This window comes from Calypte anna, chromosome 2, assembly GCF_003957555.1.
Source record: "Calypte anna isolate BGI_N300 chromosome 2, bCalAnn1_v1.p, whole genome shotgun sequence".
NCBI lineage: Eukaryota > Metazoa > Chordata > Aves > Apodiformes > Trochilidae > Calypte > Calypte anna.
Genome location: NC_044245.1, coordinates 18,438,204 through 18,556,296, shown reverse-complemented (window position 1 = coordinate 18,556,296; position 118,093 = coordinate 18,438,204). Strand labels below are relative to the sequence as shown.

Below are 118,093 nucleotides of genomic sequence, written 5' to 3'. Positions count from 1 at the left end.
AAACGGGCCCTGAGAAGGCAGCAGTTCTACACAGGGAATTGGTGTTTCTTGCAGGCTTGGGTAATGTGATGCAGCTTAAGTGTAGTGGTGCACCTAAGGAAAATGTCAGCAATGTGCTGGAGCATTGCAGCAAGCAGCACTACCAAGTGAGTTTATTGTGGAAAACTGAGAAAAAGTCCTGTGCAGAAGCTACGCCAATGCAGACAACATTGTGCAAAACTGAATTTCAGAAGAACACCACCAACAAGACATTTACTTTCTGCTCATCAAAAATGTGATAAAGTAATTTGGGGTCTGTGCTCTTTTAGGTTTTTAATGTTTGGATAGCACAGTCACTTGCATGGGCTGCTTTGGTTTGAGGAGGGAGGCAGCACAGCCAGCATCTGTGCCAAATGAAAGCCAAGTGAGATGTGCTCAGCTTCTTGAAAGAGAGAGTATATAGAGGATTGTTCCAGAAGAGTGATGCAGTCTGTAGATCCAGATTTGATAGAGCCACCTCTAAGTCATCTGCACTGTGATGCCTGGTCTTCTGAGAGAACATGGTGTGCAGACAGCATAGCCTTGGTTCCTCTGGTTTGCTGGAACTCCCAACTTTATACTGACTGTGCTGAAATTACAAAGTGCCCTGCTCAGCTTGCTGCTAGTCACATGGCACCTGGAGCTGGCACACCACACATGTACACACCTGCCATTTGTTTTAATTTTTTTAAAAATTGGGGCTTATTTGCATTGAAAAACACAAAGTTTAATATATTGCACATCTGCATATCAAGAAATGCAGAACTATAATGCATTGATGAAAGGTCAAATGTTATTCTTAACTTTCTAATTAACATGAATCAGCAAAAGCAGCAGACCAAAACTGGTGGCACTGTCAATGTCATTTCAAGAGCTTTTTGGTATGAGAGATTCTAAAGCTTTGACCCTGTACACTCCTTTGCCTTTGATTTTTCTCTGTGTGCCTGGACCATTGTGGCTAAGGGGATTCTAAGTGGGGAGATGTTTCAGATGCAGTATTTGTCTGAGAACTGTTGCGAGGGGGGGGGGGAGGGCTTCTGGTAGACACCTCACTGCAGAAATGGATGAAATGGATTCTTATGTTGTTCCCCAAGCAGGTGCAGAGGCAGCACAGATTGCTGGCAGCCATGGTACCACCTCCTTCCATGCTTCCTTTTTGTTGCCCTTGTTCCCTGAGCAGTAGGAGCTTGTTTTATCTTTATCCTAGCAGGTAACAACTGCTGTGTAACTTATACTATTAAAATATTTCAAGTAGTTTCTGATTACCCACTGCTAAACTATAGCAATGGCAGAACATCACTGTGTATTCCTTGCATACGAGAAATTGAAATGAACTCTTTCTCCACTAAACTGCTGTTGCTGATTAACTCTGGATACTGAGAAGAATGCAAGGCACTTAGAGCAAACCAGGTGGTCTTTTCAGATCCAAGATGAACTTTTTTCTGTTATTTTTTACATCAGATTTGGTTTTCAGGAAAAGCAAGTAAATAAAAAAGTATTTTGTTAGCAAATACAGGTTTTGAATCCTGGCATTATTTCATCCATAGCTGCTTTGAATAACTCTGCTTCTCTTCTACTACATGATTCTTTTCTCCATAAATCCAGTTCATTATCAACAGTGTCAAAATGGAGACTGGGCAGAAGCAGTAGACATTTACTGGCTAATGTACCAACTTAGGACAGAAAAGTTAATTAATGCATTTATTATATTGGTAGCTCTCTTGTTGGTTTGTACTAGAGTGTTCTGCCCAACAACTCATTGACAGGATCTGTTTTCCTTCAGAAGATTGAGAATAAACAAAAACATAATTCAAAGCCTTCAGGACAGTATTTGCCATTGCAGCAAAGCAGAAGAAAGCATAAGAACAGATGTCCAGGCTCAAACAAAGGGTCTGTCCAGCCAAGTAGCCCATCTCCAGCAATGGTCAATATAGAAAAGGTATTTGTTTCAATACAGAACATGGAACAAAATACACATTTCCAGAGTACCTTGGTAGTGTTCAGCACTTTGCAGCTCAGGGACTTCCCATGTGCTTATGTATTTAGCAGCTCTTAGAGCTGTCCAAAGCAGCATCTCCATTTATTCTGAACTCCTCATTTTCAAGTTTTTGTAGCAGAAGAACTTACATTAAGTAACCATCACGGCCTGTTTGGTAACAACTGTCACCAAGGAACAAGGCACAAATCAAAACGACAGCTTCTGCAAGCAGTGAAACATTGTTTGTGCTAAGCCACAGGTAACAGGAAGAACCATTCCAGCCTGTATGCCCATTATTATTTATTCTCATCCCTTTAACTGTGACCCCTCTTGTCATGGTGTGGGGTTTTTTGGCAGTTGAGTTGAACTAGTAAAGAGATTTAGTGTCTTTAGGAAAAAAAACCCCAAAACATTGCTCTGTAGTAAGAGCTGGGGTGTCCTGACCCAAAACACTGGGCAGGCAGGGTGCCCCTCCGGCCCCACACACACGTGCCTGGTCCAGCATGGTTCAGCCACAGCAACCAGACCAGCAGGGAACCAGGAAAGCCCAACACTTGCTGAAAACCATAGTTCTGAGACAATCAAGAGGTGTTCAAAAAGTTAGTATTTATGGAATAAAAGCACTGTAAGCTATGTGTGATACCAGGATGTGTAACAACATCATCTTACTTTAACTGGCTCTGTCTGTCCCTTCCTTCACATTCCCTCATTTTTGGTTTTACTTTCTCTTTCCATCTTTTCTCAAGGACTTTTCCACCCGGAAGAGCACAAATATGGTAGCACACATCAGCACACATCCTGGTTTGAGCCAGAATGTAACCAGTTTTCTTTTAGTAATTTTACTTTTCAGTTAAGTCTCTCCTAAGAAGCTGCACTTGCTGAAATTAAGAGCATTCTTGTCAGTCAGTGTCTGCTCCTAGGACTGGTGTTACCAGTTTACAGATATGCATGTATGTTTACAGTTGCTGCTGATGAATGGTATTCAGAACCAAGGCCACTGCTTGGTTCTGCTAAACATTCTATGCTCTGGAAACAAAAGGGAGGAAGGGGTCACACCTGTGGGCCTCCCTTGAGGAGGAGTAGACCAGGCAGGTGACCAAGATTGACCAAATGAAACATTGCATCTCACACATGGCATCTCGGTGTAAATCTGATGGCTCACGAGTACATGGCCAGCATCCTGGGAGGATTCCATCCATCCATATGCTTTTGATCCCTGTGCATTCCTGAGTCTGTGTTCCTGCATCCAGCTGCCTTCTGCCCCTGACTCCAGGATCCCAATCTGTGACTTTCTAGGGCCTGACCTGCATTCAGTGGTGATGTGGGTGTTACTGGGAGGGAGCATGATAGTGGCTTTGTTTGTATTTGTACATGTCTAATAATTTTCCTTTTCATCACTACTGTTTCATTAAAGCTGTGTAGTTTAGTTTCCAACCTTTAAGTCTCTCTCCCCATAGGAAAAGGGAGAGGGGTTAACAGAGAGCATCTGTCAGTCATTTAATTGCCAGCCCAGCATTAAACCTTCACAGTGTGTGACCTGAAGGAGTGCTGGCTGGGTGTGTCTTCACCTCATGTTCCTACAGGTCTGTGGTCTGCATGTTAAGGCATATCTATCCAATAAACCATACTGGGAAAGTGGTGTCCAGGGATAGAATCATGGAATTGTTTTTGTTGCAAAAGTCCTTTAAGATCATGAAGTTCAGTTGTTAACCTAACACTGCCAATTCCACCACTAAACCACATCTCTAAATGCCACATCTACGTGTCTTTTAAGTACCTCCAGGGATGGTGATTCAACCACTACCCTAAGCAGCCTGTTCCAGGGCCTGACTACCCTTTTGGTGAAGAAATTTTTCCTGATATCCAATTTATACCTCCCCTGGCACTACTTGAGGTATATCCTCTTATTCTATCGACTATTACTTAGAAGACCACCACCCAGCTTGCTATAACCTCCTTCCAGGTAGCTGTTGGGAGCGATAAAAGGTCTCCCCTCAGCTCCCTTTTCTCCAAACAGCTCCAGTTCCCTCAGACACTCCTCACAAGGCTTGTGCTCTAGACCCTTAACCAGCTTTGTTTCCCTCTTTGGACAAGGCCATCATGTTACCAGTTTCCACAGCTGATGGTGGGATCCCAGGGAGCTAAAGAATGCCCAGGCAGGTGGGATTCAAGCTCCCTGGATCCTTCCAAGACCCCTGAATTCACCTGCATGCCACTTTGCCTACTTACTTTTGAAACTACCTCAGGCCAGCACTACTGGAGAAATGAGAAGTGGGGCTGTCCATAACAGTGAGCTCTGGGAGGCAGGACTGTGCCTGTGGACACCAGGGTGGGAGTCAGTGCCCATCTAAAACTGCCAAGCACCTATCCAGAACATCGAGCACTGTGCAGAGCTGAAAACACAGAATACAGCACAGTTACATATGGACAAACAGCTGGCACAGAAAGCAAACCCTGCACTGCCACAGCTGGGCCAAGGGGACTCCTCCCAGGCAGCTGCACTCCCCCCAGATGCCACAGAGGGAAATGACCAAAGCACTCAGCTCCAGCATTTTGCCACAGGCTTTGCAGTACAGCTGTGTGGGCTCAAGGCACAATGTTTTTACTCTTTGCAGCTATTACAGCAGAACTTTGCAGATAATTTAATATATGTTTAGCCTTCTTAATGAGCTAATTATTTTTTTATTATACAAACACTAGCTCTGACACTGAAAGATATCAGAAGTACTGGAATTACTTCATCTGGCCCTTCTTGTCCGCTGTCACCCAGACAGAATTTACAGGCATAGGTGAACTACCTGCAGGAATCACAGAAACACAGGGAGAGAGAGACACACACATATGTATCTTCAACCCATAAAAATGTTATTTGTAGGACATGGAAGAGATCAGTGTATTGGAGACACAATTGCCTAGTAAAAGCTTTTTCTCTCATTAAGGAGTGAGCTTATTTGCATGCTAATGTACCGACTTCTTCTTCCAGCTCACTGATGTTTCACTGACGTGCAAAGCATAATTGAAACTAACTCTTGCCAGAAGTTGAACAAATGTTGGGGGAAATATAGTGAAATGAGAAAACCAATCTTATCAAAGGAGGCAGCAGATCCTGTTGTGCATGCAGCCCTTTGCCCAGGCTACATCCACCTACTTAACCACTGCTTGCAATCATCTCTCCTCATCCTACCACTACCCTGCAAATGAGCACAGCAGTTTCTTTGAACCTGTGTTCCAGCAGTCCTAATGCTTGTTCTGTGGAAAATAACCTTGCCTCTTTTAGACTGAGACAAAAAAGGCTCCTCAACAAAAGGCTCTTCTAGAAAGTGCAGCCCAGTTAGCTTGCTGTGAGCAAACCTTTTCCAGTCTACATAAAGCTTTACAGCTGACCACTACTGTTTTTCACTCCCCCATCCATACTGCATAAAACTACCAAAAGTTACAAACTCCTCTGTGAACTCCATAGCATATAACATCTTTTTTTTGTGGTATCAGAATTGTGCAAGTTTGCTTTAAAATGTGGTCCTGACTTGTGCTGAGTTTCTTGCTGTTGCAAGAAATGTTGGGCAAATTACCTGACCAGACACCTCAGCACACACTGGTCCCCCACCTAAATTACAGCTCACAGACTCAGCATTCCCTGTTTCTTGGTTACGACTCTCTAGCTTTTTCCAGGGGATGTCCCTAAGTTGTCACTGATTCTGATATTAAACCTCTTGTTTTTTCTGGCCTGTAATCTTCTACATATAAGCAGTGCTTCCTAGCTATAAGAAGGATTTTGCAAAAAAATACTAAAAAATGTAATTCTTTTTAACTATAAACTTCTCCCGACAAGATGATTTTAGTGACAGAGTTTGAAAGAAGATTCCTTAAGGGCCAGGTGTCAAAAAGATATTCAAGAGTCAGAAGGGCTTTCAAAACGTAGTTAGTTTTAATGGGCATCAGGGCACACATTATGAAAGGATGGAGGTCTGCTCAGTGTCCCAAGATCTAAGATTTTTGTAATGGTGTCTAATTTCCAAGTTGGAAAATTAGAGTATTCTCTGACAAACAAGCATTCTTAACGGAGTTCACGTATAATAGATCATACAGAAGAACAATGTGTGTCAATTTCTTTTCATTCCACTATTTTTGCTGTAGACTTCTAATATGAATTTAGACATAGATCCACTTGCTATTAACAGGAGCTGCAGTCTTACACTTCTACCCTACTACATGTTTCTTATTTTTCAAGTATCATATGTACTTGAGAAACCACAATCTGGTTTTAGATAACCGAGGGGAAAAAAACAAACAAACAAACAAGCAAACCCTAAAAAGCCTCCAAAACCCAGATGCTGAATACATTTTGAGATATTCTCCACTATCCATCTAATTTACCAACATTCCTGTTCATTACTCCAGTTCTCACCTGAGTGAAATCAAGAGGTGAGCCCAGCCCCCTGTCCAGCCACATAGCAGGGATCTCCTGTGGGGAGCCAGCAGTGGGTTCAAGAGCCCCATCAAAGTCCCCAGGAGCTGTTTCTAAAAGTTCTGCTGGAGCTGATGCAGACCCAGGGAAGAAGTGCGAGTGGCAGGGGGAGGTACCCCATAAAAAATACAGAGAACCAAGAGATTACTTCTTGGCTCTTAACTTGTTCAGTAACATCCATTTTTTAGTGTAAGACTTCCAGAGGACAGATGCTGCCAGAGTCCTTACACAACACAAGTGAAGCAAAAGTTGAACTCCCAGCTAAACCATGGCCCCCCCATGGCTGTGGTGGCTCAGACAGTGGCAATACAAAAGAATTTAAGGTAATTCATGAGAATTAGGGCATGCACTCAGCACTCTGCTTTCTGCTTGCCTTCCAAACTAAGCCCACCACAGTGAGAATGAGCCACCAGCACAAAATGAGTGGGCAGCTCTGCCAGGCAGCTCTGCCTCACAACAAAAGTGAGATGGAGGAAATGCCATTTTAGGGTTAAGGAGCATGTGTTTGTCCTTTTCTGACTAGAAAAGCTGTTACAAATACATATTTTGGGGCTCACCTAAGACACTGTATTTATGTGAATCCCAGAATTTAAAACACATCTCAGATGATTGAGCAGGAATAAAACCTTTTCTGGTGAGCCCAATTCCTCAGAAATTCCCATTCGCTGGAAAAGAGGCAAACTCTGTTATCAGGGAAGTCAGTCTATTGAAGGGAGAGCAACTTCCCCCAATCAGAGGATGAAGCATGAAATACCCCACTCTTAAATCACTTAAATTTCACTTTTTTATGATGCTTTCGTGAATTAGCTTTATCTGCATCTGTAATTAGAAGATAGAACAGATGGCCAGGACTTAGTTCAGGGTGATAAATCCACTAAGATACCCTACAGAAACCTGCTGCCACAGGGGTTTCTGCCAGGTAACTGTTCATTCAATACTTTGTGCAGGCTTTTGTTGGAAGAAGAAACATCCCAGTTCCTCACTATCTTGAGGTACAAGAGACAAGAAATCTCACAGGAGTTTGTGGAATGTATTATTACTGTCCATGTGGCTCAAGAAACTTGGATGGTATGATATAGGGGATGTAATGGGGCAATCCAGGGAAAGAGCCTGGAGTTGTTGCTTCCCAGTTTATAATTAGCAAAAAGAGATATTAATGCATAAAGGAAACAAGGCAAGAAGCTGTGTAGTCATTATTTTTTGATGGTGTCTTTGACCTGAATCATATCAGGCTACTCCACAGATGAATCCCACCTGAATCTGTGGGTCAGCTGCAGGGAGGTTAAGATCTGTGTTCAGTCTCTCTGTTTCTCTGGAAACCAGCAATAGCCTTTTCTAAGGTACTTTGACACTCCTGCTTCTAATAATTCATGCTGAAATCCCTCTTCATCATTAGAATTCAACACTGAAGCATTACTACATATCTTTGGATAGCATTTCCCTGTGGAAACATTTCTCCATATAAGAGGAGTCAGACTTTCATCACATCTGAACAGCTTGAAAATAGCTATGGACTTGTATCAGGTTTCTCAGAAGAGAGGGAAGACTCAGAAAGGTGCTGAGACTCAGAAAAGTGCTGAGAAAGGATGTGGAGTTGCTGTGATCATCTCCTACAAAAGCAGTGATGATTCCTGTGAGGAAAACGGAGCTCACCACAGATTCAATCTACCCACAAAAATGCTCATGTCAGTCCCCTTCTCTTCATTCACTATGGACCTGGACACACAGTGCCACTACATATGGCAGGTCCAAGCCAAATTCATGTATGCTGAGCACCCAGATGTTTCAGTGGGAACATTCCCTAGGAGGGGACACACATCAGGTATAACAGAATAAGTAAGAGGAAAAGCAATTGCATGCAAATGCCTATAAAATAAAAATACCACTATTCCAGGTTTTCCTTTATGTAGTAATGTCAAGGGGCTTTATTAACAAAAGCTGCTTAAACAGAGGTTTGAATCTGAACAGGGTTCATTTGATTTCTGCACCTCACTCCTTCCTGGCTGACTGCTCAGTATCTGCCAGCGTAGGCATTATGTGATGCTCTGCTTGTCCCCAAAGCTGTCAGTCAAGACAGAGCCCGGGCTGGGAAATGGTTAGAGCCCGAATAAACATTAGCAGGATAGTCTGGACCGTGACTGCTTCCCTCCTACTCTCGCCTTCACCCGCCTACACACATGCTGCTGCTTCTGCCTCCCTGCAAAGGAACACTACAGGAGGAGCCAAGAAGCTTCTCTTCCAGCTTCACACATCTAATAAAACACTGTGCTTCTAATGAGTGACCCTTCCCTGGATGCAGGGAATGTGTATGTGCTGGAGTCAGGTGACATTTTTAACAAGAAACCCACTGAATTAGAATTCAGGGAGAATTTACTTGAAAATTTACATAATGTAGCTAGGGGAGACTTTAACTGCTTACCCTTGTGCATAAGGGAGAAGGGGAAAAAAAAAAAAAAAAGAGGAAAATTAAGTAAGAGCCTAATTGGTTTTTATAAGAGTCTATAGGGAGAAATGCAGGCCGATTCTCTGCCTAGCTACAAAGCTTGGTATGTGCTGTAACCATGGGAGGCAATATTACAGGCATGACAAGACAATGATTTGCTTTTTCAGCTCTGAAGATCTGAAAAATTAAATACCTCCAGCTGGGGGGGGTTGTTTTCTGCTTGAGGAAGACCTGTCACCCTGGCTGGGGGGCTGCAGGTCAGGCTTCTGTTGAAGGGGAAAACGGAGGCTCTGATCTGCCACTGCACCACCTCAAATGTGGGTCCCGTCTGGCTGAACAGGATCTGCCTCTTCCACCACTGTGCTCATTTTAACCAGGGAGTGGCTTGGAATACACTGAATAACAGAGAGGATGACAAGGTTAGGCAGAGAGCCGAATGCTTTCTGCTCCCCCTGCTCCCTGGGGTGCATTGTCCAGGTACCTGCTGCTCTCCTCCAGAGTCAGAGCAAGCTGGCACAGCAACAGACCTGTGTTGGTTCAGTTCCTGCTGCCTCAAAATTGCTGCATTTTGGGGTAGTACCAATAACAGAGAGCTGCAAGGAATGTATTGATGGTTCATTTTTTATTGAATTTTGCCTTCAAAAGAAGCACCAGTTAAATCAATGTCAATTACATTTAAACATGTGAGTTTCAGGGACTAATCACTTTCTCTCACTCTCCTTCATTTCCCAGATACTTCAGGGAGAACTCCATTGATTACCTTTCCTCTTCAGCAGCAAACGCTGCCTGAGACCAAGGCCAGAAATGGGAGGTAAATGCTTCTCTTGTGGTTTAGCTGCAGAGAGTGGCAGTGAGCCCCAGGAGTTATACCATTGCTTGCCACTGCTTTTCCAGTCATCTGCCAGAACTGGGAGATTATCAAATTGGGTCTCTCTTCCTCAAAGGGTCCCTAACACATTTCAGTTCTCTCCTAAACCATGGCTAAATGACTAGTATATGATGCCACAGGGATAATCTCAAAGGCGCTTGGGAAGATTGTTCTCTGATCTTCATGGAAACATCTCTCTCTGATCTTCACTACCCCAAATGTCTGAACATGGAGAAACATTGTCCCTATCCCTACAGTGTAGGCACTGCCTTCCACTCTGTTCCTGGCAGCCCGCTCCCCTACCACCTGGAATCATGGTTCTGAGGACTCAACTCCAGGATTTTTACCAGGGTGTTCTGGCCCCATTCCACCATCTCTTATTATGTAGGACAATGCCATTAATCAACTGTGTGCCCCCCTCTCCCCTGCTGCCCAAATGTGATCATCTACAAGTCTTGCCTCTATCCATTTCTCCATGTGTGGCTTAGTGGATCTGAGCAGAAGATTTGATTACAGCCATGGTACCAATCATGTGCTTTGCTGGATGTCCCCAGATGCCATCAAATTCACCAGCTTAGAGGCTGGTTCAATAAAAAGGGTGTGTATGCATGAGACTGAGCACACAACACTATTTTTTAGTGTTGATTTAGGAGTCAGGCTAGAATAATTAAACTGAAAAGCAAGTGACTTTGTATTGAACACCATTCTTTGCTTTGTTATTGATGCAATCAAGTGTTCCTTCCACATCTTTCAGTAATGGTGAACTTCCAAATCTGATGTGCTGCTATTGGAAAAAAAGCAAAGAGCAGGAAGGCTTAACCTAGCAATGCCTGGCAATGTGTCTTGTGTTTAGGTCTCCCTTTTAAGGACAGGAGGCCAAACTAACACGCAGGTCCTGTTACAGGGATATTTATAGGCCAAGTCAAAGCAGCTCTGACTGCAAACCACACTGTGTAAACATGCAGCCACTTAGCCCATCCCCTTAACAATTACTTCATCAATACACCTAAGAGCTTACAGCATGCACTTAAGAGAGCAAAAGCACTTTTGCATGCAAAGACCGAACCTGCTTTCCTTAAAAACAACCCGTAATAGCCGCAAGCAAACGCCCCGGCAGGGTTCCGCCGTATCCATGGCTGCAGCGACAGTTCCAATTTTTAAGCCTCTTGGTAAGAAGCGATTGAAACCTTTCCCTGCAGATGCTGCACTGGTGTTTAAGCGGGTTCTTTACTCGTTGCTTTTTTTAAAGTGCAGATATTTCGGGTGAACGTACGGCTTAGACACGCAACTCACTGGGGCGGGACCGGGAGCGACGTCGTTGCTACCGTCCGGTCCCGCCCCGCGGATATGGCGACTTTTTTGCTGCGGAGGATGTTCGGAAGCCGCTGCCTCCTCTGTTCCCCGCTGCGGAGCTCCGGCAGCGGCTGCAGCCGCACTGCCCGGTACCGTGGTGGCTCAGGTACCTTCTGCCCAGAGCGTGGGGAGGGGGGAAAAGGGCATCCCCGTCCTCGGTGTCCTCTGGCTGGCTAGAAAGGGCTCTGTCATCCTGCTGGGGGTATTTCTCTTGAGCTGGAAGGCTAAACTTTAGTTTTTATAGTTAACTGTAACTCAGTGTCGTTCCCCCCCACACACACACAATGTCACCTCTGTCCTGTACGAGACAAGTCCCAGCAAAGGTTCTTCATTTACGGGGCGGATTTTTTTCATGTGTGCTGTGCTGGTGGGAGATGAGTGTGGACTTGGCTTCCCACCTCAGGCTTTTTGATTAGGATAGAATTAAGCTATTCTACTCCTTTTTTTTTTTTTTTTTTTTTTTTTTTTTCCCAGCGAAACTGTTAATAATTTTCCATTCTTATACCACCATAAATGTTTTTCCCAGGGTGTACAGACTCACAGCAGCCATTGCACTGCAGTGAGTGACTGCTGCTCTCCTGTTGTGTGTCCCCCACTTGACTGTAGCCCTGTTTCTCTTGGGTTGTAGGTGCTGCTTTTTCCTGTACTCTTTCCAAGCACCACGTTTTGCTGGGGCTTGTGGAAGCTGCTGGTCTTTGATAGCTCATAAATGAGCACCACTATAAAAATACTGGCCCCATCTTCCTGACACCCACCTTTTAAGTATTTATAAGTGTTGACAAGATACCCCCTCAGTCTTCTCCAGACAAAAAAGACCCAAATTCCTCAACCTTTCTGCACAGAAAAGATGTCCTAGTCCCCTCATGATCTCATAGCCCTTTGCTGTACTGTTTCTAGCAGTTCCGTGTCCTAGAACCAGGGAGCCCAAAACTGGACACAGTAATCCAGATGCAGCCTCACCAAGGCAGAGTAAAAGGGAAGGATAATCTCCCTTGACCTGCTTGCCACATTCTTCTTGATGCACCCCAGGATGCCATTGGCCTTCTTGCCCACAAGGGCACATTGTTGGCTTATGGAAATCCTGTTGTCCACCAGTATTCCCAGGTCTTTTTCCACAGAGCTGTGCTTAGCACAGAAACTTTGGGATAATTGAGGTGATGATGGAAAGCTTCACCTTAACAGTGCTTTAAAGTGCTAAAATAATCTTTTTAGATCGAATTGAAGACACAGGTTCTCTGTCTAAACAAGCGAAAGCAACTGTTGCTACAGACTGGAAAAAAAAATTGACTCCAGAGCAATTCTATGTTACAAGAGAAAAAGGAACTGAACCGGTAAGCACAAGCACAAATGCTGTCAAGGTTATGCCAACTTCACTGCCTGCTGGGCAGAGCAAAAGCTGCTTTCTGGAGCTCTCATTCCTTAGTTGCTTCACAGGCTTTCCCCTGCCTTCACGTGGATGAAAGTTAGACTCACACTGAGCCAGGTGGATTTTGTTCTGACCCAGGCTGGTTTGCAGATGCAAACCCATTCTGCATTCTTGTCATATTTTATTTTTCTCTGGGATACTTTACTGCCAGCTCAGCTGTCTGTGTGGTAGTAGCAGAGACCTCCCCAAAGGGACAAAGATCAAATTTTTGTCCTGTGGTCCCCTTTTTTTGACCATATGCAGGTTAGCCATGGAAATTTTATACATAGCACTCCATCAGGAACTGGATTATCCCTCATGTGCCAGATCACCCACCCACCTGGTCCTTCTCCTCTGCTCCCTTCTCTGATGGAGGCCATGTAGTGCTGTGCATGGAGCACCAGTGTCCCTCGCGCAGAGCCAGGGCTTCTGCCTGTAGAACATGCACCATGCAGATAAATTGTGTGAGCTGTGCCCAAATCCTTATCTGTAAAATGAGGACCCCAATTCCAGACCATTCAGGGAGGAGGAGTCCCTGTGCAGAGCCACTTTGAAGGTGTGGCACTCCATAGCAGAGCCCCTGGTCTTTGAGATTCTGTGCTCTTCACGTGTTCCCTGGAGGTCACGACTCCACCCTTGGTACTGGGATGATTTATGCATCTGACTGGTTGCAAAGTTTCTGGGGCAGGGGGTGGTGTTCACTATTAATCCAAAGGCATCCTCCCCTTCTTTCTTTAGGCTGCTAATGTTTTTCTTAGCCTTCTAAAGCTTCTGTGAAGCCTGCCTTTTATGGTTTTTCTCCTGTTTTGCATCTGATTCCTACGTGCTTGTTCCAGGTGGTGAGCTTGTAAAGACCTGCATTATTAACTTCTCTCTTTTTTTTTTCTCCCTTTTCCAAAAGCCATTTAGTGGGATCTATCTGAATAACACAGAATCAGGAATATACTACTGCGTGTGCTGCAATGCCCCACTGTTCAGGCAGGTAACAGCCTTCAGGTTTCAAAGCATCCTTAAAATGCCGTAACTGGGAAGGGAGGGGCAGAAATCATGGGAGGAATGGGAAGTGTAGGTCAGAAGAGCAATCCTATGGTGCCCGAGTGCTATATATATAAGACTACTAGGATACTCGTGGTGATACAGGTATGTAGTGTGCCCTTTTTTCACATTGGATCTGACCCCTTTCCTCCCCCCCTTAATTAAATTCCACTATTTTTGCCTTTTTTGTTATATCTACGTTTAAAAAACTGTGAATGACTGCACTATTAACCTCTGTGCTCTTTACAATACTTTATATTTTGCAACTTCATTAAAATCTAAGTAAAAGGAATTAGAGTGCCTCAGAGTAGGATGTGCAGAGGGTGTTGTTCTGTAGCTGAACCAGAAAAGACTGTTCCTCATATTTTTGATCTATAAAATAGCTCCCAACTGCACGTTCAATGAATATGGCTTATATGCCCATTTTTATGAATACTTTAAAGGATGCTTCAAATGAACTTCAAATGGGAAGCTGGGGAACAATAGGTCTGGATAAAGGGGGTTGAAATGTACTGGCTATACTAAAAGTGAACCTAAACTAAACAATTAATTGATTAAACATGTTTTCCTGTAAAGGTTTGCTAATAAATGCTTTTAAATAAGATTATTTCATAAGCCAGTGCTGCTTTACAGAATATTCTGAAGACAAATAAAAATACCTCTGGAAAACTCAGGTAAAATAGAGAAAGTCTAAATTACTGAGCTGTGGAAGAGTTCCTTCAGTTTTTTCAGACATTCCCTCAATTTAGACATCCTTCATATTATACAATATATATTGACAAGCCAACATGAAGAGAGATGAGCACTAGAGGGAATTATTTCTGCTGCTAAACTAATAACTAAACAACAATATAACCAAGCAGTCATGCAGCTTTTTGCAGTATCTAGTTCCCAGACAATACAGGTTCTTTTGTTTAAAGCACAGAATAATGCTGAATCTTAGAGACTCATATAGGAAAATAAAAATCCCCCAAACTTACAAAATAAAAAACATTTAAGCAAACTGAAAATTATCGAATGTGCAGAATGGTCTGAAAATATTTTTTTTCCATGAATGTGTTGTGTTGTGGAGGACAGTAACAAAAATGGTATTTGATGAGAGGGACAATTCTGTGTCTCTGTGATTCATTCATGTGTTTATTTCATAGTACATTAAAATTGTCCCATCTTTTTGAAATGTAATAGATCATTAGCTACAGGTAAACACGAAGCACTTCCTCCTTTCTTTCAAACTACACATATGTGTATACATTTATACCAGAATTTATTACCTTTTGCTACCAAATATTCCTTTGAAAGAGTTGGAAATACATGGAACCAACCCCTAACCTTTACAGACAGCAAATTGTGGTGCTTTAATGAAATCCCAGACCTTCAGCCAACTATAAACCTACATCTGAGATTCATACAGCAAAAAGCACTTTTTAGAATTATCTGGATTCCATCCAGGACAAGTGAAATAGGGATCAAAGTAAATGACATGTGCAGGAGGAATGGAGTGTCGAAGGCTAATCTAATGCATATGTTTAGAGAAAGTCCATTTATCCATAAATTAAGTGGTGAAATACTTCAAAGGACAAATGTGATCTTGAAAAGCAATATTTTTGGGTACTAAAATGTTTCTATTAGGGAATCTAAGTGATATTACTGTTAATAAAACCACACAGATCATTTCTCTGGAGAGCTGGTTTAGCAGCTCAAAAGATTGATCCTCTAGCAGTGGAAAACATCTACAACAAACTTAAGTATTGTAAATGTCACACAGGGGACAGAGGCAGGGTCAGACGCAAAACCCACATAGTGTTAAAGACCTTCCTTGATTCTGTGGTGTACAGAGAGAATCCTCTTATTTATTTATGAATAAGCAGAAAGATCCTTGAGACAAAATTTTAAGAGTTCTGATTGAAATATTTTGATAATAAAGGAACAGCACAGGTTCAGGAAAACTCAGAAGTCATATACAGGTTATTCTGTGTGGCTGGGAGGCACAGTGTTCACATGGCAGGGAAGCCCCTCTTTGGCTGGAATAAAATAGGCCTGGAGCCTTAAATACCTTCTTGTGTAAATGCAGTCTGCAAACTGCATTTGCTTCAGTGCAGCCTGCTTCTGTGCTGTGTCCTGTTTCTCTCTGGGTTTATGGAGAAAGGGAGGTAGGAGAGCATTTCTCATGGGTCTTTTTGGACTGATGTACAAGGCTGAGCAACAGCCCACACAAAACCTAGCTTCTTCTGGTCATTCTGTGTTTGCAAATCCTCTTTGTTTTCACTCTTCTGATTCTCAAAGACAGCCTTGTACAGTTAATTGCAAAATGCTGAAGCATGAGCTGTTGTTTGGGTCGAATTTTTTTAAGCTTTTTTCCCTTCTTGTTTGTCTTGCCTTCATAAAAAGTCTTGCATGTAAGGTTTTCTGATTTTTCTTCATTGTATTAATATTTCACCAAAACATGCAGATACATAGTAGAGATTTTGCTTTAATTCTAAAATGGACAAATCCCAGTGATCCCAGAATAGCCGCTGCTGGTGTTCCTGCCTCCTTCCACCACTAGGTGCCAGTAAGAGTATTGGGTTTGGGAAATTGGGAGCACACACGGGAAATGGGGAGGAAACGGTTGTGGTTGGTCTCCAGGCCACTTGTCCCAGTAGTGTGTGAGTCTGCCTTCATTTTTTGCTCTAACTCACACCAGGTCAGTCTTCGCTAAAGGAGGGTACTTAGTGTGAACAAACTCGCACAACTTTAAATAGGAGGGATTATCTCAGATCTGCATGCTAAATACCAAAAATATTTTCTGATCATATTGTCTAATATGCTCTAGGTGTTAGTATGCAACTAAACAGGGCTGATAACCCTGGCTGTTACCAGGAGGCCGTTTTGATGGGTCACTGCAAGCTGAAGCTATCATCAGATGTGGGCCTCGTCTGGTGGGCCAGCCCAGCCATTTTCTGTACTCATTTTCCATACTTCATTTCTTCTTGTAAACTCTCTTCTCTGAGGTTGTGCTGTATTGAGCCAGGCTTCAAACTGCATCTTTGTGGGTGTAATTCAGCTAATCAGTGTTCTCTGGGGAAAAACCCTTTGAAAATTCCCAGCTGTCAGTGTGCCAGGAATGGTGAGGCTCTTGTTGTGAATTCCCTTTGGAGAAGAGGTGAGAAAACTCTTACTGTGTCAAATATTATTAATAGTAGTACAAGACAAGGGTGAGGGGAAAAAGCCTATGGTCTTATTAAAATCAGACATTTTTGTAACATCTCTGTTATAAATTAACAAGAAAATCTGTTTTCCACTATAGCTCAGAAAAGAAGTACAACTCTGGGACTGGATGGCCATCATTTTCTGAGGCTTACGGCACTTGTGGCAGAGATGAAAGTAACACCAATATCGTGAGACGACCAGATAACTCCTTGGGATTAACTAGAACAGAAGTTGTCTGCAAACAGGTATGTTTATTTTGGAGGAGATTCCCAGAGCAAAATCTTAACAAATAAGGGTGTTTTGTGCCCATGAATGAATCTAGCTAAGTACAGCAATGAGAATTACAGTATCACTGGAACCATTCTGCCTTATTTCTTAGTAAGAAACATGCGAAGTTCAGAGTATCAAATATACGCAGTCAGGCTCTGGTTAAAAAAACAGTATGTGACTGGGGAGAGTAGTTGTGTAAACATAGACAAGGACTGGAGTTTAGACATCAAATTTATTCAGAAGACCCAGGTGAACTGCAGTATGTGACAACAGACAGTAGAAGGGACTCTGAGATTTAGTCCCCATTACAGGGGCAGACACTTGTGTTGTGCTTGCAGCCCCTGCTAGCAGGATTAGGTATTATCTGCAAACATAAGAAGCACTCTCTGCAGTCCATTATCATGGTGGAGTTCACCATTGCAGTAATATCCAGCAACTTTCTTTGAAGAAGCCCATCTGAAAACCACCTTTCAATTTTATAATAAACCACTGATAGCTATTCTGAGTGTAACATTTTGCGGTCAGTATTTCAGATGCTGGGGATGGAATCCTCATTTGACCTGTAAAAAGGGCCTACAGTGACTGTCTCAACTAACTTGAAATTTTCCTTATATATTGAGAATTTGGGATCTTCCCATTTTTTTCCTAGACTTTCTGGCATTATCACATTTTGACTTACTCTTTTGGGAACTGTTTTTCTAGGGGTGCATATTCACCCCCTGGCCAGAGGTGATAATTTCCAGGATGTATTTCTGGTATCCCCCGAGACTCCCTCGCACACAAAGCAACAGTGAATTCATCACACAAGTTTCTTCATTCAGGATAGCACCTTAGATACCAGCATAATCTTGGTCCATAATTGTAATGGTAACAATGCTACATGATTTCTATTTCAGTGTGATGCCCACCTAGGCCATGTGTTTGATGATGGTCCCACACCTTCTGGGCAGAGGTTCTGTATCAACAGTATTTCATTAAACTTCAAACCTGGTTCTGGTCAGTGAGACATGCATCTCTGTGGTCTACAGAACATCATTTCATTGCTTGTACAACAGACTTGTGAAAAACTGTCAGGCTTTTAATATAGAGCTCAAATTTTAGTATTTGTGCTATTGCAGCTTTGTTTTCCAGCTACTACCAGTGTTAATAAAACACATATTTTTGTGGTGACTCTTTAGCAGTCTGCCTTTTCCTGGTTAGTGTGATGTAAGTGTTGTTCTGTTTATTGCATTTTTAGAATTAAAAAAAAAAATACAATTCTATGCAATAGATTCTCATCATTAACTAGATTGAGACTGCTGCAATTAAGTGCCCTCCTGAACATGACTTTACCAATGCTGAACAGTAGTTGTGGCACCTGGTAATACAGATGTGGATGGTTGATCTTGCCAGAGCTTTTACTCCTATGGAATCATTTGCAAAAATAACATGAATCTTCATATAAGGTTGGAGGACTTTTTCCCCCTGATGAGAGAGTCTTTGGACAAGCCAAGATACTTTTCCATGAACCCATATGAGTGAAGTTCTGAAGAAGGGCCTAATTAAAACTATTCCAGGGAATGGAACCAGTGGATACAGAGAGTCTTTCTTCTTTTGAATCAGTGTCCCTGCTTCTGTGTCAAATTGCAGAGCTGACGTAGGGTTTGCTCTGTGAACTTCTTTTTACAGAAATAATGCCAAAATAATGGGACTACCCGTGTAATATACGCGGACTTCTGCTATCACTTATTTCAGAATCTGAAAACAAAAAATGAATGTGAAGTTTGATGTATTTTGGAGGAAAACCAGCATGAAAAAAACATCTTCAGTAAAGTGCTGCTTTTCTTGAAAACATGCTTTGTCTGGTTTTCCTTTTACAAGTTTGTAAATATTTCTGTATTCTCCCAAGCATTGTTACCATGGTTTGCTGTAACAGGAAAACTAATTTCATGTTTGTCAAAGTGAGCTTCCTAGTTTCAATTTTTTTTCCAGAGAAAAATATCTCTTGAGTCAGAACATCATCTTCCCTAAACTGGCTGTGTTTAAATTCATCCCTGCTGAGAGTTACTTGGCAATATCTCATTTGGCTTTACCTGTAACAGGCTGTTTCCATTCTTCCCACCTTGGTTGCTCACTAATACAAAAGGTGTCATCATTTACTTAGGCTAGTGTCATCTTAAAACTGTTTAATGTCTTCAGAAAATGGACCTCTATTGTACTGCATTTACTTATGCTCCTTCTGTCTTGGAGCTCTGCAGTTTTTCATTCTCCTGTATTTTCTATGATTTCATAAAACTTATTAAAACATTATACAAAGACAGTGATAGGTACAGCCAGCCTAAACCAGAATGGCACAGAGGCAACCAGGGGTGTGAAGCAGCATGAATGAAGCAGACACTTGTTGCTGCTGGTTTTATGTAGCATCATGGATGGTGACAGTCACATTGTCATCAGAAGCATCTGTTCCTGGCAGTAGCATGCTGACTGCTGTGTCTGTGCTGCACTGTGCTCTGCCATGCAGAGGTGCCCCTGCACTGTGCTAAGCAGCAGCTGATTCTTCCTCATTCATTCAGCGGGATGACTGGAGAGAAGTGTCCTGTAAGGCTCCAGTTTAACTTGTGCAGTGTTAATTGCAGATATGTAAATATGTGAACAGCCCCATATCTTTAGGGACAGCACCTGACCTGCACTGTACTGATAGGTCAACAAAAAACCCAGCATAAAATATAGCTTTGCTGCCCCAGAGAAACCAGGCACTGAACTGAGCAACCTTGTTCTGCGTATTCATTTGAAAATGGGGAAAAGAGGAAGGTTTGGCTTTCAGCATGTGTGTAAAGTCAGCACCATGGCTTGTGTGCCCCTGACAAACAGTGCAGCCGTGTGTCCTGCACTCTGGACTGGTTGTACTGGGACATATTTGAATATCCTGCCCCTTATGTTTCACTGTAAATCTGAAAGTGTTTTGATGTCTGTATGCACCCATGTGTATCCAGAAGGGGAAGAGGGGAAATAATTTTGCTTTGTAAATGTGGCCAGTAGCCAAATTGGTATAAAACCCAAAATCAACAGAAGCCCTCTTATCACTGCCAGTGCTCCCCACTGCAGGCAGTTTGCACCTCTTCTGGTGCATCTCTGTGACTTCAGATTAATGGCATATTTGTATTAATTAATGAGTGAACAGAGAAAAAGGGGGGCTGGACAGTAGATAAGGGAGGAGTGAATGGCAGAAATAGGTACGAACTTCTTGAATTAGCTCTTCTGAGGCTTTTTTTTTTTTCAATGTCTGACTCTTACTTTCTCTGCTGGATCAGATAATGGCTGGAACTGGTTAAAATGGGTATTGTATTTATCTCTTGAGCACAGCATTAGGCTAGCAATTAATTTTGAGGATATGTCAAGACCTGCAATTATAAAACTGCAAGCTGTCTGTGTGTTTGGTTTTACTCTTCTCTCTTTTGGTTTCTTATTCTCTATATATCATCTCAAACTTCTATTTTTCACTTTCAAGCTCTATGACAGCATGGTCCTACCTTGTGTTTTGTCTTAGGCATGCTGATGGTGCCTGTGCTCTGCCAGCAACAGCTGCCTTTGTAAATTTGAGGTCGTTTTCTTCAAATACGTCTGTGCTTATTTTGGGCTGTCAAAAGAAGAGGAGATCCAGTGAAGAGTCTGCAAGGCCACTTAATTACCTTGCCTCTTCCTGGCCTCCTCCCTGAAATTCTCCTCTCTCAGTATGCACACAGAGCATATCTATGCAACTGATGTAGTCTCACAGTTGGGATTACACCAGCTGTAATGATTTCACTGTTACCTTGTGCTTCATGCATCTGGCAGGGGAATCCCTGTGACATTTCTCATCATGTATTTGAGCTTATCTCACATGATGATGCATTTACACAAACTAATTTTATGCCTATTAACAGCGGTTGAGATTTATGGTCTCATCCCCATCTGGTGTAAACTGCTGGACATTCAGAACCTCTGACCTTAAGTTCTCTGGGGCAGGGGATTTCATTATCTTCTGTGGCTGTGATACCAACCAACCACACCCGGGCAGATACCAGCTAAAGACATGAAATGTTCTAAGATCATGAGTAAGGATTACAAAAATGGAAGACATTATTAAAGAGTATAATTTTAAAAACTATCATATTTTCTCATGTATCTGCACTGACTTTGTTCCACAAGAGTGAATAAAAAGCAGTTTCCTTTTCTGAACTGACTGTACTTTGCCAGGCAATGGCAGATTTATGTTCCATCCTTCACATCTGAGAAGTTTTTCAACATTATTATTTCAATAATTAGTTTCAATGATGATACTTTTTATCCCACTGTGTTTTTAAATAGCCTTTTTATAAATTCTAATTGAGGTTTCTACATAATTCTTAATATATTTTAATATATTAAATAAACTATCCAAAGACTTTCTTAGTCTTTGCAGCATCTCTACAAAGCAAGTAATTATTCTTAATTTTACTGGAGGAAGACTTAATGAGAATTTAATTGACTTGCTCAGGACTATAAAATAAATTTGTAAAGCCAGAATTATATGCTACATCACTTCTAACAGCAACCAGCTTTTTCTAAAACTTCTTTTAGTGCTTTACTGAAGGATGAATGAATAAATGAAAGAGAGGAGGTAAAGCTAACGTGTTTTTCTAGCTGTGATATTAAAACTAAAGCTAAGGCAACTAGGACAACTTAACGAACCACAGAACTATAGAATGGTTTACATTGGAAGATACTTTAAAGATCACCTAAATCCATCTCCCCAGCATGGGCAGGAACACCTCCCACTACCCTGCATTGCACAAAGCCTCATCCAACCTGGCCTTGAACAATTCCAGGGATGGGGCAGCCACAGCTCCTCTGGGCAACCTGTGCCAGTGTCTCAACACCCACGCAGTAAAAAAATTCTTCCTAATATCTAATCTAAGTCTACCCTCTTTCAGCTTAACACTGTTTCCCCTCATTCTGTACCAACATGCCCTTGTAAAAAGTCCCTCTCTAGCTCTCCTGGATGTGTGGTGTGGGTTTGGTTAGGAGCTAGGCAGCTGTACAGACTGGCTGTGCTGGGTACTGCCACACAGTCTAAAATGAATGGATGCTTTCTGTTCCATGACAGCTTTAGGTAGAAATGAGGCAAGGCAGATTGCTAACAGCAATGTCATTGCCTGGGAGGCAGCATGGCTTTTCTGTAAGCACAAAGAGAAGAAAGGAATGAAAGAGCAGGTTACTCTTGTGTTACTAGCAGCTTCACCCTCCTTTCACCAGAGATCGTAATGCCCATTATTTAGCCATGCATCCACAGACCTGTGGGGGTGCTCTTTTCTGTTGTACCGCACTGCAGATCATGTGGGTTTTCTTTTAAGCCTGTTGACCATCTACTCTGATTCTGTTCAGAACAAGAGAAGCAGAGACATTTCTCAGACCAAAACTAAGATTTTGCTGCCCCAGAACACCTCCAGTATGAGGTGGTTCAGGTGCACGAGAAAGAACTGACAAAGTCTCTTTGGGTTTTGCTGTTTTTCCGGTTTTGAAGAAGATGGTGAGGGAGGGCTCCTAGCATGGTTAGTACTCCTAAGCACGTTTGTACTCTCTGGTCTTCAGCTTTGGCCCTACTATGTAGAAGAAAAGAATCCTGCCACCACACAGCTGAACTGTCTCCTCTTTCTTTCACTTACTGATTTTTGACAATGACACTTCATGACTGCAAAAGCACTGGGCAGTGCTTTAACCCATACTCCGTGCCTGTCCCACCTCCTGGTATACCCAAGTGATGAGCTGTGGTAACATCACAGCATGTCATGTAATGCTCAGCACCTCATCAACCTCATGGATTTCACAGCTCTTTACACATAAATGATGCTTGGCCTCATCCCTTTGAGGCAGTGGTGAGCCACATGTCACAGAATAGGAAGCTGAGGGACAGCTGTGGGAAGTGACTCGCCCACAGTCCCTGGGGGCAGGGCAGGGGAATCTGATTACAGAAAGGGTTCTCAAAAGCTCTCCAAGTGAGAGCTGCTGACAAAATTCACAAAGGCAAAGTAGTTAAAAAGCAAAGCTCTTTATTGAAGAAGTGCCTAGATTTTTTTCAAGACTAAAAGAATTTGTCTCAAGGCAGGTGTGTCCATGGGGACTGGTTTTAGTAGCATTGAGGAATGTGTGTGGAAGGCATTGGCAGCTTGCCATGGGGCAGAAGAAAGAGAAATTCATGCCCATTATTGCACTCCGCTTTTACTGTCTTCTCTTTTGTTGGGATGTTTTTTGGCTGTTTGGGTTGGGTTTTTTTCTTTGCTCTGTGGTATCCTTGCTCTCTCCTCTTCATAAATCCCTTTGTAATGTGCCTCTGGCTTTCTTAAACTGCACTCAACCTCACCTTGTGCCTGAACCCTCCTCACTCTGTACACTCCATATACTCCATCCGCTTCCCTTAGTGCCAGAGAGGTGATCAAATGTGCAGTTGTGTGCCCACAGCTGAGTCAGCAGCTCCCTGTGTGTGCTGGAGGTGACTGTGGAGATCTGGCCTGCAGGCTCTGGGGAGGCTGGCAGAGCAGGCATCAGCTGAGCTCATCCAGCTCGACTCCTCAGTGCACACAGTTTGACGGTGTTCACAAAGTGACTTCCAGAAAAACCTGTCAGAGAGAGAGGGGCTGCCACAGAAATCGGGAAAAAGTAAAGTCATCAGGGATGCTCAAGTGGCCTGCTTAGTTCTGAAAACAAAGACGGTGCTGCCCTGTCACATTAGTGAGGTATGGGATGTAGAAATATGGTACACAGCCAAGTCATCTTTCCTCAGGTGCCATTTTTGGAAGATTGGATTATAGATCCAGACATTTTATGTTAGGAGGAAGAAACAGGAAAGGGTAGCAAGTACTTTGCTCACCTGTTAGGAAAGAGACAAAGGCGACACAGAAAAAGGTATTGGAGTCAAAGACAGACAATGAAAAATTGTGTTTTCCTTTCCAGAAAGAGTTAGCACTAAAGGATGAGGACACAGCTAGAGGGCTTAAAGCATGTAGAGGATGTCAGCTACAGAGCTGAGTGTGAGCTCAGGGATGGGGGAACTGAGATCCATCCTCCCTGGTGGGGACAGTTCTAACAGAGCCATGGGATGCCCACTCATTTTCTTGGATTTACTGAAGGAACAAGCCTTGTGAAGGGCTAGGATCCAAGCAGAGCTAGAAGCAGGTGTTCATGCTTGGGAAGTTCAGGAGATTGACCGCACTGCTAATCAGAATACCAGGTGCAAAATGAACCCTCACACATTCACTGCCCCAGGAATGACCCTATTCCCAATCCAGAAAATGTTCCCTCCCTATTTCAGGCTTTACATTACCTCTTAGTCCTGGGCCTCTCCTGAATGCACTTGGGTATTCATGCTTGGGTCCATTAAAAACAAAGGTCACTAAACCTTGTAATGTACAATATGTCTAACTGGATTTTCCTTAGACCCTCAGAGAAGGAAAAAAAGGGCCTCCATGGCACTTCTCCTTGGCAATAGCCCAAATAGCCTCCGCCTCTGAGCTTGGTCTATAAGAGGGGCATTTTCCAAAACCAGATCACATGTAACTTTCTATGACCTTGTAGCCTTTACTTTACTTTTATGAATGAATCTCTATTAAAAGCAGGGGGTAAATGTTTTTTCTTTGTCCCTCTTTCAGTTTACAAATTTGTCTTCTCCTATAGCCAGCTGTTAAAAGATTGGTTCTGCCCCTGCTTTCACCTTTCCTGTTTTATCAGCTGAGACGTCAAACTGAGGGCCTGACCACGGTGTTAAAGATCCATGGCTCTTTTTGTAAGGCAGTGGCCTGGCCAACTCTAGACTCTAAATACTGCCTTGTCTTACAGTTTGGATTAGCCTCTCACACCCTCAATTGCAAAGTGTCATTGCCTTGTGCAATGAACAGCTTTTCTGTCCTAATTCAGAGGTGACAGCAGCTAAGCAATAGGTAAAACACCCTGCATATTCTGGATATACGACCACTGCTGAGAGGCTTAATTCTTTTAGCTCTTGCATATTGCTTGATATTACAGATTAAAAGGGCTGTAGAGATGCTTACGATGGCTTACTATTTTGACCCTGTTGCTATATTCACTATATACACCCCTGTGCCAATTTATCTTTTTTTGCTGGAACATTTCACCCTCTCTCTACACCTGCCTCAAGATTGTGCAGAAGTAGCCAATAAAAAAGCCCTGAAACAGAGATAGCAGATGAACTGCTCTAAGAAGACACAGTAAAACTCCTGCACTCTGCCCAGGCCATAGTATTTAACTAAGTCCATTAAGCAGCTCTCCACAGATAACTTCAGCTGATCAGAGGTTTTCATCTGTGCTTGTGATGACCTCCCAGCCTGCAGCAACCACAGCAGTAGCTGCAGGGACCTCTCTGATATCAGAACCATTCTTCTGGCTGGACAAGAACAAATTTGTTGGGACCATGGTGGGACAACAGCTTGTGGGTGCTGGAGAGATGTGATGCAGACAGGATGACGAGGCTGGGCTACTCAGCCAGCAGGAACACCTCACAGGGTGAGGTGTGGTATAGGGAGCAGGTGGGAATAGGAGGTGAACAGTGTAGCATAGATGTGACATTCCACCTGAGAAAGGTAACTGGGTACAGTTTTGGGATCCTGCGCTCTGTGAAGGTATCACAAATGGCTGGTGGTTTTATAGAAGGATGAACAGCGACTACTCAGAGTCATCTCAAAATACATTTTAAAAACCAAAAATATACACTGTAATATTCCAGAATGTCTTGACCATTTTCCCTCAAAACACACAGCTGCTAAAATAGCTGCTCTGCTGTGACCTCTAGGGTACGTGCACTTTCAAACCTGCTGCAGCCTTAGATCACCTAGAAAAGTGTCTCCTAAATAGATTATATGGACCTACTTTCTAAGACTGGCTTGTGCCCTTGCCACTCTCAAAGTCTTTCTCCACATAATGCCATAGTAAAGCACATACAGAGAGGATTGCTATCTGCAGTTTGCTGGTGCATCAAAGGACACAGATGCTCCATGTGGATCTGATCCAATACTCTTTGAAGTCAATGCAAACCTTTCCCTTGACCTCTCATTCAGCTCCCCTCTCTCAGTGGCTCCTTATGCAAATCATAGTCTATTTTTTGTGTCTTGCCAACAACATCACCATGTTTCTCCCTTTTCAGCAAACCTTTCAAAATTCTTGCCATTTTTTTTTTTTTTTCTGATGAAGCTTGATTTAAAAGCAGATTAGTGCTATCCAAAGGAGGGAAAGAAGCAAGCTCTGACCCTGCAAACCTGTGGAAGTACCAATTACTGAGAGCTATTATCACTCTGACTGCAGCAGCACTGCTCACCTGGGTAACAGCCAGGAAGAGTAGGCCTCAGATAGGGACCTGCTGAAAATCAGGCACAATGCAAATGAATGCTGGCCACTTGGCAGCAGAAGGCTGTCAGGAAGCCAAACTGGAAAGAGCTGGCCAGGCCGAAAATTAAATAATCTGCATTTGCTAAAATAAGAATAAATAAATTAATGGATGGACATATAGAGTCCAGAAGCCCCCGAAAGCCTAGGATTAAACTGTTAAAAAACTAGACCAAGATTCACAGTAAAGCCTAAAACTAAAAAATGGGGCAGCCCTACTTGTCATGATTATGATGCAATCCTAATTCTTTGTGCCTTTTAAGATAGTACTTATGTATTCATGTGCCAATACCTCCCGCCCAATTAAAAATCCAGGATGTGGATTAAAGTGATAGCAGGTGGCAATCTAATTGCTATCAGTCTTACATCTGAACCTCTCATTTGTCATATAAACTCAACAACAGCTGGCTCTCAACCCTGCTTCTCCTGGTGGCTCTTACAGCAGCTTCACAGGAGGCATGGATGTCAGGTTCTCCCCTGCCACTGCCAAGGAGCCGGGTGGGACTGCTGTGCCTTTCAGCAACAAGAGGAAGGGGCACCAGGTGAGTGCCCTTTTCTTTCCCTTCAGAGGAGCCTCACAGACCACACTCAGCACTCATTACCTGGTACCAGCTTCAGTCTTCATCCGGAACCGAGGTGGGCTGAAGAACATCAGCAGCCTGGTCTACAGCCAGAAACCCACAGGCCACTGAGGCAGCACCACAGCAAACAGGAAGCGCTATTAGCAAGAAAACAAATTTCAGCTATTTCAGGGCTGCTTTAGTCATATTGCATTGTTTCAGGGATTGTTTTGCCTTGGCAAGCCTATTTGTTTCTGGTGGGTTTTTTTTCTTGGAGGGGATTTAACCCGTTTTGGCATGCAGGGCTGCGGAAAGGCTGGGGGTGGCTGTGGCAGGTCGCACCACCTGTGGGGGCTCACCCAGAGCCCTGGCGACCTCTCGGGGCTCGGAGCCTTCGCACCTGCCACGCCGGCAATGACCCCGGATCCGTCGGGGAGGCGGGATCGCCATCATAGGGTCCTCTCCCCGCCGTTCCGCCCGGCGTCACAAGATGGCGGCAGAGCCCCTGGGCCAGGCCCTCGGGCCGCCCGCTGGCTGCTTGGTGAGGAGTCCCCAGACCTGAAAAGAACTGGGGAGCTGCCGTGGAAAAAGGTGGGATAAATTGCTGTGTTGTGAGTTTTGAGGATGTCTGTGCTCACGCTCAACAGAAGCTTGGACAATTATAGCAGGCATGTACGCCATAGTTTCCTTACAAGCAAGGTCACGCTTCATCCCCAGAATGCAAGGTCTAGGTACAGATTTATTTGTAGTCGTGAGAGGACTTTGTGGCATTGGCCTCTGGAGTTGAGAAGTGGAGGCTGGCCATGGTATCTGTGCCTCTGCGGGCATTTTGGTGGGAGACCAAGATTGGGTCGGAAGTGAAAAGGCTTGGGTAGGGAAGGAGAAGAGGGAGCAAAAGATGGTGACTCCAGGCACCAGAGGATGAGGTGTTGAGGGTGGAGGGGAGTGTAGGGCAGGGAAAGAGAGGGAGGGAGGAAATAAGGCTAAAGTGAGGTGGCATCAACGAGGCTTCAGCAGGTAACTGGGATGAGTAAGAGAAGAGATTGGGGTCATATTCCTGAGAATTCAGTGGAGACACAGAATTCTCTGTGTCTCTGAGGCTCAGGTTGTCCTTACAAACATGGCACTTCAAAGCACTGGGGATATGTTCAGCAAGTAAATTCAGTTTGCATTTGATAAAAGGAAAGAATTGGTGATGCTGTAGTTAAAAGTACACTTTGAAATATATTATTACCCTTAGCTGCTATTCCTAAACAATTGCAGATCTCAAGAACACAAAATACAGGAAGACAGCATCCCTGCTATCTAAAGAAAGGAGAATCCAGTGTGTGAAATGCAAGGCAGAAGCCCCTGGGAATGCGGGAGCTGAGCCGTGAAGACCTGAGGAGGATTTGCATTGAATGTTGGCATGGCATAAAGAGGGCACTAAATTCACACGCATTTGCCTAAGCCTTTGTGTGCCAGTGCACAGGGACAGCTCTCACTGCCCAGCCCCACAGCCATAATTAAGGGATTCCCACTCCTCACGAACAGGTGCAGCCCCACCCAAACAACAAAGCTGCAGACAAAAGATGACAAATAAGGGCTAAATCCCTCTACTGTACATTGCAGTGGTGAGCAGGGACAGTTGGCCTGGGGTAATTCTGCTTCAGTCTCCATACTGGGGTGGGAAACTGCAGCAGCTCATTTGGATCTGAGCTATTATGCAGTCTCTTGTCGTCCCTGTTGATGGGAAAGACATTGGAGGCGTTGGATTAAATCAAACAGCCTGTAAGATACTGGTAGTGGAATTATTAATACAGATTCCTGACAGCTTGCAAACAAAGGCACAGATGAAGGAAATGTACCAGTATTATATGCCATTCATTCATTTAGCTGTAATTGATCATAAAGATCTTGTACATCAGATGAACATGAGTGTATGCATGCAGCTCAACCTGTGGATTTATAGTGTCTGTGAGACTCCCTATGTCCAGAAGAGGTCTTGAGCGTTTTTTGGTAACAAAAAAGAAGTAATTGTATCCGATGGGATCTTTGTTTTCTTAATTAACTACATTTGTTGTTGTGTTAGCTATGCCCTGACATCAGTGTCCTGCCTGTAGATTTGGTGGAAGATCACCAGTTCAGGTGAATTTCCAGTACTGCCGTATGTACTATATGTGGTTATCCTCACAACATCTTAAGCGTGAGTGAAAAGCTGGTTTTGACACTTGATAGATAGGTCTGAATTATAAAACCCTGAATTCCTTTCAGTCAACAACACACAAATGAAGGTTTAAATAGTGTAGGGTCTCTTGATAATTAGAGAGCTATAAGCATATAAAGAGGGCACTCCAGATTTCAGGAGGCTTTGGAGTTAATTAGCTTCCTACATTGGGTGTCTTCAGTAGTGCTGAAAATGAGCCAGAATAAGCAGAGGCCAGTCTGTGAGTAAGGCACTTAAGTATTTCAAAACTCTTACTAGGCATTTGAACCATTTAAATGGCAGAATGCCTTGAAAAACAGGTAGCTGCCTAAATATTAGTCCTGTAACCTGAAGCTAAAATGTTTTGCTTCCCTCTGAAACCAGTGGAATGGGAGTGGCATTTTCAAAGGCCAGCGGACTCTATCTTAAGAAAGTTACCTCCTGAGGACAGTTTGTTACATCCATCTTTTTCCCTTGACTATTAGTGATCACCTTATACTTAGGGATGCAGTTACTCTAACACAGATAGAGATGTCCTATCCCAATTCTAGGTGCTCTCAGGTATCCTGCATTGATAGTCTGCATGGAAGCTCCATCTGAGCTTCCAGAAAGGTGCAGGTCTCCTGTGAGTCCTGTGTTATATATGTGACCCTCAAGAAATGTCTTTGCTATATAATACGTAACATGATACTAGACTGTGCATCTCATGCTCCTATATTCAGGGAAGTGAATCCCTCCTAATTAGTCTCCAGCTTTTGACTGTCTGATGATGACTCCCACCCTCAGTGACTTGCTTAAGGACATTGATGCCAGAGACATGTGTTTACAAGCCCAAAAAGGAGCAAAGAAGAGGGTCCTGAGAAGTATTAATCCATCAGCATAACCATGATAATGAGATTCAATTATTAATCAATTTGTAAGCACATAAGTAATAAGATGGCAGTAAAACATAACAACATGGATTAATAAAGAACACATCACTTCAAATTAACTCAGTGTCCTTATTTGAAGGACTAACTAGCTGAGTGTATAAAGGGATAGATGTGATATACGTGGACTTTGTTAGTGTCAAAAGACTTACTCATTTTATAAATAAAACCATGTAATGAGGTCTAAATGAAATGGGGATTATAATGAGCACATAATGTTTGAATCATACCAGAGCACACATCTGCAGTTCACTGTTAAATCTGGACGTGCCAAGTGAGGACTTGCAGGTATCTGTTGTGACTCCAGTGTTTTCAGTAATAAATTGGCTACTGGAAAAGAAAGTACTTAATTCAACTCCTGAGAGCACTGCCTGTGAGAGGTTGATTTGGAGAACAGGATCAGGACTCGCATTGATCTTTACAGATTGGAGAGCTTGCCTGAAATCAATAAACTGCACTGTAATAAAAGCAAGTACAAAATGCAGTCTTGGGACAAAAAAACGATCAAATGCACAGTTTGTGAAATGAGGAATAACTGATAAAGCAGCAGTAGTGCAGGAATGGATCAACTGGCAATTGTGAACCATGTAAATGAGGAATTACATGCATGATAAAATGCATGGATTATAAGCAGGATAAAACCTATGCAGAAACCTAAATGTCATTTCGGGACATATTAGCAGCAGTGTTTTGGTTAATAACATTGAGGTAATTATTCTGCTCTACTTGGCACTGGTGAGGCTTAGCCCAAGTACAGTGTCTGGTTTTGGACATTATGCTTGAAGAAAAGCTACAGGGAAATTAGCAGAGAACAGGAAAAAAAAAAACATTAAGATGTTTAAAAAGCATACACCGAAAGCAAATGGATTTTGCTGCTCAGGAAGAGGTCGTTGAGAGGAGACATAATAACAGTCCTCATTATGAGAAATATTCTCATGGAGTGGACAATGTTCTCCCATGCCCACTGGAAGAAGGTAAGCACAGGAGAAGAGGCACCAGGCTATATTTAGCAGTACTGTTCATGTGTGGACAGCTTCCAAAAAAAATGCAGCATCTCCTTGTGTAGATGTTTTTCATGTCCCCGACTTGGTTAATAATTCTCCACAAAGATAAAAGCCTCAGGGCTAAATGGATGCAGAGATGTGGTTTTGCAATGCCTAAATTATAGGTGCTGGGCACCCAGCCCCAAGGCTTCTGGTATAGTGAGAGGCGGGTGATCAACAAAGAATGCAAACTCTGGGCTAGAGAAAAGCCTACCTGCACATAGAAGGGAGGGTTTAGGATCTCCATTGGAAATTCTTTTCTGGAACTAGACAGCCATGGTAGGTCAGCTTTTCCTAGCTAAAAATAATCAGGATAGCTTTCATATCATGTTACAGCCAAGAGTATTCAACAGTACACCAAGAGGATGTAAGATGTCTCCTCTGGAGAGAAACTTGTAGAGTTTGACAGTAGCTGAAGAGAGATATGGTAGGAATGTGAACCCTTAAGATGCTTTTAGGCCTGTCATACTGTTATACCTGAATCTTACTTGTGTTTCCAAGACAGGAATCATTCATTTAAAACTCAAATCTACTAAATAGTATTTAATAATTTTAATAAAACTGCTTGAGTCCTAAAAGCCATTAGGCAAATTCACAGAGGAGAGAAATATGTCAAGAGGTCTTAGAAACAGAAACAATCTCTACCTTCAGAGATTTTTTTTCTCAACAACAAAAAAAACGTCTCAAAGTCCCCTAGCTTTTACCACTGGCACAGGTGGGGAGCTGGATGGACCTAGGCTGTAGCCTAGGACAATAATCTCTTTGCTTTTATGGACTCAAAGGAAAATTTTCAGAAAGTTTTAGAACAAAACAAGAACTCTGCTAACAACATCTGATAAAGCTGCATAGTGGGAAGATTAGCACAGCAGGGAGAAAGCTTGAAAGGTCACCAGGAGGAAGCCTAGGATTGTGAATACCTGAGTGGTAAAGAAGGAATGAAATCCAGTATGAAGAGGCAATTTATTTGGGTCGTATTGTAAGAACATGTGCTATGACCGTGTTCTTGGTGGCCTTGCCAGATAGAGGAGGAAAAAGACCTTGGGGCACTAATTAATGGCAAAGTGCTCATGAGCTGCTGGAGGAACATGGCCATGAAAAGGGTAAATATAACTCTTGAGTATGAAGTAAGGGATTTTGGCAGAAAGGCAAATGCTGATGGCAATCTCCAAGGAGCTGTAAGGACTCTCCAGGATGGCTGTGTACAGTTACAGTTCTGGTTGTCCAGCAAAATAACTTACATGGAGAAAAGGGCAGGGAAAGGTGGTTTGATAAGGAAACAGGGAGTCTAATCCTGAGCTTGCCTTGCTTGCCTTGGCAAAATGAGAGCTGGGGAGGAATGTAGCAGCAGTATATAAACCTGAGGGAAAATCCCATGGGGATTGAGATCTTTCCTGAGAGCCCACAGTCACAAAAGAGCAAGTGTTTGTGAACCAAGGAGGAGTTTAGAAAAGTGAGTCTCTGACCCACAAAAAGAAGCAATGACTGAAAAAACTTTTTTTTTTCTTTTTTTACTTTAGAGCTGGACATATTTATGGAAGAGATGGTGTAACATGGCTGTTTACCAAAATGGAAGACTGCTCTGTTATCCATTGGGTCAGGATTCTTAGTCATCAGAAGTTACCAGGAGTAAAAAGATTAAGAGCAAATCACAGTGCCTCCTGCCAGCCAGTGCCTCCTGGTGCTAGGGAGCCTTATTACCCTTCTAAAAGTTGTAAAGAGTGCAACTAACATTTTCATCAGCATTCATTTGCTTTGTTGTCTACTAACCCTTCTTCAGTTAGGATGGCAGGTTGGTATAGGTTTTCAAATGAGCCATCCTCTGGATCAGAGCAGTGTCATCAGGACCAGGTCTCAGGGAGCCATTTCCCCTTCCATGGATGGTTTTCTGTATTGGAAAATAAGGGGCTCCTTATCAAGCACGTTTTCTTCATACTGCTTTTTTCTAGTGGCCTTGCTGACAAACCCCCGGCGGGAACAGGGAGAGGCACTCCGAGGAGGCACAATCTGCCGCCGGTGTGGAAGCAGGCGGATGGCCCTGGGCAGAGTTCGCTCGCCACCGCCGCGCCCTCGGGATGCCGTCGAGGGCTGCGAGCAGCTCGGGGGAGCCAGCGGGCAGCCGTGGGGAGCCAGATCCTGCTCCAGATTGCCCGCGCCGTCTGGGCCTGTTTAGAAGCCTGTTAGAAGCGAGGGCCGGTTGGCTTTGTCGCCGTTTCATTCCGCTGTGGTGTCCTGCGTCCCCCCCGTCCAGCAAACCCGGCACCCACCCGGCATCCCTCACCCCACACCCTGGCTGCCTTTTCCTCCGATCTCCCCGCGCCCCGGGCCTGGCGGGGAAGCCTGGTTCCGCAGGCAGGGCACGGCACGGCCCGCCCCGCTCCCACCTGAGTGGCTCCCGCAGGAGGAGCCGGGCGGCAGCCGCGGCCCCGCCGCCTCCGCAGCCGGCGGAGCCTTGAACTCGGTCATCTCCGTTGATTTAAATGATATTAGCTTTGAGCCTTTCTCTTGTGGGGCCAATTTAGAAGCTGATGAAACAGTAAATTGTTGGTGGAAACGTAGGCAGCTTTGTGCTCTGCCAAGCAGGTGCCTGGCGGTTTTAGTCAAGGATTGGTAAATTTACAAGAGTGGGGTGGACGTGCCCTCCCCAGGCTATTGTGAAATCCGAGGCGAACAAAGGAGAACGTGAATATTCACACAGCCGCCTTTCAGCGTGTGGCATTGCTCCGCAATGTTTAAAGCGCTGTCCTTTTTTTCCCTTTTTTTCCTTTTTTTTTTTTTTTTTTTTTTTTTTAAGAAAAAAACACCAACAAAAAACCCACCCAAATCAGAAAGTACCTGTTTGCTTTTTAAAGCACACAGAAATCATCCATGAGCAACCATATAATTTGATTTGCTAGGCAATCTGCGAGGCGATTGCACATCATTTATAATGTTCATTGAGCATTTTGCTTAATTGTGTCTCTTTTTGTAAAGGAAGCACAGCCCCCTCCCGGCTGCGGCCGGCACAAGTGGCCAGATTCCCATGGACCCCCAGACAACCACCGGCCTTGCGAGGGGTTTTTCCCAAGCGGAGCCGTCCCCACACGCACGTCTGGAGGGCGAGAACAGGGCTCAGGTACGAGCTGGCTGTCTGCACCCCCCTGTTCACAGCCCGCGGCTCCGGCAGGTGCTGCCCGTCTCGGCCGGCGGGTGCCCAGCGCTCCTCCCGCCGGGGCGGTGCGAGCCCCGGGCTCCGCAGGTGCGGGTCAGGCCCGGCGGCAGCGATGCCGGGAACAAGGCTGCTTCCTTTTGCCAGCCCCGGGCCCGAGAGACGAGCTCGGGAGGGAGGAGACTTGGAAGTGGCACCAGAAGGGGAGGACAGGCCTTTGCTGGCACGACCTTGCTGTAGTTCCCACCCGTCCCGTCCATCCTTCTCCAGGTGCTTTGCAGTTGCTGGCCGCGCCTCCGCACGCCGCGCAACCTGCTCGCAGTCCGGCAGCGAGACCGGGGGGCGCAGGCTGCATCCGTGCAGGGAGCGGCCTAAGACCCTGACAGCCGGCGACCTCCCGCTTCGGCCCTGCTGGCGCAGTTCAGGCTCCTCCAAGGAGCGAGAGGCGAAGCACGGTGGGGATGGGAGCGGGGCCGGGGCCGACAGCCCCCGCGCTCCAAGAGCGCTCAGGCGAAGCGAAGCCGGCAGCCCGCCCGCCGCTCGCCCGCACCTTTTGCTGGCCACGGCCGCCCAGCCGCACCATATAATTTGATTTTCCCCCCTGCCCGCAGATCGATTGCAGCTCATTTGTTACATTCAGCGGCTTCTCGGGGCGGGGGAGCGGGGGAGAAGGGCGGGCCGGGGGAGTCGGCGGCACAAGTGTTGGGATTCCCATGGGCTGTGCCTGCTCTCCAGCTTGCCGCCCTGGCACCCCGGCCCGAGCGGCCGACAGAGTGGGGTTTGTAGACACGGTGACCTCCGCGATCTCGGCTTGAAAGAGCCTGAAAGGAGGCTCTTTATGGTGCATTACGAGCGCAGCGCCCAGGTACCTGCTCGAAGGGGAGGGCGCACAGCCGGGCCGACCCCGGCTGCAGGTGCCGCCTCCTCCTCCTCCACCGGGCGTGCAAGAGCCCGGGGCCGCCCCGCCGCCTTTGTGGGGCCGCCGCCCTGCCGTGCCGCGCTCGCCCTGAGAGCGGTGCTGTATTTATGGGCACCACGTGGCGGCGGGGAAGGGGTGGGCTCACTGCTGCCCGGCGTCTGACAGCACGGGTCCTGGGCAACTGCCCCTGGGGTGCTCGGGATTCATGGCCGTGGGTTGCTGTGGGGCACAGCTCGGGGAAGGTGACGACTGGTGGGACTTTGCAAAAGAACTTCCGCAGACGTCTCTGCAAAGCGATTTTCGTCCTTCAGTATCTGGCAGCGCATCTCTGCCCCGTGTCAGGCATGCGGCAGGACATCCTAACGCCTGTAGGTAGGCGTGTGGGTCTCCTCTCGCCTTCAAAGAAGAAAAGTTGTATGAAAATTTATTACCAGGACACACTCAATCCTACAAAGCTGCACAGAGCAGAGTTTAGTATAAATTATGCTTTAAACTGTAAAAAGTCCTGACAAGATGCAGTATGTTTCATTTTAATGAAGTGTAATTTGAAATCAGCAATTGCAGTAATGGTTGTTCGTTGTTTTTTTTAAATATCCTGGTAAAATATCGTTTGCATAGATTTCGGGCCAACTCTAGTCCAGTCTTTCAGAACCCTCCTGCTTCCTCTCTTCATCAAAATCCTGAAAGAGTGCAGTACAACAAGGAATCGCAATACATGAACTGTCGAGTTTTATAATCTTGCGGCAAGAAAAAAGGCCATAGTTTTTAATTGTTCCACTGTAGCGTTATGGACTCCTGTTTTACCAAACACGGACAGGGTGGAGAAGATGTGAGAAGAATATTGGGCAGTGCCTGCATGGAGGAAAGGGGACCTCTCCTGGCTTGTCTTTCCAGGTGGTTTCAAGTCGTTGGATCAGCAATAAGAGAGAAAAAGGTCTGGGTAGCCAAAGAGTAAGAGCTGGATTTTAGGCCTGAAAAACTGACAGATCTGGGGACTTCAGGAAACTTCGGGTTTTACTTAAGCTATAGCTAACAGGCCTCGTTATTCTAAGCTATTGCAGGAGTTTGGAGCCACTTCAGAAGACTGGTGTGGACCTCGCTTCTGTCACCGGTGTCTCCTGTCCACCTCGGACCCCTCTGCTACTCATTCTGCTCTTTTACCCATTTTTCATCTCCTAACTGTTCGGGGCAAAAGGAAGCAGAAAATAGAAGCCAGGGCACTTTCGGATGGAGGCCTTTGGAGGCGGCGGGGTGGGGGTGGGGCTCGAGGATAGGGGGGGAGGTCCCGGCTGCCTCTTCCTGCTGGAAGCCAGTGCAGGGCCGCGCTCCGCATGCATAATCCCCAGGGGCTCCGCTGGCTCGGAGAGGCAACGAGGACGAGGGCTGCTGCTTCTCACCGCAGGGCTCTTATCCCCGCAGAGGGGTGGGGAGCAGCGCCTGCTCCCTTGCTCCTAAATGGGTGTCCGGAGGGAGCCGCTTGCCGCCCCGCCCGCCTCTGACAGCCAAGAGTATGTGTGCGAGGATAGAAGTTCTTAGAAGTCGGGGCAGACAGCTGGGAGTTGCGAGGTCCGCCGGGAGGGATCCCTCGGGCACAGCCTCCGGTGCTCAGCGCCGCGGACGTTGAGGCAGTCAGCGACTGGTGCCGATAAGCTTTAGCGCTCCGTGTCCTGGCCACTCTGGGTGCTCCGGGTCCCTTCTGTGCAGGGTGCATGTCCTCTCCTGTATTCCCTGGGAGGTGAGGGTGGGAGGGAGAGGCATTGCGTGGGCCAACGGAGGTTCGGGAGTTTCATTCACAGAATTGTGTGGGCTAGACTTCCAATGTAGCCCTGCCCCGGCCGGATGTTCCGCTATATCTCTGGTCTTGTAGTGACTCCTGGTCCCCTTTTAAGGTGGCTGCCAGCTGGACTTGACGTATGGTTATGGGCTCTAAAGTGAAGGCAGTGTGCCCCTTGGGGTCCACCTCATTGGCTTCTACTCTCGGGGAATTGAAATCACGAAGTGTCAGGTGTCGGACTTTTTTTTTTTTTTTTTTTTTCTGGAGAGTGGTGCAGGGAAGTGTCGTTCCCGTGAGCACGTCTCTAGCCCTCCTGGGGGGCAAGAGGGGACCGTGTGAGACACGAAACAGGGCAAATATTGAAAGAAGGGCGTTTGCGACACAGGCAGTGCTGGACCAGGTGCGTTGCTGTGTGCCGGGCTGCACTGTCACCGGTTCCTGGTTTTCGCAAGTTTCCATTTCGTAGCGTCTTAGGCAACCCGAGAGAAGCCTTCCCGCGCCTCAGGCGGGTCCTTTGGGGACGGTCCGTACTCATTTCTTGATGCACAAAACGAGAATCGTTCGTCTTTAAAGGTACTATTGCCACAGGGGATAGGGCTGAGCTCTGCGCAGTGGCGCCGGGCACCGAGCGGCAAGGAGCCGGGTTCAGGGACGTTTCGTTGCCTTCGCACCCCAGCGCACACGCTGAGCGCCAGCCATGCCCGGCGAGGGGAAGAAGGGCTGTACGAATCAAGTCTCTTACCTCCCCTGGGTCACTGCTCTCAAAGATTCCAAAGATCTTCTAGGTCTGAATGCCCTCAAGACAGACTCTGACTCCGCAAAAGTTTTGAAACAATTGGTTCCCAAAATATCCCTCTGCTTCCCTCCCATCAGAGAGAACTGCCCGGCAGCCGCGGGAGACCTGCTGCCTCAACGGTGCCGCGACATGACCATGGCTCCTGGTGGAGCTGCCTCGGAGGGACAGACAAACCGCACTGACGTACTTCCCAGACCAGCTGCCCGAGTTTTGTGGCTCGCTGGTGTCGAGCCACCTCCAGAGTGTGAAATATACTATCCAGCGCGTTACGGTTCGCCCCCGGCTGTGCGGAACCATCACGCGCCAGATCAAAGGGGGCACCGGCGTCCCTGGGGAGGGGTGAGAGACTCCGGACATGGTAAATGGGCTGAGCTCTCCCAGCATCTCTGGGCACATGTCCTTAAAATCAACATCAGAGATCCGGCTTCTCTTTCCTCGTCACCCCCTAAAGACTTCAGACGCGGCCATTGGGAAGATGCTTCATCAAGATGTTAACCATAGATGCCCTATCGCCTATCTTGCTGCCTCTGTGGGACAAACGGTGGTCAAAAAGTTGTGCCGGTAAAAGGCAGGTAGCAGAAGCTTTGCAGAGCGCGTTTCAGGGGTTTGCTTCCCTTCTGGATCTGGCTGTGCTTGGTCTGCCTGACCTAGGGGAAATGCTCTGCGAGGCAGGTTGTAGGTCAGTGTAGGAGAGTGTGTGTGACTGGCTCGAGCAGGTGCGGTGGTGACGGGCCACTCGACGTGGCTTGCTCATCGGCTTTGAACTCCTCGGTTCTAGTCGGAGTGTGGCAGTAGCAAGAAACTCACCATGTGTGATGACTCCTTGGGCATGCAGAAGAGGGTATATAGCCAGCTCTGTGGCCAGGAAATCCCCTTGAAATAACTTCAGCATATTTAGGATTTAGTATTTTGTTTTCTTCTTTTCTGAGCGTTTCAGGTAGGAGTGACATGAATCCGAGAAGATTTTGTGTACGATGTGTGCTCGATCTATACTTGTGCCTCTAGATACGATGCTTTCACCCGCAGCGTTCATCCCCTAGATGCCACCATCCCGGATAAGGCCATCCCAGGCAGAGAGGGAAGGAGCTGGCATAGCTGATGTCGGAAAAGGAGATTCTCTCACCTCAGGCGTGGCCCAGCGAATGCACTACTCCGGCACGCGGGGCAGCAGGGGCGAAGGGCAGGGCACGCCTTTAGATATCCCCCATCTGAGCCAAAGGGGACAAGTGGGACCGCGGGTAGGTTTCCTGTCCCCTGAGGTCTGCACAGGACTGGGAGCCGGGGTGCTGGCAGGTGACAAAGGTAGAGGGGATTGCTCTGCGGCTGCACAGCACGACTGTGGAACCGGATGTGGCTGAGCTGGCGGCTCCATAGGACTGTGGGGGTGGGAGGCGGCGGTGGGCTCCCTCGGGCTATCCGCACCTTCCCACTCCCCGCAGTAGCCTCAGGATTCGGAGACAGCAGCTGCCTTCCCACCAGCACCTCACGCCCGGCCCCTGTAGGGCCGCCACGCATGTACCCTCCCAGCTCTGGGGGACGCAAAGGAGGCGGGGTGGAAGGGATGGTCGACTGGGGATGCAGCGCAGATACAGGGCAGCCCCGGAGCAGAGTAGGGGGAAGTACGGTGCCGAGGCTGTTTGCTCTGCCAGGTGGGTCTCTCGGCTAGGCGGGACGGGGCTGCTTGGGAAAAACGGTCCAAGGGCTAGAGGGAACCAGCCGGGTGCCCTGGCCACACAGGGTGCCAGCAGCACATCTGTGCTGCACGAATACCACCACAGCCCAAATGACCAAGGGAAGGGATTTTTCCCCACACTCAGTACTGGTGAGGTCGTTCTGGGGACAGCCTGTACAGGACACGTACCCATGAGGGGCGAAGAGCCGACAAGAAGCGGAGTGTGGAGCAGCTCACCGGGGTTGAAAGTCTGCCGGAGCGGGACTGGCTCCGCCGGGGACAGGGGCAGTGTCGGGGGAACCCGCTGTACCTGGCCAGAGCCTGTACCTGGCCAGAGCCTGTATGAGTGGGCGCCCCGAAACCTGGCTCTTGAGAGCATGGCGCGGGGTTGAAGAACAGTGGGCATGAATGGAAACAGGAATCTGAGCACAAGGGAAACCTTTTCCACCATGAAAAACAGGTGTTCAAATTTCATATCCATAAGGGATCAAAACTTCCTTTAATCCCGAGAGGCACCACTGTTTGTCCTGAGACCTTGTGCAGACTCCATCCGTGGAGATTTTCAGGATCACAACGGATAAAGAACGGAGCAAGGTGGTTCGGCCTCGCAGCTACCCAGGCTGTGGGTGGGAACCCTCTCCGGGTCTTTCCCAGCCGGGGCTCCCACTCTCGCTCAGAGACGAGCGGGAGCTGGGCTCCAGGGTTCCGGCCGAGCACGATGCAGAGCCATGGGCGGAGAGAGGCGCGGACAGCTGGGCCGGGCTCCCGCGTCGCAGTGGAAGTTACCGAGCGGTGATGGAGCCGCGGCTGGAGACGTCGGTCCACCACGGCCGGCGACCGGTGCTCGGACCCGCAGCGCCCGCCTCGCCCCCTCATACCAGCCCCACCCTAAGCTACCCGGCTGGGCATGACCGGGGAGCCCCTTCGACTTGTCATCGCCCCTCGACGGGGAGACTCAGTTTCCCCATCCCGGGACTGTGACTGCAGTCTTCCGACCGCGCGCGGGTGCGTTCCTGGCTTCGCGTGGTCTCCTCCTCCTGCCCTTCTCGCTTTTTTGCGTAGCCCACTTGCAGGCAGGACTTCCCAAGAAGTTGCACTTGCAAAGCTCTTTGTTCCCTCCGTGACTCAGGCGTTTCTCTGCCGTTATCACGGCGTTGTCAGAGGCTTTGAAGTCGACTCATTTATTACTTTCCCGGTGCTGGCCCTGTCTTGCTCTGCTGATAGAGCGGGGTACGTTTCCACTCGGGGTTTGATCTCTGCCCGTGCTGGTGGCCCACTGGAAAGTCACTTTCGATAAACTTCGACAGGCTCTGCCGGACAAACTATTGCAGCGCTAATGACAGAGATAATCCTCCTAATCTGTCGGGTAATCCATTTCACCCCAGTGAGAATTTTTAAGGCTTTAATCAGTGAGAGTCTGTTAGGGAATTATTAACAGAGCCTCCGCCAAACGAGCTCGTCCTGAAACGGCAATGGGAGTGGGAAAAAGAAAATCTCAATAGGGACCGATGCGACGGGGCGCAAGAACCTGGCGTGTTTTATTTTGATGTTAGATAGAATTGCCATAATGTCAAACGCCGCGAGGAGCCTCTCGTCTTTGACCCACCCTGCGCCCCATCCTCGGCCTGGGGGACCGAGGAGGCTTCGGGAGGGAAGATGCGCGGAGGTGTCCCTTCTCGCTGCCCGGTCGCCGCTACTGCGTGCTTTTCGCTCAGCCGCCCGTGGAAGGAGGCGCTGGTGCGGGCCCGGGCTGCTCGCCCGACGTGTGGAGAGGGCCGGTGCGAGCCGCTCCGCGGGCTGCGGTCCCATCCCTGGGCGGGGCAGGGCCGCGCAGGAGATACCGTCGGAGCCCACCTCCCACGAGGGGGGGCTCGGTCCCCGCCACGGCACCGCCCCTTGCCAGCGGGATCTCCGCCGTGTCCCCCCGACGGGGAGGGGGGGTCTCGCCTGCCCCCCGCTCTCCCCTCCGCCCCCCCCGGCTCGCGCTGATTGGCTGGCGGCAGCGGTCAGCGGCACGCGCCCGGGGATGTCGTTATAAGACCCCTCGCGTGCCGGCCCGCCGTGCCAGCCGGCTCCGGCCTCCTCCCGGAGAGCGGCGGCAGCGGCCCGGCCGCCCGGCCACCCAGGGGCGGGCAGGGGCAGGGACAGGGCAGGGAAGGGAAGGGGCGGGGGCCCCGCTGCCACCGGGGAGGCTCTACGAACAGGCCGGCGGGAGCGGCTGCAGGCTCGTCCCGGCGGAGCTGCCCCCCCCCCCCCCCGTCCCGCCCCGTCCCGGCCCCACCGGGACCGGCAGCAGCATGGAGACCGTGCTGCTAGAGCACTTTCCCGGAGGGCTGGACTCCTTCTCCTCGCCCCCCTACTTCGACGAGGAGGACTTCTTCCCCGAACCGCCCTCGCGGGACGCGCTGGGCGCTGACGGGCTGCTGGAGCCCGACGTGGACTTCCTCAGCCGTCAGCTGCAGGAATACTACCGCGACGGCGGCGACCTCGAGGGCGGCTACCGCTGCCCGGCGCCTGCCTCCGCTTTCCCGCCGTCGCCCGCCTCACCCGGCTTCACCTACGAGTGTTGCGGAGCGGCGGGAGCGGCGCTGCTGTCCCCCGGGGGGCGGCTTCAGGCGCTGGGCTCAGCCAAGCGGCGACGACGGGTGCGCTCCGAGGCGGAGCTGCAGCAGCTCCGGCAAGCCGCCAACGTGCGGGAGCGGCGGCGGATGCAGTCCATCAACGACGCCTTCGAGGGGCTGCGCTCGCACATCCCCACCCTGCCCTACGAGAAGCGGCTCTCCAAGGTGGACACCCTCCGCCTGGCCATCGGCTACATAAACTTCCTTAGCGAGCTGGTGCAGTCCGACCTGCCGCTGCGCAGCGCCAGCAGCGAGAGCCCCAGCCAGCCCAAGAAAATCATAATCTGCCACCGCGGCACAAGTAAGTGGCAGTCTGCTCCCGGTACGGCCCGCCCCGGCTCCGCAGGAAAGCCGGCCCCTGCAATAACTCTGCCTCTCTCCCTCTGTTCCTCAGGATCTCCCTCCCCGAGCGACCCCGATTACGGACTCCCTCCTCTGGCCGGTCACTCTCTGTCGTGGACTGATGAAAAGCAACTCAAGGAACAAAACATCATCCGGACAGCCAAAGTGTGGACCCCTGAGGACCCGCGGAAGGTGAACAACAAACCCTGTCTCAACGACATTGAGAACGAGCCCCCCTTCGAATTCGTGGCGTGAGGCACTGCGCAGGTGGCCCCTGCCCCTCCCTGTACATGCTGTATGTAGAGACTTATATTGTAAATGTAATTTAAGATTCAGACTCTAAGGGCAATCAACTTTATTTATCTATTTATTACGGAGTAGTGATAATGAGCTAGAATCGTCTGTTTGAATATATAATTTATATAATTTATCCTGATTTTTAAAAGATATGCAATAGGTTTGTCCCACCAGCACCTTTGTTTTGGGGAAAAAATAATGCCAGAACCTGTGAAAATAATTTATTGCCGCACGTGGACTCTTCCTGTGTTTGTTAATAATAAACTTGGGTTGTACCTTGTGGAGCAGTGTACTTGTGGGAAGCGGCTGCTAAGAGCCCTGGCACATCCCGCGGAAGCCCTGGAGTGAACTCCCGGCACGGTACCCGGGCAGACGGAGTGAGCCCTGGGGCCCTGAGGGGCTGCAGCACCCCCAAGCCGGCACCTTCCGCCCAGGGCAGGCTCTGCTCTGCCCCATCACCGGCTCAGGCTGCTCTTATACAGACGGAAGGGACGAAGGCGGGCAGAGTGACACTTTCCCCTTCTCTCCACCCCTTTTGACGTCCTCTCCTGAAGTGCCTCCAACTGATGTCTTTGTCTATCTCCAGGAGGTCCCGTCCTTTCAGTGCCTCTGCTCTGGTAGCGATTTCCAGCTGAAAGACCCTAGTCCCGAAACACCAAAGTTGCGAGGTTGTTCGCCCCGTTCCGCTGCCTTATCTTCCCGTCCCCGCCGCCATGGGGATGGGCGCGCTACTCAGAGCTGGACAAAGCGCTTCCCAAAAGTGCTGGGGAATGGGGTCCAGGGTGGGGGCCGGGAGAGGTTAAGTCCCTGCGGGTGCGTGGCCCTGCTCTGGGGTTCTGCTGGCTGCCCCCAGCCTTCCTTGGGCCTCGCTTCTGCCACGCCTGGGAAACTGCCCTTGCATCCCTCACCCTCGGGAGGTGGGAAGTAGCAAAGGCATCGTGCAACTGGTGGTAAAGTCGCTCTGGTAGCCGCAGCTCAGCGTGCCCGGCTGCTGGGGAGGGCTGGGCGGGGGGAGGGAGTCTGTGCTGCACCTGCCCGGGGGCGAGGAGAGGGGGGGGCGGGAGGGGCAGGCCGGGCCGGGGGGCTGCAAGTGCTACCGGCGGAGTGGAGGGGGCGGGGGGGGGGACGGCCCGGGGCTGGGGCGGGGGTCTCGGCCCGGCGCTGCAGGTGCTGATTTTCCCGTGGCACCCACGGCTCAGTCCCGACATCTCGGCCCCCGGGAGAGCCCCAGATGCCCGGGCCGGCCGGTGGCTGGAGGGGAGCTGTCCCCGTCCGGTGCCGGGCGGATGGGAAAGGCCCGGGTGAGCCAAGGTACAATTATTACTCATCATATACTGTACATCTCTCCCTCATTCTCTCTTTTTTTTTTTTTTTTTTTTTTTTTTCCTTAAAGCTGCCGCAAAGGGAGAGCAATATGTTGCATGAATGCTAATTGCATTAACCTAGTTAGACACATTTAGTTCCCTAGTGCGGATGGCATGGATCTATTCCAATAGCAATTAGAGGAGCTACTTACCCATATAAACACGCAGAAGATGGGGTGGGGATCGAGGGGCTTTACTTATTTATTTGTCCATTTTTCGGGCCAGCCCCGGGCTGCCCGGCTGCGAGCCTCGCCCCGTCCGGCGGCGGGCGGGAGGCGGGCGGCACCGGTGTCATTGAACTTAAACGGGGCTTTGAGCGAGAAAAAGCCGACCTATAATTCGATCTTGTCCGGTATTAGGACCTCATTAAACACAGAAAGTCGCTTTTGCACAAATGCTTCCATCAGGCATGTAATCTCATTACACTCATTAGAAAGTCAAATGTTAGTCGGACTTCAACTTAATTATAAGTTATGGAAGTGTTGTACCGTTTCCTTCTGTGTATAGCCCCGTCCGTCTCAATTGGCTTTGGTGATGCGGTCCCCCACAATTAAAACACTACAATCATTGTTATGTGGCACCTTTTCTTCGGCGTGCCACTTTTTTTGTGATTCAATGCTTCAACACATCCTTTAGTATGGTGCAGATGAAGCGGAAGAGCCGGCCTTCGCATGTAAAACACCAGGGTCTCTATCTTGTCACTCTCCCGTCTTGACTTGGCAAGTCCCTTTAAACGCAATCTTCAAAGAGACTGACAGCTCCTTTTGACCGACTCATCATCCATTCACCCCAGCGCCGCGCTCCTGCGACAAAATCCCGCCGCACAGGGCAGGAGGAAAGTGTCTGTGCAGGTCCCCTGGGCTGGAAAGACCCGGCGTCTCCCTCAAGCCCGTCTGGCAGCTTTTGCGGCAGTTTTGGGGGGTTCGCTGGTGGGGCATACGGTAAGGAGTAGCATGGGGCAGGCGTGACCTGCGGGCAGCCACTCAGCCCCGGTTCCCACCGCCTGCCCCCAAATACTCGCCGCGGCAGCCAGCGGCGGGATGGCCGTGATCGCTACACCTTCCAGCGCTGCCCCCGGCCCGACCCGTGAAGTGGGTCCCTGCCTTCCCCCCGCCCCGCTCTCTGAGCCCCGGCCGCCTGCCTGAAACCCCTCACCGGTCCTTGCGGAGGCCGCCCCTCCGCGGCCGCACTACCACGACGGCGCCCCAAGGGGACGGGGGAAGCCTGCCGGGGCCGGGACACCCCTCCTCCTTCCCCCCCCCCACCCTCCCCGGCCGCACTTCATCACAGTGGGGGCTTCAAAGTGGAACAGGAAAGAGTAAAAGGGGGTAAAAGCCTCAGCCCCGCTTGGGGTGCAGAATATGGGGGCTTGAGGCACTTCCCTCAAGTACCAGGCACTTGAGGTGGGGCGCTTCTCGGTGGGTCCCAGCAGGGAAGTGCGGGCTCTGGGTGTGCGGGCTGATGCTGTCATTTTGGGACCACTGTCGTTCGTGATTCTCCAGGTGAAATGACAATTTAACTGTCCGAAACGGACAATCCCTCAGTAAAAACAAACAAACAAACAAACAAACAAAACCCACTACAACAGCAAAACCCCCACCCAAGCCCCAAAGACAAGAGACATCAGCCCGCTCGTCCGCACTCCCAGCAATGGGATGAGAAGGCGTGCGTGCCTCCCGAGTAGCGCTGTGCGCAGACAGGGGTTGCGGCGGGCACTGTGAACCGGTTCCGCCGCGGTTCCCAGGGCCGCTCATCTGCCGGCAGTCGGGCCAGCGCCCTGCGAGGCGCGGGGCGTGAAGTCTCCCCAGCCCGGGATCTCATCCCTCTTTAATTCACGCATCTCTCACTGGCACCGAGTACCAGCTGCGAGGTCGAACAAACACCAGTTGAGTGTCCCCTGGTAAACCTCCCGCTTTCCAAAGCATCCCGCAGCCGGTGGGAATGGTCCTAAATAACTCCACAACAAACCGCGCTGCAGAGACCTGGAAGCGTGGGCGGGAGGCGATTCCCACGACGGGGCCGGGGTCTGGCCAACAGGTGCTCGGGTTTGGCGGAGGGCGCCGGGGGAGCCCGGGGAGGCAAAGCCTCCGCTGCCAGAAAGCAGCCTGCTCCGGCGCCTCCGGCTTTACATGGCGTGGAAGCCGCAAACAATCGCAATGATATCTTTATTGCTAGGTTCATGTCCTGGGCTATAACATATCAATCCCTGTCGTGGTTCTCTCGGATGCACCTGGTATTTCAAACTTGTTCTTTTTGTGCTTCTGGGTCCTGGACTGCAGCTGCCTAAAGCGAGCAAAGAGAGAGGCCCTTACAATGTGTCCAAGACGTGTTGGCATGGTTTGCTTGTCTTTAATGTACCATTAACTATTGTCTTTACACAATATGGGAACTGTAAAGCATGACATGTGTTATAATAAAACACATTTTCAACGATACACTTGGACTCGGCACTGGGATGCAAGCAAACAAACAGGCCCAAATCTTGTTTTGTCTCCCTCGCTAAGCCTACTGGCAATTAAACTTAAGACCATTGCTTTCCCCTGATCAGCCAATTAAATTTTATGTCTCCTAATTTTTCACATAGAAAAAAAGTCTCGGTGCCGGCCCCTAAAGACATTGATTTTCTTGCTATCACCTGGCGCTCAGACCTTAGTTCCATTTATCAAGAAGGGAAACGTCAGGCGTTACATAAAGTGACTCTGTTACCATAAGGCTCTCACCATCCTGCCCTATTGTTTTCCCTTGTTAATAACTCATTACCAGGATTTAACAAATCAACCATTACATATGTTTTGTGTCTCCATATTTTGATCCGTACGATTAAGCAGATGTTACGATTGAAAATTGAAAAGTCCAAGGCTACTCTCGTCTGAAAGAAAGAGGGCAGCCTCAAACAACGAGCTAACAATGAGATTCAGAAGATCTTCAGAAAAACATTTACGACCAATAAACAGACTCCAACCTGCTCCATTTCAACCATTGTGCGCCTTCGGGGAATAATTAAGTTTAATAGGAAGAGGTCCGCGGGGTTTTCAATGCCAAGCCCACAGGTGCGGGGTGGCACGATGAATGATCCGCCTGATTTTTGCCAGGCTCAAGGGCCCTTCTCCGGGCCGGGCGAGCAGATACGAAATATTGTCATTTCTTTTATTTCACAGCGTAACTCTCAGGGCGAACAAAGGGGCGGGGGATGAATGGCTCCGGCTGCAGGCGAGGCGCGCCCGGACGCCGCTGGCCTCTCCGGAGACCGCCCGGAGGGGACGAGCGCGCCAAAACCGCGCCCGGGGGCGGCCCCGCCGGACTCGGGGGGTGTCCGACCCCCCCCCGCGACTGCCGCGCCTCCCTGCGCCCGAACGCGCCCCGGCACCGCGCCGCCGCCGGCACCGCGCCGCTGCCGCGCGCCCCGCCGCGGAGACGGACCCCGCGCGGGCGCGCGGGAGCGCGTGCGCCCCGCCGCTCCTCGCCGCCCCCGGCCCCGCCGCCGCGGCCCCGAGGGGGCTGGAGGGGCGGCCTCGCGCCGGGGGCGGCTCCCGGCCGCAGCCCCCCAGCCCACTCCGCCGCCGTCGGGGCCCTGGAGGGCGGCAGCGGGCTAAGGCTGCGGGGCTCTCCCGCCCGCCGGCCCGCGTTGCGCATGGAGGTCTCCAAGAGGGGACCCGGCTGCCCGGCGCCCTCGGGCGCTTCGGCAGGTCCTCCCCGGGACAGCGGCGGCGCAGATGGTGGCCCCGAGGGGAGCCCCGTGAGGGGCCACCGAACCGCACCGCTGGGCCCTGTCTGGTGGCGGCCCCGGCGAGAAGAGCGGGGCTCCCCCCGGGCGGCTCCTGGGGCGGAGGCGCTGGCTTCGGAGGCAGAGCTCGTCTCTCCGTCCGCGGGCGCGGCGCTTGCCCGGGCGGCGCAAACCCGGCCCTTGGGGGACCCCGCGGGAACGCCAGACCCCCTGTTTGCCCCGGATCCCGCTCCCCCAGCGTCCGCCTGCCTCCCGGCCTGCCTCTGCCCCCCGCTTCCCCCGTGCACCTGCTCCGCGCAACCTGTTACGCCGAGCGGCTTGGAGAGGGCAGGAGAAGCCCGGCCCCGCCGCTCCCGCCCCTCTCGGGGCCCCCCGCGGGCCACTCCCAGGGAGGCGAGAGGCTCCGGCCTCTCTGCTCGACCCTGCCCTGCTTGGCTCGGCCGCCCCGGTCCCCCCGACGCTCGCCACCTCGGCAACCCCGGGTGGAGGGAAGCAGTCCGGGCTCTCGGCCACGCCGGGCAAAGGCTGCCGCTCTCCGAGGGGAGGCAGCAAGGACGCGTCTCACGGGAGGGCGCAAGTCGCCGCCACCTCCCTGTGCCCCGACAAGGGCCCAGAGTCCCCTGCCGCCGCGGGGCGCGGTGAGAGGGCGGGAGGGGGGGGAGACCTCAGCGGAGGAGCTCGGCATCCGCTGGGTGGGTGGAGGCGGGTTCCCATCTTGGAAAACATTTCTGCTGGCCGCCCCGACGGCTTCCCTGTCCCCGAGATGCACAGGGCTCGGGTCAGTCACTGCCCCATCCTTCAGTGCTCTGACCCCAAAGAGAGCGATGTCCCGGGCGAGAGGTGACGTCCAGCCGGGAGGGAAAGTGTCCTTCGCTGATGGCTGGTGGGGACGCAGCCCTTGGCGGAACGGGCATCCCCAGTGGCCCTGACCCCTTCCCCAGGATGAGGCCATGAGGAGCTGACCCATTCCTCAGACAAGTGGCTCGGGTAGAGACGGGATGGGAGGGGAACTCCTCTCAGGGTCTCGGCGTGGCTCGAACAGCCCCGCTGCTGCGTGCCTGCCGCTGGTGGCCTAGGGTCGGCAGAGTTTTGGAAGAGGGGGAAAAAACATTGCTCCCGGAACGTGTCAGGACCGGATGTACCAGCCGGCGTGGGGAGCGGAGACAGACGCATCCCTACCGCGCGGTCGGCGAGGCCGGGGGTACTTGGAGCCCTGTAGCTCCCCCTTGGCGGAGCGCAGCCCGCGACACTGACCTTCCCGCGGGAGGGACGGGGACACGTCTTTCACGGAATTAGCCGCACAGGCATCTCACTATGACTTTTGTTCCCAGCCACCGCCCGGAGACACGGCGGCCGCTCAGCAGCCAGCGCGTCCCGTCCCTTCCCTGACGGGTTTCCCCGTGCTCTGCCCCGACGGCTTTCCCCGTGCCCTGCCCCGACAATGCCGCGAAATGCATCACTGTCACCGGGCGCGGGTGACAGATGAGGCGAAGGCGCGGAGCCCTCGCCAAGGTCAAGTTGAAGATGTCGATGGTGATGCGGTTGCAGCCGAGCAAGGCCCGGAGAGGGCCCCTCGGGGTTGTCCTCCTCAACGTTATATTTTTACTTCCCCCCATTCCCCTTCTCCCTGTGGGCTTTATCAGGCTTTTCTACGGGGGGCTGCGGGTACCGGGACGCTGCCCGAGTAGACGGGGCGCTGCGCTGTGCTTCGCCGGGGGGCGCGGATTGCCGTAGCGCCGGGCCCTGCGGAGCCGGGGCGGGCCGGGGCGTGGAGCTGTGGCCCCCGAGACACGCGTTGTAGCCGGTTTGAAATAAACTCTGCAAAGTGCTCCGGGGTTGGTTTTACCTCGCGTTCAGCAAAAGTTTTCCAAACTGAGTCTGGCTGAACAAACACTTCGCGCTTCTCCCGCTCTCGCTCTCCCTCGCTCTGTGATGATTGATATTTTTTATTCAGCTAACTTTTATTTACCTTGCAAAATGTTGAGGACAAATGTGATAAATTACAGATATGCAAATTTCTTTGAATGGCGTTGTAAGTGTGTCTCGCTGGAGCTGAATAAGTCCTTGCAAGTCGGTCTGCGCGCACTCAGGACCCCAGGGAGCTGATCAAAGCACCCTTTCTCTTTCATCCCCAGTATTCTCCTCCAAACTATTTCGATACAATATGTTTCCATGATGCACTTAATGTGCTAGGGACACAGAACTCATTACAACCTAGCTAGTTCTGCCGACCCCTTTGTTCAGAGGCATAAAGTTTAAAAAAAAAGGAGGGGCGGACGGGGGGGAGCGCTGCTAGTTGCCAGCTTTCTGAAATGTTAAAGCATGCGTCATTTTTCACCAGGTCTCGTCTTGATATCCTCAAAAGACAAACTATGAAACCGGCCTCAGCCCTTTCTGGCATTAATTACGCTGCTGTCCAGCCGATCTGTTTTTCCTATTATATGCATTTCTCAGCAGGGATATTTTTTTTTTCTAGACTAATGCAGCTGCAAGTCGAAGTATGAATACGTTTTATCGGTATAGAAAAAAAATAAGCGGAAAAGCTGAAAAAGCTGTCAAAATCTATGCTGTTGTTTGTTGGTGGTTTTTTTTTTTCTTTTTTTCTTTTTTTTTTTTTTTTTCCTTGCCCCGCGTTTCAGGCAGAGGCTTTGGAAAAGTATATTGGATGGTTATGTTAATTGTTTTTGTCTAAAATTATCAGCAGTTTAGAAGAGAAAAAACTCAGCCGGAGATTCTCAGCACATTAGGTGTTTATTGAATGCCGATGCGCCAGATAAATCTTTTCTTGCCGGGGAAACACTTTCAAGTGTTTGGGGAAATAGCTGGAAATTAGCTGCCCCAAGTTCAGGGCGATCCATTTCAAACGCACTGCGAGGTGGCGGCTGTTTGGGGAAATGACTCCGGCGGGAGGACAGTAAGAAATAAACTCTATTTCAGCGGATGGCGCGTTTGTTTACGGGGTTGATTGGTTGACGGAAATGGCTGGCAGCCAGTTCTGGGAAAGATTCCAGACCTGACTCCGATTAACCCTCTCTGGTGAAACTCTGCTGGAAACCAACTCACCAGCAATTGCCATTAATCTACTTACTAATTAAGCCAATTCATTTCTAAAGGAGAAAAATTCCTTTCTTTGGCCAAACTGATGGGAGGAAATTTGAAAGAAGCGCCAAACTGTGTAACTGTAATTCAGCCAAGGACTGCTAAAACAAGGTGTTGATATATAGCTGGAGATTTAAAACAAGTTTCTAGGGCAACAATCCTTTGGAGACGGTGGTATATAGTGCATAGTAGATGAAGCTCGAATAATGGTGGACTGCAGTGTGCAATTGTACGGACATTGGTTGGAACCAGGACTGCTTTCCCAATTAAGCTGCTCAAGTCTTTTACTCCTAATAATTTATCTGCCCCACTTTAAACGTTCCAGCCTTCGGAGACAGCTACAAAGGGCATCCAGTGAACGTAGTTGTGGAAATAACATCAAACTGCCTGGCGACACACCTCAATTTTTGGCTCCCGAGATCTGGAGTAGCCCAAGCAGGGACACAGGGACACATCCTGCCCTTGCATCTATATCCCTGTGCCTGCGAGGACCTGCCCCGGGTACCCGCTGCGAAGGTGCACCTCAGCCGTGCCCCTCAGAGGCTCTCTGTGACCCGTGGGGGTGTATTTTGTTGAGGTTTCATCTTTGGGCAGGCGACACTGGGCGCCCAAAGACACAGCCTAGGCCCGGGAGGCGAGTCCCAGGAAGACCCGAGCCGAGACCTCGGTGAGCCTGCCCGAGGGCAGGGTGCTGTTTTCAGAGAAAGCCGACACCTCTTGCAGTGCTGGCAGTGGGGCACCTGCTAGGCGAGAGGGAGCGGTATTGAGTGGGGCGGCTTCACCTCCCGTTCCGGCACCTGAAAGAGGAAGAGCAGCACCCGCCTCGTCTGACGGTCCCGCTGCCATTTGTCCCTCGTGGCCTGGCCCAAGCCCACTAAGGGCGCCCCCGTCCCGGGCCGACTCGGGGCACCTTCACCCCTGGATTTTGCCTCTCACACGACCCCCGGCCCGTGTCCCCCCTCTCTTCCTCTCCCCAGGATGTTTCACCCTCCCACGCTGAGCCCAGAGGAGCCCGTGGGTGTTCCGCTGTCCCGCTCCCCGTCCCACCCGTGTCACCCGGTGACCGGCAGCGCATGGAGGAGGAGGGCGAGCAGGGAGGGACCTCCCGGAGCCGCGCACTCCCTGTACCCCGCTCGCCGCTCGGCATAGAAAGGGTACAGCCCCCCCGGGAAAGTGAACTGGTGTGCCAGAGGTGGCAAATTCAAGGGCGGATAATGTAACCGTTCCTTCGTGTTCGGTTTGTTTTGAGTTTTTTGGGGTTTTTTTTTGTTTTGTTTTATTTTGGTTTGTTTGTTTTTTTGAGAGGGGCTGGGGGAAGGGTAGATTTTTTTCGTGCTCGGCTGCGAAGAGAGTTGCAAGAGAAACAAATTAAGCGCTCAGTGAATCCGTCCCGGACAAGGCGGCAGTGGTCAAAGCTTGGCGGGAGGTAGGAGGATGCTGAGCCGTGGACGTGGACAAACCACCCTCCCGGAAAGCAGCAGCCTTGTGCCATTTCACTAAAATGACAAGACCTGGTAAAATACTCGGTAACACCACGTGATGACAGCAGAACTATAAGCACAACCTGGAGAGGAATCGGGAAACATTTCCTCCAGCGCTGATGCCAAAACTTACCACGCGGCTATAGGTATATATTGAGATTCATATCTCAAGCAAATACCCAACTTCTTCATTTAAGTGTCTCTCTGAGATCATACAAAAATAGGTTGTGATATCCTAAAAAAGACTAATGACATTTCACAGGTAATGCAATTTAGAAAGAAACACTTCCATGTTTTCTTTTCCAACAATGTGCATTTTTGTAAACTGCTATAAATTGCAATTCAAAAGCCCTGATCTCGCCATCCCCAATCATTTTTTATACTGATCAAATGAATGCAGATACTCCCATTTGGGAGGGGCGACATGACATTTCACTTGGCAGTTCTAAACAGGTCACGGACCTTTCACAGACCCTAAGGCAGTGGGAGGGAGCTCTTTACGAAACCGTGTAACCAAATCAAACCAATGGTTACCCCTTTTCAATACCATTGGAATGGTTTGCACAATGCTATTCACATAGCAGCAGAGAAACTGAAAGGATGGTCATCCAATGGAAATTTCTTTTCTTTTGTTTAAACTTGCAGAGCTTAAAAAAATACTAGAAAACAATTACTTTTTGTATGACAAAAAGATAAACACTTCTAGGTACAGCCCATATATGTATACCACAGCCCTTGGCGTGCCTAGATATTTATACACATATAGGCACACATCTGTGTGTGGGGATGTACATTTATTGGAGATGTTGCTTTGTTTGAAACCATAGGCACAAAGACACAACATGGCTGCCCTGGAGATGACCTATTGCTTTCAAGTTGCTTGAACACATCAGAATTTCTATTGTTGGGCTTGATTAATTGAAACTGATAAGTTACCATGAATAAAGATTGTTTTTCTGTTTAATGTGGTGGGCCTGATTTGGTAAATGCTTCATTCATGTAGCCTTGCAGTGCAGCATATGGGCAAGATTCATTCAGTATCGCAAACATATACAATTTATTATGCTTGTATGGTCACGACCAAAAGGCCTTTCTATTTTAATGACAAAGTTTGAATGAAAAATTCCATTTAAAGAGTCACTAACATTAAATGCAGGTTTGTAATTTATTCGTGTCGCCGGCAGCCGGGGATTTGAGGTCCTTGGAAAAGCAGAGACACGAGGGGCAGGAGCAGCAGCACTCTGGCCACAGGGATGAGCAGCCGCTTCTCGCTGGCCTTGGCCACCCCACATGTGTCACACACTGCTGATAAAGTTATCACTGCCACGGCCTGGCATTGTGCCTGCCCTGCTCTGCACTGGTTGGGGTGGACAAGGCAATGGTGAAACCCTCTCAGGTCTCCAGCACCACCTCTTGGGGCAAAACTGCCCCATGGGGCCACAACCGCCTCTGCCTGAGTCATGACTTGTCAAAACCCCTGTGTCCTGCCTGTGCCACAGTGGAGTGGAACCCAAGGGACATGGATACCCCCTGGTGACCCAAAGTCCTGCACTGGCTGAGCCCTGCCTGGGCTGGAGCTGCCTGAGCCAGGGCACAGCAGGCCTAGGTGGCCAGAGGTGCCCCCACATCCCTTCCACAGCGCCACAGGGTGCACCTGGCCCCTGGAGAGTGTCAAGGGACCCCAGGGGTGCCTGTGGGCACTCAATACTTCCTGCTGGCAGCATGGAGGGAGAGTGTAGGGTCTTCTCCAATGCCCTGGGTGCCACCATGGCAGTAGTAGCATGTAAATTATGTGGTAGAAGCAAAGGGGTTCCATCTTCTGTATATAGGCTCACACATGATTTTGTAGATATTCAGGAGTGATGTAAAGCAACACTGTGGCCAAAGAGATTTTTGCCTCAGTATTTTAAACCCTAATCATTCGCCTTTTGTTGTTTAATCACTATTTTAAAAGTTGCCAGTATAGACAAATCTCAAAATAGACCTCATTTCTGCTTAAAAAGTCCATGTAATTTTCTGTGTCCTCCACAGTTCAGTAAAGCATCTCAAAAAAACAGCAAAGCCTTGCCCAACAGGGAAAAAAATCATCAAACTTGAAATGGAGATGGGATGAAGATGTGTCAGGAGCTGATTGCTGTGAGGCAGATCACTACACTTCAGTCCGTGCGTGGGGGGGTGGTGAAACAGTTCCTGTTTGTTTGAAGGGATTTAAAAAAAAAACAATTTAACAAAATCATCATCTTTGACAGGCGAAGTAGAGCTTATGCTCCACCACAAATAAGTAATTAAGAGTAGGGTTGAAATTTATGAAAAATCCCTTGAAAGAGTCCTTTCAAGCATTTTTTTAAAAATATGACCTCTTAACCTCTTCTTCCTGGATGGACAGAGTAATTTGAAACAGAAACAATGTAATCTATCAAAATAAGTTGTGTTACTTCTGTAAATCAGATATTTATGTTTGAGCTTTCTCCTACTGACAAGCTGTAAAGGATCACTGTTATTCCAAGGTTTTATCTCTGAGATTCTTGTCTTTTCTGCTCATTAAGAGTCTGTCTACAGATTACAAAGTCAATAGATGCAAACACTGGACTGTGAGAAAACTCTCCCTGAGTACATAAAAATCAACAGCAGTGGATGCTATACAATGGAAAGCATAGATGTTTTTAGGTGTTCAGTTTTATCATCTTTAAACAAGGAAGAGAGTAAATATCATGGCAAAACCTCACGACCCAGTGCTGCACACTTCCTTTTGCCGTTCCTAAAGGTGGATTGCTATGCATCACCATTCCTGAATGCCAGATTTAAGGGAAACACAGTTTAATATTTTTTCTGCATTTTCTACACATCATTGCAGTGCTAAAGTAAGGATGGCAGCATCATCAAACAGGCGGCTGACCTGGACACAGAATGACTATACAGCTACTTTTATGGATTATCCTCTAAAGGGATGACTGAACCCAGTGTGGCTCTTTCATTTCATTCAAAGACTGTGAAGAATCCTGCGCCCTGGACAGGTTGCTTCAGTTGTTGAGATGTGCCTCCAGGTGCAAATCTTCTGTATTTTTCTGCTCTGATGCATCCAAGTTATTATATGCATATTTTTTAATGCCATTATTTGTACATTCACAATATGCCCCTATATTCGCATATGAAAGGGGGATTTGAAACAACTTAAACCCCAGACAACACATCTTAGCTCCAACCCAGTCTCCAGGACCAGGACAGTTAGGTGTGAGCAGGCTGGACTGCTTGCCTGGCTGGAGGTTGCAAAGCTTTTAAAAATCGAGTGCTAATTTGAAGAATGCTCTTTTAAATATTTGCAAGCAATATTTTGAACCACTTTTAAAAGCTGTTAAAAAGCGGAAGTATTTCCAAAACGTTCCAGTGGACACCAGTATGTCTATGGTGGGGAACTGCTCAGGAGGAATCCTGTCTGCACCAGCACCAGTGCCAGCACTGCCACTGGTTGTTAATGGTTGTGGGGACTGGACACTCATTCAAATAAATGCCTTTAAGTCATGCACAGCCAAGAAGCAGCAAGTAAGGTAGAGGCTTGGAAAGAGCATTCAGGCAATCCTGTCACATACTTACAGAGGAAAATCATGGAATCACGGTGTGGTTTGGAAGGGACCTTAAAGATCATCCAGTGTCAACCCTCTTGTCATGGGCAGGGACGCCTCCCAATAGACCGGGTTGCTCAAAGCCCTGTCAGACCTGGCCTTGAGTATTTCCAGGGATGAGCTATACACAGCTTCTCTGGGCAACCTGTTCCAGTGGTGAGACACTGGAAAGAATCACAGTAAAGTATCCCTTCCTAATGTCTAACCTAAATTTACCCTCTTTCATCTTGAAATTGCTCCCCCCTCCCCACTTCCCCATCCTGTCCCCATATGCCCTTGTAAAAGGTCTAGGATGGGTAAAAGAAAAGATAGATAAAATCATGACATCACCTCCCACTGTCAAGATCTCAGGCAACCTTTTCAGGATGTCCTTCTGCCCTCAGGCACACAGATACCCATGCAGGGCACAGCCCTCTCTCTTGCCCTGTGTTTGCAGGGCTGAAATGGTGTCTCCCAGTTCAGCTGCCAAGCCCAGGTGGGCAGTGGCCTCCTGGAGGTAAGGGACAGGAACAACAGGCCATGACTTTCCAAGCCAAACCCAGAGCCACCCCAGGCAGACAGCAGGTCCCCTGATGCAGGGCATGTCTGTGGTGCTGGAGGGCAGCAGGGTTGGCGTCAGGGGCAGGGGATGGGGGGAAGACAGCGGCAGGGGACTGAAGGGGGGGATTGGAAATGGGTGAAGTTCACAGGTGTCTCCATATCCCTGTCAACATAAGTTGACAGCTTGAAATAAAATCAATCAAGGATGCTTTAAGTAAAAGTCAAATACTTGAAGCATTACTGTATGTTTTCACAGTTTATGAGGGCTGTAGTATCTTGAAAAGATATTCTAGCTTTTTCTTCTTGATATTTAAAGAATCAGTTAAAGTTGTGTCATATGGGCATTTCTTTCTTGAACGGGTGTAGCAGTGTTCCAAGTATATTTCCTTGGAAAGCTTGAACATGCTACTTCTAGTTTGAAACTTACCAAGTTCAGATTTTCTCCCTGAATATCTGATCAAATGATCTTAAGAAAATCAAGCAAATTAATTTTATTATTGAAAGAGTAAATCCTTGCCCTGTTCTGGACAGAAGAAACCTCATTTCAGTAACCTTTCTTTTATGATTGGTACTTACTTATTGCTGTTGTTAATTAAGATGGGCTGTTTCTCCATTACTGTAGATATACAAACCCAAGAACTCAGGACTGGGAAAGTAGGAAAACCTTTTAACTCATCCTTGGCTCACAGTTATAATTCTGCTGGTGTGTTTGCATTTTTTTGGGGGGAAAATTCTTCAGTGGACTGGAAAAGTGAAGTAGGAGGGCAGGCTGCACCATAGGGACCTGCATATGCCCATGGAAGAAATTAATACAAATACAGTTACTGATAACTTTAGTCTTCTGGTGTGTGCACGTATTTATATTCCTCTTGTTTGAGACCTCAAGCAGTGCGATTCATAAAATTCCATATACACAGAGAAATCTCATTAAATCAATATTGCATAAGGACTCTGGGACTGTCTTTCCATATATATAGCATCATGTACCAATACTTAGCTATAACACAGGTGGAAATGAGACATCCTGCAAAGTAGCTGCTTAGAATACTTGAATTCTATGCATTCATATCGTGACAGATGAATATCCAAAAAATCTTCACAGAAAGCCCGTGACAGTAATCCCATGTGAGAGGAAAAGTAAAGCATTTTTCCAGTGTGTCTTGCAATTAAAGCTAAGTATGTCAATACACAAAACTGGGAAGGGGTGGGAGACAGCATATTTTATTCTTCAAGAACCATCCATTTTGGTGGTACTTCTTGTGTCTTGTTCATCCCACTGGCAGCAGTATCCATGACAAGAGAGGGTCTATGGGTACAAAACAGAAAATCCATATGGCCAAATCGACTGGTAACCATTTAGTAATTTGCTTGGATACTGAAGCATGGGAAAGGCTGGTTATTGGATTCAACACAGAGTTCATAACTTGTCAACAATAGAGTTTGGGACAGAACAGTCATTGAAAATATCAATTATCCCTTCAGAATATCCCAGATCCTCTTTGAGGGGAATCTGTAGGGCAAATATCAACCAGTGGTCTGGATCTATAACTGGAATGACATTATGTAGCACTCACTGGTAATCAGAGCAATTATTTCTGTATAGGATCAATTATGCATGCAGACGTTACACTCTGCAACCTAATGAAGTATTAATGAGAAAGATATTAAGCTCTTTATAGTAGAGCACATCACACTATGTGATGGAGAAGTCTTCTGTTGAGTCAGTTTTCAATATACGTTGCATAACTACTGAAACATAGAATAAATTCTTCAGTTCAATCTTTTACTATCAGTGTTAGGATTGATTTAAATGAAAGTAATCAAGAACTCTGTTTAAAATAATTTTGTCTACTTCAGGGAATCTTTTTCTTCAAGTAAAATTGATGCTGCAATGAATATTCTTGTTTGGCTAACTAACAGTAGTTTTTTCTCTTTTAAGAGTCCTGAAAAAAAAACCAAACCACATGGAACTCAAAGTTTCTCAGACATTAGAAGCATTTTCTGGTGACAGAACTGAGTTTACAGGAATATTTCCCACTACTACTTTGTGAAAAATAGTTTGCTTCTTAAACTAAGAAGTCAAAGGCACACTAAACATCTTATGCTCTAGACTGCTGTGATGCCAGAGGTGGGTCCCACAAACAGTGGGATCAGTTCATCCTCTAGTTGATCACCTTGTGTACTCCAAGAAGTTCAAAAAGTAACCTGAACTCTTAACTTTGACCCTTGGTATGTATGAGGTCTAAACCAGCTTAGAACAGGCATTTCCAAAGCATTTAGGTATCCTATAAACAGCTTCATAAACACTGAGCATCATCAGAAGATATTGAGCAGAGAGCTGATCTTGTTCAAGAAACAATTGCTGAAGTATTTCAGAGAGGAATAGCCTCAATCACAATTTTATTCTTTGTGCTGTCCTGCTGAAGCTAGCAAGAATTCTTTCAAATCACCTGCAAAAGCTGATAAAGCTGTAGCTGAAAACATGACTCCTTGCTGCTTCAACAGTCATAATTCAGCTGACCATCTTTTAGCAATAATAATAATAAAAAATCCATATTTTTTTCTATATGTCCAGCTACTATTTGGTAAAAGTGACAGGTCTGAAGAATCCAAGTCCGTATTACTGTTCTGAAAACTGAAACAGGCATCTGGTTTGCTAAAAGGGAATGGAGAAGATCCTCAGTGAGTTCTTGATCACACTGAAATGCAATGTGTTTTGCTATGCTGTGTTTGTAGCCCCATTTTGTAGCCCCTCTTCCCCTGAGACTCTGGTAAGCAAGAGTGTGAAAACTGCTAAATAATGCTTGGCACTTAGATATGGGATGGAGTCACAGATTGCACTTGGAAAACTGAAGAATCACAGGCTCTGTTATGCCTGGTTTCCTCTATTCATCACCTGTGAAAAACTCAGGAGGAAATTACTGTAGTAATGGTAGTAGAATGAAGGTAATGACCAGGCAAGGATCTCTCCAGGTGTCTCAATAGACTCTGGCAGTTTGCTGAGCATATTAGAGGTTGAAGAAATGAGAAAAGGAAGGAAGTGAGTTCAGAAGTCCTTTCACAAAAATTAACTTGTTTGCTGGGTGGTTTTGTTTTTTTTTTCTTTTTGTCCAGACACTGGACCTAAAGACTGCTATCTACATGGCTGCAATTAAGCAGATGTTTTTAAATATCTTGCTGGAGAACCTTTACTTAGGTAAAGGAACTGTGATGGTGTATCAAAATAAACCCCCTGCTAACTACCATTCTAAGAGAGCTAGTGAACAGCATTGTGCTTCGTGGTTATTACTGTTTTTATTTTTTAATAGCAGAGACATTGAAAAGAAGAGAGATGAATATTACAGCTTTGTTGAAGTGCAGTGTTGTTACCTACCCCATAGCAAACAAAAGAAGAGATTAAAAAAGTTATAATGTTCTTCAAATACACAGTTTCGTGGTGGTATTACTAGAACTCAATATTGAGATAAAATTAAATTCATCTGTGGTCTCTCATGGACAGAGATGACAACACATCAAACCCTTATAAAGTCTTAAAAGAACACAGATATGGAGAAATACAATCATGTTCAACTAAATGCTAAGCAGAAGGAAATACTTCAATTGCAAATTAGGTTACTATGGATCACAAATTTCAGCTGCATTATCTTCAAACACTGTCCATTTTTGTTGCATTTGGAGGCCTCAGAAATTAATCTTTGTCTTTCTGCTTTTCTGTATACTGGGAATATATTGAGGGCTAGAGGAAAAATATTTTCTTATCAAGCTCGATTAGAAGCTACTGGTTGATTAAATAACTAGAAAGCCAAGTTACAGCTACATTCATCTGAAATCCAGGAAAAAGAAATGAAATTATGTTCTTAAAACGAAGAAACAACACTATGAACACTATTTCTATATGAAATATAGAAATGAGACATATAAACAACTCCCTGGCTTAGCTCAGTAAAGAGTGCTTGAAGAAACTGAAAGATACTTCAGCTACCAATATTTAAGACAAACCTAAGTCTTGAGACACTATTTTAGAGTCCGACACAATTTTCATTAAAATAAGCATAAATATTTCCACTGAGTTTTGAGAACCAGAATTGTTTCATACGTTCCCTCTCTGCAGGATAAAACATGAGGAATTTAATATTTGCACGTATAGTAACAGAAATGTATATTTATATGTATTTCAGACAAATATATATAGACAAGTATATATTAAAGTATAATCTATCTCTTTTTCTATCTCTTTAATATTTCTCTGAACTAGGCTGACCAGGAATTTGTTATTACATGAATAAGGCACATTCTTATCACCTGACTTAAGAAACAATCTTAATTCAGTTCAGTAATTTAATGAAGGTCATGTAATCATAGACACAAGGAATTTGACTGTTGCTAGATACAGTAGTGTATGATGCAGTCTTAATAACCATAATTTTAAGCAATGAGGAATCTAATAATAATTTTAACTAATTTCACTTAAAAAAAAACAAACTGCAAAGATATTTTCATGTTTCCTTCTGAGAGAAGCATTTGAAAGTCAGTTCATCCTTTGCCAGTTGCAGAGACTTGTTTAATGACATTAGAAGATGCTTCAGGATGCTTTTCACTGCAAGTTGTTCTTTATAACTTTATGTGAATTGATGTAAAATGAAAAGCTTGGTATTTTTGTAATCTTGGTATCTCTTCTGTAGTCACTTACAGCATTCTGAACAACATCTTATTCATCACTAGACTTTACTTCAGTGTAATTTTTTTCTGCCTGGGTATCTTCTGTTGCTATCTTGGCCTTTTGATCACTGTAATTTTCTGTCATAAATAACTGTATTGTATTGGCCTTTATGTTCACAGTACCCTAGAGATCAGAATTTCAAACAGTAATCCCAGTTGAGTGAAATGTATTTCTCATAAAGATTCTACATGTGCTCACAAATTGGGCACGGAAATCTCCATCCGCTGAAGTAGTCTGATAATCTGTCCACTGAGGTAAAAAAGTACTAAAAGAAATTAAATTCTTACCATTCAGGCAGCTGGTGGTGTTCACAACTTCAGAATCCCACCCATTTCTCATTGAAGTAATTTTGGTCTTCCCATTTATTTTAGTACTTGATGCATCAGGTTCACACGGGACTTGCTGACAACTGAGAAAATATTACTCCAGTTCATATGCAGATGGTTGCAATTGCAGCCACATTGTTGTTTTATTATATATACATTTGTTTTATATACATATTGCATGTAGCTTTAAAACTGAAGCTACATGCTTTTCACAAGTACTTGTTATTGCATGCACTTGAAAACAAAAAATCTGAAAATTTGGTTATGTTAAATATCTCTTTAAATATCAACAAATATCTCTTTAAATATCTCTTTAAAGCTAAATATCTCTTTAAAAAACCAACAATAATAAAAAATGCATGTAAATATCATAATTCATATTGTAGAGAAATGGGCAATTCCATATATGTCTACAGCAAGTCATGGCTGACATTAAGAAACAAACTTTAACTATGCAGATTCTAAATGCTGACTTTTGGATACATAGAAGTCTTATCTTATGCTTCACAAAACTGTAAGAAAAGTTGTAATTATTAACTACAGACCATATTGAAACACCTAGATTTAGGAAAAAAAAGACCTCCTTAAAGAAGAAAGCTAAAGACAAATCTAACCCAGCTCTGAATTCTTTCCTAACTCCTGTACCACTTTCAACACAAACAGGACAAGCCACCTGTAAGGAACAAACTTATCACAAACTAAACACATTGCAAGAAAGTGTAGTTTAAATCTGCTAAGTGAGAAATCAACACTAACAAAAGATTTCAAGTAGGATGCTACATTTTGTTATATTTAATTGACTATGGCTTGATGTCAACATGGAGACCAGTGGTGAGGGGTGTTCCTCAGGGGTGGGGACTGGGACAGTGACCTGGATTGAGTGCATCCCCAGGAGGTTTCCCAGTGCCACCCAAGTGTGGTGGGGATGACATGCTGGAGGGAAGGGCAGCCATCCAGAGGGACCTTGACAGGCTGTAAAAAACAGTAACAAAAATGATACTGTGGTACTTTTTTGTATGTTTTTCAGGCCTCAGGGGAAATAATTACTCAAATGAACCAGCAAAATTAGAATAAATAACCAGTCGGTGCTCAGCCATCCATGGAGCATACAGACACTAAAATGTGATTTCCATTAAAAGTATGAATCAAAGACCAGACCTTATACAGTAGAAAAATCTGTGAGCAGTAGAATATACACTTTAAATTTTAAGCACCGTCCTTTTCCTGTCAATAAATTTACTATAACTTTAACCACAGAGTGCTGACATTTTATCTAATCAATGAAAATTGCTACCCAATTTCTCAAGGTCCAGTTCCTGAGGTAATTTGAACAGCTGTAATTTTTTTCCAATTTCTTTACAAATAGAAGTATTACACTGCAGAATCAGATCCTTCTAATAAAGGCAAGCAAAACAAAACAAAATAAAACAAAAGAAAAATTCCCAACCAAACAAACTTGAAACAGGTGAAAAGTATTATATTGTGTGATAAGAATTTACCTTAAAAAAGAACATGTAATTTGGATTGTTTGAACTATTTTCTGTTGAATTTGTGAGAAAAGAGTGATACGTGGCAACAAAATACAGGCTCTTCTGCCACAAAATCACCACTGAGTGTAGCTCCAGGTCAGTAACAACTACAAGACAGCTCTGACTGATAGTCATATTTGGTCCTATATTACTCAAATCATTGATATATATCAAGACTTTAAAGTAAAAACCCTGCATCATAAAAAAGATCTTCACAAAAAACATTTAGCATGTTTCATGGCAATGATACAAGAATGGACAGAGTTATTAGAAATCTGAAGAGTTCTGTGCCCTGTTTGTGTCTGGTTACAAATCCACAACCTCATAGGCATTTTAGCTACAAAGAGTAAATAAAAAAAAAATTAAATGGATTTAATTGTTATGAAAAATTAAGGAGAACTGACATTAGAAGGCATTACCTAAACAAATTTACATTCAATGTTGTCTAAGTATTTTTCAGGTAATTTGTTCTCTGGGCCACAAAGTCTTTGATGATTTCTTAAGACAGCTCAAAGATATTTTGACCACAAGAGGGCTCACATATTTTATAGTTATTAAAAAAAAATATGGTTATAATAAGATTATAACAATATACAGGCTAAATTAAAGACAAATATCTGCTGCCCAGATTATTGCATTGTCATGAAAAAATAATTTGCATGATTCTTTAATAAGCTACCAGAAAAAAAATAAGAAAAAGTAAAGATGTTGCCATAGTCTGTTTAGATCTCACCATTAATTGGCTTTTCATCAAGATGAATCTGTTTCTGTGATGTTACAATGATTATCTATGTATAAAATGAAATATTAATCTCTTGTTCAAACAAGCAATGTTAATGGTCTCTGTTAAAAACATCTTCCATTATCTACCTCTTTAAGTAACCTAGTACATACTCATTAAGTGAGACCTGCTAAGAATACTAGAACATTTTTTTTGTCTACAGAGACTTGCATTATTACTAAAACCACTGATAACACTGTCATTATGTTATCAATGTAACCTGTTCTCAGCATGATGAGAAGATAACACAGGGCCTGTTTCAATGAATAGTGAACTTAATGAGAAACCATTCACTGATCTTACAGATACTGTATCAAACAAAACAAGCATGAAGTTTAGGGAGAGTTTGGTGTGCAATGGGTGCACTTCATTACAGTTCCCCATTTGTAGGGCAGGAATCCCTGCCTTTCTATACCTTTGGTTGGTGCTGTGGAAACGAAAAAATACAGGAAAAGAACTCACATGCACTACATCCAACAGAATGGTGCAGTTGGAGGGAAATATTTTTCTTTAAAACTTGTGATCAGGCCAGATGGATTTGAAATAAACTTGAAATTCTGAAAAATAAAATAAAAATTGAAAGAATGAATTATGATGCTTACAAGACTAAAAAGCTTCCATCAGGACTCCATAAACTCCATAAATTTAAAGTTTGATTCACCCTTACAACAGTAGCAAAGAACACATTACAAGACACTTGGCTTGTTTCCTGTTCTACCACTCCAGGAAACACATAAAAATTTTCTTTGGCTGGAAACCCTGCAATTTCCACATCTTGTCTTAGAGCTTCCAGACTTCCCTTCCTAGGTTGCCAGCAGGAATTCTGGAGGGTTCTGACAACCCTTATCATAATGGAGGCTCCCAAGGTTTCCCACCCTATGTGCATGCTGTGGAGCTCAGTCTTAGTAAGTACTGTGTGTTAATTCAGGTATTGATGAAGCTGAGTGCACTACATAAGATGTGCACTACTAAAATATTTTGCTGGAAGGAGAAAGTAATTGACCTAAGATATGTTTTGCAACTTGTTGTCCACACTGATCAGTACTGGTGACTCCAGAGTAGACTGGTTGCATTCATGCTGTGTCAGGTTTGGTCCCAAGGGACATGTGTGGACTTCAGATATTCTTAGCCTGTAGTTTTCCACCTACAGCACTGGGCTATGTCATGGCCTACAAGAGAGAGATGTTTTTGTAGCATGGTGCCAAAAACATGTATTGTGTTTTCTGAGATGGGGCCTCATGTTATGTAGCTGTGCCTGTCTAAGTACTATCTATCTGTGTATTATATCATCAGTGCTACACAGGGAGCAAAGCAGCAGCAGACCTCCTATAGTGTTTTATCTTGGGGAATGTTGCTCTGTTCCAAAACATGAGTGAAGCAATAAAGACACACTGAGGCTGACAAAGAACCAAACCCCAAGCACAAATACGAGGATTTATTTATACCATTAAAAATTCTTCAGCAGTATAGATGTAGTCCTAGTACATCTGGCTGCCCAGGTTCTGATCTGCTTATGGCAGATCAGAAAGCTGTGTCCTGAGGAGCTGGGCTTGAACTGTGTCACCCAGAAGCACTACAAGTGTCATCTGCTCTCAGTAACTCTGAGAAGAGCTCCACCACAGCTTCTGTGTTCTTTTGGTAGAAATTTATGACACTGTATGATTACAGTTTTCACTCTCCTTTCTGGGATGCTGATTCCTATTTTTCTCAGAGAAATGTTGTGAGAAATTCTGTAAGGTCCTGGGATAAAGCTGCTACATAAATATGTCTACTAGAATCATAGAATTGTTTAGTTGGAAAAGACTTTTAAGATAATTCTAACAGCATCATTACCTCAGCAACCAGAGTTAAAGACACAGTCGTTTTGTGAGATCCATAGACTTAAAAAAGGTCTGTGCATAAATACATATGTATAAAATCTATACCTAAATGCCTTAATTTGTTATAATTAAAAAGACCACCACATCAGTAAGTTCTTTCTTATGTTTTGTAAGATATTTCTGTTCCACAAGTTGTGAAATCTCAAATTGTCTCTTCTCCTCAAGCATTCTTTCCAGTTTCAGTTTGCATAGGTAGATTGGTCATTAAAACTGTAGTTTCCTCTAATACTTTTACAACTCATGGAAAGAGAGCACCATTGACCAGCCATTCATACCAGAAATCTGAAACAAAACAAGTGACCTCAAATCTTCCATTCTCTCAGCAGGGGACTGTATATATTACTTATCCAACTGCAAATTGTATTCTACATAACCGAGAGCAAATCTGGAAGAAAAAGCAAAGATGAAATGCTTGCTCAGTTCTCTTCCCAGACATCTCCTGCTCTTGCTTCACATTTCACACAAATACATATTCCCTCCTCCAAGAAACACTTAATCCCTGCTACATTTCCACAGCTCTCCACACACACTGAACAGAAACCTGGTAAATCAAATACGTAACCCACCTATCTGTTTGAACAGAATTTCCAAACTTTCAGTATTGGTTTGTATTAAATCCTTGCCCTAGCCAGGTCATCATTTTGTTTTTTCAGCTGCAAATACATTCTGCTTTCTCTCACACACAGATGGATGGTAGCTATGTGGGTAGTTCAGAGGTGTAAACACAAGAGTTAAATAACAGATAGTAGTGCAGATACATTGTGCTATCAGACCTTTTCAAAAATAGTCATTTTGTCTACATACCACGAAAGCTGCAAATTATAGTAACTGTAAATATTAATTATTACAAAATGACTGCAAACCCTATCACATGGCCAAAATCTCCTTTCACACATGGGTTACATAGTGCCATAAAAGCCTAGACTTGCTCTACTGGGCATGGTGATTCTTTCTGTGTTGATGGCTGGATTCTGTGATCTTAGAGGTCTTTTCCAAGCAGGACAGCTCTGTGATTTCAGTGGCAATATAGCTGGATAAGTGGAGAGTTCATAAAAGCAGGTTCAGTTGCAGCTATATACAAAATGGGGTGGATCTCAAGCGATGCAGTAATGGTGCAAAGCAAGCCTGTAAGATTTTATTCCCAGCTGATTCTTCTTATGCATTGCAGCTGCTTTAAATATAAGCATAACAGGACTTCCCTCACTGACTGCTGGGACACAGCAGGGTTGAGAGGCTCTGAAGACTTTCCATGATCTGGGATAGTGGCGCTTGCAAATAGCATGACAGTAAAAAATAAATGGATGACAATTACATCTGTGGTTACTTTACCATTTTCTGTGAAAAGATGGTAAAAGAGCTCCAATTTAAGGCTAGCTGCAACTATTTTCTAGGTTTCAACCAGTTCAGTTTTAAACATCTAAATTCCCTCTATTTTATATTTCCATCTGTCTCATTTTCGTCATTGCAAACCACTACCATGGTTGTCATTAATCCCTGTTGTGCTTTGACATTATTTATACCTTGATTTTATTTACACCTCTGAAGGCTCCGTCATCACATGTCTGTCTCGCAATTACACACTTTCTGGCTGAAAAGGAGAACAAGCCTCTTTCCAAATGTGGAAAACAACCACAAACTGGATTAAAATTCAACTTCTGAAGATTGAGTGAAACTTCTGCTCCTTTTCAAGAGCATCTCTAGCTGATTGAAAAATATTCTTAATATAGAAGGGATCTTGATTAATCTCATTATCAGAAAAGTCCTCACTATTTAAAACTGCACTTCATATCCTTCAGCTTTAAAATCTTGGGAATGCCTAATTAAGATTTTATTCAGATTCATATGTAAAAGTGTTTTAAAACACTAATGTAACTAATGCAACATCATCACATTGGTCACTTACATTTTTTGCTTTTCAAAAGTTGGAAACGTATAATTCTAAATATTTATTACTGTTACTCACTCAACTCACTGCAGAATGATGGGACTGAATTTTACACCTTCTGTAAAAGCTGACTGAAGCTAAAGAAGCAACTTTCTGTCCCCTAGTGATCTATCAGTTGAAACGTGGTTAAAGGGCTCAGAAACTGTTGCTTTCTCCCTTCTGCCCAATTTAAGTTCTCATGCACCTTCATTTATTTTACGCTCATGTTCAGAGGGGGACACAAGAACACCCCATAACCAAAAGCCTGCTGAATATTTCAGTCTCAGCTCTCAGTAACCACCCTTGGTACATCTGCATGGTCTTTGGACTGTCTCCACACATGACCATCTGTCATGATTGCATGGTGCCTCTCCACAACTGGGTCGGATCCTTGCCTGAGGGCATTAGATTCCAGACAATGCTGGTTTAGATGAACAGTTTGGTTAACACTACAAGGGCCATCTGTTCTAGAGGAAATCCTTTCTCTGTGTCATTAATGAGGTGTTCCCAGCACATAACTATATATTGTCTACTTATATAAGCTTTTATGTGATAGGAATTCTAGGAGCATCTTATTTGCAAACGAGTAATTTGAAAACCCACCAAATTTCATTACATAAATTTTCTTGATACACCTCTTAGTACAGATGAAAACTACGTACTTGGCAGAGGAAGCAATGGCTTAGCTAGTGCTTCAGCATGGTTACACCACCTCAGATCCTCAGGCAATGTGAAAGAACTGAATCTTGGTTTAAACCTAGCAAATAAAGTCTATTGGCTCCTGAACACCAAAGCATGAATCCCATTGAGTGGGACTCCAAAACTTAACTTTGGAAAGGAAGCTGAGCTTGTCTGTAATGTAAGTTAGGATGTTACATATTAGCATGGTGAATATTTTTAACATATTTCAGGTATGTAATCAAACACATAATTAATCTTCAGCAAAATAAGCATAGCCAGAATCTAATACCTATAGGTTTTCCTGCTCACTAAGCTTTTCAAACACACAGATTTCAGACACTGGAACTAGAACTTAGCGAGTAGGAAAGAGGTTTCTGCAGCTTGTCTTTTGGCAGCATCTACCCCTCCTCCCAATCTCATTTTCATCTTAAAAGGAGAAAGTTTTAAATCAAGCATATCCTACTTCTCTCAGTATAAAAAAAAATACTTATAGTAATATTGCTAAAAAATATTATCTACTGCATTTCAAAATATGACTAGATTTCACCCTGGACAAGACTCCTAATTGCCTAAAAGGTTCTAGAATTAAACACTATTGGCTGAACAGCCATTGAGGCCTGGAGATGGATGAAGATATCATAGGTTTGTAGTCTTGTTCAGAGGGCTTGATGCATTTTCACTTTATGCCTGATGTAGAAGTATCATAAATATCAGACACAGTGACCTGGCTGAGAATCTTCCACTTAAGGGAATTTCAGGAGTCCTATGTCCTCTTTCAGATGAGCCATTAAAAAAATTATCTAGAATCTTAAAACTTATGTGCAAACTAATGCTTACCATCCTGTTTTTTTGATACATTTATAGCTTCCACTACTTGCAATATAAATAGGATTGAAATGGTTTTATGGTCTGTAAAGATCATATAGAAAATTCACTCCTTTTAGTTTACTTAAACTCAGAAAGATTTGGCAAACTTAAATGAGCCTCAGTGGTTACAATAAGACAGATTTAAACCCCAATATGAATTTTTCCCGCTAATTATGCTATTATTACAAGGTTTTACAATAACAAGGCATAAATTTTGAAGAGTATAATTAGTAAGGGGAAAATCTATTCAGTCTGTAGCAAATATGAGGAATTAAGGGATGGATTTAGTAATGTTAGAAAACAGAATGAAACTGAGAAATAGAATTACAAAAAGAGACACAAGGCTATGAAACAGATTTCAGGAGAACTGTGGCAATTCTATTATCTATGACACTCATTCTGCTCTACTATTATATCCTTCCCCTCACTATATTAATTGAATACAAATTATTTTCTCTAAACTAAGAAAATAATTAAAATATTCAGTAAGAAAAACCTGCCCATTGACAGGGCTAGCTAGAATGATCTGTGGTTGGGCTTGATGATCTTAAAGGTCTTTTCCAACCTAAATGATTCTGTGATTCTAAGGTATTTTACCATCTTTGGAATAAGTATTTATCTGTCATAACCACTAATTCCTCTTGCCTGTATCTATCTTGGTTTATCAATAGTGCAATATGCAGCCATCAGCTGAAACAGTGTAAACAGATATCCTGTTATCTTCAAAATCCTCAAAATGGATTTTCCAGTATAAACATAATCCCTATCTAGATACCTAAAAATTTCTAGAGGTGAATGCAGATGTCCCCTGCTCTTTCTACAATACAAAATTACACATATCTGCTACACTACAAACACTGAGTAAAATACCAGCTAACACCGTATGTGTACTTAGTAATAATTGAATACTAATTGAACTTCATTGACTGTGCTATTGTGTTCCTTCAAACCCACAATCAAATATTAAAAAAACTCTACAGAACCTTAGCAATATCATTTAGTGTTTTACTCATTAACAGCAGATTGCAGATTGAAAGCACCTGAGGCCATGCCAAAGTCTACACGGTTTCTAAGAGGCACCATCCCTGCAGGGCTGTAGAGCTATGGGCAGGAGATCAGGGTTGGGATGTCTGGGGATCCCTGATGATGGGGATGGCCCCACATCCCCCTTGTGATGGTCAGCAAGGAGTGTCAGGTCTGGGCATTTCTCTGCTTGTTTAAGAGACTGAAGTGAATAAATGTGCTTTGCTCTTTTTCAAAGGTCAGATGGAGGAGGAAGATAGATGTTCTCTTGCAGTATTAGTACTGTTGATCAATATCAATACAAAACCATACATCTCTGATAAATTAATTTTTAATTCACCAGGTTAAAATCCCTTTATGTTTGATGTATTTTAAAGCACTATAGCAATTAGGAAAGTTGTGGGCACTAGGAAGAACAGCACTATGATTGCTAGTAAAAATGTAATAGAGACATGGTTATTCTGGATGGGATATTATTACAAATTCATCTAACAGGAAAAAAGGGTGTGAAATAGCAGCAGTAAATTGGTCAAAAATATTATACAGCCAAGGATGATGCCTGATAGAACAGGAGAATCAGGTATTAAAGGAACACAGTAAAATGTAGCAATATTTCAAACTCCTCAAAACATTTCTAACAGAGAAGAACCAGGCTCAGTCATTTTAAAGGTGAAACTGTAATCAAGTACTATTTCTGTTCCTCAGGTATATTTAGACAGGTACAGACTTGGTCAATAGATAGTGGGATTTTGACACATATATAGCAGGATGACTCACAAAATACTAAAAGATACAAGATGTAGAAGCATTTGCAACCACAAAAATTATAAAATAATTTATAAATACTGATAAAATACTGGATAAACCAAAGTAGTTATTTATCACATTGTACTAGAATAAAAGATAAGATCTAAGGAATGATTCATCTAAGTGCTATTTTTTTATATTAGTTATAATTTTCTTTTAACTTTGCAGTTTCACATTTTTCCTTCCTTGCAACTGGCCACAATACTTTAGGCTAAAAGCTCTACTCTTTTCAAACAAACCAGCTCAACACTGGCAAAGGTTTGCAGGAAAAGCTAATAACCCTTCAGTAAGAGCCTAGACATGCAAAAGCACTTGAAGGTAGGCTTTTGAGTAAAAAAATGACTTAACTATTGCCTACAGCTCTTTATTTCCTGTACCACATAATATCCCAGCTTTATGAGCCAAGTTTCTGGTGAAGACCTAGTTTTCAGTGCCTATATAATCCTTAGGGGATCAGATGCTCATCTGTGCAAGACCAGGGAAAATTCTATAGCAAGACAGTTCTTATAGTATCTAAGCAGGTTTGTGGGGGTTTTTTTGTTGGTTTCTAGGCTGATTTTTTGTCAAAACTTTACATTGTTGCTACTGAGATTGAAATGTTATGGTATTTCTGCTGTGACTTTACTGTGTCATTAAAGCATTAGGGCAAGAAGGCATCTGGTAAGTGTCCAAGTAGCACTTAAATGTTACTGAATCCATTAAACATTAAGTTAAATGAAATTATTCAATAAAGGATATTCCTCTATGCCTGTAACACTTTCAGCCATAAGTCTATGTAACAAATAGATAATTACCAATGATATTCCAATTTTTTTGTTTTAATATCATGAAATACCACTTTCAGACATCATGCATACTTCAACCCCATGCATACTTCAACTAACCTAGAGGTGCTCCAGTTCAGTTTATCTCAGCATATGGCTTGTTCTCACCACATGCCAGAGCTTTCTAAATCTAACCATGATTAATAGGATATGTTAAATAACTATTGAAGGAAATCCAGCTTCAAAAAGTGAAGCTGATTAATACATTGATTTAGATAATAACTTCTAAATATTGATTTTTAAAATATATTATTTGAAGTTCTAGGTAGATCAGAAATACCAACACTCTTTACTCAAATAAAGGCATTGTGAAACCTAAATTAAATCTAACTTTTTATTATTAATAAGACAATAATAAATCCTTTGTTCTTATAATTGTTCACTACATCTATTCTGTCATATAAAAATACTCTGTGAAAGCTGAAGAGTGTCCAGAAGTATAGATATAATTTTTCCAGAATGTTTAAAATATAACTCATAGCAATAGAGAAATACAAACAGTTTAACTTTCCTCACACCTTCGGTAAGTGACAGGATGTAATCAGAGGTACAGATGACAACTTACATTTTTATTTGATTATGGTCACATTCAGAAACCTCATAGTAGAATGAGTTTTTAACTAGTTCAAATAACTAATAGAAAATTAGTATAGATTTGAAACTGCTAATCATTCTTACAAATAAGGAAAAAGCATTTTTAAAAGGAAAACCTTCAAAATGTTTTAAAATATTAAAGACTTCAACATGTTTTTTCTACCTAAAGGATTCAAAAGCTGGCAAGTGAGCAGGAGAACTTACAAGAGTAATTCTTTGGAAAGATGGGATGACTTAGGTAAATTTTTTTTCTGTGTCACACCCAGGACACTTTGCACTTTTTCCTCAGTGTCTTCTTTCTTCTTCTGTTACTAAAAGGAACCACCAAGAAAAGGAACAGAGTTATAGGAATAAACTTTTGGAAAAGTTTAGTATTGACTCAGAATTACAGTTAATTTAAAAAATTCTACTAAAATGAAAAAAAAAACTCATCTGTAAATAGTATAGTCAAAATACATACATTGTTTTGCAGATTTAAAGCTAAATGCATTTGTATTTTGATTTATGACAGTGAGAAACAGTCTTTCAGTTCACCACCTGGGTACATAGTAACTAAATAGAAAAATACTTACAGTGTTTCTTCAAAAACTTTGTTGGATGTAAGCTGGGACTATCAACGACGTGAGCAAGTGACAGCAGCTCCTTGGCTTGCCCTGAGTTGTAAGAAAGGCAGTTGTGTTAACTGCTCAGCATTGCTCCTAAATTTGTACTACTCAACAAATAGGAAAACAAAAATGTTGTTTATGAAATGGAATATTGATAGAATCATTAAAAATGATAAAAGGGGAACATTAAATCAAGTGACATTTCCCCCCCTACTATTTATTTCAGGATTTTAATATTGATTCACTTTTGAGTATTTTGCTAGTGATTATTTTTTGTAATTTTCATCTAACATTGTTACATTTTTCAGGTTTTAAACTCCTAGGTAATCTGATTTTATACCACTATCATTTTTATTTATTGTAATGCAGTAAAATATGCAGAGTTGTATGATGATACAGAATATAATATATTTGTGTAAAACTTTTCATGAAAATGCTTTAAAAACCTTAAAAATTTATATAAGATTTTTTGATAGTAGAAATGCTTTATTCCAATTGTATGTCTTAGGAATTATATTTTCATATTCAGCCTTACTTATGAATAATTTTTTTCACTCAATGAATATTCTTTCTCGTGAGCACCACAGACTCTGTGAGTGGTTTTACTCTCTTTCTTGTCCACCTCTCATTTCCACATGTGTATGCATTCAGACTATCAATAAGAAGCCCTCAATGAGCAAAGAATTTAAGTTCTCACCTAGACTACTCCTTCCTTGTTGTTTCCCAGTAAAGAAGAATTCCACTTGCAATATTTTTTCCACATTACTGTTCTGAGTTGCCTAATACTGATTTGTTTGATAATACACAAAGATAAGGCCAGAAAAGGTTGCATGCTAAATAATATTAGGTATTGCAGGTTAGTTAAAGTATCTTCACATTTCATGGTTGTTTTGGGGAACTTAAGGACCTTAGAACCCACTTCACAGATATGCTCTAGAGGTTTGGCAACAGTGTGCTTGGTTTTAGAAGCAGGAGGAGAGGGAGGAGTGATGCCAAATCTCACTCAACAGCCTTTGCAAATGTTTGACTTCAAGGCACTAATTTGTTTTGAACTCAGAAAATCCCCTCAGTTGAATAATTTCTAGATAAATATTGGAACTAATATTGGAATAATAGTAAAAAAAACAAAAACATGCCTGAAAATCAATACTTATTTTAAAGACACATATAGTCTTTCCAGAATCAGTAAAATCTTTCAAATTTCTAGATTAAGGATACGTCAAAACTGACTACTTAACCTTTGCTAAGGTCCCACTGAGATTTCTAGAGCTACCACAACTCAGTTTGTGACTTAAAATGTTCTATGTGCCTCAGCTACCACTTGAGATCCAGAAGTCTGAACTGTTTTCATGTTATAGATCACTTCAGAAACAGACTATGAAGCCAAACAAATCCTCATTATACCACCACAATGCCTTCAAGTACTTTTGGTAAATATATAAATCAGACTGTGATTTTTAGCAGTAGCTAGGATTCTCTGCTGGCACACTCTTATGCCAAAATATTTTCCTTGAAAGAGCAGAGTCTATGCCCTAACAGGGCAATAAATAAATAATAAAATGCAACAATACAATTTTAAAATATTTTACTTATAATTTCCCCCAGAGCTTTGGTTCCATCTTCAGGTTAAAGAAATTTTCTTAAAATATGATAAGAATTATAAACTATTTTCTTATGAAGTTGCTTATTAAAATTTATTTAATAAGCAATTTACTTTTTAGGCTTGTTTTGCTTAACCTTCACAAACTGACTTGAAAGACTTACCTCCAAACATTATAGGCTTGTTTTGTTTTGTTTTGTAAATTTAAAAAAAAGCAGTGCTACAGTACTTACTCAGACTCACTGAAACTGAAAACCAAGTCAGTACTGCAGGACTGGCCCCCTACTAAAAAAGCCCAAGACACATGGTGCTGAGATTAACAAAACAAAGTAAAGCAGCTATGACTTGGCACAAAGTTTGACAAGCTGCAGAAAAGCAAATGTTTAAATAACTGAAGTGGTACTGATTTTCTATTCACAACCTTTTCTCTTCTAAACAGTATCATATTCTTTTCCAGCACATTTAGATTGCAAGTCAAGCTGTGTTTTATTTTTTATTATAATAAACCCAGTCAGTTTACTGTAACAAAGACATACTAGTGGTGATCAGTGTGAAAGCCAGTACGAAATCAGGCTAGGAGAAAAAAAAAAAAAGTCAAATGGTAAAATAAAGGACCAGCCGTCTGGAAAGTTCCTGGATCATGTAAAAAGAAAATAAAAGGCAGTGTTCTTATGAGACTAATGCAGAATACAAAAATATTTTAAGACAAAACTCTGTATCGTTGCCTATGACATTTGCAAACAGCAGCAGCAAATCTTTTCAAATAATGTTGCATTTATTATATATTTTCCAAGTCTTCCTAAAAAAAAAGATTAGTGCTTTAAAAAAAATATTTCTCGTACCATTGTTTATATCTGTTCCTCTCAAAATACAGTAAGAACTAAATAAAACTGTAAAGTAATTTTGCTATAGTTTCTCATATGCAAAACAACTTCCCTAATTATGAAGGTTTTTTTCAACCTCTAGTATATTAAAATGGTTTTGAATATTTTATTACATTTGCAATAAATGATGGTTTAAAAAAAAAACAAACAAAACATAAGTATCTTACCAGGTCTTTAATTTTCAAGTTCTGCCTTCATTTGTTCTTGAATTTCAATCAACTGCAATATAAACATGTGAGAATCAGTGTTGGATTTCAAAACACGAGTAGGCATAATTCTCTAACAACCCTTTCTAAGTCTTCCTGATCAGCCTCCCTGATCAAGAGGCTACATAAAGACATATACATATTTTTGTATAACTGGTTACACAGCAACATTTTCACTTACAGTTAGGTACTTTTATGTAGGGTTTAAGAGTGTCACAAGAGTCACACACATTTAAGTTCTTTTGGCATAAGCAAAGGAGAGTGTGATGTCACAGGAGGTAGGAAGAAATTGAAAACCTTAGAAAAAGAGATTTCAGTGATTTAAAGTCTCAGAACAATGGGTATTTGTGGAAACCTGTCCCAAACAGCAGTGGCAGGCTGGAATCATGGGAGCAAGCCCAATGCACTGCTGTATCTTTGTACCAAGATCAGCAGATGTCTGTGTCATCTGCAGGGAGTTCTAACATACCCAAATTAAGCCTCTAATTTCACTGAGGATAAAGGATTGTGCCTAAAGAGCAGTTTAAGCAGAAATCCTCAAGAATTCCTCGGAAGCTGCAGAGTCAACATCGCTTAAACAGTTACATTTCATGGCAAACCTTCCCAGCCCTCCTGGGTTTGAGCTGTGTGGGACTTCTGTCAGAGCCAGTCACTTGAGTCTTGCAAGTTAAACATCTACATTTCTCAGTGTCACCAGGAGAAGAGTTTTTTACTTACCCTATTTGCATTTCGGACATATTTAAAACCAGACAACGCTGTGTACAAGACTGACATTCATTTTGTTTCATAAAAATGGAGAAATGCTCCCCTTCAGCATAATAATCTAGAAGCCCGACTGCTCAGCCACAAATCAGGGCAGCCGACATTGTATGCCGCTGGGAGTTTTATGGGGCTTGATTACAATATCCCAAGTCATAGAAAAGTAGCTTAACTACCCCTCTATGATGAGAATAAGCCACCAGCTCTGTTCAAGCTGTGCCATTGGACACAAAGAATATGAAATTCATGAGACTAGATACAGAATACTCATGCACGAGCTTGACAACATACCAAAGCTGTGACTGCATGAGAAACGGTCAACTTTGTGTTTTGATTCACTAGGTTATTTATGCATTTACATTAGACTATGAATTACAAGAAAAATATAAAGAGAACTCCCTCCCACCTCTAAAACCCAAGCAAAAATGCTCAGCAAAAATCAGAAGGAAGAAGAAACCTATAGAAAAGTCCCTTTCTCTCTGTAAAGTATCTTAATGTGTAGCCTATACACTACAGCTCCTCTGTGCTTGCTCTCCCTGTATCTAGCTTTAGAGAGAACATTTTCCTACCAGAACACAGCATAAACCTGCAGTTAAGTAATTGATAGATGGAGCAATGGGTTCATCAGTGATCAGAACCCTGGGTAAATACTACAGCTCATTAGAAAAACTCAGTCCTTGCCATCTCTTATGCTGCTTTGAGAGAAATTAGGGAGGTGATTGCCTACAGCTAGGGCACAGCTTGGCTGCCCATGCACAGGAGGGAGCTCCAGACTCCAAGTACCACCTACAAGAAATCAATCAATTGCAAGTCAGTCAAAGTAAGAGACAGTGTTTTCAGCCTGTTTCATTGCTACTTATCACTGACTGTTGGCTGCCTTCAGTTTAATTTGTGTTAACTTTTCCTTAAACAGTATATATTTGATACTAGTGCCTGTATCAACTTTGTGCACTCTATTTCTGGAGTACAATGTCTGACTGCTGGGCACTCCAGCAGCGTGTGCCTTCATGCCTAGCTCCTCCTTTTTGAAGATCAAAGCTTTTTAAGCAAAGAAGAGTTTATTCACATTCTGGCTATTGAGAGAACATCTTTTAATGGGATATGCAAAGGAGGGCCCAGGGGGCTGTGTGGAAATCAGAAACTTCAAGCAGTGTAGTTAATATTTTAGAATTGTAGGTGTTTTTTGGATATGGAAGTGTAATTAATTAACAGAATTATAAGAGGAAGAGTAGAACTGCCACAAAAGCTTCTCACAGCACTTCAGTTTCACAGTTCAGCTCACTAGACAGACTGGGCAGCAACTGGGATGGGCCGCCTGTATGGTAGCTGTACTGGGGCCAGTTTGGGAGGAAGGGGTGATGCTCCTCCCAAACTGCATGTAGTGCATCCAGTTCATGTAAAAGGCACACAGAAGAGTTCTGATGCTGCTGCTTAGATCCATAGACTGAGGTATGACCAATGGGAAGACGTAAGACAACATCATCCATTGTATGAAGATGATGTGAAGGAAAGGAAAACACATACTAAGCATAAGGAAAAATTTCCTGTGAGTGAAAGGATGGAAAAAAATCTACTATTAAAAATATTCTTTGGACTGTGCAACTGCATTAGAGCATTCTTCTTAGAATGTTCTAAGAAGAAACATTCAGTATAGGAACCGATGACTGGCGTTTCTTTCCAGCATAATGAGACTTCAAATCTAAGCATAATTCCTGAATACTGTCACACCTGAAAAAAAGAGGAAAAGCTAACAGAAGAAGCAATCCTTCTTTGACAGACCAGTGCATTAGGCAGACCAATTAATTTTCTGCTTCTGATTTTGGACTTTGTGTGCAGAATCCTAATGGACTTTTAAATTGTGTGACATTTTAGTAATCATGGAATAAGCACATAAAAATATCACTATTTCCTGGTTATCTACAAAGCATTTTGAAGATATTTTGTAGAAGAAATACTTGTTAAGAAGAAGTTCTGTGTCTATTTCCTACTTTTCATAATGGGAATGATACACTGCAGAAAAAAGTCATTGGAGAACTGCCATGAGACAGGGAGCCCACTGGAAAGGTATCTAGATGATACATTGGGAAAACACAGAGCTGTCAGTCTCTAAGATCCCTTAGTAGTCAATAAACAATGATGGTGGAAAGTTGTTTTTTTTTTTAATTTGGTTTTATGATTTTTCAGCTACTGTTTTGCTCAGATAGCACAGAACAAGTAATTCACATATCCTAACAGCTCTGTCCAGTCATAGTGGAATATTTAGTCATAGGTTAACAAGTCATAGGTTACAAAAATAGGCATTTTCTTACTTGAAGTTACTAGCTAGTTGCATACAGAAATCTTTCCTTGCCTTCAAAAGCTCACTGAGTGTGGCTTTTCATTAAAGTATTCAATCATTATCCTGTAGCTTCTTGAGGTTCAGTATTTTCATTGTGCTTTATGAACATTACAAAATACACAGGGTGAGAAAATAAAAATTACAACATTCATGAAAGGAATACCAATTTACTACTTCTCTACCAGGAGTTATACTACCATAAACCACAAAGTAACATAATTCATTCATAATTCAGCTTTCTATTATTATTTGGACTGCCAACAGTCCAAGCTTATTACTGTTTTGCCAAGAATGCAGCTCACAAAACCAGAAATTACATACCTTGTGAACAGTTTGCTCATCTCTTTCCGGTTTTGACCACATTCTTTGAACTTGCTTATCTGAAAACAAGGGGAGAAAGAGAAAGCCCATGAAATTACATGCTTACATGAATGTATTCAGAATGTTTGCTTCAGGTCAGTCTCTAAACCCAGAGGAATGCACTGGGGATGCGAGTCCTCGCAGAGCTGTGACCTTCACCACCGCCCTTGACATTCACAGCCTTCTCCCTGCTGTTCAGCCGGCTGGTCAGAGGGAGATGAAGAAGTAAGTTCAAGAGCCAAGTGTGACTGAGTGCCCACAGCTTTTCATTAATTCTGATTCTGGACATCCTTGCTGTTAGTCACAGCCAATACAAAGTGTTTTAGCAGGTGTTTCTTTATTGCTCATACAAAACTACCAAAAGATAAGAAGCACTATTGAATCAGAGGATAAACTAGAATGAGGAATATTTAAAAAAAAAAATAATTATCTTGCCGCTACTAAATGTGATACTGGCTCTAAACTACACAGACATAAGAAAGCTGAATAGCCAAATTCTACTCTGTTGCTGTAGTTTCTACTTCTGCATGAAATATTTCACTCTGGCAATCTACAAGAAGTAACCTGCAGATAAAGACTGTACATTGCATTTATCAGGAAACAAAACCCACCTCCTTTTAAGAACTGTAACAAAGCACAGGTTCCAAAAGCACTGATGGCTTATTTGAGAGAATCTGATTATGTCAGAAATTTCCACAGAAACACAGAACTAATTATTTGAAGAACTGCACATTCAAATATTTCACAGAAGTTTAAGAACTAAGAAAGAGTAAGTTTTAATGAAGTTGCCATAAGATAAAATATTGTAGACCACATTTTAAAAATACAAATATTGATACTACTCTATTTCAGTAAATTTACAGCATGTATCTGTTTCTAAATATGAACTCGAGCCACACTGCTAGGCAATATTAGAAGTCTCAAAAGCCATAGCAAAGATTCCTTTGTCATAAATTAAAAATATGTAAATATATGCATTAAAATTAGAATAAATATGTATGAATGTCTCTACAAATACATACAAAATTAGCATTCAATTCCAGAATAAGACAACAGTTCAGAAATAAGTCACCATCCTTCTGAAGCATGTGAACAATCAACTCTATCTTTAGTAACATCTCTTACATGCTGCCTTTAAAGTAATCATCTTGCTCTAACATCAGTTTAAAGTTTTACCAAACAAACATTTTTCTGCTTCAGAGCATTTCAGGGCATTTTCATGACGAGAAACCTCATTGTGCAGTTTAAAAATCTCTTCTTTAAAATTCTCATTCTCTTTTTCATGCGTTTTTTTGTTTCATGGTCATCATCCTCAAAGACAACCTGAAACACTGCGATGCCTTGAATTTATAAGCAAGGAATCAGAGATTTAAATATGCTGCACTGGTGCAATATTATACAACACAGTATCATATAATTTCTGAATTCTATTACAGAGTCATAACATGAATAGAAAAAAGTGGAGCCTCTAAATAGGTCCCCGCTGGAAGAAAGGCTGCAGTACATTATATACAAAGCCCATAACACATGGGGACATTTTATTGACAGGAATAATGCATATCATACTGTTTGTGTGCCCTCATCATTCAGGTCAATTTATTATGGAGGCTGTGTCCAGGAAGGCAGCTGGGGCCTATCCACCCACACTTCCCCCCGTGTTTCTGTCCGTAACTAGGCAGGCAGGAGAGACTGCGGACAGGCAGCACCAGGGGGTTGCAAAGTGCATGGCTAAGGAGGGGGGCTTGTTGCCTTTGTGCCATTTCTCAGTGACAGTGCTGCCAGTGTCATGAGGAGCACATCACATGTCAAAGCGGTGAAGTTTTCAGGCTGGGAGCCGCATGGAGTCCATCAGGCCTTCTGATATCAACACAGTTGGTTTTCTACTTGGTGTCGGAGCCACCCAGAGGCAATTCATATTCTGAACATTAACATGGCTTTGCATGCCTGTCACACATAGACCGTGCAGGGGTTTAATGCTATTGAAGACTTCGGTTTAAATCTCTATGCAAACAGTGATTACCTTGTAAGAAGGTTCCAGGATAACATGCAACAAAAGACTTTAAAGTTATAGTTTTAGTAAAGCAAACTCATTTACATTTTTATTATGCATGCCCTTTGTTTAAATCTTGCCACGTCCATTATGGAAAAGACTTCTTATGCAACTGAAGCTTATTGGGACAGCTACTCTTTTTTTCTTGTTGGTTTCAAAGCTATTGAAAACATTTGAATATATTGTCTTATGGCTGTCTAGATTTTACTGCCACATATTTCTTTTAAAATTATAGAAAACCTTTCAGAGCTGGCACAGATCTTCATAGTAATACCAGAATATTAACTAACTCCTGAAACTGTTTAAAATATTAACACAAAAGAGAAGACTCAGATAGCAGTTGCTTTGCTTACTGAGGAAAATTTAAGATATTATTTGCTTTGCTTGGTAAAAGTATGAACTCTTTTTTTAAGAACTGCTTAAAATTAAAAATGTTAAAGACATTAGAAAAATAAAACTTCAAGTTTCACAAATGGTGTATAAACTTAATCAATAATCTAACGATGGGTAAAATTTAGTCCATAACTATTTGTTTTTCCTCAAAAAAGACATTCTTGATCTCCGGACTACTAGAACAAGGCATACATAATGTACATAAAGTTTTGGCCACAAAGTTTTCACTAATTTTATCAGAATTCATGTAAATAAAATGCCAAGTGCTTTGGAAAGTAATTAGTTTGTGGTTCCCCTTCTTTTACTAAAGAAACAGTGGCAGTTTACATAAAGACTAAGTAGGATTACCAAAAATGTAACTTCTAGAAACGTATATTTTAAAATTAAATTCTAATTAAATGCTTCAGTATTTTCAGTATTTCATTTTAAACATTCTTTACGCAGCAACAGATTTAAAACTGATTCTCTGTGGTATAATTATTAGAGCGAATATTTTTATTGAAAACATTTACCAAATCCTGTGGACAGAAGCACACACTGCAGGGAAAGCAGCAGCCTTAAGGAAACAGCACATGCAATATTTAAGCAATTAGCTAACACTCGGCTCTGGCTGTGGTCAGCTCTAAACTGCTGCAAAACAAACCGATTTTCAAAAGACCTTTTAAGTAACTGTTACAGCTCTTAATAGGCTTAAGTATTTGTTCCCTTCCGCTGGCTGTATATGAGCATCAACAGCTGATGCTCAAAAAGGAACTTTTAAATAAAATAGACATAAATATTTTAATTAATCCTTTGACTAAGTTTTACAGGGTTAAATATGTGTGACCATCGCTTTTTACTATTTTAAGGAAAGGACACGAAAACCACCCAAGACTTTCTTCAGAACCGTGTACTCCTGCAGATTGCTCAGACATCCCTTAGCTCTAGCCCCACCACCTTGCTAAACCCAAGAAGTGCAAGTAATTAACTATTCGGTCTCCTGCTGCAATGAGGACACTCATTAGCAAAATGAACAAAGGGACAATTTTCTGTAGCTACAGTCATCTGTTATACTTTGAGTGGCAGGTTTTGTAGCAATGTTCTCTCTACCATCTGCCCACAGCGGTAGCGTTTGGCTTGCTTAAACTAGGGAACTTTTAAGTTGTAAGAAAGAGGGGCTAGAGGTTGGAAGGCAATTATAACACACCCTGTATACAGGAAGCTCCAATATTCCTCATCTTTTCCGTTCTATTGCTTTCACTCTAGCTATTAAGTAAAAAAAAAGCATGTTTTAGTCACAACAAATTTTATTATATATTTACTATAAATATGTTATGTACTATAAATAAAGTTATGTGTTGTAGACTCTTAGGATTTCTTTTCCAATAATACCAGGCAGATGTGCTGCATAATTTTGTAATATAACAAATTTAAACTCAATCCATCCACCTATCCTCATGGTATTCTAGTAAAACAGGTAAAGGTGAGAGAATAAAGCTAGTTATGATGCACTTGAGAAACACACATTTCTCTCTGGGATTTAACATAACCTCAAAATAATCAATTGTCCTTTTGAATAACAGTTGTGATTTTTGTATGTATTGCAAAGAAATAAGGTGCAAAATACTGATGCTCTCCTATGGCACCAAAGAAGAAAACATTTGAGCATTTCTGGTTAAAATTATAAACTGAAGCTGTTATTGTTGATGATTTATTGGGAATTTGCCTTGAAAACAAATGCATTCTCAAAGAAATCCATCCTCCAAAGTATGATGTACCTTTCCATGCCTAAACTCTACTTTAGGTATTCAAAGTCTGCATTATGTAAACCACAAGAGGGTGCAATTGTACCACCTGTCATGAAAAACACTCATTTACAAATATACCAGTTCTGAAATGAAATTAAAACGATAATTCAAAAAATTTATTTATATTTATTGTTATTATCTTTAATATCCATTATTGGTTACATTTGAATGTTTATAATTTTAACTCTGTCACAGCTTGTATCTATAAATTCCAAAGAAATATCTTACACTTATCTAGTCACTGAATAATTATTTCAGCCCCTTAAAAAGCAATTGTAAACTATGAGTCTGTGTTCAGTTGCCAGGTACTGGTGACATATACAGTTCTATCCTTGATACAGTGTCTTATTTTATGCTACTTATACTAATTACTACGTTTTTCCCTTTTCCCATATTTGTTACATGTTGCTCACATTTCTTCAGTTTGCTAATGTCACCTTGCCATGGAACTAAACTAGGACTTCAGTAAAAGCTGTCCTCTTCCTTGATTATGAGACTATGGGATTTTGGTAACACAGTACCCTACACACTTTTGTCACTGTGTTCAGATTTTAAGCACCAGTCAGTTTTCCTCACCAATGTAAATCAAGCTTTTGAAATACTGCATGTATGTGCACACAAACCCACTTGCATACAAAAATATGTCCATATACTTACAGCATAAGTTCTTGGCCTTCACCTTGGCCTCACCCTGAGTACTGTGTGATGTTCTGGGCCCTCAATTTAAGAAGGATGTGAAGATACACAAGTGCATCCAGAGAAGGACAATAAAGCTGGTGAAGGAAGGACTGTCCTGTGAGAAGTGGCTGAGGACTCTGGGCTATCCAGTTTGGACAGAAGGATGCTGGGGGGTGACCACATTGATCCCTGCAGCTTCCTGAGGAGGAAAAGTGGAGAAGGATGTGCTGAGCCCACCTTCCTGGGATCCAGTAATAAGACTCTTGGGAATGGTTCAAGGATGCATTAGGGGAGGTTTAGACTGGACAATAGAAAGCATTTCTTTACCAAGAAGGGGTTTTGAACTCTAGAATAGGGATCATAAAGAGGAGGTCGATGCCCCAAGCCTGTCAGTGTGTAAGAGGCACTTGAACAATGTCATTAACAGTGTGTTCTAACTTTCAGTCAGCCTTGAATTGGCCAGATGATCATTGTGAGTCCCTTCCAACTGAAAATTATTCTAGTCTTATGTCCTGGTTTGGGCCAGGATAAAGGTGGTTTTCTGTTTCTGTACTTTTGCTTTTAGCTAAGTCCCTTGTAAGTAGTTGCATTTGCTGAAATTAACAGCAAGTTTCTCATGCAGTGTGTGTGCTTCTAGGACTGATAACACTTGATGTTTATAGTTACTGCCAGAGACTGGTATGCAGAGCCAAGGACACAGAGGCCCCACCTGAACCCTCCTTTAGGGAGGAACAGACAAGATAGATGCCAGAATTGACCAAACAGATTATTCCATCCCATATACGTCACACTCAGTATAAATTTGAGGCATCACGAGGGCCGAGCCAGATCTTTTCCTGATTTCCTGCTTCCCTTCCTTCACCCGGCATCCTGGAAGGATCCTGTCTGTTCATCTGCCTGTGGTCCTGATCCGTGCCAGCCCATATCTGTGTGTTCCTGCCTCCAGTTCCCGACTGCTGCCGACTCCAGGAGTCCAGCCTGGACTTTCCCAGGGCTGCCCTACAGCCTCGGTGGTGACGTGAGAGTTATTGGGGGAGAGGGGGGAGGAATGTGGTTTCCATTTTCCTGTATATTTGTATATATTTAGTAATTTTACCTATTTATCATTACTGTTCATTAAAGTTGTGTAGTTTAGTTTCCAACCCATAAGTCTCTCTCCCTTATTCTCTCTCCTTTCTTTATCAAGGAGAGAGAGATTAATAGAGAGCGTCTGTTATTCGGTTTAATTGCCGGGCCAGTGTTAAACCGTGACATCTTATTCTTATCATATCCTATCCATTCATTGGAAAATTAATACCAGAAATAAATCAGGAAGTTGGAAACAGCATTTGTTTACAGAATCAGAGAATTATCAGGGTTGGAAGGGACCTCATCTAGTCCAACTCTTGCACTAAAGCAGGATCACCTAGGTCACATTATACAGGACTGTATCCAGGTGAGTTTTGAATATTTCCAGAGAACAGGACTCCACAACCTCCCTGGGCAGCCTGTGCCAGTGCCTTGTCACCCTCAGAGTAGAAAAGTTTTTTCTTATGTTTAATGGAACTTCCCTATGTTTCAGCTTGTGCCCATTGCCCTCATCCTAGCCCTGGGAACTACTGAGAAAAATCTGGCTCCATTTTCATTGCACCCACTCTTTAGATACTTGTAGTCACTAACAAGATCTTCCCTCAGCCTTCTCTTCTCCAGGATAAAGAGCTCCATATGAGAAATGCTCAAACACCAATCAATTTTGTTGCCCTCCTCTGGACTCTCTCCAGTAGTTCCCTGTCTCTCTTTAATTGGGAGGCCCAGAACTGGATGTAATATTCAGATATGGTTCTACCAGATTTTAGTAACAGTCATTGCAACTTATTTCTTGATGTAAAGATGACTCTGACCATTTCCCCTCCACCTTGCCTAAATGCTATGATTAGTATATAGTCAGCTACTGTTTTGCTTCTCACTACATCCTCTGCCATTTCAAAATAACATCATTAGTTTGTAAAATAAAAATTTGGAATACTCTTTACCTTCTTAGTTTATATTGTGACAATCTGCGAATATGAATTTTTTTTTAAAGGCAGAACTCAATGTTTTAGCTAAAATGTATTCATAAGTATCAGTGTACTCTATCTGGCTCCAGAATGATGGCTTACTGACAGCCTGGGTGTATTTACAGTGAATTTCATAGCCCTTACTGTGGGCACACACATACCATTTGATTAAGAGGCAGAGTCCTAATCTGCACCAAAGTCCTTGATGATGCACTGAAGAATTCTGTATGACAGCACTAAAACTACTGCTATTTGAACTTGTATCACTAAAAGCTTCAAGATGGTTTTAGTACTGCTGCCAAACTATTTTGAAACCTATTAGCAATGAAAGGTTTAACATCTAATTTCCAGTGGAAATTACCAACTTTTCTTTATAAGCTGCTTCTGCTCCAGCTAGGTTTTCTGAAAGTACTTCTGCCAAATCCAAAAGTGGGAAGGTGATTTGGTAACCCTAGAATTCCACAGCACACTGTGATAATGACAACCCTTGGTCACATCCAGCAGAAACCTGAGCCATAAAGTGTGCAATGACAGCTTCTGAGTATATTCACAGGGGAGCCTGGATTGCAGCACCCACTACAGAGAATATTTAAATATATCTCTTTTAATGAAGTAAAACAGCCTGACTGGGGCTTACTCAAATGAAGCAAAAGAGAAGCAAGCCCTATCACTGCTGACTGCTGCAGCTAACAGTCTGTTGCAAGAAGGAATTAAATGCATTGCTTCCATACAGAGGAATGATGGCTCTGGCCTAATGATCCATCTCTAGAACAGGTTGCATAGCTATGAGTTCCAGCTGGGCAGAGATGCTGAGTTGCCTCAGGGGGTACATCCCAGACCCCATATCCTCCTTTACAGGACATACTGTTGACCTTAGGCTGCCAGCACAGTCAGATGGCATTTTCAGATCTCATTAGTACTATACACCTCAATGATGCATAGAGAACAGAGATGCAACATCAATCCTGTGCAAGCCTTAGTTAGAATCTCTTGAGAGCCTGACACTGCTTTTTATGAGCCTAAAGCATATGAGAAGTTTTGAAAAAGGCTATAGATTTCTCACATTTCAGTGAACTAAAGATGAGGATAGTAATTTGGATAGAATGACATATTTATGTTACAGAAGGGATACAAACATGATGTATGGACATATGAGGCTGAATTATGTTTCCCATTTGAGTGCTAGAGACTGAGTACGTAGGACAGTGCTCAGGCATCAGGGCCAGCTACTTACACCTGCATCTGGGGGGGAGGAAAAGGCTGAGATCCAAAAGGGGCTTCTCATAGTGAATGGACGGTTCTATCCAAGTGGCTGTCATATTGTGTGAACTTCTGTTGAACACTCAAAATGCTGATTTAAATGATTAACAACACAGCCCTGAAGAAAATGAAGACATTATTTTAGAAGTTATTTAGAAACTGTAGGAACAGGGAGAAATGTGAAGCTGTAATGTAGGGACTTCTGTAAATAGCAGTAGAAGAGAGCTGGACTTTTCTGTAACTGAGCTGTTCATGCATGGGTTAAGAATATAATGAAGAGCAATATTTTATACAACTTTGATAAAGCTTTTTGATACTTCTTGTTAGTTTCAACAAAACTATTATATAGACTATTTTTCCTTTTATTTATTTATTTTTAAAAATAGATTTAAAAAGTAAGTACAACTACCAACTCTTGGTCAGCCTATCAGCGATAAACATTTGTGTGACATTAATAGAGTACTATAAATTATTTTACTCAAAATACTTAAAATAGCACAGGGTAGTCCCAAATAGCACTCTAGTACCTTCCCAGCCTAATGTCTCCTGTAAAAATAATGGTACTAGAAATACACTTTAAAAAATATACTTAAAGATTTCCACATTTGGATAATAAGTTCATGACCTTTTACAAAAATGTACCATTTTCACCCTTGATTTTTCTTGCTATATCTGCAGTTTTCTCTCCAGATCTCCAATTACACGTTTTCTTGCATAGCTTGTTCCAAAAAAGCTTCAAAAGTTTTTCTGGTGAACATTCTGTGTCTTCTCTTACATATCACACAACTCTTTGAAAGTTACAGAATACTTTTTGTAATTTGAACACATCATAATGCATATTTTACATACAAGAGTTCTGTTCTAGTATCAAGAATAAGATGTTACTCTATCTGGCATTTAAAATACTTAAACAAAAAGTATGTTATATATAATACATAATCTATAGTACTAGAGATTTCAATCGTACCACAAAGAAAAAGGAAATTTGGGAAAAAATGCCTCTCCTGTGAATTTTAAAACTTAAAAAAATGCATTTCAAGCATTTAAGATATAAAATAAGGAGAAAATACAGCATAAGTATAGAATAACAAGGTAAACTATTAAAACGTTAACTTTGTACTACTGGTATTTACATTTGCATCTTCTTGATTGGACAAAGTATTTACATTGCATTAAGGGATAAAAAGAGCACTTATAATGGATTATTTGTTTGTTATTTATGCAGTAAAAAAATTAAAAATAATTTAAAGAGAAACAACATGTGCAGCCTCTCTACAAGGTGGTTTCCTTCACTGCTAACGCCTAATATCTCACATTTGAACACCCACTTTAAGCTATGCAACACTTTTGAAACGTAATACCACTTTCTGTCACTTGCTCAGTGTTTTCAGCATTCTGACTTCCTCTCACATCTTTTTAAAATTCCTTAGTCTAAAAGTTCCTCGTATCTTTTCTGTGAACTTTTCTTCTTTGCTTCACAATTTCACTGTCCTATTCTCTGAAACATCCATATGATTAATGCTGGTTTGAACTCATTCACAAGTGCACCTGTTCTCCTTTCTCTTCACATGTCTAGGAGGTCATTCATTCTGTAAAAACACATTCTTTTCTCTTTCCAGGAATCTCTATGATTTTCTATACACTGTGTTATACAGTAGATGCTGCTAATATTCTTTACCTACTTTACATAATGTAACTCCACTTGCTTGTGTTATGTATAAACAACAGTAGAATAACTACAGCTAAAAATTTTTACCCACTACCTTTACAAATTATCCACACAAGTGGATCTTTCTTTCTCCTTCTTTCTCTCGTTCTTTCTCTTTCTTTCTTTCTTTCTCTCGTTCTTTCTCTTTCTTTCTTTCTTTCTTTTTCTTTCTTTCTTTCTTTCTTTCTTTCTTTCTTTCTTTCTTTCTTTCTTTCTTTCTTTCTTTCTTTCTTTCTTTCTTTTCTTTCTTTCTTTCTTTCTTTCTTTCTTTCTTTCTTTCTTTCTTTCTTTCTTTCTTTTTCTTTCTTCTTTCTTTCTTTCTTTCTTTCTTTCTTTCTTTCTTTCTTTTCTTTCTTTCTTTCTTTCTTTCTTTCTTTCTTTCTTTCTTTCTTTCTTTCTTTCTTTCTTTCTTCTTTCTTTTCCTTCCTTCCTTTCCTTCCTTCCTTCCTTCCTTCCTTCCTTCCTTCCTTCCTTCCTTCCTTCCTTCCTTCCTTCCTTCCTTCCTTCCTTCCTTCCTTCCTTCCTTCCTTCCTTCCTTCCTTCCTTCCTTCCTTCCTTCCTTCCTTCCTTCCTTTCTTTCTTCTTTCTTTCTTTCTTTCTTTCTTCTTCTTTCTTTCTTTCTTTCTTTCTTTCTTTCTTTCTTTCTTTCTTTTTTTCTTTCTTTTCTTTCTTTCTTTCTTTCTTTCTTTCTTTCTTTCTTCTTTCTTCTTTCTTTCTTTCTTTCTTTCTTTCTTTCTTTCTTTCTTTCTTTCTTTCTTTCTTTCTTTTCTTTCTTTCTTTCTTTCTTTCTTTCTTTCTTTCTTTCTTTCTTTCTTTCTTTCTTTCTTTCTTTCTTTCTTTCTTTCTTTCTTTCTTTCTTTCTTTCTTTTTTTTTTTCTTTCTTTCTTTCTTTCTTTCTTTCTTTCTTTCTCTTTTTCTTTCTTTCTTCTCTTCTCTCCCCTCCTCTTCCTTTCCCTATACTGATTTTGTTTTCTCAAGAATTACAAACTTGTATGCTCCATTGAAACGTGGGGAAAGGAAGATGACGTTTCAGTGCCATACTTCCTAATTCGGATTATTTTTACCGTTTCAATTACATCCCTAAATCTTCTAACAGGGAAGTTTGTGGCACAGTCCCTAGAGGGCAGCAGAAAGCCACCTGGAGTGCCTGCAGTTGGTCAACATACTCTGTTCAGAAGCCTTCGAGTTCCATCACCAAATTATCAAGACATTTTAATATTTTACTGAACTAAACAGCATTTCATGTGATTACTGTGTTTCTGCCTCCTAACAGATCTAATCACAGACTGTCAATTAAAGCAAGCTCCCTTCATTTGCTGTGATTTAAAGCATGCTCATTCCTTAGTTTGATTTCACTGCCCTCAATAATATGGACAAGCAGGCAATGACCACATATTTGGATTTAATCCTGCAGTGCTTAAGTATTTTGTGTTCAATTGTTTTTCACTAGTCAAGAAATTAAAGCTTCGGAATTTTCACTTTATTCCACTCATGTCTTCCAACACACCTTACTCATGTTGCAGTAACTATGAAGTTACTCACCTAACGCTACATTTGAACACGCTAAATTGTATCAGGGGAGAAAAAACACAATGCTTGTGAAAAAGATTGTATTTTTGTGTTAATTATTTTTTTTCTATTCAATACAGTTTGAATGCTTAATCTTCATGAAAAATTGTAGCACATCCAGCTTTTGAAATGCAAAGCTATTCTCTGCAGTTTATGACATTAATACTCAGACCATCAGTCTACTGCCACATTCATGATCAAAACCCACCTCAGTATTTGCTCTGTGAAGAGCCAATGAATCACATAACTGATGTTGGCAGCTTTGTTGAATTTGGACCTCTTTCTGCAATTCAATTTCTAGCAAATTACTGAGAACTTTGATGTGCAATAAATGGTCAAAAGCAATTACAAAACCAAACCAATCACCTTTTATATATTTTTCTTTTTCACGTAAGGAAATGAAATGTTAACCAAGCACTTGAACTTATAAAAAATGGTAAGCTCATGGGGATTTTTTATTACTTTTTGCTGCATGAATTTAAAAAATATTTAGGTTTTACTGCTCATATTAAGAGCTTGAAACTGAGGCTTCATGCACATTTCTGCTTGTAGTGAGTGCTCACCAGCTGCAACATGATTGCCTAGGAGTGTTATTGCTGGCATGGGCAGTGATTTACTAGCCAAAGACCATTGACCATGTATTTTCAAAGAAATACATCAGAAAAGAACTGTAAATAATTTATACACACAGGAAGTGTTCTATATTTCTTGCCTATTAAATTATTACTATGAAACATTTTAATAGGAATAACCACACTACAAGTTAAGGGGTTTTTTTAGCTATGGTTAATATGCTGTGTACAATGTAATCTATGTTCTGTTAATTGCAAATTTGCCAACAACATCTTAGAAAGTAACTTTTAAATATATATCAGTACTTTACTTCCTTATTTTAAATAATTCTGTGGATTACTTTTTGGCTGAGTAAAATACTGTACCAATCTGCACAAAGGGTGAGTGAATGAGAACTGGCCATCTAGTGAAGATTATCATGTAAGTGAGCAACAAATTTTCTTTGTCTATTTATGTAAAAATTCAATGTCAGCCAATCATTTATGTATTAACAAAGATCTGAAGCTTGCAGTTCAAACTTTTTCCCCATATTGTGCTTGAATTATGCTTTTGCAGATGAGTAAATCTTGCTGGAGGGAGTGAACAAGCTAAAAAATAAAATATTAGTATTATTTTGTTTAATATACAGAGTAAGGTAATCAAAAGGGAAGTGGAACCATTCCATTACTCTGTTCAAGATGCTGACATCTAATTCACTCACCAAAACACAAGCATCTAACTCATTTCTATGCCCCATGGGCCTCTTTGGTCTATGACAGTCACTTGGGCATGGGTCTCTATACCTGTCAAGAGCTCACAGCTTCACATCCATGTTTGGGACATCTCAAGCTACCAGCAGGAGTTTCCATCTGTAGAGTAAAACACTTAAATTTAGGTATCTATATAAGAACTCCGTAAATTTCTGTTACAGGCAGTGAAGCCAATGAACTTAGTTGCTCATGCACATGTGGTTCAGTGTCAGAAGAAATGAGGTAAAAAAGACATCTTCTGCAGGGTGGCAGACATGACAGCAGACTGAAGGAAATCTGTCCCTTTCTGAAACCAGAAACAGAGGCCACAAACCATATCTTAAACAGATCTGCAGTGACTGTGTGGGGAGTCCAGATGCCCTGGTCAGACACAGATATGCCCATGAGACACTCAAATGTAAGCTTCTTCATATGTGAACTTTTATATATGAACTGATTCTCACTTTAAATAACAAATTTGACTCTTAAAAAAAAGTATTAGAGAATCTTCTATAATGAAAATAAGAAAGAATGTACCATAATTTTCTAATGAAATTTAGAATTCCATGAAGAAAACCATAACTACTTCAGTGGAACAAAAGAAAAAAAATTGCCAAAATGAACATATTGTCGTGACAGAAGGATTAGTAACATATTTTTAATGTTTCTTGTAAGCACCATTCCATTGTATCTCTCCTGATAATGGCAAAAATTTAGAACTGACATTAAGAAAACTGACTCATGAAATGGAAAATCTGAATATACAATATTAAGCATGTATTTCAATAGCATTTCAGGCAATGAAAGCATAATGATAACTGACCCTCAATAGAAATATACTTTGAATTCAGATGTACACAGTGTTCCCTGTGAAAATTAAAAACTAACCCTCCAAACCTTCAATACTGTATATTTAAAAGATAATTGTATTCAATGTTCAATATAGGCAGAGAATATTTATGCAGAAAAGATACTTAGCTTTCTCAAAAAATAACTAAATTAGAAACACTCAAGTATCTGTCAGATGGTAACTATCCAGATTTTGCAAAGGAGACCCACACACATGTATCAACACAGATATCAAAATGTAAGCCCACAAAGTGGTCAAAACTTGTCTCTAAATCCTAGTTCAACAGTCTGCAAAATATTTTATGATAAAAAGAATTAAAATTTCTGCAGTTTAACAAGAAGTGACAGAGTAAGTGCTTGAGGAAATGCATTGTACTTGCCACTGGCTCAGAGAGCAAAATACTTCGAAATCTTTCAGGGATGTGAGGTAGAATGAGATACTGTTTCTAAAAATAATACCAAACCCACCTAATTGTAGCTCCATCTAAATTGTACACCATCTAAAGATACACCATCGAAGAACTAAAAAAAGAAAAAATATATTTTTATTTTGTATACTGAAGCACCTGCCTTTGCCTTTGCAATTTCTTACACAGTAAAAGGGCAGATAAACACACTGCATTTTGATGGAACAAATCTCCCTCTGCAGGTCTCTAAAGGCACCTGTTTTCCATCACAAATTCCTAAGGCATTACTCCACCCTCCCTCCCAAGTCTAAGCATTAAATACCAGTGAGACATGGCTTAAGATGCACATATAATTGTGCAAGGTAGATAATACGATCTGGATCTTTTATTTATGATTTGCTTTTGTACATGTGTCCTGGTTTGGGCCAGGATAAAGTTGTTTTTCTATCTTGTAAGTTTGCTTTCAGCAAAGTCTCTTGTAAGTAGCTGCACTTGCTGAAATCAACAGCAAGTTTCTCAGTCAGTGTCTGCTTCTAGGACTGATAATGCTCAGTGTTTATAGTTACTGGTGGAGAATGTTATGCAGAACCAAGGACACTGCTCAGTTTTGAGGAACATCTTGCCCTCTGGAAGGAGAAAAGGAGGAGTAAAGAGGTCACACCTGCAACCCTCCTTTAGGGAGGAGCAGACAAGATAAATGACAAAAATTGGCCAGAGTATTCAATCCCATATATGTCATACTCAGTATAAATTTGAGGGATCATGAGGGGTAAACCCCTTTCCTTCTTCCCCTTCTTTGACTGTCCCTGTTTGCTTTGGCATCCTGGATGGATTCCATCCATTCATCTCCTGTGATCCTGATCCATGCCAGCCTGAATCCTTGTGTTCCTGCCTCCAGCTCCCAACTGCTGCTGACTCCAGGACTCCAGCCTGGACTTTCCCAGGGCTGCCCTGCAGCCTCGGTGGTGATGTGGGAGTTTCTTGGAGAAAGGGGGGAAGGAACATGGTATGATTTTCCTGTATATTTGTATATATTTAGTAATGATTTCATTTTTATCATTAAAGCTATGGAGTTTAGTTTCCCACCCGTAAGTCTCTCTCCCTGATTCTCTCTCCTTTCTTTATCAGGGAGGAGAGGGGCATTAATAGAGAGCATCTGATATTCAGTTTAATTGCCGGGCCAAACAACGGGATTTGCAGAATTCCTTTACTTCAGAAATTGATGGTGTCAGAAAATTCTTGCCCAGCTCTACCTAATTAACAGGACATCTCAACTGGGCAAATAGGTTTAAAATGTTAATAGCAATCAAATGGAGGTGTTCTGAAGAACTCTTTATTTTGTGAACGTTCATATAATTTCCAAGTACTCCCATCCCAGAAAGCCAACTGTGTCCTGGGCTCCATCAAAAGAAGTGTGGTTTGGTGATTCTCCCCCTCTACTCCACTCTGGTGAGGCCCCCATGGGAGTACTGTGTCCAGTTCTGGGGTTCCCAGCACAGGAAAGACATGGACCTGTTGGACCGGGTCCAGAGGAGGGCCACAAAAAGCATACTAACAATGGAACACCTTTCCTATAAGAAAAGGCTGAGAGAGTTAAGGTTGTTCAGCCTGGAAATGAGAAGGCTCTGTTGACACCTTACTGCAGCCTTTCAGTACTTAAAGGGGCCTGTAAGAACAGGCCAAACTTTTTAGTAGGTCCTGCAGTGGTAAGACTTGGGGTAGAGGTTTTGAATTGACAGAGGGTAGATTCAGATTAGATATAAGGAAGATATTTTTCCACTGAAGCTGGTGAAATACTGCAACACATTGCCCAGAGAGGTGGAAACATTCAAGGTCAGGCTGGATGGGACTCTGAGCAACCTGATCTGGTTGAAGATGACCCTGCCTATTGCAGGGGGGTTGGATTAGGTGACCTTGAAGCTCGCTTTCAAACCAGACTACCCCATGATTCCAGGTCAAACTCCTCGCTGGAGCAGTTACAGCCCCAGCTGCCAGGATGCCCTGCACAATGCACAGTGCCGCCAAAACGCTTTAATTACCTTTATTGCTTTATTTTGTTATATAAATGGAATACTTTCAATCAAAAGTACAAGCACATTGTTCCAAAGCAGAGGAGTGTATACAAGACAGTCTTAACCTTCTCAGTCCCTGGAACAGCAGCAAAACAGGAGGAATGTTGTTAAATAGGTAAGACAGGTACGTGGGTGACAGACAGTTCAGTACATAAACGCTTTAGCAGCGTTACCAAGGGCAAAATTTATCCATGTGAGGCCTCATGATGGAAGGCACCGTGAAACGCGGTCCCGCTAGCAGGGGCGGGTGCCACTCCAGAATGATCCGGAACCGCCCTCGGCCCCCGCCGTTGCAAAACCAGGCGGGATCTCCACAAAAAGCTATCGCGCCCGTCCAAACCGAGACTCAGACAACAACCCACCGCCGGCAAGGGCTCCGTGCGGCGCGGCGGAACTCCCGGTCAGGCCCCACCGCCCACCGCGTCTCAGCGACCCGACACCGCCCCTCACCGGCGCTCGGCCTCGGCTCCTCCAAGCAGCACGACAGCTCCGGCGTCTGCGGGACAGGGCGGAGACCGCCAGGCCGCGGACCGGCAGCCCCCACCGGCGGGAAGCCCACAGCCGGCCGGGCCCGCTCTCCGCCGCGGCCGCCGGCGGAACCATGGCAACCGGGCCCCGCCTGCCGCGCCTGCCGGAGCGGCGAGACCCAGAACGCTGCCGCCGGCGGGGGCAGCAGCCACCGCGTGCTGCCGGGCTGGGTGGTGCAGTTGGGTCCGGGCCCGGCGCCCCGCCGATGCAGCGCCGCCTCCCCCGGCCTGGCGCGGCCCGGCCCGGCCCCAGCCCCGCCCCAGCCTCGCCTTCCACAGCCCCTGGAGGAGCCGGGCCGGGCGGGGTGACCCGGGGGAACCTCCCCGGGGGAACCTCCCCGGGGGAACCTCCCCGGGAGAACCTCCCCGCGGGAACCTCCCCGCGGGAGCCGGTGGGTCCAACTCGCGCGTCCCGTGTCCCGAGGGGCAGAACGCTTTGATTTCTGTTGTTTACCAGCAGTCAACTGTTAGGTTGAAAGTGTCAATGGTTTGATCCTCCCTGGAGACTTCATTCATTCCTGTAAATTATTGTCAGGTCAGGAAACATTTTCCCCTACATAATGGCGTTTGTTACAGAACCACAGACTTTTTTTTTTTTTTTTTTTTTTGAGAACTGAATTTTTCATTGAATGTTGCGTTTACTACGGAACGCACACGGTGATTCCCACCCCACATTGACCATCATGAGCTTCATCTACCTCTCCCACCTCCAGTCTGAAAATGGGTGAGAAATTTGGATGTTTTTTTTAAGATACAGAGGAATGAGAAGAAAACATGGAGAAAACGTGGAATAGTGGGCTAAGTGCTGGAGGTGGAAGAAGAAATCTCAGGCAGTTTAGGACTGCAGACCAGGAGAAGGTGATGCTGTAAGCCATTACGTGTGACATGTTTGGTTTAACTGTAAAACTTTGGCGTTCTAGTTTTGACATCGTTGGGAGACAATAGTGTGATGACCAAAAGCTGCATGATTTCCTCATAATTCTCCCTTGGTAGCAGTCCATTAGAGAGTATAGAATCATAGAATGTTATAGTATGAGCTAGGTGGAAAAACTATAAAGTTATTAATCTATGTTTGAATACACTATCTGATCCTCAGTACTCTTGGTCTGCACAAGTTTTTAGTATTTACACTAAAAATCACTTTAACTTCATTTGAATTCAAGTTACACCTAGAGAGATGGCAAGCAATATCAAACATCACACTGACATAGCACAACTTTATAAATATGGAAGCAAAGTGATGACTTATCTAATAGAAACTGTAAGGATTTTTAAACAGGAGGATTGCTTCAACAGAATTTAATTTTGCTAGGATTAACACCTATGTCTGTTCAACGTGATACATAATTGTTATGGATGAGGTTACAGATTCTGTTTCCTTTATGCGATGGAACAAATCTCCATTTGCAATATTTGGAATGATTAGCATGGATAAAATGTCAATTTCTGTGAATCCACAGAAGTGTCATAGAATCGTACAATATTAGGGGTTGGAAAAAACATCTAGAGATATCTAGTCCAACCCCCCTGCCAAAGCAGGATCACCTAGGGTGGGCCACACAGGAACAGATCCAGATGGGTTTTGGCCCACAGGAGTCTCCACAGGAGACTCCACAACTTCTCTGGGCAGCCTGTTCTAGTGCTCTGTCACCCTCACAGTAATGAAGTTTCTCCTCATGTTGAGGTGGACATTCCTAGGTTCTAGCTTAAATCCATTATTCCTTGTGCTACTACTGGGTACCACTGAAAAGAGAGTGTCTTAATCCTCCTGACACCCACCCCTCAGATATTGATAGACATTAATAAGATCCCCTCTCAGCCTTCTTTTCTCAAAGCTAAACAGCCCCAGTTTGCTCAGTCTTTCTTCATAGCAGAGATGCTCAAGTCCCTTAATCATCTTTGTAGCTCTCTGTTGGACTCTTTCCAGTAGATTCCTGTCTCTCTTGAACTGGGGAATCCAAAACTGGATACGGTATTCCAAGTGTGGTCTCACCAGCGCAGACCAGAGGGGGAGGAGAGCCTCCCTAGATCTGCTGGACACTTCCTGATGCATCCCAGGATACTATTTGCCCTCTTGGCCACAAGGGCACACTGCTGACCTGTGGAGAATTTACAGTCCACTAGGACTTCAAGTTCTTTCTCTATGGAGCTGCTTTCTAGTAGGACGTCCCCTAATCTGCACTGGTGGGTTGTGTTATTCCTATCCAGATGCAGATCTCTACACTTGTCCTTGTTGAACTTTGTGAGGTTCACTTTGCCCAGCTCTCCAGCCTGTCCAGCTGGATGGCAGCACAGCTTTCTGGTGTGTCAGCCACTCCTCCGAGTGTCCCATCATCGCTCAACTTGCTGAGGGTATACTCCATTTCCTCATCCAGGTCATTGATGAAGATACTGAACAAGGGACTGTCAAGGATCCATATGGCTTAGAGAAAACATGTGCTTTTATTTTCAAGAATGAAAATAATTCTATTAATTTAACCTTTTCTGCAACCTCTGGGTGCTATCTCATTTCATCCACAGACAAAATATGGAAAGTGATACAAACTGCCCAGAGAAAATTAAATGCTGGATTTGTTCACTTCCTTGAGCTCATGGTGAAAAAGGGATAAAACAGTGATCTCTTTCTATAAGTGAAACTTAATTGGAGAGAAATTTAAGAAGACAGATATAGTACAGGAGATAAGTCATTATTATGTCAATATAAAAATCACAAATATTACTTAATATTAAAAAAAGATATTTCATTAAGTCATATGAGCTGGGTAGTAGTTTAAGCTGATACTTGTAACTCAAGTACTCTCAGATATATTATTTCTGTTAAAAAATTATAAGGGTAATAGAGTAAAAGGCAGAAATTTTTACTTGTCTTAAAAAGACTGCTTGCAAAACCTTTCTTATTTTTAGGTCACCTTCCAACAATAATAATCACAGAATCACAGAATGTTAGGGGTTGGAAGGGACCTTGAAAGATCATCGAGTCCAACCCCTCTGCCAGAGCAGGATCACCTACTATAGGTAATGCGTATGTAGAGAATGGTGCATTTTGCATCAGGAAAAAGTTTAATTTGCCACTAGAAAAAGAGAATAAAAGTTTACTAACATGGACTGTAGTGGGATGTGGCAAAAAATGCCAAAAAATTACATCGAAGTTTTAATGATATGTAGGCATCAGATTGCAGGTTAAAAACCCTCATATTCTTAATCCTATATATTGCTTTGATGTATATGAAAGGAACAATTTATATCTGCTGGAGGATCTGATCAGAAGATTCACATTTATTTATGAACCCTGAAAAACACTAAAAAAATAAACACTTTGTTTATGATATATTTGATCCTATGTTGGTGGTTTTCTATCTTTGATTACAGTCTGGTCTAACTATTCTAACTACTATCTTCATGTGAAGTTGCTGGATGCTTCACACCCTAATTACCTACTGCAATCATAATAATTTTGTTTATTTAGAAATGTCTTTGCTGGCTAGCCCAGGCAAGCCCAGCTATTGATTCTGAGATAATAACCGAAAGTTATTTGTTTACAGCCTTTATTCACCAAATTCCTGAAATGGATTTTATGATATTTTAGCTCAGTGAGGAGCTGCTGAAAATGAATTCGTAATGGTATTGGTGCCAAATCACATAGAAAGGTATTTATGGCATAAGAAAATGGTGGGTTTAACTTTGCAAAATGAACTTAGTTGTAATATTTGAAAACAAGATCCTACTTGCCTCTGGTGTGTGTCCCATCCCTCCAGGAGCTCTGCTGCTATGCTGGCTGGGGCTTCTTTTTGTTCAGGGAACCTTGTGAGACCACAAGTGAGTGATTCTGCATCAGCACCACTCCATCTCTCCATGGCTTCCCACTCAGTTTAGATGAACTTGACCTTAAGGACCTGATGTTTACACTTGCACATAAACGTCTTTTTAAAACAGTTTATGCTTTTATTGCTTTACTAAACCACACTACTCAGGGTCCACTATGGTAGAACAGAACAACAAAGCTTCTGTGGCTGTTTGTGATGTGGCTGTTTGTCTCTTTGGCCTGGAAATGTTCAGTTTCAGTGACAGGATGGAACTGCAATTATAAGGCTTCTCTCTGCTTTCAGCTACCTCAGTTTTTTGCTCCAGTTTCTAATTCTGATCATTTTACATATTCAGTCTCCTTTGACTGAAGTCATCAGCAGTTAATGTCAGCTCATTAAAAGAACTTCTGACTCATCTCCAAGGTAAGGAGGTTTATGTGCTAACAGTTCTTGATATGTTTGCTTGCAACCCCAAACGTCTTTGCCCTGTATGTCAAAGACACAAAAAGCTTTTTAAGTTAGGGTCACAATAAAAGTATGATAATTAAACCTACGCTTTTCCTGCTGTCCTCATTATCTGAGCCAATTTTCTTAATCTAAGAGAAATACAATATAACTATTTTATTTTTACTGTCTCTTTTTGGAATAGGAGAACAGATCTTCAGGCATATAGATCCTCCTGCAAGTCTGATAAAGCAGCAGCAAAGTTCATAAGAGAGTCGCTTTTTATTTACATTAAATGCACCACTTCCTTGGACACTTCTGAAGAAAAAAAGTGTAGCAGTATTTTCAGAAGAGCTGTATTTTCAGGGGTAGAAAATAACAGATCATAAACCCCCAGGAGACATAAATATAACAAAGAAGCGGGACAAGATTTGATTGCACATTAAGATCAAAGTCCTTAGTAAGCTATTGCCTTACTGTTACCATTAAACCCCTATGGCACTCACATTCACAGGCCATCCTGATGTGACCATGCTGCTGCTAGGGTTTCGTCAACAGGATCCTTTCAGAAAATCCAGTGCAATTACGTCATATCTGAAAGCCAAGGTTGTGAGTCAAGACTAAATTTATTCATTGCAAGTTTGTATCCATGTCTTTTTGGCCAACACTCTCCTTTAACTTAATGAGCTCTTCTCACTTCCTAGTATTTAATCTGTGATTTATTTATAGAGATCCCTTCTCAACCTTCACTAGATAAAGCAAGCCAAGAACATTTAATCTCCTCTTCTTAGACAGTCACCAATGCCCTGAGTGTTTTAATTCCTCTGTGCTCACAGTCTAGTTAAAATTCAACATCCTTAAGCAATGTTGACCAGAAAGACATATGGTATTCCAGATGAAGTTTCACAAGTCCTTTCTACAATAATCAGTTATTTATTTTAGATACATTCTCATCCGCTGTGTTCCAGGATCCTATTTGTACTTTTGAAAGCTACATAACAGCAGCAGCTACAACGGGTCTGCAGCTGAATAGCATGTGTGGGTCTTTCTCCTGTCCTGATGGTTCCCCACAGGTGACCTGCCACCAGGCAGATGATCTTTCATTTTGCACTGTTGAATTTCATCTAGTAAAATCAGCAATTCTGTCTCCAGTTTTCAAAAGTTTTGAAGTTTTTTAGTACATCAGTTCCATATCACAGAATTCTGTCAGGGGTTGGAAGGGACCTCTGAATATCATTGAGTCCTAAATGATCTCTAAGATCCTTTCCAACCTGAACCATTGAATCTGTTTCAAAAATCTTTATAATAAAAATCCTGAGACACTAGTGAAAGTCAATAGCACGTGTCAGTGTAATTAATGAAAATGTTAAAGTCAGTCCCATGATCAATCTCTGAAGAATTCCACTTGCAAGCTTCTTTCCACGTAAGATTTTCTTTAAATTATCTTCCGTTTTTTTCTCCCCTAGCCAAGCCCATCACCACCTTTGATTTCTTGTTCTAATACAAATTTTCACAGGTTTTGTGCTGCCTTGTACTGTGCAGCATTAGAAACTTTATTCAGATAGAGCAAGATTAGATACACTAAATCTCCCATAATAACTTTATCTCCAGGTCAGATAGACATACACAAAAACCTCTGTTCTGTTGAAGGGCCCAGATCTAATATAGTAACCTGATTATATTTGGGATTCTTATTCTGAATTACTAATGAAATAACACTTAATTTTCATAAGATTGTGCTTGCATATAAATCACAACTAGACGAATGTTTATATTTTCATATTTGGATAATGTAACTCTTACAACTAGTGCTTCTTTACAACAATTTTATTGTTTCCATTACACACAAGTAAGTACTGAAATGTAAATTGCTAAAACATTTTTAAAATTTTCTATAGATATTTAAAGCATCAGGGACACTAATTTGTATATCAGGCTAATTAAATTGGTTTAAAATTCCACTCTTACTGGATCTACCAGGAAATCAACTAACTGGACTGTAGCTGTTCCTGACTTCTTCCCAAGAAAATGCCTTCAGATTTAGACTTATTGTAATAAATGCTCTTTTAAATTGTCTCTAGCTATATTAGAACTTTGAACACGTGAAACCAGAAAAGTAATTCCATTTTGTACATTTAGATAGGAAAACTAGGTTAGAAAATATTTAATTATTTACACATATGAGTAGGACATCAGTCAGGGTGAACTGATTTCATCCCTCCTACCTAATGGCTCTACCTGCATTATTTTTCCTCACTAGACAGTGGAGTTAGATAGCTGTGTTCTGACTTGGCCAAAACAGTTAGCTCTGTGCAATCACATGGAAACAGAACAACTTTTTATTTGTGATGAGGTAAGTTCTCTCCCTAAGCTTCACCATGGCTAGGACACGACTTGCTGAGCTGGTTGGGCAGCATGTAACCACAGCCCTTTCCCACAGGAAGGACTTGGCAGTAGAACAACAAAGCTGGTTAATGTAATTATGTCCTATTCCATGACTCTCAAAAACATGAACAATGAAATGTGGTTTTCTGTAACACTCATCTCTCTGTGATGATTCCTCCTTTTGCTGCTTGCTGATGGCAGAAAGGTGGGGACAGGTGTGTGTTGCAAGGTTATGGAGGACAGAGAGGGTGACACTTCCCATTGAATCAGTCTGTTTCCAAAGCCTTTCCATTGCCAACCACATGAGGAAGTGCTTGGCTACTTGCTGCCTCACTGGAGTGCTTTTTCACTTCAGGACTAAGCAGTAGTGCACCCTCTTTCTACCACAGTTATTTTATGCTTATACTTTTTATCAATATTAACTTACTAATAATATTTCCTGTTATTGTGAGTGGTGATTTCCTGCTTCTGGTATTTCTGTATTGCCCACTTCCTCTATCTCCTTCACAGTCTGTCCTTGACAGAATACTGTTCTGCTCAAAAAACCCTACATTTCACTTTTAAATCTTGTAGGTTTTATTGAAATTAAGAAGATAGCCCTTTCTTAATGTCATACATGCTATAAAGCTCATTTACATCAGATAATTACCACTAGTTTTTTTTTTTTTTCAAAGGAAAGAGCATTGTAAATCCAATTTTTTAAATGGGAGAATTTTAGAGCTCCATGCACAACGACCACCACAAATGCCACCCACACTTCTGAGTAGAAATGAAGAGACCTGACCTGCGTCATCACTCACATTTAGGGACTCACTTATCAAGTGAGATATGACCTGACTCCTTGAGATATGAGCACAGGTCTATATTTGTCACCAACAGCCCTTTCCCCACATACTCTTGCCACATGATGTCATAGCGTGGGTTATATCTCTAATGATGAGTGCACAGCAAATAAGATTTTAATAAGATTTTAACATGACAGTATAGCAGAAGCTGAACAACAAACTGTGAAGCAAAGCTCTCTAAGGCACAACCCTTGTTTTATACAGCATATTCACACTTCAGAGGTAACTGTGGATACACTTTCCTTTTTGATAGTGGTACATGTAGGGCTGGATGAAGCAGGCAGTCTAGTTAATACCAACACTGAAGCCATCATAAAAAAGCTGGCCTTCAGAAGAGACTGGGAGTAGGAAAAAGCTGAAAAAAAGAATTCCTGAAAAGCTGAATTCCTTCTTTTGGCAGTACTGCTGGCTCGTGACATCTTTACAGGTTCATTAACTATACCCTGAATAAGTTGCCCGTAACTTGATAATTTTATGAAATGAATGATATGACATATGATAGGATCACTTGCAGGCAGCACAGGATAAAACTCATGATTCAGGAAGTTCCTTCTAGTTCCAGTTTACCTGCATTTCTTGCCTATATTGGAAGATCCTTATTTCCATTTTCTGTTAATCTTTAAACTTTGTCCTTGATATACCACTTCAAATTATTAATAAGAAACAAATATTTCATTTTCCGATTATGTACAAAGAGCTATTAGTTCATTAAATACTTTAGAGAGAAATATCTTTGGCTGAAGAGCTCTTATGGTGGATTAAAAAAAAAAAAAAGCAGTGGAAACGCTTATTCAGTGTCATTCAATACGTTATTTAAACTAACTACTCCTCCTATCTTCACTAACAACTGTTCCTGGTGATGTAATTTATTTGTTCCTTCCATGTCAATGATGTATCTACTACACATTAAAGTTAAAAGTAGTTCCACTCTCAGGCATCTAGTTTTACGTCAGTGAATACCACTGTTATTCCACAGCTGTTTTTGTGATCATGGTTTGCCTTCTAAACAATCTAAACAATTCCTGGAATGTGCAGCATAGCCAGTGATAACAGTCATGTCAGTAGAAACTTTAACTACAGTAGCTGCTTATGCTTTATTACTACAGAAACTGTTTTCAGATCTATTCTGTATTACCAAAGGACTGTGCATTACTCTGTAATGAATGAAACAGAAGCCCAGGAACATTAAAACATGAAAGACAGTGAAAGGCATCTCAATTTTGTGTTCTTTTTGCTTCCAAACCCTCTAGTATCTGTGAGGCCTCTACATGCAGGCAAAAGTGACAAATCCAGGAATATTCTGAAAGCAATCAATCTGTGTGTTGTGTTTTATCCAGGCCACACTAAAGCAAAGTTTGATTTTTTTTTTTTTTTTCCCCTGGAGTCAACAGCAGCTCTATGTGCAGCTCAGAGAAGCAGCAAAGCCCCATTTTCTGGGCACTGGAGGCCCCATAATGTGGCCCTGGCTTTCACAGACACCTTGGCATTGAAGACACTCAAATTCATCCCTGAAATTTCTTTCTCACAAGAATTGTATTAATCGCACTTGAATGTTCCTGTCTGGAGCAGACCATGGTTTAGGACATCCTTCCTAAACACAGATGTCAGACACCTGAAAAAATTGCCCTTTAGGTAAGTATTGACTTCTGGAAACTGCTAGTATGAAAACTGAAAACTACAGCCGTGAAACCCTTGTGCTGCAGAGGTTCAATGGGAATTTTTTCAACCATCATCCAGAAAGACTGGATTCCACCCAGTCCAAGTACGTGTGACTAACTCTGGGTGCTCAGTTATGGAAAATGTTGGTTACAGTACATTGTTGGTATTTAATAACGCAGGTAAAACACACCAAGGTGAGCTTTTCTTTCCATTTACTTCACATAGGAGCTAATAAATGTTAAAAGCATTATACTAATAACACTGACACAGTGGTGTAAATGTTTGTTGTGTCTCTCTGTTACCTAGTAACAGATTTTGGTTGTATTTTAACCTCGTTAGGAAGCTTGCTAGGTGCATTTTAACCAAAAAAATAGGAAAGGCATTTCATCTGCTGATACATGCAAAGAGTATAAAAGAACAATGTAACTGCTAGCTTTACCAAAAAATGCTGGCATATTTAGCATGTATTTCAGGGTACTCCTTGGTATTTGTTCAGAGGTAAACAAGTTTCTTATCCAGAATATGATACAGCAGAGCATCAGAACACAAACACTATGGTTAACTTGGGCACACATAATATATGAGTCCTTCCTCAAATGAAGCACAAGCATTGTAACTCATTGTAACTAACAATCAGAATTAAACAGCTGCCCATCCACTAATGTACCACTGTTTCAAGTAACTGATCGCTTTGAAGAGGCAGAACACTCATTAGAGGGAATTTCTGCAGTATCCTGGTTGAAATAACACTGCGATACTGAGTATTCAAAATGCATCATTCACTTGTAGAATCATATTATGACAGAAGTGCTCTTAGAATCGTAGAATAATTTAGGTTAGAAGGGACCTCTAAAGGTCATCTAGCCCAACCCCCCTGCAGTGAGCAGGGACACGCTCAACCAGATCAGGTTCCTCAGAGCCTTGTCAAGCCACACCTTGGATATTTTCAAAGATGAGACCTCAACTACCTCCCTGGGCAGCCTGGTCCATTTTTTCACTACCCTCATGGTAAAGTATTTTTTTCTAACATCCAATCTAAATCTACTGTAATTTAAAACCATTGCCCCTCATCCAATTGCTACAAGCCCTTGCAAACAGTCCCATTCCAGCCTTCCTGTAAGTCCCCTTCAGACAGTGGAAGGTCACTCATTAGGTCTTCCTGGGGCCTTCTTTTCCCCAGGCTGAACAACCCCAGCTCCTTCAGCCTCTCCTTGTAGAAGTGTTCCAGCCCTCTGATCATTTTTGTAGCCCTCCTTTGGACCTGCTCCATCAGGTCCCATGTCCTTTCTGTGTTGAGGGCTCGAGTTGGACACGATACTCCAGGTGAGGTCTTACTCCAGCAAAGTGGCAGAATCATCTCTCTTGATCCACCATCCATGATGCTTCTGATACAGCTCAGAATGTGACTGGCTTTCTGGGCTGCAAGTGTGCAAGTTGTCTCATGTCCAGCTTTTCATCCACCAGCATCCCTAAGTCCTTTTCTGCAGGGATGCTTTCTAAAAGCTCATCCCCAAACCAGTACTTAACACTGCACTTAACAGTGCAGATTGCTTCGACCCAGGTGCAGGACTCTGCACTTGGTCTTATTGAACCTCATGAGGGTCACTTGGGCCCATCTCTTCAGTTTCTCCAGGTCCTTCTGGATGGCATCCCATCCCTCTGGCTTATAGAGAGCACCACTCAGCTTGGTGTCATCTGCAAACTTTCTGATGGTGCACTTGATCCTGCTGTCTACGATGTTGATAAGCTTTCCTCAGGGGTGGCTAACAATGGGACATGGGGCAATGGTTATAAACTGAAGCATAGGTGGTTCTGTATAAATATTAGGAAGAATTTTTTTTACTGTGAGGGTGACAGAGCACTGGAACAGGCTGCCCAGGGAGGTTGTGAAGGCTCCTTCATGGAGACATTAAAAACACACCTGGACACATTCCTGTGTGACCTGCTGTAGGTGACCCTGTCCTGGCAGGGGGTTTGGATTAGACGATATTTTGAGGTCCCTTCCAACCCCCAACTTTCTATGATCCTACAGGTCCCAGTATGGACCCTTGAGGGACACCACTTGTCACTGGTCTCCATCAGGACTTTGAGCTGTTGACCACTACCCTCTGGATGCAACCATCCAGCCAGTTCTTTATCCACCGGGCAGTCATCAAATCTGTATCTTTCTAACTGTGTCAAAGGCCTTGCAGAAGTCCAGACTATTATCATCATCGTTATTATTATTCTGCTGGATCCATTTACTATTCTCATACAGAAAGAGCTGACTCTCTATGTCACCAGAGTATTTGAGACTTGAAACCCACCATACTTGAGTCAGCTCTGGTATTTACTGGCAAGCAGAACAATACAATAAGCAAAACTACTGATGTACTGCTTTTAAACAAAAAAACCCAGAGCAACCAAGAGTTAAAAAAAAAAAAAGAAAGTTGAAGGGCTGGTAGTGGGCATCAAGTAATGTTCATCTTGATTATAATAATGAACAAACCCACAAGGAACAGCTACTGACACATTTAAAATCCCCTAAGAGGGGGCAACTTCCAGTGATTTTACATTAAATAACCTGTGAAAATACTAGAACACATTTTAACTTGGAAATACGCTTTGTCAAGTTTGACTGAGAAGTAAAATTAAACAGGAATCTTTCCTCTGTTCCAACATTTAATTTCAAGGAAGAGAGATTTCAATTTAGCACCATTTGATCAGTATATATTCCTAAGCAATGATTAGTTAAAAAATAAGGACTCTCTGAATGATCTTACAAGCTATATTTAATACAAAGTTCTGAACATTCTGAAATACACGAGTCACTCTGTAATTTCAGAGCAGTTGTAATACCTTATCCCCCTCTAACAGACTGCCAGACATGGTCCTGGCAAATGTCCATCACCATTTGTTCCAAAGACAGCAACTTTCTAGCTGTAGTAGGTAAGTCAAAGTATTTGGGCTTTGATTTGTATCTGATACACCTCTTGTATTTCAACTTTGGAAGCAGTGATTTTGAAAATATAGACTCTGTAGATTTTTGTTAGAAGGTCCCAAATAATTCATGGAATTAGCTGCTGTTTTACCCAGACTAAAAAAGTAAGGTGGATGCAAAATCTGTTCCCTGAAATATACCGTTTGTAACATGAAGGATTTCAGCATTTTCCCTTCAACATGCAAGTTAGCTGACAGGCTCAGAAGATGTCATCTGCATAAAGAAAATGAAATTCCATATTGCATTGCTTGTAGCCCTGGAATTAGCTGCAGAGATAGAAAACCAGAAATAAATCCAGGGACCTGGATACAAAGGCATCTAAGGTTTTAGAGAAACAATTATTTTTGTTGCAAGTGATCCTCTTAGTTATGTCTTTTAAATTAGCATAAATGGAACAAGGAAACTATTTTTTTCAGCATATCCAATTTTTTATTTGGTTGGTTTTTAGGAGTTCTGTAGTCTGCTTGGATTACTAAGACTTTTCCAGATATTGGAAGCTATGGGACAGAAACCAGAAAAATATTTAAAATATCACTTTGAAATTACATATACCAGTACCCTTTGTTTTGGTTTTTTTCATTTTGATAGAAATAAATGTATTAACATTGGATCCCAGTGTAAACAGGTGCTTCTTGGTCAGCATTCCTGTATCAGTCAGTGTGAACAGAAACCATCATCATTCATGGACAAAGGGTTATATACGACTTTACACCACAGCTAAGGCTAAAACATGGTTTAAATTTTAAGCCACTACAACCACTAATAAACAATCTATCAATGATTCTTGAGACCTGTATTTTAAATCCTGTCTCTCCTGTTGTTACGTCATCATTTACATCATACTTTTTTATGTACGCATGCACTACATTTTCCAAAGGAGAATTACAGGTCAACAAATACCAATATGTGCCAGTGACTGAGATAAAACTAATGAGTATTATTTCTACCCCAGCTGCAAATTATGAATCAGAAAATTGATTATATGCAGGAAGAACCCTCATTCCTTCTCATCAAGAGCATGGAGACAACATAGCATCGGTCTACTGGAGATAGAACAGCTTCGGTAATTTATTCTTTATAGTCAAGTATAAAAATCAAGACTGACAAATGGCCTCGTGAGAAACCGATCTGGCTACTTTCTGTGAGCCCTGCCTAACTTCCTGGAAGCTGTGGCGCTTCCCAGGTCGGCCCCAGAGCTCACCCAATGCAGTTTTCCCTCTTCTGAAGATTCCTCAACGCTTCCCACAAACAGTTTCACAGGAAGCACCCAGCCCCGTGCAGCACCAGTTACCGTGCAGCGCCTACCCCCCCGCACCGGCCTTCCCGCGCCTCTCCCCGGACACGGCCCCTGCGCGCAACCCCCTCACAGCCTCGGCTACGGACGGCAGCTTGCCGAGCACCGACACCCGAAGCAGACCAAGGAAATCGGCCCCAGACAGCGGCCCAGGCCAACCCACCTCCCCTGCACACCACTCGTCGCGCCCGGCCGGTACCGCTCAGCAAAAACCTGCCCGAGCCCTTCCGCCGGGGGCGGAGCAGAGCGGCGCCCCGCAAAGGTCAAGCCCCCAGAACCCGCCCCCCGCGCATTCCAGCGTGCCTCGGCCCTGAGGTAAACACGGGGCGGCGCCGCCCCGCCCCGCGCCCGCCCTCCAGCACCTTCCAGAAGGGCCGGAACGCTGCTGCCGCGCGCGTTCGCTGGCGCGGGGGCAGGACCGGGCTGGGCCGCGGTGAGCGGCGGCGGGGCCGCGCGGCGCTGGTGGCGCAGTCGGAATTGTCGCCGCCGCGGGGCCGAGCAGGCAGCGGGGCCGAGCAGGGGCGGGGCGGTGGCGGCGGCAGCGGGGGGGCGATGCCCTTGTTTATTTTTACCCGGGCGGCTCATCCTCTCCGGCAGCCCCAGCGCGGCCCCCGCCGCCGCTCCCCGCCCCGGCGCCGCCTATAAAGCGCCGCCCGCGGGGAGCCGAGGATGCAGCTCTACGGCTCTGTGATCACCCCTTACCCGGCGGGCGGGACGGCCGCAGCAGCAGCCGCAGCTCCGCCGAGCGCCGCCGGTGTCTTCAAGGTCTCCTTGTCGCCGGCACCCGCCTCCGCGGAGGTAGTGAGTGCCGCCGACCCTTCGGGCCCGAGCCAGTCCGCCGAGAACACCGCCAAGGACAGCTTCGCTCCCGGAGCGGGAAGCAGCAGCGCCGCCGCCATGCCCGCCTTCTCCTCTTGCCTGGAGGTGATGCCGAGCGGCCCCGCGGCCGGACCCGGTAGCCGGTCGGCGGGCGTCCCGCAGTACAGCTCCTGCGCCCAGGTCACCGTCAGCCGCCGCAGGCCGCTGGAGCGGATCGTCCCCATCCGCATCGTGCAACGAGCCGAGGCCCCCGGCGAGCTGGTGCCGGCCTCGCCGCGCAGCCGCGCCTGGCTGGAGGGCATCCTGGAGAGTGTGCGGCAGGCCGGGGGGGACGGCGAGGCCGCAGCTCTGCCGGCGCCCGCCGAGGAGCCCAGCAACCGCAGCCTGCGCCTCGGCGAGCACTGCCAGGCGCTGCAGGCCGCGGCCGCCGGCGCCCAGACGGGGCTGGTGGTCACCGGCTGTCGCCCCGCGGATAGGAGCGGCAGTCAGGCACAGCCCGCCGCCTGCTCCTCACCCGGCGAGGAGGAGCAGGAGGGAGGGGGTGCCGATGGGCGCCGGGTGACGAGCGGCAGGCCGGAGCGCAGCGAGAAGTTGGCCCTGTACCTGGCCGAGGTGGAGAAGCAAGACAAGTACCTGCGGCAGAAGGGCCGGTTCCGCTTCCACATCATCCCCGACGGGAACTGCCTCTACCGCGCCGTCTGCAAGGCGGTGTACGGGGACCAGCGGCTGCACAGCGAGCTCCGCGAGCAGACGGTGCACTACATCGCCGACCACTTGGACCACTTCAACCCTATCATCGAGGGAGACGTGGGAGAGTTCCTCATCGGCGCTGCCCAAGACGGGGCCTGGGCTGGCTATCCGGAGCTGCTGGCTATGGGGCAAATGCTGAACGTAAACATCCATCTCACCACGGGCGGCCGGCCCGAGAGCCCCACCGTTTCCACCATGGTTCACTACCTGGGGCCCGAGGACCCGACACGGCCCAGTATCTGGCTGAGCTGGCTTAGCAATGGGCACTACGATGCTGTGCTGGACCGTATGTGCCCCAACCCAGAGTACGAGGCGTGGTGCAGACAGACTCAGGTACAGCGCAGACGGGATGAGGAGTTGGCCAAGTCCATGGCAGTGTCGTTGTCCAAGATGTACATTGAGCAGAATGCCTGCTCTTGAGACAACCTGGGCCGCAGGCTGGGAGCTTTGCTGCAGGGACAGAGACAGAACGTGTGCTGGCTGTGATGGTGATGCCTTAATCCTTAATGAAGCAGCGGCACCCCAGACTGAGAGGACTGTAGATTGTGGGGGATAGATAAAAACGTATGTGTAATATTTTGTTGTAAAAACTTAGCCTCGGATTATTTGCAAGCAGATTCTCCATGTATGTTTGTGTCTCCCCTCTCCACTGTCTATTTTCTATAAGAATGTATTTTTTGCACAATATTTTTAAAATGTTACCTCCATCTTCCACATCTTACATTAGTATCTGGCTTTTCAGCTGTACAGCCAAAAAAGTTTGTAATGAGTTTTTGTAAATAAGGCTTATGATGTAACAGCTATTTTTTGCTGTGTTTTTTACCCATAAACCTTATATTTTTACCAAATGATATTGATGTCAAAATGACCCTCCCTAATAGATGAAAGCACCGTGGGTACCTTTTTGCAAAACTAAAACAATGTTTTTTGTAGAAGTGCAGCAATGTATGAACAGACTGCTTTTCAAAGCAGTTGCTTTCTCTGCCTGGAGCACAGAACAGGTCCTTTGAGCCAGTTGGAATGCAGCTACACATAGGGAGTACAGGGAGCAATTGACTCTTCTGTATTTAATTATTGTTTTGAGTAAACTGGCCTTGTGTTGCCTGGTTAGCTCGCCCTCTGTTCCATTTATATTATTTATCTCTAATAACAGAACATTAACTTGCAATAGAATGTTGTGACTAGATAATAGTCTCCTGCTTTGGCAATAATTGCCTTGACTGCACCTCAGTGTTTGTGTTCCTGTTTCTGGGGTTATGGTATCTTTTGTATAAGCTTCTTTTTTGGCACTGGTGTTGCACCAACAAATCGTTATCTGATCACAACATTTTATTCACTTGACATTATTTTCTAATCAGGAGTGGTATTCTACTTTATGGTTTAAAAGAAAAAAAGTATTTAAATTGAGTTTTGTATAGTTTGCTGGGTCAAACACTTAAATGTTTCCAAACTAAATTCTGTCTCTTTCTGATTAACTTGTTAGATATATTTATTAAGTAATGCAGTTTGTACTTTTTTTATTTTGTAATATATTGTGATTTTGGAATTTATACGGTATTTGTATAATAGGAATATTCACAGCTAAAATGGAATGAATAAAGAATATAATTTTATTTGTGTTCTTATTTTCTGCCCTTTGCATTCCTGGTGTGTTGAACTGCAAGTGGGTTCCTGAAACCCTTTGTTGCTTTTCTGCCTCAGTTTCCCCAGTTACAAGGTGGGAAAAAGGGGCACGGTACTTTACTAGTGTGAGCCACTGATAATTTTGGTGCCTGTAAATATGTGAAAGAAATGCAAGCATTTAAAGACAATGAAATACCTTCAATTCTTCTGTAACTGTAAGAGATTCCAATGAGAATATTAATATTTATATTTTTTTATATTAATAAGCCTTAGAAGAGAGGTTCCCAAGCAGAGTACCTAGGATGGTGATGCCAGGGCTTGTGATAAATCGGGTCTCTGCTGGGCTGTGCGCACTTGGGCTTGGACTTCAGTATCTGGGAGTCTCTATTCTGCAGCCAGTCCCAAACTTGTTTTACGTTTGCCTTGTGACCAGTGATACCTCAGCAACCCTCTTGTTACCTGAATACAGGAAATGTAAGGAAATAAGAGCATTGTGCTCCCCTTGCAAGATGGAAATGCCTTGCAAATTGTTATCAGTACTGTCTGTGTGCATGCACTTATAAAACCTTTTCCCAATCTCTTAGGAGTACTAGAAGGCCATCCTCAAATGGCAGAAGGGTGCTGAGTTACAGTTAGGATTAAAAATGAGGTAAGTAGCTGAAGTGTAACAGCACTTGCAAGAAAGAGCTGCAGGATGGGTTGTGTGTATATTTGGTACTGTTTCACATGATGCAAAGTACATCAAAACAATTTATTTACAAAATACTGGTAAACCCATGATGTTTTTCCCCATTTTCTTCATCCATGATCATGCTTTTTCTTTAAAGCTCAAATAATGGTGGAAAAAAACCTAGTCTTGCTTAACTTCAGTGAGCCTCTGGAAAGGGAGTTCTGAAGGTGAGAGCAAGGCAAAGATGAAATGGCTGTGTTCATGAAGAACAGAGATAACTGATGGGAGAAACGGCTCCTCAGAGGGCTCTAAAACAAGAAAATGTTAATGTGGAATCAGTAAGTACCAGTGGTGTGCTTGACTGATTAAAAACTTTGTATCCAAACTACTTAGGATGGATATGATGAATTTATTCTAAGTTGCCAAAATTCCAAACTTTGTTTTAAAAGCATTTCTTTTAGGTCTTTTAAAAATACTTTTCAACTGTGTCATGAAATGTGACTACAAATTTCATTTGTGTTGTATGGCAGAAGCCTGAGAAACACAGAGTAAGCTAAGTAAAGAAGAACTTATAGTTCATGTATTTACTCTCTGACAGAGTTAATCAACATAATATTTGTATCAATAGTATCAACAAAAGAGTAGTGTTAAATATTAACAGTGCCAGAACTCTGGGATAGATTCCCACAGGGTTCTTCAGCAATTTAGATGCTACTTAGCAAGTCACAGGTGCATGTAGATAACTAAAAAAACCCCACAAACATTACTTGTTGAACTAGTTTGCGAAGACATGGAGGGTATATAGCTGGAGCATATAACAGGGTACTTTTAGCTTGGATTACATCCTGTGTCTGTTCTAAAAGTAAATGAAAAAAATGGCATATCAGACATCTCAGGCACATGGAAAAGTAAAAACTTTTATATCTCTGTTTTTTAAAGTTCAGCTGAGACTGAGCTCAGATGCAAGATGGTGGTGTTTTGTCTGAGTAGCATTAAGGCCAGTTTTATGGAGTGGTTTTGTAGAGGCAGTGATCCTAATATGGGCAAAGCTTTTAAAAACTGGTTGTAACATTGTCGTTTTCCCTCAGCGAAAGCACAAGTAGATCCAAGTTTTCCCTTACTGTCCCCTGTTCAAGAATTCCTGTAATGTGGGAAGGACAAATGTTGTCCTTGCACATAGTTTCAGTGCCCAATTACTTTAACCTTGGCTAATCACTTGCATAACTCATCTAATCCTTAGACTTGTCTGGGGACTTTGGTGAACAGACTCTTTGTTATTGACCACAAGAGAACTTGATTTTCACCGCTTGGTTGTGTGATCCTTTAAGCCAGGTAGAAAATGCTTTAATTCTAAACTGAGCAAATGGGAACTGGAGTCTGCTCCCACAGAGTCCTCATCAACATGGAAGTTTGTGATGCCATCTTCACTTCACTATGGTACGACTGGGCATCAAAGACGTGTCAGATGCTTCATTCAGGAGTTTCTTAGGTTGCCAAGACTGTGTCATTGTCACTAAATATGCAATGGATGTCAGAGTTTCCATGTGTATTGAACAGACTGTCACACAAAGCGAGGTTTGCAAGAACTGAATCGGTTTGTGTGTACAACGAATGCATCCCAAAATAAGTATGGTAGGCCAGTGGGAATGGGGAGATTTGTTTAAGTGTCGTTTTTCTTTATCTCAGTCAATAGTTTTATTTTTTGGAAAGTTCAATGAATGACTCTTTGTGCTTAGTAACTTACTTAGGATGCATAAAAGTTGCCAGATGCCAGCTACTGGGTTTATCTGTCCTGTTGTACTTGCCTGGTACATTACATTGTACAAGATAAATCTGTTCCATTCCTGTCACTTGTAACTAAAGGTGCATTTCAACACTTCATGTACATGTACAAAACCATGCACATCCAAATGTTTCTCTTTTCTGCTTTTATTATGTCAAATTAGTTGATAGGATTTTTGAGTATAACATTTATAACATTCTAATTTTGGTTTCATTGTGTAGCAGTGTGCACATTCATGGCTTCTGAATCCAAGCAGAAAATAGTGACAGGTATTTCACAACAGGGATGAGTACCTGATGTTAACCCTTTTTTTGCTTATGCTCTTTCACACAGATTTCAGAGTTAACCGATGGACATTGCAAAGTATTCCCAGCATGTTGGTGCAAAATTAAAAATAACTCTCAGCTTTGGTATTGAAACCAGTTCCATTTCTGACTGCCATGGTTTCGTGAAAGTGTGCAGCATGTAGAAAGGCTGTGAGCAACCATTTGAAAGAACATTGGCGTGGCCAGATGTTTTGGTGTAGTCATCAAGATTTTTTTAAGAACCATAAAAAACTAAACGTGGAAAGTTTTAGTAATATACAGGGTAATTTATAACACGTACATGTGCATTTTACTTCGAAAAAAGGTAGCTTTCATATTTTCTGTTCTGCTTTAAATTATAAACTGTGTTTTTTAAATGCAAGCTTATTGTATTACTGGGTAGAAAGCCATAGAAATGCAGTAATATATTGTATTTCCGTAATTTTTCTGGAGTTAGTATTTAAACTCTTTATACAAGGAAACTCATTCATAGTATTCAAACTGCAAACCTGTAGAATTCAAACACTTGCAAGTACCAGGTTTCTGTTGCATGAATGGTTATTACTCTATCTCTTCTTACATTTGTCTTGATTACTGAGTGAGCTTAGACTTCTCTGAAGAAAACGTGAGCATGCAGTTGTGGTAGCATGATCCATGTACTGTCATAGAACTAATCTTTCCTGCATGATCTTAATTTTTGAATTTTTAGTTTGTATTTTTAAACCATTGTGCTTTTAATACACATTTTGTTTCTGGCAGTGTTTACTGGAAGGTGTAGGAAATGAATGGTTGTGTCCTTCCTACAAGGTATGGTTGTTAAGCTTTGCAGAGTGGTATCTGCTGTGAAGAAGTTTAGTGCAGGAGAGGAGGGTAGCTGGGGGTTAAGCTGGAGTCAGGAGATGGTTGTGAAGGAGCCCAGGTTGTCTTACACTCTGTCATCTCCTGTGTTCACCCACACCCCAAATGCGGGGAGCTCCTGACACACTGTGATGGGCACTGGGCCTGTGCCCCTGCTCTGGTGACAGTGTGCATCACGCTCTTTCATATTGCTCGTTGGTGTTTAGCAACCAATTTCTTATCCTGCTAAGCTTCTGGGGGGCAATGAAAGAAGGCATGCAACACTTTATCTTGGATAAAACTGAACAGAATTTAATGGTCAAAGATGCAGCATTTTTCTTGCCCTGTAAACTTGTGTTGCTAAATATCAGTGCACGAAGGCAGGGCTGAATATCAGAACAGTTTGCAAGGACCAACAATTTAAAAAATTGTGTAAGGCATATTAGCTTTTTGTGACACCAGTAATGCTTGGAATACATTTATTTTTTCAGCTGACCCATAATTTCATTATCTAGAGCACATTATTTTTATGGGTATGAGGATCCAACATTTCTCCTGCATATAACTTCTATTCTTTGCCAAGTGTAAAGCAGCTATTCAACTAACTAATGTTTCTGGGCAAGAAAAGCCATGGTTTCAGATCTCTGGGTGGGATTTGGAATTTAGTAAGCTCTGTCAATTTAACCTAATATGGCTAAGAGCAATACTTCCCATTGCTGATGTTGTACTGAAATTTAGACTTCAGAAGAAGATTGCTTTTAGAAATAACATGATCTTTGGAACTCAAACTGAGCTTTGGATATTTTTTTTTTAGAGAGAGCCTGTGGTCAAAATGTACTCCCTCTGTAAATAAATAATGCAGTACATTTTACATCTAAATTGCCTGACTTCCGTATGACTTAAAGATTGAGCATTGACTGAGCAATTAAGCAACTGATGTGTGTGACTTGTTTACTTTCCTTCCAAACTTCAGCTCCCTCACAGGGTCTGCCCTTGCCTATTGTGGCTTAAGGTAGAAACAATGACAAAATTACTGTTTCATTAATTACTGACACAATTCCTATTACTCCTGCAGGCCCTACCTGCAGTCTCTTAATTAATTTTAATTTCTGTTGATTGTCAATTATTTGCCTGTTCGAGTTTAACCTTGGAAACTAGTTATATTGTGAACTAAAACCTAATTAAATAAGACGTTTGAATGACTTAAGGAGCTGATAGGTGTTTTGCTGCCTATGTATAATTGGAAGGAATGGTGGTGCCCAAAATGAAGCAGCTGTGGAAGGACTTCTTTTGCTCTGAAAGATGATTATGGCAGCTTATAGATGAGTGTTGTGACTGCTGATCTAAAAGCATTAATGCTTTTGTGGTTGTTATTTCTTCCTAATAAAGAAATACTGTTATCTCACAACATATTGCAGTTTTGCTAAACTGAAAATGGAGACAGGAGACTCGTAATGGTAAATTATAAAATAATATTCTGCTATGAGGAGCCAGGAAGTAATTGCTTTTTTCATCTATTTCCTGCAATGTCTAATATCCAGTGAAAAAATATCTTTAGTTTTATGTAAGGAATGTTTGGGCACGTGACTTGCATCCTTCCTTAAGTGGTAAGTCAAATACATGTAGAATAAGATCTTTTACTTCAGATTTCTACCCACAAAAGTGGACAGAAAGAAGTTTCCTTGGCTAAAGGACTGTCATTTATACTGTAGAGCATTTAGCACAACAAAGCTGCAGTCCCACTGGGACTTTGATGAGAAGCAGTATCACTAACAGCACATGCTTTGCAGATATCTGAAAACTTCATCTCCATTTAATTTCTTTTTTTTTGGCATGTAGCTTATCTGATTTATCGGGAAGTAAATATTTGTGGATGTTTTCTCAATTAGGTAGTTCCCCTTTTGTATATACTCGCAAGAATTCATGTAAAAGATTTTTGTCAATGTGATTCCTCGTAGGTTTCCACTTTTGGATACTATTTTACAGCAATTGCCCCAAAGAGGCCCTGTAAAATCTGCAATAGCTG

The 118,093-nt window shown here is 43.4% G+C and overlaps 3 protein-coding genes and 1 long non-coding RNA gene across 4 annotated transcripts; 3 read left to right on the top strand and 1 right to left on the bottom strand.

Annotated features, from left to right (window-relative positions):
- Positions 1-11,099: 11,099 nt before the first annotated feature.
- MSRB2 (methionine sulfoxide reductase B2) lies at positions 11,100-18,194 on the top strand. Its single transcript, XM_030445372.1, has 5 exons — positions 11,100-11,231; positions 12,338-12,456; positions 13,432-13,508; positions 16,852-16,999; positions 17,921-18,194. The coding sequence occupies exons 1-5, from the start codon at positions 11,120-11,122 to the stop codon at positions 18,026-18,028; spliced, it is 564 nt and encodes a 187-aa protein (XP_030301232.1). The 5' UTR covers positions 11,100-11,119; the 3' UTR covers positions 18,029-18,194.
- A 23,506-nt stretch (positions 18,195-41,700) lies between these two features.
- Positions 41,701-42,894, top strand: PTF1A (pancreas associated transcription factor 1a). Its single transcript, XM_030445608.1, has 2 exons — positions 41,701-42,359; positions 42,453-42,894. Exons 1-2 carry the CDS (start codon positions 41,735-41,737, stop codon positions 42,653-42,655), a joined length of 828 nt encoding a protein of 275 aa, XP_030301468.1. The 5' UTR covers positions 41,701-41,734; the 3' UTR covers positions 42,656-42,894.
- Positions 42,895-57,595: 14,701 nt separating this feature from the next.
- On the bottom strand, positions 57,596-95,917 carry LOC115597934. The gene is made up of 8 exons (XR_003987271.1): positions 95,794-95,917; positions 79,195-79,253; positions 75,738-75,789; positions 73,054-73,190; positions 72,686-72,792; positions 64,344-64,438; positions 61,533-61,647; positions 57,596-57,831 (listed from the first exon to the last, which is right to left on the bottom strand). It is a non-coding gene; the product is annotated as an uncharacterized LOC115597934 (long non-coding RNA).
- Positions 95,918-109,810: 13,893 nt separating this feature from the next.
- On the top strand, positions 109,811-112,462 carry OTUD1 (OTU deubiquitinase 1). Its single transcript, XM_030445732.1, has one exon. The coding sequence runs from the start codon at positions 109,950-109,952 to the stop codon at positions 111,267-111,269; it is 1,320 nt and encodes a 439-aa protein (XP_030301592.1). The 5' UTR covers positions 109,811-109,949; the 3' UTR covers positions 111,270-112,462.
- Positions 112,463-118,093: the final 5,631 nt, after the last annotated feature.

Bases quoted from the DNA above. Each gene is read 5' to 3' on its own strand.
- MSRB2 (XM_030445372.1), top strand. From the start codon at position 11,120: ATGGCGACTTTTTTGCTGCGGAGGATGTTCGGAAGCCGCTGCCTCCTC. The intron at 11,232-12,337 runs GTACCTTCTGCC...TAATCTTTTTAG, and splicing joins CCGGTACCGTGGTGGCTCAG to ATCGAATTGAAGACACAGGT. The intron at 17,000-17,920 runs GTATGTTTATTT...TTTCTATTTCAG, and splicing joins CAGAAGTTGTCTGCAAACAG to TGTGATGCCCACCTAGGCCA.
- PTF1A (XM_030445608.1), top strand. From the start codon at position 41,735: ATGGAGACCGTGCTGCTAGAGCACTTTCCCGGAGGGCTGGACTCCTTC. The intron at 42,360-42,452 runs GTAAGTGGCAGT...TCTGTTCCTCAG, and splicing joins AATCTGCCACCGCGGCACAA to GATCTCCCTCCCCGAGCGAC.
- OTUD1 (XM_030445732.1), top strand. From the start codon at position 109,950: ATGCAGCTCTACGGCTCTGTGATCACCCCTTACCCGGCGGGCGGGACG.